Source organism: Eurytemora carolleeae, unplaced genomic scaffold (genome assembly GCF_000591075.1).
Source record: "Eurytemora carolleeae unplaced genomic scaffold, Eaff_2.0 scaffold1249, whole genome shotgun sequence".
NCBI classification, from domain to species: Eukaryota; Metazoa; Arthropoda; class Copepoda; order Calanoida; family Temoridae; genus Eurytemora; species Eurytemora carolleeae.
The window spans coordinates 1-102,314 of record NW_019397136.1 but is presented as its reverse complement, the minus strand read 5'-3'; the positions used below and the strand labels follow the sequence as shown (position 1 = coordinate 102,314).

Below are 102,314 nucleotides of genomic sequence, written 5' to 3'. Positions count from 1 at the left end.
ATAGAAAGGATAATCTGAATATAACCTGTGTTTTATGAATCTCTAGTCTAACGATAGAGAAGTCTACAGCAGTACCAAGAGATGGGAAGTGGTAAAGAGCTTGTATTGAGTTCATCCAGCTGAAATAATTTAGACAAATTTTACTTGGATCAAACTTGAAACATTTTTCAAAATTTTGGATTTTGGATATTATCATATTTTCCTTAAAAATTGCAAATACATATATCACTCAGATCTCTTCAGCTTGTAGCCTAACAAAAGATTTTAAAAAATCGAAAAATCGACATTCAAGGTTAAAATATTGCACTGGTTTGATAGTAAAGGCTCTTTAACTATTGTACTTGGAACCCGATTTAATAAATAGCGATAAGTAGAATTGAACCGTGTAGACAAAGTTGAACTACTTTTTTTTTTCTGAGATGGTTCAAACTGAATAGAAAAGGTTCAACCTTGTCTCATTTTTTTTTATTAAAACTGGTCACTTAAAAACATAAAAATATAAGAAAATATTTTGCAGGAACCTGAGCACCAGATCTCGTATTTTGATGTCTGGATTTGGAAATCCTGATACACTATAGAAGTAGCTGTAGGACTGGTAAGCTGCGGCATCAAGAAATAAAGCTGTTTCTATGTAAAGATGACCAGCTCTGAACTGTTCTGAACAGATAAAGTGTGAATTTAAGAGTGAAAAATATTCAGAAAATATTTACTTTTGTTTCTCCTCTGTTTTCCAGTTCTTTTGTTTTTAGTTTTGAAAGAGCCGACGGCAAGATCTTCCATTTCCGGTATTTTGTCCGCCATTTTGATTAAATGTGGGAGACCACGTGGTTCTCTTGTTAGTCCAGTCCTATTTTAAAAAGTTTTTAATATGAGTACTTTTTTAGAATAAGCAATAATACCTGTTTGTAGCGCTAAAAAGTTCCATCATTCTCTGAATAAAATAAAACAATTAGATCAAAGTTAAAATTTATTACATGAAAATTATTTAAAGACAATGGAATTCTGAAAAAAAGTTTTACTGAAAAGGAACTTTTGTCGAAATGTCAGGTGACCTTCTATTGAAAGAGATAGTTAAAAGACCTATTCACAACGATTCTCGTATATACGCAAAAGAGAGGAAAGTTTTGTCATTTTTCTATCTAAATAGGAGCAATTTATTCAATTTTCATCCCTTTCTCACTGCGCTGTTGTGAATCCTGCATGTAACCCTTTTAATTAAGGATGATTAGATTTTACGCCTTCAATGTTGAATTTATTTGTCTTGCCTTTGTCATAGGATATACTTCATATGTCTGGTTGTCAAATATTAGCCCACGAACTTCCTCTGCTCCACAAGAACTGGAAAATAAACATTTTGCGTGTTTTTTTCTCAAATTTTTCGTTTTTTTATATTTTTAAAATTTTAAATTTTCAAATTATGATGAATTTTCTTTTAAAAACAAACAATTGATTTCCTGAGTGCTGCTCCCATTCCAAGGAAGTGATCACATTCACTAAACACAAAATAAAATAAAACTTTTTACAAGATTTTAAGTTTGAATTTTTTTCTATGGATGATTGATAATAAATTTTACCTGAACTCCCAAGAGTCTGTATCATCTGCGTTGCTAAAAAATACAAAATACATATTCAAATTTTGTTAGTTGAACTATAAATATTTCTTCGGGTTTAGAATTTAATTGTACAGAATCCCAAAAAAATGTTGGTATGAAACCTTTTTCATTGAACCCCGCTAATCTTAAAACTTTTTAATTAATCAAATAGTAATGTTTTATTGGATTCCGCTAGGATTTCCATGGTTTACAAATCTTCCTTTGATAAGAATTATAGTTAAAGTATGTATTTTGATACAATCTTTATAATAAAGCTTTCCGCTTATATATGTATATACATATATGCGTCAGCTATAGCTGGCCAAACGGCTTACGAAATTGGCTGAAAAATCTAAATTATTAAATTTTAAAACTCAAAATGAATTTTTTCTAGTTATTTGATTATTAATGATAAGAAATAAATAATAATAATAATGATACACGTTGTACCTAAGTCTTTTAGCATTGTTAATTTGAATATCTTTAGTCCATGGGTCCATCAATCTAGAAATAGTTTTATCTACAGTGAGAACCAGAAAACTGTGGAAAGGAAGACGACTTTAAGGTTCAGTTTATGAATTAAAATAAACATAAAAGACATATGAAGTGTGTCGTGTACACAGACCAATTTCACTTTATACAAGGGCTCTATCATCTTCCCCCCCCCCCTTTTCTATCTATGAATGATAGCCTATAATAGATTCTATATACCTGACGTCCCGAAGATAGTTCGGAAAACACTAAAAAAGTTTGTGGCATGGAATCAAATTCTTTGATTATTTTGAGTGAAAATTATCACCAAAAAGGAGGAAAGGCAAGCTAAACCAGTATTTCCTTCAGTATTTTTAGTTTCTTTTACCTCTCTGTAAGTCATATTTCGGGCAAGAAGTTTATTGTTTCTTTTCATCTTGAGGTTGTATGTATTTCCAAACACAGAAACCTGAACAATGTTTTATATTGATATTTAGTATTATTATAATTATATCTTGTATATTAATTTTGCCCAAAATCTAACTTGAACCTTAAAAAAATTGATTTAAGAATTTTTTTAAACTCACACTATTTTATCTAACAGAATTCATAGTTTGAAACATCAAAGATCTACATCATTGGGTTGAAAAGATATGGAGATTTAAAAACATGAGTGTGTTGCAAGAACTCAGTTCCTTTAGGATAAAGTTTGCAGAGTTGTTACTTACTTTATGATAAAAATGCCCTAACAAAATAAAATCCACAAAGTTTTGAAAGAGTGTTTAAAACACTTTTGTTATTTGAGTTAAACTGAAGAATACCTTATATGCAGCATCAGGAGGATCTTCTCCACTTCGTTTAGATAATGCTGATTCTTTATGAAGAGTGTTGTACACCATACTTACCTAGATAAATATATTGAGAGAAATATGAAAAAAAATTTAAAAAAATAATTACAAACTTGTATTACGTGGAAACTGGTATTTTTCCAACCTCCAATATTTAAATATATTTTATAAATAAAAACTATATTTTAGATGAAAGAATTATCAAAGGCTGTATCTGAAAATTTAATTTTTATATTGTTGAAACGTCTTACATTAATTTACTATAATGAGCTTAACCGAAGAACAATATTTTTATATAAAATAAGCAATTTCAGGGTCGACGGCTGCGACCGTACAAAGCTCAACCTCTTAACTTCTCTTAACCTGGACCGGACAAATTTCGCTCGCTGACCTTGACCGGGACAAGTTATGCATACTGACCTGGAACGGGTCAAGCTTTTTCCACTGGCCTGGACCGGGCCCTGCTATGCATAGTGACCTGGACCGGGCCCAGCTATGCATAGTGACCTGGACCGGGCACAACTCTGCTCACTGCAATCTGGACCGGGCCCAGCTATCCATACTGACCTGGACCAGGCCAAGCTTTTTCCACTGACATGGACTGGGCCAAGCTATGCCCAACTGACCTGGACTGAACCGAGCTATGCCTACTGACATTGACCGGACCAAACTCTACCCACTGACATGGTCCAGGCCAAGCTTTTTCTGCTGACCTGGATTGGGCCAAGCTATGCCCACTGACATGGACTGAACCAAGCTCTGCCCACTGACCTAGACCGGGCCATGGCCAAGCTCTATCCACTGACATGGTCCAGGCAAAGCTCTGCCCACTGACCTGGACCGAGCCATGGCCAAGCTCTGCCCAATGACCTGGACCAGGCCGTTGGCAAGCTCTGCCCACTAACCTGGTATGACTCTGGTTTAACATGTTGATGATGAGAAACTCCAAAATAATGTTGAAGTTCATGTGGATTCATCAGCTTGTGAAAGTCTTCAAATTCCTTCAGAGATATTTTAGAATTGGAAATAATGATTCGTTTATATATATTTTTCAAATTATAACCAGTTTGAAATTATATATGCCATTAAGAGAATAAATTTCATTTAATAAAAAAATATTGTTACTTTTATTACTTTTATTGTTGTGTTTTTAAAATTGATTGTAATTATGGTATTGGGTTATAGTAATTTCGTGACGAAGGCAAACTTTTTTCAATTTGAGATCAAAATTATTAAAATAACATGGAATTAAAAATAAATAAAAGATTTAGAGTTTGTGTTAAGCAGAAAATGAAAATAATTTGACTCTTTTATTACATTGGAACCGAATTTTATGAATTGGAAAGAAGTCGCTAAACTTCCTACCACTGGTTAAAATCAGCTGAATCACCGATTCAAAGTTAAAGATTTATGAGGAATTGAATCAGAGCTTCTGTAGGTAGTTTACTCACCCTGGCATCGGAGAGGAGAACTTGAGCTAGAACTAATACAAGAAAAACCATCCTCGTGGATTTACTTCTCTAAAATAATTTTTTTTATTTTACAGATCTTTGTTTAATCATTTTCTTAAAAATCCCTCAGATCGTTTTCCGCCCAGCGAATAAAAAAAGGCTGATGGGCACGGACAACCTCACTCACTGCAAACTAGATCCATGTAAATCCCAGTCATAGAACAATATATAATGTGTGCATTAATATCATATTTTTTCAAATACACACGTCATATACTATATTAACTGCGGTGCACATAGGGGTAAGTGAGACATACAGGAAAAAATATGAAACATACAGAATCTACATCTCTTTTATCCCTCTTAGAAGCTCTAAAACACTTTCTTAATATAAAGATAAATTAAAAGAAAGATATAAAAAGTTTACATAATTATTTCTTTTTCTTATGTTTTAATTAATCCTTATTTTAGATCTATCCATACATATTAATTTTCTAACTAAGACATGCAGTTTGTTGTTTGAATAAGAGTTAACTATTAGAATATAAGGTTTATTGAATAAGTTATTGAAAAATGCAATTATTATTATTTTTTTATAAACTAGAAAAATTCCACCGCTTAAAAAGTAGTATAGAAATGTATTCTTATTGGATATAAAAGATGATTTGTTATTATTTAAAATATTTTACAGTTACACTATTTACACAATTTTACTTGTTATTTTTTAAAATATTCTATTGTTACACTATTTACACAATGTTACTTGTTATTTTTTAAATATTCTATTGTTACACTATTTACACAACTTTACTTGTTATTTTTTAAAATATTCTATTGTTACACTATTTACACAATTTTACTTGTTATTTTTTAAAATATTCTATTGTTACACTATTTACACAACTTTACTTGTTATTTTTTAAAATATTCTNCGGAAACATTCACTGACATCAAACGACCAAGGGTCAATCGACATAGGGTCAAGCGACCTAGGGTCAAACGACAAACGGTCAAAAACGCGACAAAGGGTAAAACAACAAAGGGTAAAAATGGAAAAAAATATTTTTTTTGTATTATTTCAGGGTTAGGTTAGGTTAAGACAATTTCTGGGCCGAGCACTGTTGCTAGGACAGGCTAGGGCGCCGAACGCTGCGACTATTAGTTCAAATTCAAATTCTTTAAATTCTGTCTCTGGAAACATAGAACTTACTGCAACGTCTGAGATGACATACTTTCAGTAATATACTGATCGATTATTCAAAATCCTTCGAAAATAGCGTTAATACTTTATATGCTTTAATATTTGGAAATTTTATAATTTTTGAGGCGCAGAGCTTTACAAATATTTTTATTTCTTCTCCTATTTATGAAACTGTTCCTCCGCTACTCCCAATCTTTTTCTCTCCTTCTCTTCTTCCCAACTTCTATTCTGTACTGTCTCCCCTCCTTCTCTTCATCCCAACTTCTATTCTGTACGGTCTCCCCTCCTTCTCTTCTAACTTCTATTCTGTACTGTCTTTCCTCCTTCTCTTCTTCCCAACTTCTATTCTGTACTGTCTCCCCTCCTTCTCTTCATCCCAACTTCTATTCTGTACGGTCTCCCCTCCTTCTCTTCTTCCCAACTTCTATTCTGTACGGTCTCCCCTCCTTCTCTTCATCCCAACTTCTATTCTGTACTGTCTTTCCTCCTTCTCTTCTTCCCCACCTTTTATCTGTACCTTCTCCTCCTCCTGCAACCTCTGTTCTATACCTTCTCCCCTCCTTCTGATCCTTCCAGTCCCAATTTCTGTGTTGCTCTTACTTATATGTATTTATCTTTTTCCTTCCTTCTATTTATCAAACCCTTATTTAGTACCTTTTCCCTCCATTTCTCACAATCTCTGTACTTCCTCCCATCTTCCATTTCTGAACCTCTTCTCTTCTTTCTCTTCCTCCCAACACCTATTTTTGTATCTTTCTTCCCTCCTTCTCTTTTTTCAAACTTTTATTTTTTCGAGTTTTCTCCTTTTTTATTTCTAACTTATGTAACTTTTAAACTTCTTCTCTACCTCCTAAACCCCAAATTTCTGAACCTCTTTTCCTCCTTCTATTCCTTCAAACCCTTAATTTCTAAACCTCTTCACCTCCGTCTATTCCTTCAAACCCTTAATTTCTGAACCTCTTCACCTCCGTCTATTCTGTCAAACTCCTAATTTCTGAACCTTCTCGCCTCCTTTCATTCCGTCAAACCCCTATTTTCTGCATCATTTCCACTCTTTATCTTTCTCCTATAACCCCTAATTTATGTCCCATCATCCTCTCCTTCTCTTTCATCTAATTCATATTTGGTGCTTTATGGTTTAAGTGCCTCTTTCGCATTATTTTTTTTTTAAATTATCATAGTTTATATCTACTACTTGAGACAATGTTTCTTTTAAATTATCATAGTTTATATCTACTCTTCGAGACAATGTTTCTTTTAAATTATCATAGTTTATAACTACTACTTGAGACGATGTTTCTTTTAAATTATCATAGTTTATATCTACTCTTCGAGACAATGTTTCTTTTAAATTATCATAGTTTATATCTACTACTTGAGACGATGTTTCTTTTAAATTATCATAGTTAATATCTACTCCTTGAGACAACGTTTCTTTTAAATTATCATAGTTTATAACTACTACTTGAGACAATGTTTCTTTTAAATTATCATAGTTTATAACTACTCCTTGAGACAATGTTTCTTTTAAATTATCATAGTTTATATCTACTCCTTGAGACAACGTTTCTTTTAAATTATCATAGTTAATATCTACTCCTTGAGACAACGTTTCTTTTAAATTATCATAGTTTATAACTACTCCTTGAGACAATGTTTCTTTTAAACTATCATAGTTTATATCTACTCCTTGAGACAATGTTTCTTTTAAATTATCATAGTTTAAATCTACTCTTCGAGACAATGTTTCTTTTAAATTATCATAGTTTATATCTACTCTTCGAGACAATGTTTCTTTTAAATTATCATAGTTTATATCTACTCTGCGAGACAATGTTTCTTTTAAATTATCATAGTTTATATCTACTCTTCGAGACAATGTTTCTTTTAAATTATCATAGTTTATATCTACTCTTCTGAGACAATGTTTCTTTTAAATTATCATAGTTTATAACTATTACTTGAGACGATGTTTCTTTTAAATCATCATAGTTAATATCTACTCCTCGAGACAACGTTTCTTTTAAAGCTCTGTCTACATATACTGAGTGTCCAAAAAAACATGCGAATTCGATATCGTCTTTGTTACGAATTAGCATTGTAATACGTAAGTTCAATAGCCATAACATTATTTTATGAAAAGGGTAAAAGACTATAAAGATGTGAAAACGGACATGTTTACTCTGTTTGTATACTACAATAATCTTGTTTTACTAAGTACAACCGTATACAGTCAAAACATAAACAAACAAAATGTGAACATAGCAGACGAAACTCTTACAGATTAAAGCTTTCTCAGCAGGTATCACTATACTAAATCAAAGAATTATTTAAAATGACGATATCGAATTCGTCACTGAATTCCCATGTTTATTAGGACACCCTGTATAACACATTTACCGCCAAACTCTTATTATTGATCTAAGTTATGAAGGATACCATTGTGATTCGGACGTATAATTGGTCAAGTAACATTTAACTTGGGTGATAGGGAACATAAAATTTATTTTGAGACTTTGAGTTCTCGTAATAATTTAATTTGATGCAGTCTAATAAATTTTCCCTAAATTAAATTTTGAAATGAAAAAAGTATAGATATCTTACCGTAAAACTAAATGCAACAGAGAAAAGCAAGGATAAAGTGATGAATTGCTTCATGATTGTATCAATCTGTAAATCCTGGGCATTTATATATCCTTGTTGTAGAACACAAGTGCAAGCATTCTAAAGTTATGTAAAAGGATTAAATAAACAAAATACCACTTTGGATGCGGTGGATTGACAGAATAAAAAACTGTGACAAGTGTTAGTTGTTTACTTAATACTTGTATATCAAAGTTTGAGCAACTACTTAATGTATGCAAACAAAAATTCATTTTTATTTTTAGTAATTTTCAAGGAATTTCAAGTTGAAAACTGAACAGTCAACCATGCTCTGAATAATTGTTCTTTGTTTCTTGGGGGGTGTGATTAACCTATGAGGGAGAGTCTTTTCCCACCTTACTATGCTTAGTTGACAGAGATTTTTTCATTTCTTCCTTGCAACCTTCTTGTTTATAGTGCCCCAATTACTCTCAATTATAGTCCGAACATTGAAAAACTTCATGGACATTGTAAGGTGTAAACCAAGTTTTAATTTAAACTATTACTGACAGCATTAGAGACTGCACAGCGCATGGCTGTTTACAAATTTGTCCTGCAAGCAAGCTGAGCCCTAAAGGACAAGAGCCCGTGATTTAAAAACTTCGGCTCAAGCCGTAATTCCTTAAACCGGACTTTAAGACCCAATCTTTGGCTTGTGTCACGTGATTGATAGCTGCAAGATCTTCGGCTCGACTTAAGGAGATGATTTACACAAGGTGCTTTAGGATACGGTAATTACTTTCCTTCTTGAAATTAAACATGGTCCTGGAAATAGTGGGCTATAGTATCCTCCTAGTAGGTGTTGAGTCAAATTACCTCCACCCTAAACTTGTATTCTGGTAACTATCAAAGCTATTCAGAGTTTTAGCAAATACTTTTAAATGGATTCTTGTCATTTTTAACTTTGCAAATGTGTTTTTGCATATTGGCCCCGATAATTTTTTTTTCTACATCTTAGAGACATTGTGATATTAATTTTATTATGATCGGGTAAAAATTAAGCCTATGAGAGAAAAATGTGTGAAGTGTTTGGTTTGTTGATAACAAGAATCTCAAATGTGTACGCTATAATGGTGTAATGCACAAGTTAGTTCCGGTGTCATGCCTGCAGCGAACTCTGGTTATGCTAAGCGGTAAAGCGCAAGTTTCTGGAAATGCAAACAAACAAGAATAATTTAATTTATTTGAGTTTACGGCCAATTTTCCGTAATTGATCCATAGTTTTGACGCATAACACCTTTGGGTCTTTCCTAGAAAACACTTTTTGAACCCTACAGGTTAACGTAAAAGTACAGGTATATAATAATTTATATATAGGCAAGGAATGACTGGCAATTTTGCAGAGAAACTTAGTTTTAAAGGAAACCGTAAGCCTGTCAGATATTTTTAAGAATGCTTGAAATATCTTATTAATTCGCTATCTATTTTGCAAGTTTATTTTTTTTGTGGGGGGTGAGTCAATAAATAAACATAGGCAAATTATATTTCAATCATGTTTTTTTCATTAAATGATTTGGCTTATACTATACAAATATAATTATTTAACGCTGTTAACTCTAGATTCAGTTTCCTTCCAGGAAGTTCAATTGCTTTTAAGATAATTTATTTATTTTATTTAGATAACATGATATATAAATATGCAATTTTTCTTGTGCTTTTCTCAGTGTTAAACAGTATTTCCACAGGTGAGTGTAGAAGACGACATTTTAAATAAACTGTACAATTACAGTTGGACCAATAACACTGTTGAATAGGACACAAAGGCAATGAATTATTTCATGTTGTTATACAACAAACAGTTTTACAAGAAACCATGAAGCTGAAAATCAACTTATTAAGTAAAATATGTCTGTGTACAGTGTACAGTCTGTGTTCTGTTTCATATCCATAGGATTACTTCAAATCATAACTGAAGTCTAACAGTCGTCTTTATATTCCAGAGTTATATAGGTCTCACTGTACATTAACATATTCAGTGGTCTCTGAGAGTAAATCTGGTGACGATGATACTGATACTGATGTTGAAGAAGATCCAATAGTTGATCAAGGTACACGTACAGGGTGTCCCAATACATGTGGAAATTGAGCGAGGAGTTCGAAATCGTCTTTGTTAAGAGTTAGCATTGTATTATACCTAATTACAAAGGTCAAAATAAAGTTATGTCTGCTAAAGTATATTTTTGTAAACGGTTGAAGATTGTTTTCTTATTCTGCGACGTTGAATGATATTATATAACATTTCTGCATGATTAACAGTCAAGAGAAACCACTGTTCTCTGTTTATATCCATAAATTTCGCATTTTACCAAGTACAGCTGAATGCAATCAAAACATAAACAAACAAATTATTATCTCTAGCAGACGAAATATTTACGGATTACAGCTTTCTTAGTAGTCATGACCATACTAAATCAAAAAATCATTTACAAAGACGATATCAAAGTAGTCACTGATTTTCCTTGTTTATTGGGACACCCTGTTTAATAATCAAAATATTCATAATAACAATCATATGAAACAAATTTAAACTTTCCTAAAACTAATTTTAGTCTTTCTTTTCTCGATTCTTATGTCTTACTATCGCCATTTTTTTTAAAAACTTTTTCTCCTTTTTTCATTGTTGGAGAGCCTTGCAACAAATCCATGAGAATTCAATCATTTATTTACCTCTATTAATAATGATTTTGTTGTTGCCGAAAAAATATTTATTTGTGAGAAAAAAATTGTTTTCTCATCCTGCCAAGTTTTCTGCCTCCGTTTAATCAGTTTATCTGCACAGGTTCTTCTGTTTTTTACAAAAAAAAAATAATTTTAGATTTAAATTTGGTTGACAGAACAAAACTTCCAATCCACTCCAGATCCATAGACTACAAGTAATAATAAATTCTTATTTTAAAAGTAACTCGATAAATGATGATATAGTTCTGATTTTAATTAGTCCAATAAACACGGAATACAGCAATTGTGCAGTTTATACACGTAAACCAGTTTTACTTTATTGTTGATTATCAAACTACCGATAAAGCTATTTTGTTTTGAAAAACATCAAATACACATAACATTGCCCGAATGTCGTCTTCCTGGACCACAGTTTTATGGTGTTCACTGTACAATAATTGTGTATAGAGTACAGCTAGCTCTATTTACAGGAATGGTTGTGAATTTATGCCTGAAGAAATTACTCTGTACGAATACGATGCAAAAACTGTAAAAGGAGAAGACGTAAAAGTTCTAATTCATGAAGCTAAACCACTTTGGAATACGGTAGGGACTATTGGGAATAAAGACTGAATGGTACTTGAAACTAGGAACCATAATTGACAAGGGACCATAAGGTACAAGGGACCATACGGGACAAGGGACCATAAGGTACAAGGAACCAGAAGGGACAAGGGACCCTAAGAAAATGGGAACACAAGGGACTATGGGCTATAGGATTTGGGGCTGACGACTATGCCTTTAGAGTATATATTGACTTTGGACTATAGACTAAGACAAGGAAAAGGGACTTTTTACTCTTGGAAAAAGGAACCCCCATTTCCCCCCGTTAAAAACAAATTAATGTGAATTGTGACTTTCGACTAACATCTGGAATAAAGAGAATTGGGGCTGAGACCGGGAAATAAAGATAAATCAAGCAGGGATAAATAAAACATTTTACAAGTTTGATTTCACCATATTTAATATCTATCAATACATTTGCTATATTTTAGATTTCAATGTACAAAATGGATTATAAATTTGACCCGTCAATAGAAGGTGAGCAATTACGTTTTTAAAAACCTTTTTGACTCAGTTTAGTTCCTCAATTTGGTCCTTTGGGTTTCTTTTTCTTCTTTTTAAATGTGATTCCACCCATATTTTGTATTTTTTCAATTTTTTTCAGGATCATATAGCGTTCAGGAATCCTGGAATTGTTTTGAATCTGATGCACCAGAACTAGTTGATCATGTCAGGAAAATCAGAATAAAATACTTTTAAATTATCACCCGATCTTAGTTTTTTCATCCCTTAAATAAAAGAAGAATACATAATGGTAAAAAGACGGGATAAAAAATCAGAAAAAAATCGTCTGGCTGCTATTTTGAAAATTCCCAATCAACCTTTGAAATTAGTTAGAAAAAACATTTTCTGATTTAATTGATGCAACAGGAGCATGCTCGTAAAACCTAATAGCGAAGAATATAACTTTACTTTTCCTATTGAAGACATTCAAGACCATATCAGGTATTTAATCAAAAATGTTACTCTCATACTCTTAGATAAAATTTTAAAGAATACAAAAAGTGTTTATGAAATTGTCACAGGAACGGAACACTCTCCCCCTACTCCTTTATTGTGTTTTTTTTGTGCTTAGTAATCTCTAGGGTGTTTAGTTTTCTTTAAATCTTTGATGCCATAGACCTTTGACGTTTTAAATTATAAATCAAAACGTTAAAGTTAAAAAATTAGAGTTGTATCACCATCAGGTTGCGAAGAACAGGGATTAGAAAATCAGTGTTAGAGTCAGCGACAAGTTTTAAAATCCTGTATAGCAAAACAAATATGTTTCCATTTTTGAGTTTTCTAGGCTGTTAGGCTCTGAGCATCTTATCTTTGTACAGTATAAAACAAAAACAAAACAAAAAGTTTGCGGATTTCATAATATTTTTTCGCACATTTTCAAAAATAACTTTTATACACAATTTTTAAAATTTTTTTCCTTCATAAAACTTCCCTAGGGTCAAGTAAGGTCCCACACAAAATTTGAGCCCGATCGGTTCAGCCGTTTTGACGTTTATTGAATACAAACAAACAGACAAGCTAAATTTATATATAGATGTGTAGAAAACGTCCTCGTTTTTATCCAAATCTTTTTATTTCCTCCGAAGAAAACTGTTGATCAATTAAGGAAACTGTAGATCCATTAAGTGTTTATAAAAATTGTTACAGAAACTGAACACTCTCCTCATAATATTTTTTTTTTTAAATCTACTTTTCTTTTCTAATCTCTTTAAATCTTTGATAAAGGAATTATGAAATCAGTGTAAGAAGAGACTAGTTTTTAAAGCAAATTTTTTTTTACATTTTTTGAGTTTATCTATTTCTAATCCAACTTTTTTTCTATTTCCTCTGAAATTCATAGTGGTGAGGTCGGCCAGCCTCTGGAGGTTGATCGTCTGGTTTTCGGAGAAGAACTTAAAAACGGATTTTTTATTGAGGCCGGAGCATCAAACTTTGAGGCTCATTCTGATACACTACACTTTGAGGTAATCCTGCAGTTTGTGTATTTCCCAATCGACTTTTTTCTTGACCGAATTCAGGCGCAATATGAAAGAATTTTTATTTTTCAAATTCTTATTCTATTTTATAATTCAAACAACTTTTGAATCATTAATGAAAAATTACTTCTGGAGTCAGTTTCAGACGTTTGATGTAAAGAAACAGATAAAAAAGATTGGAGGGTTAAAATAGAAAATTTCAAATGCCCCCCCCCCTCATAAAAGACTTGTATGCCCGATCCACAACGGTAAACTTTACACCTTTGTCTGAGGAACAACGAGGAAAATATCGTCGTTTTTTTGAATTCTTGTTCTGTTTCTGCTGTATAAATCCGCAACATCACTTTTATAGAGAACCAGCATCAATTCAAAGTTATTAATTTTCAGGGGAAACAAATCTTAAAAAGACTATTTTAACAAATGCTCAGATGAAAATATTAAAGGTACCACTGTGTATTACATGGGCACTGTAGAAATACTCGAAATTACATTTTAAGTCAGATCAAAAATTGACTAAATTATATCATTATATTTTTTATTACATTGATTTAAAGAACAGTAAATTGGCATTTTCTACAGATTTTACTCGAATGTTGTTTACTTCGCATATTTTATAAAGTTGCACTTCATTAAATTACATTTGCTATACTTACACTTGCTATTATTACACTTGCTAAAATTACATTTCCTATAAGGTTACATTTCCTATAATGTTACACTTCCTGCAACTGGAACTGTAATTACAGAAATCGTAATTATAGGAAGTGTAACTTTATAAGAAATGTAACCTTTTAGTACAGTCACTATATGAAATGTAATTAGCCTTTTTTACTCCTCCCTTTTCTGAAGGTAAACCATGGATGGACTGGTCTACTTGTTGAAGCACACCCCCTTCTTTATCAGGATGGACTTAGGAAACATAGAAAGGTAAAACTTTGCATTCAAATAAAAAATGTAAAAATATTTTGTCCCGGAAATGCATATTAATACCCGGATATTTCCTTTACATAATTCTAATTTTGATTTAGGATTATAGATAAAATCAAGATTATATCACATACTAGCAGGATTTAGGATAATAAATAAAATCAAGATTATATCACATACTAGCAGGATTTAGGATAATAAATAAAATCAAGATTATATCACATGCTAGCAGGATTTATGATTATAAATAAAATCAAGATTATATCACATAACTAGCAGGATTTAGGATTATAAATAAAATCAAGATTATATCACATACCAACATGATTTAGGATTATAAATACAATCAAGATTATATCACATGCTAGCAGAATTTAGGATTATAAATAAAATCAAGATTATATCACATTACTAGCAGGATTTAGGATTAAAAATAAAATCAAGATTATATCACATTACTAGCAGGATTTAGGATTATAAATAAAATCAAAATTATACCACATACTAGCAGGATTTAGGATTATGAATAAAATCAAGATTATATCACATTCTAACAGGATTTAAGATTATAAATAAAATCAAGATTATATCACATACTAGCAGGATTTAGGATTATAAATAAAATCAAGATTATATCCCATTAATAGCAGGATTTAGGATTATAAATAAAATCAAGATTATATCACATACTAGCAGGATTTAGGATTATAAATAAAATTAAGATTTTATCACATACTAGCAGGATTTAGGATTATAAATAAAATCAAGATTATATCCCATTAATAGCAGGATTTAGGATTATAAATAAAATCAAGATTTTATCACATACTAGTAGGATTTGTTTTCATGACTGTATGTAAAAAGTGCAAGATGTACTTTCTTAAAAATTTCTTTCTCAACTCTAAACAACTGCAAAGATCATATTTTTAGATCATAAAAAAGTCTCAATATCTCTGTGTGAAGTTAACTTAGTTACTTTATATCCGGCTAAACTGAACCAAGTTATTACTTCCCAGGCACACTCAATACAGACCTGTCTGGCGACCCAAACCAAACCTCATCTTGTAAACTTCGAACTAGATGTAAGAAACATTTTAAGATTAATAATAAAATTCTTTGTTATAATTTAACTGAGCTGAAAACTTTAGAATTGGCAATCCATAATCTCGATAGTTTCATCTAAATATTTACTGTAAAATCTTTTGAATTTCTTTTTAAACCTGCTGGATTCCGACCAATTTTTGTTTGCAAATATTCCGGCTTCGGATTGGTATTTCTGTTAATGAAAAAGACACTCTGACTGGTTAAATTTTAGACAATTTCAAATCAAAATAAAGATTATATCAATCTGCAGATTAACAAAAAGAGGAGATCAAGCATTGATCATGATATCCACATTTTTAAAGTTTTCAGCTCTAAAAAAATATATTCAGTCTAACCAAGGATAAAAATATATTCAGGCTATAACCAAGGATAAAAATATATTCAGGATATAACCAAGAATAAATACATATTCAGGCTATAACCAAGGATAAAAATATATTCAGGATATAACCAAGGATAAAAATAAATTCAGGCTCTAACCACGCAAAAAAATATACTTAGGCTATAACCATGCATAAAAATATATTTAGACTATAACCAAGGATAAAAATATATTCAGGCTATAACCAAGGATTAAAATATATTCAGGATATAACCAAGGATAAAAATATATTCAAGATATAACCAAGGATAAAATATATTCAGGCTATAACCAAGGATAAAAATATATTTAGGCTATAACCAAGGATAAAAATGGCGTCTCATCCTCTATGGGTGGAATTATTACTGATGAATTCTTTGACCCAAAAAGGTAAATTGTTCTTCAAAAATGGGAGTTTTAGCATAAAAAGATTAAGAAGTTGAAAAAAAAAATCTAAATCCGAACTCAGAGTCAAAAGTGTTTTGATTAATTTTTTGTATGTGTAAATATGAATCCAATTTCTGTCTAAAATGTTGCTGCTAACAATAAATAAAGCTTTTGTTCAAGTTATTGGTCAAATCAGGCAATTTAAACTGATACTCAATCTTGTGTGATCGAGGGATTTAAAATCAGAGTGTAAATTCGTTTAACATTTGATATATAAACATTTTTCTTGTAGATTGACAGATATATTTTAAACTTAAAAACATTGTTTTTATTAAACATATGACGGCCATTTTATTTTAGCTCAACTATAGTAAAAATGCAGTGCATGCCTTTGTACACAATACTATTGGCCCTGGGTAATCCGACAGTACACTATATCAGGTAGACAAGAAAATCTTAAAACCTTTAAAAACTTTTTAAATGATATAATATTTTATAATATTTTTAACCCTATCCCCGCTGGGGTACTTGAAAACCAGGATACGCTGGGGGGGGGTCAATTTGACCCCCCCCCTCTAATTCCCATGTTTTATGTCCAAATATGACAAATGATACATCATTAGAAAGCTCTTGTGCTCTACTTTTAGAATCTGCAAAAAAAATTGCAAATTTGCGAAAATTGAATTTTTTATCGCAAAATCCAGTTTTATAGTAAAAATGTTTGCAAAAAAAAATTTGTCCAAAAAATGACAAATTATACATTTTTTAAAAGCCCTTGACCATGCCATTTCAAATATGCAAAAAATTTTGCAAAATTTTAAATAACCTGATTTTTAATCAAGAAAAACTAAAAATGTGCAAATTTCCTTTGACAGGTTGTTTGCAAAAAATTTGCAATTTTTTTTTCGCAAAACTTGTGTAATCCGTTTCCTTATGTCATAGGCTTTCCAAAAAGCTAAATTTTATCAAAATCTGACAAGTGAAAGTGGGTCAAAACAAAGATTTAGTTTGCTACAGGCAAAAACAGTCATTCAGGCAGTGTGCCTGAGGACTCAGGCAGTTAGTATTAAAGCCCGGTTTTAGGCCTAAAGGGAGGGCTTTGGGTATGTAAGAAAATTCAGAAAATTTCAACAGCCTCAGACCAATACTTTTTGAGTTATGTAAAAAAAACTACAGGGGGGGGTCAAATTGACCCCCCCCCCCCAGCGGGAATAGGGTTAAATGAATACTGTTGTTAAATCTTATTCTTTTAAGAATTCTAGTTCAGAATACATAATTGTAAAACATTTAAATCTGTTATTTATGTAAAATAATTGTGCAATCTTTATTTTAAAACATAATTCATTAATAAATTTATATCTAGTTTGGATATCGAAGGGGCAGAATTCCCTGTTTTAAAAACAATCCCTTGGGATAAAGTTGATATCCAGGTTAGTTCTTAAACGTTACAAATATAAAGTTGATATCCAGGTTAGTTCTTAAACATTACAAATGTAAGGTTGATATCCAGGTTAGTAATCAAACATTAAATATAAGGTTGATATCCAGGTTAGTTCTAAAACATTATAGATATAAAGTTAATATCCAGGTTAGTAATCAAACAAAATAAATATAAAGTTGATATCCAGGTTAGTGTTCAAACATTATAGATATAAAATTGATATCCAGTTAAAGGTCTGAATAGAATTGTTCAATTATCGGCCAATTTGTTGCTGTTAATCGTTGTGCTCGAATATTTCATGCATAAATTATTGGTAAAAAGTGATTAATAATATTTTAATAGTTTTATACAAACAATTATTATTATTATTTTCCAGGCGTTGAGTATAGAAACACATATGGGAGGAATAGTTTTCCCGGGATCTAGACTAGATATCATTAGGTAAACATAAGAATTATTAATAATAATATTAATAATAATAATAATAATAATAATAATAATAATAATAATAATAATAATAATAGTAATAGTAATAATAATAAAATAATAATAATAATAATAATAATAATAATAATAATAGAAATAATACTGATAATACTTGTGTTAAGATACATGGAATCTGTAGGGTATCGACATATTGAGAACGGACATGTTGGGACGAATGAGAATCGTGAACGAATCGGAACTATTGATGATCTTTTTGTCAGAAAGAATATTCCGGTCAAATCTGGAAAAACAAAGACAAAAGAAGAACTTTGAAAATAAAGATGAAACAACGTAATAAACAATTTGCACAATGATGTTAAAATTTGTCACTTAATTATTTATGATCAAAATAATTCTTCCATTTTCCCCCTGTTGTGATGGTTAAATCATTTTCTTAATCAACTCGGTTGTAAAATCATTAAACTAACGAGCTTTTTGTAATACAGAGTTTGCTAAATGGAGACAAAATCATAAATAATGGATTGCATATGACTTCTTTGTTTGGTGAATTTTGGGCATCTTTTGCATTAAGCGCATTAAGTTTGGCGCGTTTTTACGCAATTCTGTTTGCGTAATTTGCGCAAAACCGGTGGTAAATTTTTACGATGATTGAAATATCAAAGGTTTATGCTCTCTATGCCACTGAGATATAGACAATTCTGAGTCGTCACATTTCAGGACAGCCTCGACGCAACACCTTGGTCGGTTTTACCTCGCCAACTCACCATATACTTTTTTGTAAGACTAGACATATACATTTAAAAAATGATACGCGTCTGTTTCTAGCCTTAGTTTCAAAGGAGCGGTTAGCATAATTGCAAACACAGTATAACGCAAAAGCGGAATAGCTCAATTTTAAGCGAAATGAAGTTTGCGAAGGATTGTGCAAAGTGCTTTTTTTTCGCGCAAAAATGTAGCACAACAAAAGCAAAAATTTGCGCTCTCTTTCGCAAAAATTGCGCAAAAGTTTTGCAAATGGAAACCCTAGCTGATATATTGAAAACTTTATTGAGTGAACTTTAGACACTAGATCAATGCAATAATATAACACCTTTACATTTTATGTAATTACACTTACTACAATTATACTTTCTATAATTAAATCTCATATTAGTTACATTTTTATATAATCACATTTCCGATCAGTTACATTTCCTATAAGGTTACTTTCTTAAAAAGTTACACTTCCTAATTACAAAATTGCTATAGACTTCCTATAATTACACTTAATATAATTACACTTCCTATATTTAAATCTTATATAAGTTACATTTTATATTATTACATTTCCTATCAGTTACATTTCCTAAAAGGTTACATTTTCTTTAAGTTACATTTCCTTTAAGGTTACTTCCTTAAAAAGTTACACTTTCTAATTACAAAATTTCTATAGATACACTTCCTAATTAATTACACTTACTTTAACTAACTTCCTATAATTAAATTTCATATGAGTAACATTTTCGGCCTTAAAATTGTCTTAACCTGTTCTATCCCAAAAAGGCGTGAGACAGCCCCCCCCCTCGAGAGTTTAGATGCTGCAGCTTGGACAATTGTAGACTTTAGAACACAGTTGGTGACTGAATTGGGCCAGGGAGGGGGACCATAAAAATGTCACGCTTTTTCTTGTCTGGGGTCTTTACTTAAGAAGTTAAGTTTACCACAATTTTTGCTACAAAATAATTTAACCCTGCTGCCTATTATGGTGGAGAGCTAGAGCCTAGAGGGGCTTGATCGCAGGAATTGCAGTTGGCGAGTTGGGCATAGCTGAACTTAAAGGAAGGCCGAAGGGGGGGGGAGGTTAATGAACAAGATACTCAAGGTTAAATCATATCTAATCTTTTTTCATTATGATCCAATCAAATTTAGTTTAGTAATTAATAAACATTTTCTAAAATCTACAGATCCTCTACCACCCCCGAATCAACCCCCCCCCCTCGGACCAGGGAAAATGTGAAGAGGAATTTTAAGAATTAATTTAAAGCATAATAAAATATTCTGAAGATTTTTTTCATTAAAATGTTCAATTTAAAAAGAGTTAATTTCTAGCCCTGTCAAGTAAAGTAAAATCTATTGCGCAATAACGTCGTTGTTCCAACGTAAAACAGTCATAGACTCAAGGAGTAGGAGATAGAAGGGAGATATAACTGAGGCGGCCCGCCCTATCATATGATTCAAATTATACATGCTTTGCAGAGGGTACTTCATTTGAATAAGGAATACTTGATGTACAATTACCACGTATACAATAACCTATTCTTATACAAATGTAGTACCCGTCTGCAAAGCATGGATACTCATATGGCAGGGTGGGCCGCGCAAGTTGTATCTCCGTTCTTTTTCACACTCCTTGAAAACAGTCCATCAGCTGATTTGTGTTCTGTTCCAATCACAGTCGGTACAGTACAGACAGAAATATGCTTGCAATCACACTCACCAGTGCTTCAGAGTAAGTCCTTACGGACTATGGACTAATAATTAAATGTATAAGATTGTAAGATAATCAGCTTATAACTATAATTTTCGTTGACCTGTGAGGTTAATTATGTGCGATAATCATATCTTGTTGATTTAAATAAATCAATCAAAAGTTAATGTTCTGGGCTCAAGAAGAGAAATAATCATAAAAGGTATAGAAATGTTAAATTTGCTATATTAGTTAATTGAAATAGTAATTTTATATTAGAGATAAATATAGACAACTTTTAGACATATTTTAATGATTTAAACACGTTAATTGAACGTACAGTGCAACTACTTACACTAAATATACAGATTCAAGGACTCATTTCTGCACTTAAAGATTTGGGTAATTTCCTAGTATACGATTTTTGGTGGGGCTAAATTTATTTTAGAAGGGTTGGGGGCGACAAAATGAAAGCGCTGTTTTAAGAGGTTGAAGTTGAAAAAAAAAACAGTTTAATTGTTGCAGATTTGGCTCTGTGTTCAATGTATACCAATTTTTTTTTATATCACATGGTTTGCTCCTGTGTGTTTAAAATGTTGTACTTTGAACAGATGTAAAATGATCTATATGAGGTATTTTAGTCAATTCGGAGAAAGAGTGTAATCGTAGCGCTAACAAATTTCTGTTTTTTAAGTTCCTTTGACTTATTTTCCTATTTTTTGGTATATCTTTTTTATGCGTTTCTCAGTATCTGGTTAGTCCCTGGCTCAATCATATTCACTATATGTCCCCTAATACAGTCTACAGCGATTTGTTGTACTTTATCCACTAGTCTTTTTGTCAACTAAAAACGTAGTCCTACTGTAATAAATGCCGTACTCTTAAAACTGCTTCTAGTACTGTATCAATCCAGGTGCAACTCGTCAGCTATCAATTTCAACAGGGACACAAGCTCATAAGCAATCAATGCCAAATCAATGAACACTATCTTATCAGCTATCAATGTCAACACCGACACAAGCTCAGCTATCAATGTCAAAAATGGACACAAGCTCAGATCGTATGTTTCAACAAGGACCTAATTACTCTATCGCCGTAATCAAAGAGGAGCCTATACCAACTAATTTCTAATTAGATATCTATGTTACAAGTTAACGTTAATCAACGTAATTACCTTGTGACTATCTTTCCTCTGGACCCTTAATCTTTATGGTCTTTCAGTAGTCCCTCTGCCCTTGTCTGCAAGAAAGGGGCCTACCCTTGTACTCCTCTTACAGCTTGCAAAAGTCCTAATTGCCGATATAAGCAGTGCTCAGGATCCATTTAATAATTTAATTTTGACTCGGATCAGGATCCTGGATCCGCACTGGAAAAAAATGGAACCGGATCCAGGTCATTTCTTTAAGATTTACTGAATTTTTTTAACAGAAAATAATTTTCAAGTTTTTTTTTCGCTTTTTTATCCTAAAACTTGATGAACCATTCAGAAATGAGGAAATTTTTATAATCTCTCTTTTTTTTAAAGTTAAGTTTTGGGTTTTATGAGTAAAAAAGTTTTTTGCAGTTTTTTGTTGATATTTTACCCCTTGGATACGGATTTGCGGATTTGGATCCAGGAAGGGAAAATCTTGCGAATCCAACGGATCCGGATCCTAAGCACTGGATATAAGCCTTAGTATTGCTTGATATTCTTCAATATTAATATTCAGTTTCTTAGGTCTGTAAGGGTTTTGCAAGCGGATAAATTAAGTATGACTGCCTTTCTTCAAATTGAAAAAACGTTGTAATTTTGGCATTCAGTTTTAAATAGATGCGGACAGTTTAGTCTCTTAAATTCTTTATAAGAAAGATTTTTTGGGATATTTTTGAAACTTTATTGATCCACTGTCTCTATTGACCCATCAGTTCAACTCATTCTTAAAATATTGATATTGTGCGTTTTAAACACGGTACAAAGTACATATAGCTAAGGACTGAAAGCATAATGTCAAGTGGCCCAAAGATGGCAAAGCCGATTTACAACTGTACCCAATTAAAACCTTTTTCTGATCAATAATGTGGAAGATATTATCGGTTTCCTATGTTTCAAAATGTTTAGCTCCGATAATTCGTAGAAATGTGCTAGTCAATTTTTGTAGAGAACTCGATGGAGGGTTATTTGAAATTACGCTTACGCCTTACACTCCCTTTAATGTCAGATTTGTCAGCCCTTTAATGTCAGGTTTGTCAGCCCTTTAATGTCAGGTTTGTCAGCCCTTTAATGGGCAGGTTTTTCAGCCCTTTTTTCAGGTTTGTCAGCCCTTTAACGTCAGGTTTGTCAGCCCTTTAATGTCAGGTTTGTCAGCCCTTTAATGTCAGGTTTGTCAGCCCTTTAATGGCAGGTTTTTCAGCCCTTTTTTCAGGTTTGTCAGCCCTTTAACGTCAGGTTTGTCAGCCCTTTAACGTCAGGTTTGTCAGCCCTTTAATGTCAGGTTTGTCAGTTCTTTAATGTCAGGTTTGTCAGCCCTTTAATGTCAGGTTTGTCAGCCGTTTAACGTCAGGTTTGTCAGCCCTTTCATGTCAGGCTTGTCAGCCCTTTAATGTCAGGTTTTTCAGCCCTTTAATGTCAGGTTTGTCAGTCCTTTAATGTAAGGTTTGTTTTTAACGTCAGGTTTGTCAGCCCTTTAATGTCAGGTATGTCAGCCCTCTAATGTCAGGTTTGTCAGCCCTTTAATGTAAGGTTTGTCAGCCCTTTAATGTCAGGTTTGTCAGCCCTTTAATGCCAGGTTTGTCAGGTCTTATATTTTAAATCTGTCACCAGGATAAAAAACCCTTATCAGATCCTTTCAACAGAACCAAGTATTATCCAGCTTGTTTACGTCACGAAGTTCAGATTATGACATGTTCTGGGTATTTTTTATGTACTTAAATATACATTTCGTTTTTACAATAAATGGCATTATTTACACGCAGATTGATAATTAAAATTAAGTAGAGTTCAGTTCTTTTACTATTTGTGCGTATTTTTGCGTAAAAATTGAAAAAGCTCGAATATTATACCGATTTCCTGATATATTTCAGAAGGATTGCATGCATGTCGTCATTGATCAGGGAGATTTCTTTTTAGCTTCTGAGTCCGAATTGTCCCAAATTTACCGGCGTATTTAAGACGTACTTTGCACGTCTCCGCACTCTAGTGTTTGGCCGCTAAGTAAAGGCTTCAGCACATAATCTAATTTTACTATGCTCTCCATTTGTTTTCGCCGAGAGGTGTCGTGTTTCACCGTACTGTCGTGTTTCACCGCACTTCGGACGTACACAGTCGGAGTTTGCAAATAGTACGGATGAAAGGGTTCCAGCTCTGTATCTTAATTTGTTCAAATTCTAAGCTGGGTGTGTGTAGGAATAATTTAAATCCGGATGATACAACTTTCTCACTATTTTTCTTGAAATATTGAATTTACCTAAAAAATATCTTGTTTCTTGATCGAACTTTTTCATAAACCAGACATTTTTTGTCACTTCAGGGTGAAACATAACTTGTCTAAATTTAAGAGAAAGCCCAATTTTTTTTTACATTTGGATCCGTATCTAGGGATTTGAAATATTGCAGATTTGGATCCTGAAGACTGCATTTTTTAATTGGACTTGAAGGGTTTCCAAGATACTGGAGAAATGTTAATGTGAATTTTTTTCCGAGAAATGCTTATTGCTTATTGAAATGGGTTTTGGAGAAGGGAATGACAAATTATAAACATAATTTCTATGTTTTTATTGTTTTTGCAATTGTCCTTTAACCCCTGTACTCTTTAGTGTACAGATAAGAGCACAGTACATTGATAATGCGTAGAATTTATTCAAGGTCAGAATTTGCATTGGTACGTGTGAGTGTGCTTGATTTGGGGAGTGGTCATTATATCAGGGGTGATTTAAAATCACTAAATTTTGTAATTTTAAAATACTTGATAAATGTGAACTTTGCTAATTTTTTATTCTTTTAATATATATTTTATTATTTGTCGATTCCAATCGATCAATATTGAAGGGGAAGGGTTCGGTAGTGGGCGGGGGGGGGGATCGTAATTTAAAATCTTGTTAGATACTCAGTTCACTTTGATACTGTTACTGTAAACAAACAATATTAATGGTGAGATAAGATTGTAATATATAGTTTATAACACAGATACTTAATGAAATATTCCTAGTTTATTTTGATTAATAATTTGGAATATTTTAACTAGCAATGCGCTACTGATTTATAGAGGATAGTTTTACAAAATTATGAAAAATGTCTTCTGATTCATAAGAAATATACACCTGAATAATCATTTCTGGTCTAGTCTGTTTTTTTCTACTTCTCTTTTAATTTTTTATTAATGCATTTTTCGATTGCCTTTGTTGGTATTTTGTTTTTGGTATTATGGATCCGGATTTAGGCACTGGTTATATTGATAAAAAGAAAATATAAATAAAAAGTAGTTTTTCCAGTTGCTTCCTTTTTTGATTTGAATACTAATCTCACTAAACCCTACATTTTTATTTCTTTTAACTATTTGGGTTTTACCTCGGCCTCGACTTCAAAATTAAAATTTAAGCTTTAATGTTAATCTACATAATAAAAAAATATTGATATAAATAAATATATATAACGGCTGGACCGAATGGGCTGAAACTTTTTTGAGGAAATCCATGGGTACCCCGGGGTAACATAGGCTTAACAAAAATTTGCAATTTTTTCTTTAAAGAATCAAATTTTATTTTTAAATTCTATTTAAAATTCCTCTGGCAATGCCGGGCACTTCAGCTAGTATATGATCATAAAACTAGCTACTTTAACAATTAATTTAATTCGTACGATCATGTCATGGGGATTTTCAGGATGTTTTTTTAAATGTTTGTTTTGTTCGTAATTTCACGCTGGAAGCCTAATGTAATGTGCCGGGGGGGGGGGGGGGGCAGTACTCGCCCCTCCGCCCCTCTTTAGACGCCTAGCTTACAGGATGTTAGGGGGTGGGGCGTTATCTGCAGCGAATAAACAGGAAATCGACCAGAAAGGTTTCTGGTTTCTTATGTTACAACACCTGCAGTTTGAAGTTAGACATTTATAAATACTAACTTAGGGACACAACTTTGACTTGAATTTTACTTATAAAACCAGAGTAAGATCATTCGATGGTTTTATCGAGTGCTTAATTACAATTTTACACAAATTGGTTTATGGGTTTATAAGTTATGATCGGACATCCAAACATGCAAACATAAAAACAGATTATACGTCCCAATTATGTTTTGTTAAAATTTTGAGTATATTGGTTGGTTCTGTTCATTAAGTATAATAAAATTGTGAACATTCAAACTTATCTATATATAAATTTGGCTTGTCTGTTTGTCTGTTTGTATCCAATAAACGTCAAAACGGCTGAACCGATCAGGCCCAAATTTTTTCTTGCACCTCGAGTTATCCCAGGGAAGGTTTATGAAAGATAAAAATTAAAAAATGTGTTTTAAAGGTTTTTAATCTTGTAAAAAAAATTAAATTCTAGAAAATCCGCGAATTTTTTTTTTTAAATCCGCGAATTTTTTTTTAAAATCCGCAAAATTTATTTCTTCTTTGTTTTTAAATGTAAAAAAGAACATGTTCACAATTTAAACAGAAGATGGGCGCGAAGCGCCCTAAAAGCCTAAAAAGAAGGGCGCGAAGTGCCTTGAATTTCTAGTATTATATAATTGTACACTGTATTGTACGCTATATTGTGGACGGAAAGTTGTCTGTGCCTAGAAATGCTAAGAATTCCTAAAATTTCTTCATTTTTTGTTATGCATTAAGTATATTTTTCTGTAATTTTGAAACCAAGCCAACTATAAAGACAAAGATGCAAAATATGGAACGAAAGGAAATTTACCAGAGAAAGGGCGGTATTTAAAAAGAGAAGAGAGGGGGTGGGGTCGAGCTCCATTTAATGGGGCTGGGGGGGGGGCGGTGGAGTCAGATGGTGTACGTTAGAAAAATCAATTATCCTCTTTTAATCCGCTATCTTTCTGTCTATCTATCCTTGTTTAGCCCGCACTTATACTTAGTGCTGACCCATCTGCCTTCAGGGAATATTATTAATATTAGTTCCTCTTCCTATTTACATTTTTAGCTATATATCAATCTACCTTCTAAAGAAAAGTTTAGCAAACGAAATTTGTGTAAAGCGGAAGGGAGTCCTTTTCTTGTATAATTGTGCCTTTCTTTTCTAACAATTCGCGGATTTTCCATTTGCATTAATATATTCTCAGAATGTATAAGAACAATGTTGAACGAACTTTTTTTTTTAATTTTGCTTTGCCATTAACCTTTCATGAGGTTTTTTGTTCAGTCGTAATGTTTTTTTGTACACAGACAGATATAAAAACAGTAACAGACAGACAAGGCTATAAATATATATGGACAGGAATATTTTCAGGTTGGAGTGATGAATGTTAGTTTTGCTGGTTGTGGGTTCCTTGGCCTATATCATGTCGGTGTTGCAAGCTGTTTCAAGACATACGCTCCTCAGCTATACCTATACAATGTAAGAAAGGGTATTTTTTTTTGACATATCATCCCCCCCCCCCCCTTCTTCAAAGTAAGTTGTTTGCTGATTCAGTAAATTAGGATTATATTTAATGTTTTTTACACAATTGGGGAAAGTACGTGTGTTTAATTGAACGTGGCAAAAAGGGAAAAAACATCTTGCCTGTTGATATCCCATTTTACAGCCCCCTACCCCCTCCCACACACAAATTTTCAAAATCATAATTCTGAAAAATATATGTGTTCCCTGAATCTAAGTAGGAAAAAATAAATAACTGAACAAATTTAGATTTATAATTTTGAGATTTTTTGATAGTTTTAAACTTATTATCGTATTTTAAAACACGTCGATAACGCATAATCAGCAAGTGTTTGAAGAAATATTAACAGTGTGTAAAATTTAGTTTTTTATTTTTGAAATTAGGTTTCTGGAGCATCGGCAGGGTCCATTGCAGCACTCGCTTTACTTGCAGATGTACCCCTCGGTAATATCATTTTTTTAATCGTTTTGGTTTCCAATGCAACATGTTTTTTAATAAATTTATCATCTATCAATCATCAATAATTTATTTTTCATTAAATTGTTTATTAAATCATTTATCATCCATTTCCAATCATTGCGGTATTATTGATTGATTTTTAAGAAATAAAGGATAGCTGAAGCTGTTTTTCTAGCTGAAGTATTCAGGTGAGATGACGAGTAATGTGCTCCGTGTTGCCAGTGAAGCCAGAGCTCGAACCCTCGGACCTTTCTCTCCCTCATTCAATATCAATCAGATTCTTTACGAAGGATTAAACAGGTAAATATTTCCACTTACGCCACAAATGAGGGAAGCCATAAACGATTCACTACTTAAACCTTAATTCTAATCAAAGATGTGAAGATTATATATCGTTTTTTCTATCTTAAATGTGTCATCTCTTTTGTATTCCTAGAGAGCGATTTTTGGTCCCCAAAACCCTTTCCCCCTCCCCACCTCCTATCAATTATGTACATTTTGTAAAATTGATCATGTGGCCGCAGCGCCGGCCCCTAGCTAGCCTGTCCTAGCCGCTGCGCTCGGCCCCCTAGCCTGTGCTAGCCGCAGCGCAGGCCCCCTAGCCGGAGCGCTCGGCTCAGAAATTTTCTTAAACTAACCTAACCCTCAATATTAAAAAGTTAAGTACAAAATTGATAAGAGGGGGGGGGAGGGGGTCCAAAAATCGTTCTCTAGGACGGACCCAACTCTTGACCATCTTCTTTCGTGCGTTTGTTTTTAAAAAAGCCGCAAGTTTTCAAATTAAAAAAAACTTAGATATTTCCGACACCTTTTTAAGTCAAAGGTTTTACTTTGCTCAGTTTATGACATAAAAGATCTGTTTACACTGCACAATTGCTGTTTTTATGCTCATTGGACTTGTTAAAGTTTAATTTGATTCTAAAAGGCGTTTTCCTATTTTAGAGTTTTTTTTTAGAAAAATAGTTCTTGTTTAAACAATTTATTTTGCAAAAAAATCATTTGTGTAATTCCACAGGCACACATTCATATTTTCCAATCCCTATATCTTAGCATATCATAATATTTCAAACTGAGGCTTACGTTAACATCAAACAATAATTTATAAAATTTTACGATTTAAGCCTCTAATTAACAAAATTTTAAATTAAGGATTTAAATTTAAAAAATGGGCGAAAAATTAATGCAAAACCTTTTTCAAAAAGATGAAATGTAAATGGGTTGGTTGGAACATGCATTACATGTGATCTTCAAATTCAACATTTAACTGAATTGTTTCAGTGACTGTATTTTGAATACGTTTTAAATCATCATTATCCTTACTGTTCTTAGTGAAATGTGGATCAAAGTCCAACTTATATCATGGTTGAAATGTTTAGTTTCGTAAGCGTTTGTGATTACAAAAATTCATGTATCTTAACTTAATTAGTTTAGGCTCAAGGGTCTAATTTTATCCTTTTTTTTCTACAAAGGTGTATTCTTTTAAAGGTTTTTAATTGAAAAAATTGTTATTTTTAATGTTGGAAAAATACTTGCTTTTTTAGATACTTTTTAATAAAAAAATCAGTGGTAGTTTTCCCTGAAAACAATTATAATGTCCCTTCCCCCCAATTTAGATGTTACGTAACCTGGGTATCATGATCATGAGCAAATAAATAATTATTTCATTAATATTTTTAGGATTCTTCCCGAGGATATTCATACTAAGGTTCAGGGTAGACTTCACATATCTTTAACAAAGGTAAATATATCTTTTGTACAACCGTGTATTAAAAACAGCAATTTTCAAAGCCTATTTTTGTGAAAATTGGACAACATGCCAATATTTTAAAGAAATTCATTAGTTTCAACAAACTAATTTTGTTCGAATTTTCTAGAAGTATTTCTCCTTTTGTAATCTTGATATAAATTTGGCTTGTCTGTTTGTTTGTATCCAATAAACGTAAAAACGGCTGAACCGATCGGGCCCAAATTTTTTGTGGGACATCACGTGACCACAGGGAAGGTTTATGAATGCTAAAAATAAAAAAGTGTGTTTTAAAGGTTTTTAATTTTGTAAAAAAAATTAAATTCTTGAAAATCCGCGATTTTTTTTTTTCAAAAATCCGCAAAAATTTTTTCTTCTTTGATATAAAATTTAAACAAAAAGAACATGTTCACAATTTAAATAGAAGATGGGCGCAAAGCGCCCTAAAAGTTTAGAAAGAAGGGCGCGAAGCGCCTTGAAATTCTAGTAATTATAAAAGTAGTACACAGTGCAGATACTGTTAAATAAATTTGATATTTTAATTTTTTAATTTTTTAGGTTTATGATGGTAGCAACATTCTAGTCAATCAATTTGCAAACAAGGAAGAAGTTATTCAGGTAATAAATTTAAAATATGATTCTCATATTTGTTATACATCATTTGGAAAAAGTCTACTTGTAATTAGCAATCCATGTGTAAAAGTATGATCTTATTGTTGTTGCAAATATTGCTTTTCAATGAAATGAGTAATTAAATAAATAAAAAAATTATCATATCATTGAAAAGTTTATGACACCATTTTTGAAAAAAGAGATTTTGAAGAAACCGGCCCAAGAGGCTGTTTCAACAGTGCCCTGTTATTATCGAATTTACCTATATTCTCTTTTTCATGGAAGTAAAAAATAAATGAGTTCTTAATCTTGAATATTTAAACAGTTATATAACCATACAGTTGACAAATACGAAGGATAGTTTTAAAACCGGGACATTATTCAATAAAAATGAACTTTGAACAATTTATATATTTACATTATAAAGTACACGCTTCCTAGTTCATACACTGTATCATAGATAAGATAATGCATTCTGTTTAGTTAGTTAAAACATTAATTATTCATAAATATATTTAATAACCGTCTATGCAATTAACTTAGCATGTTGATTTAAAAACTTTTGATATTTCGTATTGAGCATTATTGGATCGATTGTTTCGGCTACTATTTTTTAATTTGTATCTAATCTATTGTTTTCCCTAGTTTTACTTCTCTCTGTAGCTTTACTAACATTTCTTTTTTTTATATATTTTTCTCCTTGCTTGGCAGATCATTGATGTTTGTTTTTATCTGGAAAAACATTTCTTTTAAACATATTTCAGACATTTCTTCTTTTTACAAAATATGTCTGGTGATCATGAACCATAAACCAATTCAGAGTTCAACCATCAATAATAGAGCAATTAGATCAACTATCGTCACATTCAAAGATTACAAAATAGAAAGTAAAATTATTATTATTTCGTTCGACTAAATACTATGACTAATAATATAAATGTTAATCCTATAGGTTGTTCTGGCCAGTACATTTATTCCTCTGTTTTCTGGCTGGTTACCCCCTAGATACAGAGGGGTTAGGGTCATAGGTCAGTTTTTAAACTTTAACGATCTGTCGTAATTTTAACGTATTTTGATTTCCTTCCTTGTTTCTGTTGAATAAATTTGTACATCACACTTTAGGGAAACCACAAAAGAAAATAATAATTTTTTTCAGTTAGAGAACATTTTGCTAAACTGTTAAATCTGATTTTTTTTTCATCTTTTCTTTCTGTTATATATAATGTTTTTATTACTAATGGTAGATGGAGGATATAGTGATAATCTTCCAATTCTGAACGGTCAGACCATCACAGTTTCTCCTTTCTCGGGGAACTCAGACATCTGTCCTCTTGATGATACTGCTTGGAAGGTTTTCCAGGTAGAGGACCCTTTATTCTGTAAAAAAATATTTTTTAATGAAGAATAAACTTGCTTTTGTTTTCTTTTTTGAGCAAAGTTTAAGGGTTCTTGAAAGCGTCAGGTTTTACGTATATAGAATTATTTATTATATATATACATATGTAAATATATTAATATATATAATTATATTTTTTATTTTAACATATATGCAAATTAGTGTAAATTTAAGTTTTCTTTTTTTTATGCAATTGAATTTTTGAATTTGAACTTTGTAGAGACCCTTCATATTTTTTTCGAAAATGATATATTTGCTTAAATTGATTTTTGTTTCCTCCTAAATGGCGATGATTAATTGATTGATTTCTTGTGAAAATATTGATATTTGTGAAGGTGAGCGTAGCGAATACTTCCATTGTGGTATCCAAGGAGAATCTGTATAGACTAGGCAATGTTCTACTCCCACCTGACCCAGAAGTACTTGCCAGGTACTACTTTGATTTTATTGCTTTTTAGAGCAAAGTAGAACAAGAAAATGGCAGTAATTTGTCGCCACTCGTTTCTCAGACTAAGGCTCAAAAGCTACTGTTGTAAATTCACTTGAATAATCTGAATTTGTTTGGAAATTAATTTAATATTTTTATCCGTTTAATCAATCGTTTTTTTATTTTGTTCAGGGTTTGCAAGCAGGGGTTTGAAGATGCTCTCAGGTTCATTGCTATTTATATTTAAATTATCTGATTCTTGAGAATAAAGTTAAAATCCGAGGGAGGCCGGGAGGATTTAGAAAATCTAATAATGATAAAGTTATTTTTAAATTTACTTTTTTATCGTAACTATTTTTTATTTTTTTAACAACTTGCTAACTTATTTAATGATTGACATTCTTTGTATTTGAATAAAATTCAATGCGTTGTGGTTAAGGTTTCTCCAGAAAAGATGTTTAATATCATGTACGAGATGTCTTACGGTCAACTCCAACTATAAAATAGGTAAAACGTTTCACTCATACTATTCGTTATGACTGATTATAGATTTCTTAAGGAGATATAAATCAAGATCAAAATAAATTGTAGAGGATAATGCATGTAATCTTGATAATTTAAGGATAGTAAATGTATTCTTGATATTGCAGAGAATGATGAATGTATTCTTGATATTGTAGAGGATAATGAATGTATTCTTCATATTGCAGAGGATAATGAATGTATTCTTGATATTGCAAAGATAATGAATGCATTCTTGATATTGTAGAGGATGATGAATGTATTCTTGATATTGTAGAGGATGATGAATGTATTCTTGAAATTACAGAAGATAATGAATGTATTCTTGATATTGCAGAGGATGATGAATGTATTCTTGATATTGTAGTGGATAATGAATGTATTCTTGATATTGTAGAGGATGATGAATGTATTCTTGATATAACAGAAGATAATGAATGTATTCTTGATATTGCAGAGGATGATGAGGAAGAACTGGATAAGGAAATGGGAACCTGCAAGAATCATGATCCTAACTGTTTAGATTGTAAACTCCAGGTATAGATTTCTGAGATGTTAACTCCAGGTATAAATTGAGTGTCAAGGTGTCCTCTCAATGTTTAAACTTTAATTAAGACAAAAAACCATCTTGATTTGATTCGATTCCTGCCCTTAAGATGGTACATATCATACTTGTTTACTTTTCTATTGAATTAAATTTTTGAAACATACAAAATACTCTGAGATGGATGCGAAGTCCTATGTTGATACAATACGATACAAATTCAGATTAAATTGTAGAAGAGATTTTTGCAAATATCTTCCTTCATATGTCCTAAACCCGAAATATTTCAATCTTTTAAATAAATAAATATTTGTTTTTTTCTCAACCAGAGAGAAGTAGCGAAGGATAGTTCAGTTCCTGAACATGTTTGGTCTGTGTTTGAGAACGCGATTACAGAAGCAGAAGCAGGCTTCACTGGTTGGATCAGGTCAGCACAATCATTTTTTTAAAAGTAAGATTCGAAATAATTTACATTTGTTCGCTTTTGTTCCCTAAACGTTTTTTGGAAACAAATTAATATGTTTTAATTTGAACAGCAAGCTTTAATAGAATTTATGGCCTGAAATACAATTTTGTTCGAGAATATAGCGTCATTTAAAAAAAAACCTTTTTATAAGTACGTTTTCTTGACTATGTTGTTTTATTAGGATGATTCCTGCATCTAAGATAATACGCTGGTTGACCCTACCAGCTGCTCTACCCTTACATTATACTGGCAGGATAGTCAACAGGTTGACCAGCCTTCTACCCAGGTAAACTAGGATTATACTGGCAGGATGATTTATAGGTTGACCAGCCTTCTACCTAGGTAAACTGGGATTATACTGGCAGTCTTGAAAAACTGCCTCCTGTCTTCAGCATCATAATTGTGCATGAGCTTTTACACTTGAATTATGTCATATCTTATCCTTCTTTCTTCCACTGATTGTAGATTTAGCTCCTTTAACTTATCCTCATACTCCTTCCTTTGGAGACCTGAAATCATTGTTACAGCTTTCATTTGTACTTTTTCCAGAACTAATTTGTTCCCCTCTTGCCAGGGACACCAGACAGGTACAGAAAACTCTAGGTGTGGACGTACAATCTGTTTATATAGATTCAAAAACACACTTTTATCTCTGAAGTGAAATGCTCTTGAGACTTGACTAAGGACAAATTTAGCTTTCACAGCTGCTGCTGCACATTGAAGCCAGGTTTGGGTTGTTTGCTAGCGTTATACCTACATCTGTTTCCTCTTCGACTGATGATACTATATATAATCCATTGAATCCTGCATGTACTTTAGGCTGGCACATGACCTGAAACTGTACGGTGCTGCGGAGAATCTGATTGAACAGTTCTGTACATACATGACGAGCAGTGGGTACATTTACAAACCCCCACACCATCATGCCAGGTAGAACAGTTGATACATTTATTTTATAGTTTAACATACAGCAATTTTTTTTTTGCTATCTTTCTTTTGGTCGAAGGAGTGCTGTTTTTTTGACATATTATAAATTTATTCATATATAAAATAAAAGTGTAATATTGTATGGCTGATTTAATTTTGAAGAAGAAGCGCATAATAGTTAATTTACTGAATAATGCTTTAAAGAATACATTAATTGATTTATTGAATAATGTTTTGATTTGTGTACTAAATAATAATAGTAATTGATGTACAAAATCACGCAAAGATTGATTGATAAAGTATTTAATGCACATTGTATTGATATTTGCATTATAAGTGCAATGCATTGATTAAGCCTTTGATGCATTGATTGATTATAAATCTTGAATTTACTTATTTAAGGTTTACCTGTGAGTTTAATATAACCCAGTATGGAGATGAAGATGAAGTGGATTTAGCGACAGAAAAAGAAATATGCAGGAAAGAATCAATCAAGGTTTGTTTAATGTTCACATAACTTTCGTAATACATCTAGATATATGTCCGAATCAATCAATTAAATTTCGTCAAGATCCGAGAACTTTTGTCAGAGGGTGTTTGTGGAATGAAAAAAGGCACCTCGCAACTACACCAAATCAGTTTTTAAAGGATCCGGGCGAAACTTTCATCGGATATCTAATTTTTTAATCATATACATATTTGGTTTGGTAAATAGTTAACTCCATAAAACTATGGAATACGATAGGAAAACAGACTACTGTTACATACAAGTTATGATTTTAAATAGTCTTAGGAACATAAAACACAGCTATACACTGAATTATTTAATAATTAAAAAAAAACGATTCTGAAAACGTATCCACCCCAAAAGTAGGAGTTTTTAACGTCGAATTTCCGCTCAAACTTTGGATTTATAGATCTTTAAAAAGTTTTATATATATCAAATGAATCCTAAAGAAGCTTTCCACAACACTGTATACTCAGTTTAACTACCTTACATAGCCGGTCTGTCCCTTTAATTTTGAGAATTCTTTCGGTAGACACAGGATTAGTGTCAAAATATTATTTTAAGAAAGAGGTAAAAATCTTTTCGTTCGTTTTAGGAGATGCTGAGCTTAGAATTGACTGCAGAACTAGAATACATTGATCTTCCACATAGTCAGGTAGATAATAGACATTGATCTTCCACATAATCAGGTAGATAATAGACATTGATCTTCCACATAGTCAGGTAGATAATAGACATTGATCTTCCACATAGTCAGGTTGATAATGGACATTGATCTTCCACATAGTCTAGTAGATAATAGACATTGATCTTCCACATAGTCTAGTAGATAATAGACATTGATCTTCCACATAGTCAGGTAGATAATAGACATTGATCTTCCACATAGTCAGGTAGATAATAGACATTGATCTTCCACATAGTCAGGTAGATAATAGACATTGATCTTCCACATAGTCTAGTAGATAATAGACATTGATCTTCCACATAGTCAGGTAGATAATAGACATTGATCTTCCACATAGTCAGGTAGAAAAATGACATTGATCTTCCAAATAGTCAGGTAGATAATAGACATTGATCTTCCACATAGTCAGGTAGAAAAATGACATTGATCTTCCAAATAGTCAGGTAGATAATAGACATTGATTTTCCGCATAATTAGGTAGAAAAATGACATTAACTTAAAGCATCATATTTAGAAATTTAATTTGAAACAGTTAAACCTTCCTAATATTTTCAATTAACTATTGTTTTAATCTTTCCATATTTTTCTATTCACCAAATTCAACATGAATACTATTGTTCAGGAGGAAGCCCTGAGATTTCAGAATGAGAATTTCAATGCTGCAATCAACTCCACCTCCACAGCACATTCAAGGTACATCCCGTCTAAACCAAATACACATGGGAATTTAGTGTTTATAAAAAGATAGGACACAATTTTCAATATCTTGGGCATTTTTGAAGGCACAAAACAGGCAGACCATTTTTTGAAAATCCCAGAGCAACCAAGGGAAACGTCATGGGATTTATGAATAAATTGTCTCGTGGATCGAAGACTTTAAACATGCTTCACTTCATTTAATTTATTGGGACATACTGAAGAGTGTAGACTGTAGATGAATCAATTATTAACATTTTCTATAAATACCGATACATCAATATTTACATTTACAATACTTTGATTACTGATAAATCAATAATTGCAAGTTTTCTCTGAATACTGAGAAATCAATAATTACAATTGATCTATGAATTCTGATTAATCAAAAATCACAAGGTTTCTATGAATACTGATGAATCAATACTTACGAGCTTTCCATTAATGCTCAAAAATCAATATTTACAATTTCTACATAAATAATAATAATAAATCAATATTTACAATTTCTACATAAATAATAATAATAAATCAATGGTTACAGTTGATCTATGAATAGTAATACTGATAAATCAAAAATAACAAGTTTTCCATGAAAATATTTCGATTTAATATTATACTGGTATTAATTTTCCATTGTACAATTCTATCCCAAAAAAATGATAAAACTAAGAAACGGATTTTGTTTAAGTAAGGGAAGGGGGGAAGAATTGTAGATCTAGAGGTTGATTTTAGATAATATTTAATATTGAACCTGTATCTAGATGTGTATCCCGGGTAACATCTCGTGGACCCTCTAGAGTACCCAGCCGGTCTGTCTCCAGAGCTGTCTCTAGGATGGGTAGCAGGAGTAGCAGTATATCAAACCTAACAGATCTAGGTACAATCAACTCAGCATTTATTAAAGGGACTGTAAACGTTATTTCAAGTGATCAGTGATTCGAAGAGTCCGATTTCCTATTCATAACGGAACCCTTTAAACCTTTAAACCTAAATCTTAGAAATAGCCAATAGCTGAATTCTATTATGTATTAACACGACGGGTCGTATTTTTCTTTATCTCTGCTGTATACATCCGCAAGTCACTTTTATGTGAGAAAACTACAATTCAAAATCATCAATTATTTATATAGTAAAACAAAAATATCTTATTCATTTTTATTCCAGCGAAAATTTTAAAGGTACCATTGAGAATTTGGCATGCCAACTTTAAGATGTTAGGCTATGTTAACTTTAGATTGTTGCAAACAATTTTCTGTAGAAAGGACGCTTTTATCATATTTTCTATTTTATTTCTTTTATTTACTTTATTAACGTTCTGTATTGTAGATGAGAATTTTCTCCTTTTTTCTCTTTTTTATTTACTTTATTAACGTTTTGTATTGTAGATGAGGATTTCCTTTTTTTTTCTCTTTTTTATTTACTTATTAACGTTCTGTATTGTAGATGAGGATTTTCTTCTTTTTTCTCTTTTTTATTTACTTAATTAACGTTTTGTATTGTAGATGATGATTCTCCTGCCCTGGAACATATTCGTTATGTAAAACAATATCAGAATGCAGTCATGGCTTTCTATTATACAGATGCAGATAACCAGGTTCAACATACATTATACCCTAACAAGTATTTTTACTTTATTATGTCCGTCGTAATAAAAAATTATAATTTGTAAAGATTTTATAAATACTTATTCGTTTCTTTGACAACTAAAATACATTATTCCAGTCTTAACTTTGTATATTTATTTTTGTTCGGAGTGTGATTTTATACTTTAAATGGACTAATTATTTCTGTTGAAGTTTTTCGTCCACAACAGATTCATAACTTTTTTGTAAAAAATTCTGTATACAAATTTAGATTCGATGGTTACAAAACTTGTTTAGTATGTTTGTATTTATTTAGGTTAAAGTGACAGAAATCTTCGATGTGACGAGTTCAGATCCAAACCTATTATCAGACACTCCCCCACTTCATAGTGAGGTACGTAGTTGCATTTTATTGTTTTCCAGGCAACCCAGAGTCGGAATTTCAAGAAAGCAGGCGCGTAGTGGAGGTTTAGCCTAGGGGTGTGCACTTTTGACGAAATTTTATTTTGTGCACCTCCCTAAAAAACCGGCATTAAAAAAAATAAAGTCTAAAATCTATATTAATCGACCTGAAGGCTGACTATTAGTCATCTGACCATAATTACCAATCATTTTAAATGAAACCCCGCGAAAAAAATATTGTAAATAAGATTAAGGTACAAGAAAGAATTTGAGAAATAATCATAAAATGGACAAATTGTGACATTTTCGATTGATAAGAAAAGTAAAAAATCTGAATATATATTTAAGTTTACTGTTTAATAAATTAGAGCCTGCCTCTGGCTCTAAGGGATAGGGGGTGCATGTCTAGGGGGGCACAGGGGTACCGCCCCCCCCCACTACGCGCCTGCAAGAAAGTATCGTTTGTGGTCAGTATTTTTGTGCAGATTTACTAGAAATAGAAATTGAAAAAAATACAAAACTAACCATATCAAATGATATTTCTCACCATTTTCACTCATTTCCGATACTGGGTTTATAGCCAATCTTTGGCTCAGGGATATCCTAGTTTTTGAATTAAGTCACATTTCTGGTATGGGGAGTGGGGGGGGGGGCGCAAGGGCGTACACAGAAATAAATCTAGAGGGGGCAAAATTTGAACTGAAAATTCAATACATTTGGCTTCAAGTATTTCAGGCATAATTTTTTAATGGGTTAGGTATATATTTTACGAAATTGCCTGTTATTTAAAATTTGTATCCATTCTTTTACATTGTAATTTTTCCTTTTTTAAAGGTACACATATAGTCCAATCACCTTTCAAGTTCTATTGCATCTCTCCTTCAAACAAAACTCCTTGAACTTAAAAGGAAAAATTAGGTTACAGCACTGCAAACTATATGTTCTTCACTCCTCAGTTTAAGATTTGAAAAGTAAATAGCTCTGAGTTCTAGGGGAAGGGGAGGCCACGCCCCTCCTTGACACGTCTAGGGGGAGGCACAGCCCCCCTGTATACGCCCTTTGGGGTGGGGGGGGGGGGCGGTTAAAAAGTGCTCGACAAAACAGTTTTAAATTCAATTTTTCAATCAAAAGCTTAGATTAAAAATTATTTCCTATATTTGAATAAATAGGCAACCTTTTGTTTGTTTTAACCTCTATCCTGCTTTTGTCCTATTTGTACCGGGATCCTTTTGATATGTTAGCGTCCTCTAGGCAAACATATTAACATGTTAACCTTCTTTTGGTGAGCTTATTAATATGCTAACGTCCTCTAGAAAACCTATTGATATGCTAACCTGTTATATACGTGCTAACGTCCTCTTGGTGAAACTATTGATATGTTAACGTCCTCTAGGTGAGTTTATATGTTAACGTCCTCCAGATGAGTTCATATAATAACGTCCTCTTGGTTAGTTTATACGTTAACGTCCTCTAGATGAGTTTATATGTTAACGTCCTCTAGGTGAGTTTATATGTTAACGTCCTCCAGATGAGTTCATATGTTAACGTCCTCTTGGTTAGTTTTTATGTTAACGTCCTCTAGATGAGTTTATATGTTAACGTCCTCTAGATGAGTTTATATGTTAACGTCCTCTAGGTGAGTTCTGCCCTGTCCTCCCTGCAGAGGTCAAGGCATGAGTCTGGTAGGTCTAGACACTCCTCTGGAACATCGAGGCAGGATTCTATCAAATCTGTCAAATCTAACAGGTAAAATATATATCATTTTTTTTTGGCTAAAATGTAGGAAAACAATTCTTCATAATTATGTAACAATATAACATATACTCGGTCTTAATGGGGGAATGATTCCTTAAGATTTATTAGTCTTTTTTTCTACAAGCAACGTATATTTAACAGGGGTAGAGTTCCCTTAAGATTTATAATTATTTTACTACAGTTAAGGAATAAGTGATTTACGATATAAGTACATTGTACATTATGTACAAGAAATTTGCATATGCCCCAAATAGTGATAGGGAGGGAGGGGGGCTTCGCGTTTGGATATCTTTCCTTTTGAAGCTTTTTGACCATAATTATTCAGGAGTGTTATAACTACTCCCCTGATAGGATCTACTCCTCTCAAACAACCAGCTTTTAGAGGTGTTGTATAAACAATACTTCAAATATATTACATTTACACAGCCTACCCGATCTTGTTTTTATCCGATTTTAAAGTTACTTAAAAAAATTTATTATAAACATGATTTTTCTTATTGAAAATCTGGCTCAAAATTAGTCAGTTGGGGAAAAACTACGGCCAAGGTATTTGATACTTTGAACCCGTCTTCGGGGGGGGGGGGGGGCGATAACATTTAAAAAAATTTTACTCGAATCACAGATCATGTAGTATACAGTCAGCTGCATGAAGCTGTATATTTCGAGTTAATCAATCAATCGAGGTTTAGGATTTGGGGTTTTTGTACATTTCCACAGTGTATCTAGTGGTTTTGGGGATGGATCGTGTCTAGAACTTGAAAAAGTAATTATGGAAATACAAATAGTTTTGTTGTTTAAGCCCAGTGTGCTATTTTACATAAACTTTGCATCACGTATAAACCTGTCAGACGAGCGGACGCGACAATCCTGCACCTATATATTTTGTTGTAGTTGGAGATGATCTGGATTATAATGATTATTCAACCTCGTCAAGTTTAGAAAGTTCATTCTCTGACCCGGAAGCAGACTGGAAACCGGAAACTAGGTCAATCATAAATTAGTTCATCAAGAAAGATGCATTTATAAAAAGGTCTTATCTTGAAACTTGAAAGGTCTCTAAGCTATACTTATCACTTGAAATCAAAAGTTACATTAAGATAATTTGATAAAACTGTACATTTTTGTTCATCTTTAGTTTTTCTTAGTTTAAGGATTAAAATTGAAAGTGTTGTAAATTATTAAACTTTATTTAAACAATTGAGTTGTTCACATAAGAAATAATAGCTATTGATCGTTATTTTGTATTTATGTATATTGTAATATTGTATACTGTAATTTATATTGTATTTGTTTATGTATGGATGATACTTGATTAAATTGTATTTTTATATTGAATAATCAAATGTAGCCAAATTATCATGTTGATGTTATTAAGGATGTTTGTTTACCTTTTATCAGGGGTTCTCTAAAAAATTGTGACTTTCATATTTCTACTGCTTGAAAAAAATATTAGAATTATGAGAAATAAACAGTTTCAAACATATAGATGCAAAAATGTCCTCCACATTATTGATCAAATAAAGAACTTGGGAACCGTTGTCGTCGAGGGAGGGAACCCCGGACGCCAGGAGCCTCCGCTAATCAGACACGCAGAAATGAGTATGCGCAATTCTTCAAAATGTGCTTGTCTAATACAGGAGGTTTTTTAACTTGTGTTTTATGTTTAAAGGGAGTGTTCGCGAAAAATGAAAAGGCTTTATGCGAAAAATAATCGCTTTTGATTGCTACTAATCTTACTTCTATCTGTTGCGTCTATAAGGAGCAAATTGTTAAAACCGATTTATTCCGAAGAACGTAACGTCAATACAGATGCAAAAAGTTGCAACTTATAACTCGGATCGTAAAAAAATCAGTTTAATTCCAAACAAATCATTCAGTTTTTCCAACCGATAATCATCGTTAATTTTTCGACGCATTTGTATTTAGTTGATTTTCATAATATTTTCTATTTTTTAGGATCTGATATTTACTTTTATTCCTGTTTCGAGGATTTATGATAATGAAGACGACATTTTCATATTTTCCAGGAATGTTCGAAAATCCAGCGTCAGAGAAATATCTTTACATAAAACGAAATTAAAAATATAAAATATCAACTATATACAAATGTGGCGAAAGATAATCGATGACTATATCTGAATAATTTGTTGGAAATTAAATTGATTTGTTTCCGGTCTAAGTCGTATGTTGCAATTTTCTCTATTTGTATGGACGCTAAGTTATTCGGTATGAGACGTCTTCAACAATTTTCTCCTTATAGACGCAACAGATAGAAGTAAGATTAGTAGCGATCAAAAGCGCTTTTTATCGCATTAAGCCTATACCCCCTTTCATTTTTCGCGAACACTCCCTTTAAGTGAAAGATTTTTTACAGTTTTTTGACATAGCGAATGGCATGAGAGGTTTCTTAAAGACGAAAGGTATTTATCAATAATCATAAGTGGTAGTGCAATCTGCTTCCTTTTGTTTTAAGCTTTACAAAGAGCTAAAAAAAGTCGAAATCCAGCGACCGGAAGTAGGAATAAGATTTAGGACTCGGGTCACATGCCCCACTTATGTGATAGGCATGTGTTAGATAGAAAAGTCCGAAAATTTTAACAGCGCTTTAGACCAATAATCCGAAAACCCTGAGGCAGAATAGGGTTAAGTTTTCAGCTCTGACAATTCTTGATTTATGTAGAAGTCCACTAATGAAGGGTACAGTTGTGAATCGAGTAAACTACTTGAAATCTCGTCTGCAGTCCCTATAAACCATTTTCATTAATTCAAGTGAAGAATAATAATCTGCAAGTATGTTAAAATTAATCAATTATCCGTTTTTTCTTCTGTGGAATCTGACCGAATGTGATAATTAAGGTCGTCGTCCTTCGGCTCCATTCCAACGTTCGCTGTAGCTGAATAATGGTAAAAAAGCATCGAGCTGTAGATTACTGTAACTAACGTTGCATGAAGTTAAGAAATTGCTCTATTGTTTTCAAATTTATCCTAAAATGTGTTCTAACTAGCTGAAAAGGCGACCTACGAATACGTTGTTAAATGTCGTCTTTGAAAAAATTCGCGAACATATTTGTTTCATTTAATTACAGGGGCTGATGCAGGGGGGCAGGACCTTCGCACCCCCTGACAGATTCAGGGGGGGGGGAGATTTAAGAATAACTCCTCAATATCACTTATAAGGGAAAGAAAACCTATTGCAAGAATTGCAAAACAGGAAAAATATCCATCTTTAAAATAATTTTTTTGTTCCTAAATCTTAATTGTTTTGTGTTCCCAAAATGAATCTAGCACCCGCCTCGCTTAAATCCTTTCTCCGCCCCATGTCGTTTACATTAACTGACTGCATACGATTTGTAAGTCTTTCGTATTTAATTGGGACTTCCTGTAGCATACATTAATGCTTTCCATGAACCCAACGCCAAAGTTCTGTCGGTCATATGTAAACCTCATTGAGCTTAATGTAACGTCGACTTTCATTTAAGTTAATTCATTTTATCGTTTTCTAACACCCCCCCCCCACCCCTCCCTTAACTAATTTTTGTTATGTTTACCCACACAGTGTCCAACTAAAAATGACAATTGATAGACGACTAACAGATTTAAACCTTTTTGGTATTGTTTAATTAAATGAAATCTCCGAAACTTCTCGGTCTTCAAAGCTTAGGTTATATTAACGGCACACGAAAGGCTGGCTACTTTATCATACAGAGGTAGGCGATTCTACAAAAAGAATGAAGACGACGTTTGATTTCAATTTTTATTTATATCAGTCTGGTAAAAAGAAGGGACACTGCACGTGCACATAAACGTCACGATCAAAGCTATAAATTGAAAAAAGGTTCTCTTTAATTCGAAAATTCAAAACTGAATTTAAAAAGTTGTCTTCATTTTAAAGTGTATAATGTACATTTTACAATGTACATTCTACACTGCACAAATAAGTACAAATAATCTTACTGAAAACAGTTTATACCGCTGTGAATCGGACATAGAACAGTGGGATCACTTGAAATTCTTTTTTAAGGTTGCAACAATTAACAACACTTGACGTAGAAAAGGAAAATAATAAAGGTCAGGTAACATTTATTTTGATCGTAGCAACAACAATAGAGTATTAGAGATTCTACAAGAAAATTGAGTCACCATTTCCAAAATGTTGGCACAACTTTATATAAAACATGGATGAATACTAATTGGTAACACATATAACATATGCTTGTACCTAGGGTGAACCACACAGAATGAGACTGTAAAGACGACCTAAAACTATTTGAATTCGACGTTATCAAGGTAAAAATAAGTATTCTGCGTTTAATAAAGTCGTTCTAAAGGGAATCGTAAATATAAGGAAACTGTCAGTACAATCGTCTCTGAAGACTCATTCTTTGTTGGAAACCCTGTATGTATAAGAGGGGGCTACACAATTACTGTGGAATGGTAACCATAAGAATCATGCTAATGGCAAACATTACAAAGATTGAAATGTATAAATTACGAATAGTTATCACAGCTGAATATTCATATTTTAAAATTTTCTATTACACAAGATAAAACTGTGAACAGATGCCTTAAATGTCCAAAGTCCTGCTCTGTTCTGCAGTTTAAATATATCACAATTAAATTAGATCTTTAACTATCTATATTTTCACTTATTAGCCGAGGTTGTGAGAAATTCAACGTAAAAATGGGTTTTAACTTTGTATTTTTTGTACTTAAATTCTTAGTTCATTCTCTGCTGCCTCTGCATAATCAGAATGCAAAGACGACTGATATCTCGGCTGCTGAACTGTCCGAGTAACACCCCGTACCGGACCGGTCATGGGTCCTAGTGGAGATATACTCGGTGACCGGGTAGCTAAGGGTGAGAGGGCGGGCAAGAAATTTGGAGAAAGGGCGGAGCCAAGCAGCATCTCCTGGGAGACAGGTGAGCGGGGATGTGTTGAGACTGAATGGGCGTGTCTAGGTGGGAGGGAGGTTAGGAGAGGAGGTACATGGATACCTACAGATTGAGATCCTTCATCTTTCAAACTAGAAATCTCCTAAAATAATATAAAATATGAAAACACTTCAAAATTAAATTCTTACACTATGATTAGTAAGACGACATTTAATAATTGTACCTGGAAAACGTGTTGTAAAGGTTGGTACTGTGGTCCCCAATCTAGGAGATAATCCCAGTTATAGCTTCCTGCAACCTCCTCTTCACTGTGCACCATACTAAATGAATATATTATTGAAATATAACATTAACATAAATATCCATCTTTTATAATTTTAAACTAGAGATTTCAAAATTAAAAACAAAGTACATGACGGTACAACAGAGAAACCGGAATGTTCGACAAAAACTTTAAAAACATTTTCTAATCTGTCTTACAACATGATGGAGACCTTTTATATTTCATTATTAGGCTTTATTGTCTTACAACATAATGGAGACCTTTTATATTTCATTATTAGGCTTTATTGTCTTACGATGGAGACCTTTTATATTTCATTATTAGGCTTTATTGTCTTACAACATGATGGAGACCTTTAATATTTCATTATTAGGCTTTATTGTCTTACAACATGATGGAGACCTTTTATATTTTATTATTAGGCTTTATGATCCAACAGAAATTATATATAGTTTGAAATATTAAAGGTCTATGAGTATGACATCAGGTTGCAAAGATATTGGAGTTAGAAAAGAAGAATTTTTCTTTCTAATTTAAAATCCTAAGTGTTGTTGTTTCTAAAAAAGAAATCACTGAAAACATCTTGTGATTCTTAAATATATTTGGCTTTTCTGCCTTTTGTGTATCATTCATGAGAGCATGTAAACAATAACAATTCAAAGATCTTAAAATAATTCTATATTTTATATCCTAGTATCAACATTATTATGGCAGGGGTCTGTTTCCTAGTTGAAACAGTGCGTGTGCCAAACTGCAAATAGCACATTAAACGTACCAACAAAATTGAGCGCCCATAAAGATTTTACGCACATATTATACATTTTTATTTATCGAATTGAATCAAATTGTTGGATTAAAGGTTAAGGACTGAATAATTTAAACTTCCTAGTCTATATGTTACTTAAATCATTCAATAAAAAGGATTAAAAAGGTTTATATAAAAATTAAGGAAACTGTCCACTTTTATAAGTAACCTTTCCTTCTTTAAAATTGTTGCCCATTTTTAATTCACGGTTTTCACTTTCGTTAACAAACTGAAAATTAACAGTTCTCTCTGTTCCTTAACGGAATTTAATGTTAATTAAAAACGCATTCGTTCGCTAAATTTTTCTCAGTCCTACATTTATTCATAACTATATAACTTTATAAGCTGAAGGGCCCGGCGTTGCCCGTGTAAAAAAATTTTAAAAAATTTTGAGGGAAAAAAGTGAACAAAAAATTTCGAATTTTTTAGCCTTTAACACGGCCACCCATGAGTCTCCACAAAAAATTCAGCCCAATCGGTCCAGTCTGGCCGACTATACACAAAATATAATATATGAAAGTCTTGTTTTATTATATAGATATAGAGACATAATATACTAGAATCTTGAATCCATCTATATATAAATTTGCCTTGTCTGTCTGTTTGTCTGTTTGTTTGTTTGTATCCAATAAACGTCAAAACGGCTGAACCGATCGGGCCCAAATTTTTTGTGGGACATCACGTGACCACAGGGAAGGTTTATGAATGATCAAAATTTCAAATATTTGTCTCCATCAAAATTCGATCTTCATTAAATTTTTGAAAATTTTGAAAATCCACGAAATTTTTTGTGAAAATCCGCGAATTATTTTTGTTTTGTTTTACGATGTACACAAAGAGCACATGTTCACAATTAATTTAGAAGATGGGCGCGAAGCGCCCTCTAAGGCTAGTAATTCTATATTTAAGTAACCAAAATTCCTTGGATCTCACGTAATCCAATCCAAAATTTCATTAATCTGCCCCCCCTCTTTTCTGCCTCAAGCTACACATTCCTAATTACTAAGTGACCCCCTCCCTCCCCTTAAACTGCATCCTGTATTCTGCCTGAATAAACCCTATTGAACGCATTGATATCTATAACTATTGACCCCTCCCCCCCCCCTTATTATTATATACTAATAAATGGTATGGATTAAGGGAAGAGAGGAGACTTGAATGTGTATTTAGAGTTTGTATAAATGGAAGGATAAGAAATGGAAGTATAGGAGAACAGGAAATTTTGAAAGAATTGAAGAGGAGAGATATTTTAATTTTTGAAGCAGCGGAGACTGAAAATGTTGAGAAGATGGTGGTTTATTTGGGGAAGAAAGTAGTTGAAGCGGGTTGGTGGAGATTGAAGAGAGGAAAGGTTTTGCGAAGGATTGGAGAAGATAGGAGGATTATAACAGTCAGGAGATGAAAAAGAAATGTACGAGTTTATGAAGAATATGGTCAATTGAAGAAGGATGAGTAGGGTTGAAGGTTGAGGAAAGGTATTGAAGGATGTGCAGAATTTTAGGTAGAAGAGAGGCTATTGGAGAAGGATGGGAAGAAGTTTAGGTCGAAGGAAGGGTAAAGAGAAAGATGTTAAGGAGAAGAAGTAGGGGTTGGAAAATGATGGGAAGGATGTTAAGTATGATAGGTATCGGAGAAGAATGGGAAGATTTTATAATGGGGGAGGAATGGATTCAAATAAAAAATAGATCTGAAAAGATTGGATAAAGAGGAGTGTTTAAGGGGATTTAGTAATAATGGTTGACATTACTCGGTAATAAGGGTAATAAGGGTTGACATTACTTAGTAATTAGGGTTGACATTACTTAGTAATAATGGTTGACATTACTTAGTAATACGAATTGACACCTTGAGATAATAAGTCTTTAAAATCTATTTTAAACGAAGTTAAACAAGAAAACGGATTTGAAGTTGGATGTTTAATGGATCTCGCTGTTTTCAAATCAAACCTCTGAGCAGGTTAGGTGAGGATGACAAGGAGGCTGATTTGTTTAATCTCCAGGTATGAAGAAAAGCAGAGTCAGGTATTTACTGCTGATTGAGATATTTTCATTTTAGTGTTTAATCCTTTTCCGAGACAGGATGTTCTTTATGTTTAACTAGATAATGTGCTTCTTATAAACACCCACCTGAAGTCCTGGATACAGGGTGACCAATATATAAACCTACCTAGATTTAGACCCTGTCATGGATACAGGGTGACCAGTATATAAACCTACCTAGATATAGACCCTGTCATGGATACAGGGTGACCTGTTCTCGCATAAACTGAATTATTTCCTGACACCATACTGTTCTTTTCAGACAGGGCATCAGTATCCTAGATAGATAGAATATAGATAAATAGATGTATGACATTCTTGGAGGGAAAAAACTAGCAAATTAACTAATCCATATGCTTGGATTTTGTCTAAATATATCCAACCTGTAATCTGTTATAAAGATCTTGATGTCCCTCTAGGGTTTGGTATGAGGAGGTATGGGAGAGATGAGGGGGTCTTGTATCTATACCAAGCCTAGCCAGATACTCCTATATACACAGTATACAGTCAATATAATTAATTATCATAATTGTACATTGAGTCCCGTAATCACCAACTAAAATGGGTATAACAGGAGGGGGGAATCTTAGTTTAAATTCCAAATTTTCATAATTTTGATTTCTCTTTTGATTAATTATATTGTGTATTGAATGCTAATTAATGCCTGCCTACCTTGCCATTTTGTACACTGATATCACTCATGCTATCCTCAGCAATACAAGTATCATTCAGAGTTGGTAGTCCTGCTCCGTTGATCATTTGAATCTCATGATCCACCTCCTCTTCTCCATCTTCTGCTGACCCCCGTCCACTACTCGCTGAGCGATGGCTCTGCTCGGATAGTTCTGACTGAGTTAACCGGCCCGGCCGGGTCTGACCAGATTTTCCATGTGAGTGCCCATACTGGGATACAATATCACTGTACTGCGGGGGGTACTGGGACATCGGTACTGTACTGTCCATAGTACTCGTGTCGTTTATCGAGTTTGTGTATGGAAGTCCAGCTGGACTGCTCGGATCTATTAAACGCTTCTGAATAAATTTATTGACTGAGAAGCGTTTAAAGAAGAATATCCCAGCTCCGACAATGACAAGGATAAATACGAAGGCGATGATTAATCCTTGTCCCCATGTTGCAATACCGCTTTCTGTGGAGGGAAGTGGGGCGGGAGGGAGGATGTCGATCTTTACTTGGAAAATTACAAGGGTTGAGGTTTTTAAACTGTCTTCTCTTCCTGTGCTCGCATATACCAGATAGTTCACATCTTGGAACTGTCTGTTTGATCCCAAATCGGAAGAAACCAACCCCATATCTAGGTTCCTAGAAACCAGGATTTCTCCGGTATCTGCATTAACTTTGAAGTATCCATCATTACTTGCGAGGCTGTACACAACTCTACCACTAGCTCCGGCATCCTGATCAACAGCTTTAACCCGTCCCAGGATATGTTCTGCAGGGTATAATCTATCTATGGTAAACTGGTAGGATGGAGATTCAAACGCTGGATAGTATTCATCCACGCTCTCAATCTTGATTATGACATCTGCAGAAGCTTTAGCTCCTGCACTATCTGTGACCATGAGGTTGAAATTAAATTCCTGTTCGGTCTCATAATCAAACACGCGCTTGGAAAGGACACGACCATTTGTTTCTCCGATCGTGAATTCATCACTATTGATAGAGTAGTGTAGAGAATCTGAGATATCAAGGTCCTGTGCCTGAGCTACAAATACTAAACTGCCTGGGGAGGAATTCTCTTTGATTGAGTGAATCTGCTTGTTTACTGGGAAGAACGGAGAATTGTCATTTTCATCCAGGACTTTAACAACCACTGTAACGATGTCAAAACGGTTAGCAATGGTACCAAGAAGTATCAACTTGTACTCCTTCTGGGTTTCATAGTTCAAAGATTTCTTGAGCAATAATGAACCCGCCTTTACAGATGATAGTTCAAAAGTATCGTTTATGTTCCCGGAGGCTATTCTAAGATGATAGTTTAGCTGGGGCCCGGGTACACCAAATATCTCCTTCCCTGTTCCTGTGTTTTCAGACAGGTTTACGTCATAATATTTCCTTTCAAACAAATCCGCCGAGTCGGCGAGATCTCCTAAATTGAGGATTATGCTTGCGCTCGTCTCATCCCCTATTCTATTGTCTCGTCTTAATGTTGCGTCCAAGGTTTTAGGAATTAGTTTCGGGTCATCGATCCTTTTCTTTAGTATCAGGGTCCCAGTAGAACTGTCCAACTCTACATAGGGATTATTACTACCAGGAGCTAAGGAGTAGAATAGATTGCCTCCGGAGAATGGAACCTCCAGATTTGCAAGTTTACTGCCAATTTTTGCACTAGGGTCTATAATTACCGCAAATTCCTGCTGATGGAATTGCGGACTGGTCTCTGAATGTTGAAGGTTTAGTAGACGGACGGATACAAAGGACTGTTGAGGAGGGGAACCTAGATCTTCAGCGGATACAACAAGATGTATCTCCGTACCTTGCTCTATATCTGATGTGTTATTTACATATATTGTTCCATTTTCATCGATATATCCAATATCTGATCCAATCAGTTTATATTTCACTTCTCCGTTCCGTCCTGAATCTTTATCCTCTGCTCGAACAGAAACCATAGGAGCAGGGAGGGTCATGTTAGAGGAGAATACTCCAGTATAAACCTGTTTCTCAAATACAGGAGCAGAATCATTCTCATCCTCAATAAGTATTTCAACGCTGGTCTGAACAGTGTGAGCTCCGTCGGAAGCAGCAATCTCAACAATAAACCTGTCCGTAGCTTCACGATCAACCTTCTTGGCCAGGCTGATTACTCCGCTAAATTTATCAATACTGAAGAATTCCGAGGTCTGAACTGATGATTCCGACGGATTGATGGATGAGCCTGGAGATGGGTTGACAAATGAGTATGTAAGGTGTGGATGACTATCTATATCGTTAGCTTGTATAGTCCCTATCCTGGTCCCAGCAACCGTTCCTAGAATACATTCATCATTAATACACTCGGCAAAACATTGATAGATTAATTGATTCAAGAGAAATAGACAGATAGACAGACAGACAGTCGATAATAGACAGACATACAGACACCCATATGCACAGTGCACAGCATATAGTCTAGAAATAATAAAAGAATAGTAAAACTTTAAATTTTCAGAATTTGCATGATTTTGCAATAATGACCCACGAAGAGAGAAGAAATGGACTAAAATGGATAATATTTGGAAATGGATTGTTTGAGTAAAGAATGGATGAATATTTTGAAAAGGGTCAGGATGAATAGATAAACACTGTTTGAGTAAAGAATGGATGAATATTTTGAAAAGGATCAGGATGAATAAATAAACATTGTTTGAGTAAAGAATGGATGAATATTATGAAAAGTATCTTCAGGATGAATAGATAAACACTGTTTGAGTAAAGAATGGATGAATATTTTGAAAAGGATCAGGATGAATAAATAAACATTGTTTGAGTAAAGAATGGATGAATATTATGAAAAGTATCTGGATGAATAGATAAACACTGTTTGAGTAAAGAATGGATGAATATTATGAAAAGGATCAGGATGAATAGATACACATTGTTTGAGTAAAGAATGGATGAATATTATGAAAAGTATCAGGATGAATAGATAAACATTGTTTGAGTAAAGAATGGATGAATATTTTGAAAAGGATCAGGATGAATAGATAAACACTGTTTAAGTAAAGAATGGATGAATATTATTTAAAATGAATAGGATGAATAGATAAACATTGCTTGAGTAAAGAATGGATTAATTGTGAAAAATAAGAAATAATTTTTTTTTGCATTCCGCTGTATTTAAAAAAAAAAAGATTTGAAAGATGAGATAAAAATGAATTTTTAAATACTTCAAGATAGGAATACAGAAACCAAGATAGATAGATAGTTGGTTAGTTATATAGATAGATAGATAGATAGATAAATAGATAGATAGATATACAGAGAGATAGATAGATAGATAGATAGATAGATAGATAGATAGATAGATAGATAGATAGATAAACATATAGATAGATAGATAGATAGATAGATAGATAGATAGATAGATAAACATATAGATAGATAGATATACAGATAGATAGATAGATATGGATGTAGTGTAGAGTGTAGAGTGGTTTCACGAATAGAATGTGTAGAATGCAGCTAAAGTGAAGAGAGAGTCAAACATTTTATGCTTTTATAGAACATCAACTACCAACAGATAAACAGTATAGATAAACAGATAAACAGATAGATTGATAAATAAACAGATAAACAGATAGATTGATAGATACACAGATAAACAGATAGATTGATAAATAAACAGAGAAAAATATAGATTGATAGATAAATAGATAGAGAAACAGATAAACAGTACAGATAAACAGATAAACAGATAGATTGATAAATAAACAGATAAACAGATAGATCGATAGATAAATAGATAAATTAATAGACAGATTAACAAAAAGAAAAGATCAAAATAAAAGAAAAGAAAAGCAAGATAAACCCTAAGTAATAGAAAAATACAAGATGATTTGAATTTGTCAATAGAATTTTTGAAGAAAACTGTGTTAATATAATAAATTACAGAGTTTTAATCAATAAGATTATATTGTTGTACGTACTGTTTATTACTACTCTGTCAATAAGATTATATTGTTGTACGTACTGTTTATTACTACCCTGTCAATAAGATTATATTGTTGTACGTACTGTTTATTACTACCCTGTCAATAAGATTATATTGTTTTACGTACTGTTTATTACTACTCTGTCAATAAGATTATATTGTTGTACGTACTGTTTATTACTACCCTGTCAATAAGATTATACTGTTGTACGTACTGTTTATTACTACCCTGTCAATAAGATTATATTGTTGTACGTACTGTTTATTACTACCTGGTCAATTGCACAATTTTCTAATCAACTCAAAAGTGCTATATTTTCTGTTCTCTTATTGTTCTGTATTGTGTAAATCTACTGTATTTTAATTTAAATGTACTTTATTGTTCTGTATTGTACTGGATATGTACTTTATCGTTCTGTATTGTACTGTAAGTGTACTTTATTTTTCTGTATTGTACTGTAAATGTTCTTTATTGTACCAGAATTGTATGTAAAATAGAAACAGAACAGTATGAAAATATCTGGGTGGTTTGAAGATAGTTCATCAACTATACTTGTTTTAATGAAAAAAGAGTGTAGAAAATATTGAACATATTTAATTTTTTAATCCCTTTGCATCTTGATGACATAAACCTTTCAAACCAAAAATTCTGTTATATCAAAAAGCCAAATTTGGAGTATCAAAGGTTTAGAAAGGTGGCACAGATACCAGGATTAGAAAATTAGAGTTTCAAGCAAAGCAAATAATAACTTCCATTGTCAGTATTTATCTCTTGCTTTAATTAAGAAAAAACTGTTTGTTTATTTCTTTCTGATTAACAGTCGTCTTAAAATCCAATTCCGTTCTTTTATAGCAATTAAACATACGAGAAAAAACATTAAGCTATTGGTGGTCTATTTTTTGAGAGTTTAAAAAGGATAGTTAAAAAGGAAGTCTAATTTTCAAATCTCAATATCTTTGCAACCGTAGATCTTAGATATTTCAAATTAGCAATTATGTTTGATTAAATAATCTAAGTTTAAAATATCAAATGTTCACACCAGTGCAGGTTGAGAAGAGATTAGAACATTTCAGTCTGTTGCAAAACTCAATTCCTGGAGATTTTATAGATTTAGATATTACAACTATATACCATGGATTAATTAAGCTGTGGATCTACATTTTCTACCCTTTCTCCTTTTATTTCCTAGATTTATTTGTACTCCATCTATAGTTATTAAGTAGACATTAAGGTTGCTAGATCTAAATTATCGATTGCTCAAGGTATGGATAACATAAGCAATATTAGTAACCTAATTGTAATCGGAGATTTATAGATAAATCCAACCCGTCCAATATACACTTTAGTCCAGGTCTAATTATATATATTAAACTTCAATATTACAGTTTCCACGCTAAACTAGAAGTCCTGATTATAAGTCCAGCGAGTCTTATGTTTATAACCCATTTTCCCCAATGTAATGTAGTTTTTTGTTTTGTTTTTCTTTTTGCACTTATTTGTCGGGTTATATATTTTAAATTTATGTAAAAATTATGAAAATTAGTTTGATATATACAGGATGCACTTCGTTATATATTTACGTGGTTCAGTCCTAACCATCAAGATATAAGATTTAGAGGGTGGCTACGGTCTTGTATTTACGTTATTCAGTTATAACCATCAAGATACAAGATTTAGAGGGTGGCTACGATCTTGTATTTACGTGGTTCAGTTATAACCATCAAGATATAAGATTTAGAGGGTGGCTACGGTCTTGTATTTACGTGGTTCAGTCCTACCATCAATAAATAAGATTTAGAGGGTGGCTACGGTCTTGCATTTACGTGGTTCAGTCCTACCATCAATAAATAAGATTTAGAGGGTGGCTATACGGTCTTGTATTTACTTGGTTCAGTCCTAACCATCAAGATATAAGATTTAGAGGGTGGCTACGGTCTTGTATTTACGTGGTTCAGTTATAACCATCAAGATATAAGATTTAGAGGGTGGCTACGGTCTAGTATTTACGTGGTTCAGTCCTACCATCAATAAATAAGATTTAGAGGGTGGCTACGGTCTTGTATTTACGTGGTTCAGTTATAACCATCAAGATATAAGATTTAGAGGGTGGCTACGGTCTTGTATTTACGTGGTTCAGTCCTAACCATCAAGATATAAGATTTAGAGAGTGGCTATACGGTCTTGTATTTACGTGGTTCAGTCCTAACCATCAAGATATAAGAATTAGAGGGTGGCTACGGTCTTGTATTTAAGTATTTGCAATCCTGTGTATCCTTACATAAGGTTGTCCTGTGTCCATTTAACAAAATATGTCCAGAAATTGTCAATTTAAGTCAAATGAAGAATAGTTGGTAGATGTTGGATATCTCGTTAAAGCATATTTGTGTATTTTATCTAGGTCAACAAAACAAGTTTCACCCCATGGTCACCCCTCATTTCCGTTATGATTACTTTTTAAATTAATATTAGTTTTTCGACGTGTTTTTTTTCAAATATTTTTCATTTTTATCAAGATTTCTTTTATCTAAATAATAAAACAAGACATTCATTATATATGTTGCCTATAGCCGGCCCAACGGCTGGACTGCCATGGGTTTTAGGCTAAAAAATTGAAAAGTTCTAAAAAAATTTTGATTTTTTTTTCTAAATTTATTTTTTCAACCTTTTCTTCAAATATTTTTTTTCCACGGGCAACGCCGGGCCTTTCAGCTAGTAATTAATAAAGGAACTGAACGCTCGCAACAAACTATAATTTTCTAACCCCTATTTATAGCAATCTAATTGCAATCTGATTGTGAAAACAAATTTGATATATCAAGATATTTGTTCTAGCAAAATTTATAGTTTGAAATGTCAAAGGTCATGCAACGACATCAGGTTGCAAAGATAAATGACTGAGAAAATTAGACACATTCAGTAGCTAACATTTAAACGTTATAATATATCAAATTTATCAAATTTATCAAAAAAGGAATTGACTCTTTGCCACAAACTCTGATTTTCTAATCCCAATATCTTTGGAACCCAATGTCGTAAACCTTTGATATTTCAAACTTATATTTTTTGATCTAACAAAAGTCATAGTTTGAAATTTCAAAGGTTTACGACGTTGGAATCCAAAGATATAGTGATTAGAAAATCAGAGTTTGTTGCAAAGAGCCAATTCCTTTAATCCCTTAAAAATTTACTTCTTGATCCGTAGACCGTCTTAGTCAAGAAATGGTTAGTGTTATCAAAACTAGTTTTGTTTAACTTTTTTCTTCCATTTTTTTACCCCTCCCCAGCTCCTCCCCCTATTTCTGGCTGCATTGTTTTGATTGTTGAATCTAGGTCTTATTATTAGAACAAGTTGGTTTAACCATGAACTGTCAGGGGGTCGGAGTATACTCAGTGTGCAATACACAGAGTATATAATATTACAGAGTTAGAAAGGAAATTCATTACATAGTTCAATGCTTAAGGATTCACAGTCAACTGTTGTTATTAGAAAAAGTTTTAAATTCTTACGGCTCACGGAGCATCAGATTTCTGAGAGGTTTTTACTGAGAACTCTGTTATTTTGTTTCTCTGTGTTAAAGTAGAACTATATAGATTGGGTGGGGTGCAGATATGTTCTAACTTCGATAAATAACTTGCACACAATTCCTCACCACCTTCGTTTCAGAATACAAAAGATATCATGTGTGCTCAAAAAGATATTTGATTCATTAATATTTATATACAAATATGTTAAAAGTTTGTTTTTAGGAAGACGCTGGGGAACATGGACATACACATTAAAAGCTTCATGATACAAGAAGCTGCATAAACTTTATGATACTAGAAGCTGCATAAACTTCATGATACAAGAAGCTGCATAAACTTTATGATACAAGAAGTTGCACAAACTTCATGATAAAAGAAGCTGCATAAACTACATGATACAAGAAGCTGCACAAACTTCATGATAAAAGAAGCTGCATAAACTTCATGATACAAGAAGCTGCACAAACTTCATGATACGAGAAGCTGCACAAACTTCATGATCCAAGAAGCTGCATAAACTTCATGATACAAGAAGCTGCATAAACTTCATGATACAAGAAGCTGAACAAACTTCATGATACAAGAAACTGCACAAACTTCATGATACTAGAAGCTGCATAAACTTCATGATACAAGAAGCTTCACAAACTTCATGATAGAAGAATTTGCATAAATTTCATGATACAAGAAGCTGCATAAACTTCATTATACAAAAAGCTGCACAAACTTCATGATACAAGAAGCTGCATAAACTTCATGATACAAGAAGCTCAACAAACTTCATGATACAAGAAGCTGCATAAACTTCATGATACTAGAAGCTGCATAAAATTCATGATACAAGAAGCTTCACAAATTTCATGATACTAGAAGCTGCATAAACTTAAAGATACAAGAAGCTACATAAACTTAATGATACAAGAATCTGCATAAACTTCATGAAACAAGAAGCTGCACAAACTTCATGATACAAGAAGCTTCACAAACTTCATGATACAAGAAGCTTCACAAACTTCAGGATACAAGAAACTGCACAAACTTCATGATACTAGAAGCTGCATAAAACTTCATGATACAAGAAGCTAAAAATCTGTTTTTATGGTTGAGAAGAGATGAATGCAATAAAGAATGTAAAACAAGCATTTCCTTTGACAGTTAATAAATGGACGACGGATAAAAAGAGACGGATTGAAGGACTTAAGAGTTAGGACCAGTAGAACGCACAGATATAAATAAGTGTGAAGAGATATTAGCGAAGATATTTTAGCCCTGAGAATCCAATATAAAGATCTTACCTTCAGATATCGTAATGGGTGTGCTTGGAGGGAACTGCGGCTGGTTATCGTTGATGTCAATTATTTTCACGATAACCTTGGTATATCCTGTCTTGGGCGGAGAACCCTCGTCCGTTGCAGTCACTTTTAACTCGTAGGAATCTCTAATCTCTCGATCCAGAACAATATTGGTTTTAATGATTCCAGAGTATTGTTGATCAATTGTGAACGCCCCATCATGATTTCCATCAATAATCTGATAATATAGACGTTCATTCTCAATACTGTCTCCATCCACGGCCATTACTTGGGTAACAAAGGTTCCCTTGTTATTTCCTTCCCAGGCACGAGCAAAGTAGACATTTTGTGTAAACCTTGGTTCATTGTCATTCACATCCTTTACTCGTATTTTGCACTCGGCGTAGGCGTACAGCTGCTCTTGTCCTGCAGCATGTCCCAGTACTGTCACTTTGTACTCCTGTTTTCTCTCATAGTCAATGAACTGAGGATTTTTGAGCCGGATCAACCCATTGTTTGAATTGATTTCAAATATTCCGTCCTGGTTCCCCTGGCCGAAAGTGTAGATAACCCTCTGAATTCGTCCATCTGAACGAACTGCCTGCACTTGCAAAATATCTTCGCCGATTTTAGATTCTTCCGAGATTTGGGATTCGTAAAGTTTCTGCTGGAAGTTGAGTTGTACGCTAGGTTGCTGTCCAATCTTTATCTCCACCAGCCCTGTAGAACTGAGACTAGGAGTACCACCATCCGTTACCAGGATCTCGATATGAAACATCCCTCCATCATCTGTTACAAGATTTTGCTGGGAGGAAATTATCCCAGTCACTGCGTCAATTGAAAACTTTTCCGCATCCTCCTGGTTTAAAAATGAGTATTTAAGATTGGCATTCTGTCCCTTGTCCTTGTCCTTAGCAGTTACTTTAGTTATTTGCGAACCCACAGGATGCTCCGGGAGTATCTGGGCCATGAAGGGATATTCGTCAAACTCAGGTTCATTGTCATTCTCATCCTGCAGAGTTATACTGACAGTAGTAGATGCCATCCTTGTATCCTCAATACCTTCATCCACCGCCATAATCAGCAGATTATACTCCTCATTTTTCTCCCTGTCCAACCTGGCCGTGGTGTAGATCTCTCCGGTGTCCTTGTCGATACCAAAGATCCACTCCGTACCATTCTGTATAGAATAAGAGATCTTAGCATTCTGTCCTGAGTCTGCATCTGTAGCAGTTACACTCATAACTGGAGTTCCAACATCTACATTTTCACTGATTCTTGCCTTGTATTTAGTTTCAAGAAACACAGGATCATTGTCATTCCTGTCAATAACTCTGATGGTTGTTTCACATGTGCTGGATCTTCTTGGGTTTCCTTGATCTTCCGCCTTGATGGTGAGAGAATATGATGAATGCTCCTCATGGTCGAGTGGAGCTGCAGACAGTTGTCCAGTGTGTGCATCCAGAGAGAATTTATTTCCCTCGTCCCCGCCCACGATGCTGTAGGTTATTTCTCCATTTGGCCCTTCATCCTCATCTACCGCTATGAAATAATGTAATGCTGACAGATCTGTGTTCTCAGGAACAAAAAGCGGATTGCAGGAATCCACAAATCTTGGGGTTTTATCATTCTCATCTGAGATCTTGATGAGAACTGTGGCAGTGTCGAAATTAGGTTGGGTGTTGGAATCATGTACGTATACGGTAACTATATATTCATTCCTTTCCTCCCTATCAAGATCTCCCATAGTGACTATATCTCCAGATCTTTCATCAATCCTAAACAATCCCCTGGACACGCTGGTATCCATGGAGTAGATAATGTCTGATCCTGAACCCTGTTTTTCCGCCTGTACAGCAATAACCAGGGTCCCGGGCTCGGAATGCTCCATTACCTCTGCTCTGTAAACAGTTTGTGTGAATTTAGGCGGACCATTACTCTGCTCTACTACACCTATCTGGAGAATCTGACTGCTATACTTTCTCGGTACACCGCTATCCTCAGCTTTAATAGTTAACTGGTAGCTAGACCGGGTAGGACGTTCTTTGATGGATAGTAGTCCAGTGGATGCATCAAGATGAAAGACGTTATCACTGTTCCCTCCTTCAATCAGATAACTCACGTCTCCGGCATCCTTGGAGTCACCATCTACAGCTAGAACGCGATGGAACGGAACTCCAATTTCAATTCCTTCTTGAATCTCCTTCCGTTTTGTTGAAACAAACGTGGGTACATGATCATTAGTATCCTCAACATGAACAATAACTGATACATCAGACGTTTTTCTCCCCTCCACGGCAAATGAACTGTCGGTGGCACGCAAGGTCATAAACACTTTCTCAGTAGATTCAAAATCTAGTTCATGAATCAGATACAGTTCTCCAGACAGCGAATCAATCCGGAAAAAATTCTGCGGGAATTGTTCCAACAGTGAGTAGCGAATAGTCCCATTACCAGCACTGTCCATACCCTTGGCTTTAATTGTCTGTATGGGAGTGCCAATAGCCGTGTTTTCAGGCACATTAAGCTCCAGGGGGCTAGTTGAGAATATAGGGCTGATACCGTTGACATCAGTGATGATAATCTTAACCTTGATGATTTCACGGGACATTCCGTACACCTCGTCGTTTAAAGACACTCTTAGGTTAAACTCCTTCCTGGAGCTGAACCTTAGGGGTTTAAGAACAACTAGGATACCGTTGTAATTATCAATATCAAACATTCCGTCCTCGTTTCCTCCTGATATAGAAAACCATGCTGTGCTTAGATCCAGGTTGGTTGGATTAGGTTTCACACTTCCCACCCTGCTCCCAGGCGTAGCAGTCTCTGACACCTAAAAACGGAAATTGTGTCACCTCATGCCACCTCATGTCAATCACATATCCTGGGGGGAAGCATTATTAAAATAAATACAAGCCAGTCAAAACATACAAACTGCCCTCCCATACCCTCCAGCAAACTCATAAAACCGGTAGTAAATAGACTCAACTGAAAATGATAAGCAATTTCTTTTACATCTTCCCTTAACCCCCTCCTTCAATTCTCTATAGAAATAATCTTATTATGTACACTTTCTCTCCACAAACTAGTCCCATGGCGTCAGTTAAACATTAAAATTAACTCTTGGTAAAATATTTCAATGATAATGGGGATGGGGGGGGGGGGGGGGGAGTCAATACATGAGGGTCCAACTCCGAGCTCTTTTGTTGAACTGAAAGGAGAAATTGATATTGCATTATCCATGGTTTAAATTGGTCCTGCATTGAGGCACTAGGGGACCATCACAGGACTTTAATTAATCTTAATATCATTGATTCATATTTATCGACATTGACAAGTTCAAAACTAATTTCACCAAAATATTCTGAATATTTCAATTGTTTTTTTTTACCTGTAGAATAAGGTTTGTTTGAGCAAAGGGTAGACTTGTATCTCTTTCTCTTAAGATATTGACAGTATACCAAACCTTAGAACTCAAACTAGGAGAACCTAATTAAGAAACATAATAATTTAGATGAACAAAATGAATACAAATTCTTGAAACTTAAAATAAGATAAAAACTGATTATGTGCGAAAATAATTTGTTACTTTACAATAATTACAATAATAACAATAATAATAATAATTACAATAATTTAGTTACTTTTACAAGAGTAGGACATATGTGTACGTTAACAATACCTTTTGATATCAAACAAACTAACAAATTATAGCAAATATACATAATTTAATGAGAAAAAAGGTGTGTTTAAAAAGTATTTTTAAATAATGAAAGGCTAAATATTGAAAGCGAAGGAATATGAAAACATATTAACGATAAATTAAGAAACGTAAAGAAATAAATATATGTATACCTTGATCCTGAACTCTGACTGTAACTGTTATATTATGAGGATTATACTCTAGAAGGGAAGATGTAGATAGAAGACCAGTGGTTGGATGTATACTCAGAACATCATGACCAGCTCCACCATCTGGATACACAAGGAATAAAGATACTCAGAGATATCATAAACGGGTATATTTAATTACTGGTTGGATTGATTTATAGGGTTTATATCTATCCCACACTGATAGATTATATAGATATAGTTTAGCTATCCTAGATGGACAAATCAGCTAGATAGAGTTTAACAATAAATGGATAAGATATTTTTCCTAATTGGATAGATATCCAAGAGGTATAGTTGATATAGATATCCTATATGGTGATAGATATCCTAAATGGAGAGACAGGATATAGATCCTAGATGTATACATATGTATACTTTAAATTGATGAATCCTAGATTAATCCTAGATGGAAAGATAAATAAAAGAATATATATCCTAGAAATGATCAGATAAGATAGATGCATCCTATATAGATAGGAAAGATAATCTCGATAAAAATATGATAAATATCCTAGATGGACGATAGGCTTGATATTCGTGATGAATAGATAAATAAGATGATATCCTCGAAAGAAAAAATATATGATAGATATCCTAGATGTATAGATATATTAGATACCCAAGATCAACAGATAGGATATATATCCTAGATTCCTAGATATGATATATATCCTAGATGAAAAGATACGAATAGATATCCAAGATTGATAGATATGATATATCCTAGACTGCTAGATAGGATATATATCCTAGGTGAAAAGATAGGATATATATCCTAAATGAAAAGATAGGATATATATCCTAGATGGATAGATATGATATATATATATCTTAGGTGAAAAGATATGAATAGATATCCAAGATTGATAGATAGGATAAATATCCTAGATGAAAAGATATGATAGATATATAGGATAATCGGTCTCATATCTCACTATACTCATGGATACTGAACCATGGGTGTAGAACGGGGATTAGGATTAAAACTGGACATTTGCCTTCGCAGCCAACACCCAGCTTATTAATAACTATACAGATAATAAATATAAATATATTTTATATACAAAATCTTATTGATCAAAAATGTTTTAAAAACTAGGAAATATGTTTAAAAAACCAACCGAGTTTTTGCATTTTCATATTTCATAGTTTGAAATATGAAAGGTCAACGACTTTGGATTGCAAAGATAAATTTATTAAAAAAATAGAGTTTGTGGCAAAAACTCAATTCCGTTATTTCGAGTCACAAACTTTAATTTTTCAATCCAAACTTTGCGCCATATTTCTAAACCTATTAAAATATAAATTCTGACAAATAAAACGTCCATATCAAAGGTTTACATAGTCAGGTTGGAAAGAGATAGGTGGTGTTTGAGGCGAGTTATCAATTTTCATTTTAGAAAGAAGTAGAAAGATGAAATTATTTTGAGAAAGAACGATATATTGATATGTAGGAATGTACGTGGAAAGATGATAGAAATATAGATTATGTGGGAAGAAGAATAAAACTTTATAAGATAAATAGATAGATAAATAGATAGATAAATAGATAGATAAATAGATAGAAAGAGAGATAGATAGATAGCGTGAAATCATGGCTAATAGTTCTGGAGGTCTTCCAAGCTTCTTATACCAGGATTTCTCACGCAAAACTAAACCTTGTAAACTGATTTTAGTTCAGCGTTCAGAACTTCCAGTTCAAACATTAACCAACAAACAAATTCACTATTATATATATATACTACTGAGGATCGTCATGATAAACGTGAAACATTATGTTTAGTATAATTCTTTTTTTAATAAGAATGTGAAGTTAAAAACTGAAATATATATATATATAGGCAACCAAACCAGCCAACTAACCAACCAAGCATCAAACTATCCAACTTCATACTTAACCAACGAGAAACCAATCAACTAAAAGCAACTGACCAACTACTGCCACAAATTACTAACTCAGAAACCAACCAAAACCATATTCAATGTGACCAAATCTTTACATATATCCTTTAATGAGACAATCCCGAAAAGTACTCACGAAGCGAAAGCATGTTTAGGGCGATAACCAAACGTTTCAATCTATATACATACTTGGCTTTTCTGTAACCTATCAACGTGGCTGGTCAACATTTGTTTTTTAAAATCCACGAAAAAAATTATGAATCCGAGAATTTTGTTGTTTTTGTTGGATAATTTAAGAAGAGAAAATTATGCAGATAGAGCAACAATTAAAAGTTAAAATTGAAGATGGGAGCCTAACATTCAAAATAATATCATATATATATATATATAATATTGGGCAGGGCAGATGTTGTATAATGTATATTAACATTATTGAGAATTGAAAGGACCTGAACAACAAGAGAGTTTCATTTTAAAATATATATTTTCTAAAAACTATATTGAAAGGAAAATATGAAAAGTGACAGGAAGGTTCAAGTATATATATAAATATAGGGCTGTCAAATAGTTGAGTAGCTAGATATAAATGAAAGATAAATAGATACATTGACAGAAAGATATATAGATGGTGGGATAGAAAAAGATGATAAAGGACATCAACCCGGGAAATCTATGTCAAATCAGAAGTGAAATTAAAAGTTCCACAGATTGATACACAGAAGGAAAGATAGATAGAAAGGTAGATAGATTGATAAATGATGAAATATATAGATTCAAGAAATCAAAATAGATTAAATATATAGACAAATTAATAGATAAATAAATAAATAGACAGAAAGATATATAGTTAGATAGATTTTTATATATTATACAATTTGAACAAATAGCTAGATAGATAGAAGAATATAAGCATAGATCTTTATATATATATGGATAGTTAGAAAATAGTTAGATACATCTATAATAAGATGAATATAGAAAAAGATGAATATAGAAATAGATAAATAGAAAAAAAGGTGTTTAGATGGATATTTAGAAATATGGTTAGGGAGATATATTTGTATAAACATGTATCCTACCGTTGTCTATGGTATAAACTAGGTTCCCTCCGTCTCCTAGATCTGGATCTGTAGCTAGTATCCGAGCTATAGGAGTATCAGGAGGAGCTCTACCTTGCACGGATAGAACAGTCACTACTGGATCAACTATCACGGGAGCATTGTCATTCAGATCCTCAACCTACATAATTAAATATGTAGATAGATAGATAAATAGATAGATAGATAGCTTGATATATAGAAAAATAGATAAATAGATAATTAAATAAATAGGTAATTAAATATATAGATTTCCTCCCTCTCCTTTTAAAAGATCATACTCCAATATGATAAATTACTGATATTTTCATTTTCGTACGTTTTGACTGGCATCGTATATTTTTAGTAAACAAAACATTTTTGAAGTTAATATTTCATATTTAGATAAATTAAACTCCTCGTCAACTGAACCTGTATATGAAGAGTAGCTGAGCTGGTTAATCTAGGTATTCCTGAATCTACAGCTTCAACCTCAAGAATATATTCATCTTCCACTTCTCGGTCCAGGTTCACAACAGTTCGGATCTCACCTAAGAAAACATAAATCTTGATTTTAAATATAATTATAAATTGCGCTTGGTTAATTACAATTTCCATGGCAAAGCTTCACATTAACATGTATTTTAGATTTAAGGCTTATATCAAGATTAAAAACCAACCTCTCAAACTAACCAAGCGCACCATTACTTCGTGGAGTAGTGCTTTTCATGATATGATTATTATTCTTAATTATTTTTAAACATGGATGGTCAAAACATCGGACAAGCTTAGCCAAAGATAAAGGAAAAGGATAGAAGGAACTGTAGATATAAATATAAGTGACCCTCCATTTAAAGAGTGCCATAGTGACCTCCATTTACAGAGTGCCATAGTGACCTCCTGAAGAAACGAAAGAGGAAATTGTGAGAATTAAACATTTTTCAAGTTCGAAAGATTGCGATATATTCCACATATTGTTAATCAGATAATGGTTTAAAGGGTATCTTTGGAATTTAACCATGTAGCTTTAGAATGAGATATCCTTAATCCCGATCGGTTAATAAATCTGAAGATTAATAACAAGAGGAGAACCAGCATTACTCGAGCTGAAGAAAAAGAGTGGATCAAGCATTAATCCCGAAATCCACCATTCAAAAGTTCTCAGCTCAGGTTTTTTTAAATTGGGGATCACTTGAATTTGAACGACATTATCCCTTTAAAAGAACCGGAAACAAGAAACTGAATAAAAGTCGGATCTTCATGTGTTCATGGGTTATCCGACTATCACGATGTCACTCATACCAACATATCTTAGTTTAGGTAGGATTAGGAGGGATTTCTTTAACACAGGAAGATATAAAGGAGGAGAAGAAGAAGAAGATGAAGGAACAGAAGAAGGTATGAAGGCACGAACAATTATGGATGAACAGTGAAGAGAATTGAAAATTGGGGAAAATAAGGAAAACCAGGAAAGTTCTAAATGAAGAAACAATATTGTAATTATAGATTAATGTGAATATCATCGAAAAATCTTAGTCAAATATTGACTGATTACTCTTCTCATACCCTAACGTACTACTCCTTATCACTTTTTCGCCTGTCGCCGTGAACCTTTACCATTAACAAGAAACATTAATTCTATTTTCATGACATATCATTGAGAATTACTTTGAAATTAAAAGCTAGAGGGAATAATTATATAAAAACAGAATACAAAGATGGAAAAACGGAGAAAAAGAGGACTCAGAAAGAGAATGAAAGAATGTATGGCATGAAGAATGGATAGATGGAAGGACTGATAAGCTGATGAATGAATGAATGAATGAGGATTAAACTGTTGTCTGGATAAAGGATGGAGAGGATGAGACTAGTCATCCAAGAATTATAAATAATCCTATTCAGAGATTACAGTTGGTTGCTCAGTTAGTTAGTGAAACAAGAATACAAATATATAAAATTATTTTTTAAATTGTGACAGAAAAATGTTAAACATTTTAACTTATAAACATTTTTTTCGGAATTTGCAATTAAAAAATCTGTTTATATTTGTAAAGACCTCAACCCCAGAATTGGAGGATTTTTGACGCGTTGTAAAAGGGCATAAAAACAAAAACTTTGACGGGGAAAAAATATATTTTTTAGTTCAGAATTATATATACATATATACATATCTAGATATGTAGATAGATAGATAGATAGGAAGCTCAAAACTCAGAGCTGTGCTATATAATAGATATAATACTAGTATACGCCTGACAGCGCTTAAAGATTTGTTTCTGATTCTTTAGCTGAGCATAATTGAATATTCTACTTATATGCACACTACACAGGGTCTCAACTACACTAGCACGTACACAGAAACAGCTTCCAATAAGCAATAAGTATATATATGCATAATAGGTTATATATAATATGTTTATATTTACAACATCTAACTACAGTATTAATTGGAAAAACTGAAGTTCTGAGACCAGGTTTAATGAAGAGGGAAAGTAGTTGAACTACTTAAACAAAAATAGACCACTGAAATTACTCTTAAGCTAAACCCAGCGCACAAGAGAATCTGTTGAACCGGCATTAGGTGGTTCAACTACTTCTCATTAAATCTGGTCTCTGATCTGTTCTATTTTAAAGAATATGTCTAGATACATCTAATTTGAAGGGATAACTTACCATTCTTTTCGTCAATTTGAAATACATCTGTGCTTCTCTTAAACTTATAAGAAATATCTCCTGAAAAAGAAGATTAATAAATAATCAAAATAAAAACAATAATAATTATAATAATGACAATAATCTATATATAAATTTGGCTTGTCTGGTGTTTGTCTGTCTGTCTGTTTGTTTGTATCCAATAAACGTCAGAACGGCTGAACCAAATTTTTTGTGGGACATCACGTGACCACAGGGAAGGTTTACGAATGATAAAAATTTTAAAAAATGTGTTTTAAAAGTTTTTAAATTTTTGTAAAAAATTTAAATTCTTGAAAATCTGGGAATTTTTTTTAAAAATCCGCGAAATTTTTTTCTTCTTTGTTTTAAAATGTAAACAAAAAGAACATGTTCACAATAGAAGATGGGCGCGAAGTGCCCTAAAAGCCTAGTACTATAAAAAATGACATAAATAAATATATAATAATATATATAATGAATATATCAAAAAAAATAGTAATACTGATGAAAATGGTGCTTATGCTAATCATTAATAAAAAAAAATATAATAATAACTGACCGTTTTGTCCACTATCTGCATCTGTTGCCTGAATAACTCCTATTTTATATCCAACTCCTGTATTCTCCTCAACTATATAGGAGTACTCCTCCTTAGAGAATATAGGAGCATTATCATTGGAGTCCACCACCCTGATGTCTACACTGCAAACATCAGATAGAGGGGGGGTACCTTCATCTTCAACCTAGATAGATAGATAGATAGATAGATAGATAGATAGATAGATAGATAGATAGATAGATAGATAGATAGATACATACATAGATAGATAGATAGAAAAAAAATTATGGAACTAGTTCATTAAAAAAAGACCCGCTACCTAGAAGCATTAATTGATGGATAGATAATACAGATGGATGGATAGATGAATAGATATAGATAGATAAATTTGCATATCATCCCTAATCTATTATATATTGTAAGTGTGTGTAATATGTAATGATAAACCCGTCATTAAACTCAGTAGCTTCAATCTGATGACTCTCCGATAGTAAATTTAAAAATATCATCATTGCGCTGCAGCTAGCTTCAAAATAAACGTTATCTTTATACTATTTTCTCTGCATCTGCGTACGTTTATGGCAATATTGTTAAGGACCAGTTTATCTAACTGCATGAGAGGCTGTGTACATGAAAATATTATTAAGGATCAGTTTATCTAATTGCATGAGAGACTGTGTGCATGAAAATATTATTAAGGATCAGTTTATCTAATAGTTAGTAGAAAGCAGTTGAGGTGTCAACACCTCCTCTCTCTGAGAGAAAGCATGCAACAGGCTTGCAAATATATTCAGGACTAGGGCCGCAGCCCTTTTTACTGTCAACAAGAATGGGTTCACACCCTTTGCTAATAGTAGATGTCAAAGTCTACTACAGACAACGAGTATGGGTTCACACCCTTTGCTAATGGTAGATGTCAAAGTCTACTACAGTCAACGAGTATGGGTTCACACCCTTTGCTAATGGTAGATGTCAAAGTCTACTACAGTCAACGCGTATGGGTTCACACCCTTTGCTAATGGTAGATGTCAAAGTCTACTACAGTCAACATGAATGGGCTCACACCCTCTGCTAATGGTGGATGTCAAAGTCTACTACAGTCAACGAGAATACATTGCTTTTGTTGAATCAATATGTATTCATAAGTTCAATTAATGCATTCCTGAAAATGTTTTGATTATTTGAGTGCTGACTAATTATCTACTTGTAAATGCACAATGAATGTATTCTTAGTTGAGTTTTCAATATTTATACTTTGTTTCAACAAATACGATCAAAACAAAATTATCAAACAATATATTTTTAATCTAATTTAATTTTTAATAATAAATTTTCTTTTGTGTTACATTTTAAGCTGAACCATCATGCAATATTATTTTGTATTTTGTGTTTGAAAATAAATACCATAACTACCATAATTGCATGAGAGACTGTGTGCATGAAAATATTATTAAGGATCAGTTTATCTAATTGCATGAGAGGCTGTGTACATGAAAACAAGCCATAAGACAATTTCTGAAATTTTTCTAATCCAAATTTTTCCTTTTTTTTTAAAGCCAGAAATGTCTTGTTTTTCATCCCTATAACCCGGCCCTGTTTGTTTTCAAGAAACGAGGTATTTATTAAGAGTTCTATATTCTCATATAACTAAAAAGTTAAAGCGTGCTTGTATGGAGGCTACTGTTGTATCTCATTATATTGCGCATTCTTGTATATCTTTTCTTTCCTTGAATTAGACAATAATGAACCCATCTCGATTCTGGGCAATTTTTTTCTTTTCCTGTTATTCATGTTTACATAACTTAAACCTTATTTGTGATGTAAACAAAGCGCTCATATTTATATCCATTTCTTCTACAAAACTATTTGTGCTAGTGCTTTTTTATTCAAAGGTTGATNTGTGAGATCTAGAATCCATATGAAATTCTGATCAGATTTGATCTTTTTTAATCAGTTTCCATGAGATATATATTTACCTTTACAGTGAAGGAGATAGAGTTGATGGTTTCATAATCCAGTTCTTTACTCAGGTATAGAATACCACTGGTTGGTAGGATAGAGATATACTCAGACTCATCTAGAATATACAACATTAAAGCTACAGCTAGAATGCAATATTGGAGCTACAAGTAGAATACAACATTGGAGCAACAGCTAGAATACAATATTAGAGCAACAAGAAGAATACAACATTGGAGCAACAGCTAGAATACAACATTGGAGCAACAGCTAGAATACAACATTGGAGCAACAGCTAGAATACAACATTAGAGCAACAAGAAAAATACAACATTGGAGCAACTAGTAGAATACAACATTGGAGCTACAAGTAGAATACAACATTGGAGCAACTAGTAGAATACAACATTTGAGCTACAAGAAGAATACAACATTAGAGCAACTAGTAGGAATACAACATTGGAGCAACTAGTAGAATACAACATTAGAGCAACTAGTAGAATACAACATTAGAGCAACAAGTAGGAATACAACATTGGAGCAACTAGTAGAATACAACATTGGAGCAACTAGTAGAATACAACATTGGAGCTACAAGTAGAATACAACAATGGAGCAACAAGTAGGAATACAACATTGGAGCAACAAGTAGAATACAACATTGGAGCAACAAGAAGGAATACAACATTTGAGCTACAAGTAGAATACAACATTGGAGCAACTAGTAGAATACAACATTGGAGCTACAAGTAGAATACAACATTGGAGCAACTAGTAGAATACAACATTGGAGCTACAAGAAGAATGCAACACTGGAGCAACACTGGAGCAACAAGTAGAATACAACATTAGAGCTACTAGTAGAATACAACATTGGAGCAACTAGTAGAATACAACATTGGAGCAACTAGTAGAATACAACTTTGGAGCAACAAGTAGAACACAACATTGGAGCTACAAGAAGAATGCAACATTGGAGCAACAAGTAGGAATACAACATTGGAGCAGCAAGAAGAATACAACATTGGAGCAACAAGTAGAATACAACATTGGAGCAACAAGTAGAATACAACATTGGAGCAACTAGTAGAATACAACATTGGAGCTACAGCTAGAATACAACATTGGAGCTACAAGTAGAATACAATATTGGAGCAACTAGTAGAATACAACATTGGAGCAACAAGCAGAATACAACATTGGAGCAACTAGTAGAATACAACATTGGAGCAACTAGTAGAATACAATATTGGAGCAACAAGTAAATTACAACTTACATTGTAGTAACAAGCTTAATGAAACTTGCTAGGAACAAGTTAATTGTAACATTGTAGTAACAAAATTAGAATTTTTACTTCTAGCTGAACGATTATAATTTATGCACCTAAGATTCCTCAAAAAATGAAACATCAAGTATATTTAGTAAATGTATGGTACATCTAGGGATAGATCGTTTACACTTTAATGCAAACGATCGTTTCGTTTTAAAAACGACGAAGAAAAAAGGAAAAACAAAACGATAATTTTTTAAAATTTCGTTTTCGTTTTTCCTTTTTTAAGTTTTAAAAAATCCATCGTCTTTGAAAACAACTGATCGTTTGGTCGGAAAATCCGAGGTCAGAAAACATTCAGGTTTTCTCGATAAAAATCCTACGTTTTTCAGTCAGAACTTGATAGTTTAGCGTGATGTATATATTCATGTTTACTTAGTCATTGAGATAAAATAGATTTAAAGTATTTTTGCAAGATTTAACAATACTATTAAACATTGCATTTAGTCCCATAATTGGCTTAATAAAACATCAATTTGCATTGTGCATCTCTTATGAATATGTTGAACTATAAACATGCACAATTGAAAACTGCACATCTAAGAAATAGTTGTTTCCTTACACTATGTTGACGTACAAAGGGTGAAACAAAAAGAATGAATTGAGAAAATATCTAAATTTTATGTTGTTTACGAATCAAACTCAACGCCTATTTCGTTACTTTTCTGAATTCAATTAGGGAAATGTTTGTAAAACTGTTTACAATTGAATTAATTAAATTTTACCAATTATAGAAAATCGTAGTCGACCATTTTTTCCTCCATCCAGGTCTTCAGCGTCAAGGGGAAGGAGCTGAGAATCCTTTGGCAGGGTTTCCTCGACTGTCAGCTGGTAGGAGGGCTTAGAGAACACAGGGGCGTGGTCGTTTTCATCCTGGAGTCATTCTTAGTTTAGCTATGAGATATTTTACATGGGGGGCTTATGCGATATACATAGGGCCCTGACAATGTACAGTAATTTGTTGGATGGGAGGCGATGGGGGGGGGGGCGCTTCAACCCTGATTTCACTTTACCGGGTTTAGTGACCAAGCACCCCTGTATACGCCCATGGACCACCATAATTGGCTCAATATCGTGGTATTTTATTCTAAGCTTGAGGGATGCTAATGAATCTTAATCTATTCATGATTCACCATTTGCCAATTAAATGATGCATTGCATTTGCACGTTAACTGGTCAAAACTAATTCATATTTTCTCTAAGATTGGCAATTAATCATTGATCATGCTCTTGTAGAGCAATATACCAATCGGCAAACACTATATCTTGCTCTATAATTTGCAAATCAGCATGAATTTTGACTGGTGACCGAATTACTCATTAATTTGCCATTGGCCGTCTCCTGCTGTATATATCTGTAGCTTTTTAATAAGTGAATAGATAATTATGTTTTTTTGCGGCAAACTAAAATTTATTTTGCTGTGTTATGGAATTACTCTAATTTTTCCTTGTTTTTCAGTTTCTGTTTGATAGGGTACTTTTCATTAAAAAGTAACATCTAATTAAACTTGTATAGGTATTATAAGGTTTCATAATATAATATACAACCTTGTTTAAGATAGTGCTAGAAAAACGAAATGTTTAGAAAGAAACAATTTTGAAATTGTAAAACTTCCAGATTTTTCTGGAACCTTTTATAATCTCATTGTACAGTACTAAGAGTACTTGTTTTAAGGGGTTATTTAAGAAATTATTCTTTGCCAAATTATTATTGGATAAACTAAGTTTACCTGAACGAGAATATTGATAGAAAAGCTGGAGGAGAGGGAGGGGGAACCATTGTCGTAGGCCACCAGCTGAACCTCATGCTGTTCCATCTAGATAGATGGATAGGTAGATAAATAGATAGCTACATAGATAGATAGTAAAGTAAAAAGATAGGTAAATAAATAGTTAGATTTTTTTATAGTTTATAAATTAGATAATTAGTCACTGTAAACTCAGGTTTACTTGAGAACCGGACCAAGCTAAAGTTAGCTAAATGTAAAGTTGGTAAGATCGTTTGTTATTTAACTATGTTTAATAGTTATGTTGGTTGGAAGATTGTGTAGTGAGATAATTATATTATTTTGATAGTTAACTCAGTTTCAACTGTCCACACAATCAGATCTCAACACCAATAAGATAGCCACTGTCTCAGTTTTTAACAAATTAAAGACCAAAAAACTCGTCATAAACACAAACTTTCTAATCCTTATATCGTTATACAATATGATGGCTTAAACCTATGATATTTCAAACTAGATCAAATAGTCAAAGTTTGAAATATAAACGGTTTTCATCATAAGATTGCCAAGGTATAGGCATAGGGATTAGGAAATTAAATTTTTGGTAAGTAATCAGTTCCATTAAACTTTACTGTTCACTACTTTGTATAGTATACACCACTTCTATTCATAGTTTTGGAATAGTATAGTTAAAATAATATGCGATAGCAACACTGAAGCAATAGTAAAAATACTTTGTATAGTATACACCACTTCTATTCATAGTTTTGGAATAGTATAGTTAAAATTATATGAGATAGCAACATTGAAGCAATACAAAAATACTTTGTATAGTATACACCACTTCAATTCAAAGTTTTGGAATAGTATAGTTAAAATTATATGCGATAGCAACGAAGCAATACAAAAATACTTTGTATAGTATACACCACTTCAATTCAAAGTTTTGTAATAGTATAGTTAAAATTATATGCGATAGCAACATTGAAGCAATACAAATTACTTTGTATAGTATACACCACTTCAATTCAAAGTTTTGGAATAGTATAGTTAAAATTATATGAGATAGCAACATCGAAGCAATAGTAAAAATACTTTGTGTAGTATACACCACTTCTATTAATAGTTTTGGAATAGTATAGTTAAAATTATATGAGATAGCAACACTGAAGCAATACAAAAATACTTTGTATAGTATACACCACTACAATTCAAAGTTTTGGAATAGTATAGTTAGAATTATATAAGATAGCAACATTGAAGCAATACAAAAATACTTTGTATAGTATACACCACTACAATTCAAAGTTTTGGAATAGTATAGTTAGAATTATATAAGATAGCAACATTGAAGCAATACAAAAATACTTTGTATAGTATACACCACTTCTATTCATAGTTTTGGAATAGTATAGTTAAAATTATATAAGATAGCAACATTGAAGCAATACAAAAATACTTTGTACAGTATACACCACTTCAATTCAAAGTTTTGGAATAGTATAGTTAAAATTATATAAGATAGCAACACTGAAGCAATACAAGAATAGTGGATAGAATACCATATTTAGCTAATGCAAAGGATTAAGAGCATGACGACATAACAACAACTACAAATTTGCAAATACAAGATTAATTTTTGAATCCTAACTTGTCAGTGTTTGTCACACCCTAATTAGCCTAATTGATTGATTGATTTATGCCTTAATATTAGGGCTAATTAATCCAGATTTGGACCTGACTGTTGAGAACTAGATGGGAGGGAGTGAACAAGAAACCCCGCCCACCAAAACTATCTGGATTATCAACAAAAATATCAGAAGCCTCCAAATATAGGGATAATTAATGTTAACGTATCTTTAAAAAGATTCAGAATTGTCAACAGAACATATATTTGGTTAAAAGGGAGTGTGCACGTTACTTCGTTTACAGCTTTCAAAACCTTTGACTTATTAAAAATGAATGAGATATCCATGACTTATCTTTGAAAAATTGTATGATTTTCAAGCAAGAAAACCGACGATCTCTTCCACATGTCTGATCAGACAAGAGTAAAAGTAACCGTTTCGAACCGAGTATTACAAATTACAACGACAGAGTTTTAATATTGGGTTAATATTGTAATGACAGTCTAGGGTTAATATTGTAATGACAGTCTAGGGTTAATATTGTAATGACAGTCTAGGGTTAAGACTGTTGATGAATTATATTCCGACTAGAAACCTTGACTAAGGTGCACGACTGAATTCAAGTATAAACACAAATACAAATAAACATGAACCAAAATATGCAGATAACCAGACAGTTACGCATTAACATGCATAAATTTAAACCAAGATCGAACATGTGAACAAACAAACAAACATACACATCAAACAAATAACACACCAATTGTTTTTTGGACAACATATGCAGACAATATGTTCATAAGAAGTAAGACATTATTCCAACTCTTAAAAAAGCTGTTGTTAAATAATAGCTTTTTACGTTTGTTTAAATTAAAAATGAAGTTTTTTTGACAGTTCTTGGATTCTTTATATTTGGTTAAGGGAAGTCAGATTACAGTTACGAGTATATTGAACAATTTAAAATCTGACTTGCATTTTTTCAACAGAAAGTCACGTGAATTGTGCATATAGTTTATCATCTAACCTGTTCATAATCTAGCTCCTGTAGGGTTGTAACCACCCCTGTATTCTCATCCACAGTGAATACCCCTGTATCCTTGATTATCCTATAGTTAACTCTTCCGTTCTCACCGGAGTCTCTGTCCCGAGCCTGCTTAGCGAACACCAGAGTGTGGGCAGGAGAATTTTCAGGAATGGTGATCAAGCCCAGGGTGGGACCAAAGCTGGGAGCGTTGTCGTTAATGTCGATTATGTTAACAAGGACCTGGCAGTATCCGGTCATACCGGAGACATCATCTTCGACTCCGATATTTAGAAGAAATCTTGGATTTGTCTCGTGATCAAGCTCCATCTTAGTTGAGATCAGGCCAGACTGAGAATCTATGTCAAAATAACTTTGCGCGTTTTCTGAATAGAAAAATATTCGCGGATTTTTTACGTTTGTGCGAACTTTACCGACATCCGAGCGAATTATTGCGTCCTCCTCAATAGAAAACTGGTGCAATTTTTCGATACATAAGGGTGGAGTTGAGGGTGTGTCTTGAGGCGCTATGTTGATTGATAAAAGAGCTGGTTGTGGGGCTGATGTCCCGCCCCCGTCTACAGCTGACACTTCAAGTTTAAATGTTCCTAAAATAATGTTAGGTTAGGGTGGGGTCTGTGTAGCGTGAATAGGCTAAATGAAGAATATAAACGACAGGTAAAAGGAAACAAACTCACACAAAAATTTGAAAGTTTGGAAATGAATGTTAGCAAATGTATGGATGGATGGATGGTTGTTTATAGATCTTATTACCTTGAGCATCCTTAAGAGAACGTGCTAGAGATAGAACACCTCCCTTTTCATCCAGCAGGAATAGGCCTTCTTGGTTACCCTTGCTGATAGAGTAGGTCACCTGATAATAACAATCATAATGATACTATTTAATTTTAGTACAAGAAGAAAAAACATTATTATCAATACAGAAGACATAAAAATAAGAATAAAAATTATAATAATTCATTGAACAATGTTGTACACTTGGTACATGTACTTGTAATTAATAAATACCGTACAATACAATTTTGAAACGGGTGCATTGAACAATGTTGTACACTTGGTACATGTAATTAATAAAAACCGTACAATACAATTTGTACTTAAAGTTACGATAACTTTAAAAAATATGCAGCTGTTAGGGTTAGGTTAGGTTAGACCTTGATAGTGCTGCGGCTAGGACAGGCTAGATGACAATAATAATTATGTAATTATAAAAATACCTGTCCCCAGTCTCCTGAATCTCTATCTACAGCTGATACTCTGAGAATATGATCACCAGCCTGGCCTTCTCCTTCAACACTCCCGCTATATTCCTGTTAAATATATTCATTCATTTTTAATTATCCTTTTATTCACTTATCCTCTCATTTATTTTTCATCATTTAATAAATTCATTTATTCATTCTTCACTTTGTTATGTATACAAACTTTATCTAATCAAGATTTATTAATTTTCACATTTCTTCAACGTTATATCCACAGACTAACCAGACTGCGCATATGCTCTACCTGGATAGGCTAAGCAGGCCTAAAGTGTCCCGGCATGCCATGCTACAGTTTCATGAAAGGTTATTTGACTGCCATCTAATGGCCTCTTGTTGCATATGATACCAATTTAGGGGATAAGTAGCATAGAAATACTCCAATTTTTAACATGAAACAAAACATTTCGTATCCAAAGGATCTTTAAATATCCATGCCTGCTGATTGGTTGTGTACAATATTTGTACACAATAGAACCTGCTGTGGAAAATATCCCATATCAATGGTTTCAATTGATCTCTGCTACGCTCGTATCTCTGATTTATCCGTAGGTTGATCGTATTTTATTTTATTTTTTATTTTCTTATACTTATTGTTTCAGTCACTAGTTACCTTTTCTTATTTGTTCTGATATTTATTCTTGATTAATGGGACTGTCAACGAGATTTCAAGTGACCGTCCACTCGATATTTTCGATTCACTACGATACCATTTAATCCTTTGTCTGATCAATGATAAACTAAAGATCTTTTTATTGATGAAAATTAATTATTTTGAATTGTGGTTTCTCTGTAAAAGTAAGTTGCAGATTTATGCTTCACAGACAATGAAGAAAAGGGTGAAAAATGAACACGATTCAATACAAAAAATGACAATTTTTTTCTCATTGCCCCTGAGGTTTATAGGGTACCTTTCAGCATCGGAAATACGTCTTATTAAAATGGTGGCCACCTATACTACCGTCTATAGTCCCCTTTACACTCCTATCTTGGTCTTATGTTGATGTAAAGTGAAACTACTACTGCTAACTAAAGAGATGATAAACTTGTATTTCTTACCCTAGGGTTGAACTGAGGACTATTATCATTATCATCCTCAACTGTTATTCCAACCATTGACGTAGAGGACAATCCACCCTAAATATATATATATTTAATAGATAGATGAATAATATTAGATATAGATAGATAGATAGATAGATAGATAGATAGATAGATAGATAGATAGATAGATAGATAGATAGATAGATAGATAGATATATATAGATAAAATAGATAGATAAAAAGTCATGTATCTTTATCTTGATAAAACATGTTTTTTTACAATTTTTTTATTTTTTTTTGCTGACATAACATTTATTGTTCTAAATTATAACAAGCTTGATAGTAATTGCATGTATAGTATCGGAGATAGATGAATAAGATCTAACTATAAGAATTATATAGATGTTTAAATATGTAGTAGTTAAATTTTCAGACCATATTTAGACAATCAACATATACTATGTTCTAAATTTTCACTTGGTTCATTAGTGAATAAGAATAATGTATAGCTGAGATTTGTGTAATGACTATTAGACAGATAGATAGACAGACAGACAGACGGACAGCTAGATAGTTTTAAGGATATAAAGATATATTTCTCCAGTATATTTATGAGCTCGGAACACTGTCTAGATTAGGATCTGGTTTCAATACCAATAAACTGTGCTAGTTTGTAGCCTTGAATCCTTGTATACGGAGCAAGGTCGGATTCTATTTTAATTACGAGTATACAAATAACTATTAAAGCACTAACAGGAGGGATAAAAACTGAAACGGGTACATTGAGCAATGTTGTACACTTGGTACATGTAATTGATAAATACCGTACAATACAATTTTGAAACGGGTACATTGAACAATGTTGTACACTTGGTACATGTACTTGTAATTAATAAATACCGTACAATACAATTTTGAAACGGGTGCATTGAACAATGTTGTACACTTGGTACATGTAATTAATAAAAACCGTACAATACAATTTGTACTTAAAGTTACGATAACTTTAAAAAATATGCAGCTGTTAGGGTTAGGTTAGGTTAGACCTTGAGAGTGCTGCGGCTAGGACAGGCTAGATGACGGAACTTGGACATCTTTTTACAGAAATAAAAAACGTATAGATTTAGCTTTATTTAATGACATATAACATAAAAAGGCCGATTTCAGGTATACTCCGGTATTTCAATATTTTAAGATGATTTCAACAATGTTTGTCTAGAATAAAAAGTGTTGTGTGCTAACTAATAATTAATTTTCATTCTTATCTTCTTTCAATGGAACAATCTTAACTATTTAAAGTTTAAATGCATAAACAGGTCCTGGGACACTCAGCGCTTAATCAACCTGTTTCAGGACTAATCCGCTTTTTTACCAGAATACACTTGGCGCGTTCTAAAATTGGTATCGTGTTTTTAAAATTTCCATGCCCCCCCTCCCCTCCCTTCCAATCTAAAATTCCAGTCTGAATTGCATTGGTTGTTTTTAGGCTGAGTTTGAAATAGATTTGGAAATAAATGAGGAACAATAAAGTTTTATCTGAGATAAAACCTGTGGATAAAACCCTTGCTTTTTTACTTTATCAGCCTTTTATGCGCTATCAGTTGATTCATGAATTCGATGACATAACATTTAGCCAGAGACACAAAATTTGTAAACATTTATTGAAACGTATAAGAACAGTACCGGCACATTATCGGAACAGATGATAGAAATATATTTGTATATGAACAGATGATAGATATATAGAAATATATTTGTATCGGAACAGATGATAGATAGAAATATGATAGAAATATGTTTGAATAGGAACAGATAATAGATAGATAGAAATATATTTGTATCGGAACAGATGATAGATGGATAGAAATATATTTGTATCGGAACAGATAATAGATAGATAGAAATATATTTGTATCGGAACAGATGATAGATAGATAGAAATATATTTTTATCGGAACAGATAATAGATAGATAGAAATATATGTGTATCGGAACAGATAATAGATATATAGAAATATATTTGTATCGGAACAGATGATAGATATATAGAAATATATTTGTATAGGAACAGATGATAGATATATAGAAATATATTTGTATCGAAACAGATGACAGACAGATATAAATATATTTGTATCGGAACAGATGATATATTGAAATATATTTGTATCGGAACAGATGATAGACAGGAATAAATTTGTATTGGAACAAATGATAGATAGATATAAATACCTTTGTTTTAGAACAAATGATGGACAGGAATATATTTGTATCGGAACAGATGATAGATAGAAATATATTTGTATCTGAACAGATGATAGATAGAAATATATTTGTATCGGAACAGATGATAGATAGATAGATATCAATATATTTGTTTCAGAACAGATGATAGACTGGAATATATTTGTATCGGAACAGATGAAAGATAGATAGAAATGTATTTGTATCGGAACAAATGATAGATAGATAGAAACACATTTGTTTCAGAACAAATGATAGACAGGAATATATTTGTATCGGAACAGATAATAGATAGAAATATATTTGTATCGGAACAAATGATAAATAGGAATATATTTGTATCGATCGAAACAGAAGATAGATAGATAGCAATATATTTGTATCGGAACAGATGATAGATAGATAGAAATATATTTGTATCGGAACAGATGATAGATATATAGAAATATATTTGTATAGGAACAGATGATAGATATATAGAAATATATTTGTATCGGAACAGATGATAGATATATAGAAATATATTTGTACCGGAACAGATGATAGATATATAGAAATATATTTGTACCGGAACAGATAATAGATAGATAGAAATATATTTGTATCGGAACAAATGATAGATAGATAGAAACACATTTGTTTCAGAACAATTGATAGACAGGAGGAATATATTTGTATCGGAACAGATGACAAATAGATATCAATATATTTGTATCGGAAAAGATGATAGATATCAATATATTTGTATCGGAACAGATGATAGATATCAATATATTTGTATCGGAGCAGGTAATGAAAAGATAGAAATATATTTGTATCGGAACAAATGATAGTTAGGAATATATTTGTATCGAAACAGATGATAGACAGATAGCAATATATTTGTATCGGAGCAGATGATAGATAGATAGAAATATATTTGTATCGGAACAGGTATATTATGAACCTGTTGAGTTACTATCAGTGGGGGACCAGACACCCTATGCATAAACCTGCCATGGGGGGGGGGGATTCTGAAGATTTAGAAAATTATTTATTATTGTTAGTCCTCTAATTTTAATCTTTAAGAAAATAATAAAATTAAGTTAAAAATTTATTTTTAATATTTACAAAACAAGATCACCCCCCCCCCCCATTAGTTTGTCCCCCTTTAACAGTGGCACCTTCACATACATATGTAGATTGTTTTCAGGTCAACCCAATTGATAAGCGCCGCAGGGGGGGAGGGGAGAGGTAACTATTATTAGAATTACAATTTTTGCTGAAGTTTCGCTGCTTTTTAGAGATTCGAGAAAAGAGGGAATGCGTTTTTAGAACAGTAAAGCCTTCAAAATGGCCATACGCAAAATGGAATTTTGAATGCGTGGAAAATTAAGTTTGGGTTGCAGGTTGAACTTTTGAAATCCAAGATTTAAAATTCTGAATTTTTTCCGGGAAATTGAGAGAGGGAACTTTTCTGGCCGGAGATTTGAACTTACGAGAGAGAGAGAGTCGGCGCGCTTGCCGCTAAAAATTCATATTTTGCACACCAAATATTTGAACGGAGAGATAATGATAATATTTGGATTGCTGCTAGAGGGGAGATAGACAGATACTAGAGATAGATATGCAGATAATGCAATCCATGGTTGGGGGAATATAAAGGAAACAGTAAATGAAGAGTATGAAATAAATAAATAAAATAATAATACTTCTTAAAAAAAAAGAAGAAAAGAGTAAATAAATGTGTACTTTAAGGAACTGTGGACGTTATTTCAAGTGACTCTCTATTTACAGGGTGGCATGTATGATTCACAATTACCCTTTTTACGCAAAAAAAGGTTGAAATGGTACTTCTCTGAATCGGACATGACTCTTTTTTAAGCGTCGTTAAGGCACTTGAAAATACGTCTACAATCCCTTTCAGAACATGAAATTCGAGATTGGAAAAAGATGAGAAAATTCACAAATCTAGAAACATCAACGATACATGAACAGACAGCGTAACAATGCCGCGTCAATTCAACTGGATAAAATAGCTTGGGCATTAATCCTTGAAAGAAAGAGGTGGTTATGCCCAAAACCCAAGCTAAAGATTAAGTTTTAAAGCTTGGTAAACCCTGAATTTGGGGTTGTGTGTCCTAATTTCAAGTCAGACCACATTTCCTTGATCCGAGTCCAGATAGATTACACTTGGAACCTAACAATTCAGGGAGGGATGGGGGGGGGAAGTATATAGGAAAATATAATCAGTACAACATATCGACAAATTAAGTTTTAGAGTTTTATTTAGCAAATTAAGGTCCGCCAAATAAACATTAAAATATAATTTTTTTGCTGAATTAAAATGAAATTATAACCCAAAATCTGGTTAAATGAATGCTCAAATTTATTTTTAAGAATTGTATACTTATTTAGATAGATAGATATAGATAGTTACAGGTAGTATAAGGACAAAAAGTAGGGACATGTTTAAGAAACACTAGATGGATGGATGGATTCGTGAAACCGCAGTCTAGGTCTAATTCAACCAAAATGTATCCTTAACCTCATATGTTTTTGGTATACACAGTACACTCCAAATAGATTAGAAAATACAATAGATTGCACTGAAGAACACGTTTATATACCTTATTACCAACTACTATACTTGATAATCCAGACCAGATCATCAGACTAGACCGGGACCAGACCAGACCAGATATTAGTGTAATTAAATAAAGTAGTACTTTCTATTCATAAAGAATGGGATTAGCAAATATAAATATATATATATATATGTATATATACAGACATAATGCATTTGGTTCTAAAGGCTAAAAGTGATCCCACACTTAAAACTAAATGATCGTATTACAGCCTCTTCTTTAAGGGGCAAATATAAAAAGAAAATTACACAATAAAAAAATAAGGATAAAAGGTGAATATGTTGGAAGAAAGGGGGAATTTTTAAAGATAAGAATGAAGCCGTATGTGTGTATATGCGGATGGGGCTGGATGATGATTGATTGATAAAAGTTAAGAAAATAATTATGCCTAAAACCATATAATAATGGGGGAATTATTCATACTAGGTCCTTGAATAAAATATAGATGTTTCGCTGAGTATACAGTATACATGTAGTCATATTGATAGATAATTATTTATCGGCATTCAAAGGGGATACAGACATGAGGAAATGCAGGGGGGATACAGGCATGGGGAATACAGGGGGATACAGACAAGGGGAAATACAGGGGGATACAGGCAGAGGGAAATACAGGGGGGATACAGACATGGTGAAATACAGGGGGATACAGGCATGGGGAAATGCAGAGAGGGGATACAGGCATGGGGAAATGCAAAGGGGGATACAGGCATGGGGAAATACAGGGGGATACAGGCATCGGAAAATACAGGGGAATACAGGAATGGGGAAATGCAGGGGGGATACAGACATGGGGAAATACAGGGGGATACAAGCATAGGGAAATACAGGGGGATACTGGGGGGATACAGGCATTGGAAAATACAGGGGGGATAGGAAGGAAGCTATACAGGATACAGACATCGGAAAATACAGAGAAATAGTTAGAGTATTGACTTGATATAGGCATGTGGAATAAAGGGTATATCAAGGCGTTTATAGATTTGGAGAAAAATACAAGAAAACTGAATCCATTCATTTTATAAATTTAGACTAAAATTATATCCGTCCGACCTTGAGTCTAGGACCACCGCAAACAAATCCCGTAAAATAAATTCGAGCTTTTCATCGAGTTAGTAATATAATAAACAGAAAACTGTTATTTCCAGCTTTTAAAATAATATTATTCAAAAAAAAATAAAAAAAACGATAAATCGGTAGAAATCGTAACAGGAGAAATATAGATAAGAAAAGAATGATGAAAGATAAAACAGTGATAATCAGAAAACAATGGAATAAGAAGATGCCATTACAGCAATACTAAAGTGTATTTGATACTTTTACAAAGTTTTACTAGACAATTATAAAATCAATAATTTAGCAAAATGGGTCTGTTTACACTGCTCAATTGCTGTGGCTCATGCATATTGGACATTTTAAAGCATTAACTTGATTCTAAAAGTTGTCTTTCTATTCCAGAGTAGAAAGACGAAGTTAGAAAGATAGAGATGAGAGTAGAAAGAGAAAGATAGAAAGATAGAGATGAGAGTAGAAAGGCAAAGATAGAAAGATAGAATTGAGAGTAGAAAGATATAGTTGAGAGTAGAAAGACGAAGATAGAAAAATAGAATTGAGAGTATAAAGACGAAGATAGAAAGATAGAGATGAGAGTAGAAAGACGAAGATAGAAAGATAGAGATGAAGATAGAAAGATAGAGATGAAAGTAGAAAGACGAAGATAGAAAGATAGAGATGAGAGTAGAAAGACGAAGATAGAAAGATAGAGATGAGAGTAGAAAGACGAAGATAGAGAGATAGATTATGATAGAAAGATAGACGAGGTTAGAAGGTGAAGATAAATTAGATAGATGAGGATAGAAAGATAGATGAGGATAGAAAGATAGATTAGAATAGAAAGATAGGTTAGATTAGAAAGATAGATTAGAATAGAAAGATGGGTTTGAATAGAAAGATGAGAATAGAAAGATAGATGAGGATAGAAAGATGGATTAGAATAGAAAGAGAGATTAGAATAGAAAGATGGATTAGAATAGAGAGATAGGCTAGAATAGAAAGATATATAAGAACAGAAAGATAGATGAGAATAGAAAGATCAATTAGAATAGAAAGATTGATTAGAATAGTGGTATGGAGGAAGGAAGGAGAGAAAACCGAATATTGTGAGAAAGGTTGAAAAGATCAGATCAATAAAAGAGGTGAAAATAAAACGCAAAGTAGAAAGTTTTAAAAAGAAAACAATAAAATGAGACAATGGGCCAATTGTTTATATTGATGGATTGGAGGGAAGGTAAAACTTATGCATAGACACATTCATACAGACACTTTGAAAAGTTGATAAATAAATAAATTATCTAACAGATAAATAGAAAGAATTATGTCAGACAAAAAAAAATGACATAATCGAAAATTAGAATAAACTAAAGGTGAACTATACAAGCTTGGTACAAAAAGTGAACAGACGTTTTTACTCTAATTGTGCAGATAACAATTAAACATCTTTGTATGTGAACACCCAAACAGAAAAGTAATTTTGAAAGATATGAAATAAGTTGAATTAACAGATGAGATGAATATATACTATAAACAACACAAGACGTCGTTTATACATATGACAGATGAAAAGTTAAGTTTTTCACACATACAGATAACAGATGCATACAGATAACAGATGCATATCAGGTAAAAACTCTGAGCTTGATGAAATATGAATATATCTAGGCTAGTATAGAAGTACTCACCCTGTCTACAGCGACAATGGTTAGATGATGGAATGTATCCGTCTCAAAATCCAGGTTTGTCTGGAGACAAATCTCTCCAGTATCCTGGTCTACCCGGAACCTTGGCTCAACCTCACCCAGCCGATAGGACACCTGCAGTAGAAAACAAATATCAATTAAGGGCAAAACTGGGTTTAACAATTTTATTTAATTAAAATCTTCATTTGTAAAAAAGTATTCGCTAAAAAGGATTCTTAAATGATTAAAACTGGAAATAGAACTAAAATAAAAATTGACAGTTAATAAATTGAGTTTCTGTACCTTTGATGTTACTCCACAGTCTGAATCTTCAGCATTTACCCTAAATAGATGTTTCATTAAAATCTAGAAGCAAAAAATAAAGATAATGTTTATTATTATCTTTGTTGTCTTTTCCCTCAGAAACGATTAGTGTTATTCAAGAACACTGAGTTGTTCCAATACAGCCCGAAACCCTCTAAAATATCTAAGGAACCTAACTTTCCTAAGCTAGGAACAGGGATTTATACCTAGGAACCCTGATTTTGACAACAAATCGTATTGATATAAGGAAACTTTTAAACCTAACTACACCATCTTATTTGTTCTCTCTTAAAGGAATTGAGTCTTTGTAACAAATTCTGATTTTCTAATACCTATATTTTTTCCACCTGATGGTGCAAAACTTGATATTTTAAACTTAGATTCTTTTATCCAACAGAATTCAAAGTTTGAAATATCTAAGGTCTACGGCATTGGGTTGCAAAGATATTGAGATTAGAAAATCATTGTTTGTGACAAAGACTCAATTCCTTTAACTCTTTTATAAACAACTTTTACCTGATAAAACAGGTGCCCGACTCCACAGACTCCTTCAGGGATACGTTGTAGAACACACTGTCGAACCTTGGCTCGTTGTCGTTCACATCCTCTACGCCGATTCTCACGGTCGCGCTAGAACTGCGACGAGGGTTTCCGTTGTCTGTAGCGACAACGACAAGAATAGGTTCAGGGTCTATCTCACAGTCGATCTTAAACACAAAAAATAAACAAATTAAAAAAAAAAACTTTTATAAGTGATAATGTACATTTCCAATTCAAAGAGTGATGGCACAATATGATTCCACTTTCATCTTTAAATGACGTTTTTTGGAAAGAAAAATAAATGCCCGTCTTTTTTCATAAAAAAATCCTTTAAACCAAAAGTTTTAAATGATTGGTTCTACAAAGAATATGGGTGCAGCTAAGGTCGAACTCCGTGAACAGAAAACACCAAAAATAAAATGAAAACGAGTGAAGAGTTGAAAGAAAAATTGTTGAACGGTGCATAAAGGCACAATGGTTACTGTTTGAATACACAACTCGTATCATGTCTACTACTTCAGCCAACTGCAACTGTAGAAATGCAACTCAGTCCGCCAAAAGAATGTTTGATAATAAAAAAACTACATCTTGAAAAATGACTATAAGATATTTTTCGAATGAATATACCTTAGTTCTAGTGGATATTAGGCCAGTCTCAGAATCTATAGTAAACCAGTCAGAGTGGGTCAATGCACTATTCTCTAGTCGGTAGTTTATCCTAGAATACAGGAGTAGGTTATCCTAGAATACAGGAGTAGGTTATCCTATAATACAGGAGTAGGTTATCCTAGAATACAGGAGTAGGTTATGCTAGAATACAGGAGTAGTTTATCCTAGAATACAGGAGTAGGTTATCCTAGAATACAGTAGTAGGTTATCCTAGAATACAGGAGTAGGTTATCCTATAATACAGGAGTAGGTTATCCTATAATACAGGAGTAGGTTATCTTAGAATACAGGAGTAGGTTATCCTAGATTCTAGAATACAGGAGTAGGTTATCCTAGAATACAGGAGTAGGTTATCCTAAAATACAGAAGTAGGTTATCCTAAAATACAGGAGTAGGTTATCCTAGAATAAAGGAGTAGGTTATCCTAGAATACAGGAGTAGGTTATCCTAGAATACAGGAGTAGGTTATCCTAGAATACAGGAGTAGGTTATCCTCAAATACAGGAGTAGGTTATCTTAGAATACAGGAGTAGGTTAATCTAGAATACAGGAGTAGGTAATCCTAGAATACAGGAGTAGGTTATCCTAGAATACAAGAGTAGGTTATCCTAGAATACAGGAGTAGGTTATCCTAGAATACAGGAGTAGTTTATTATAGAAGACATTAGTAGACTGGCTTGAAATGAAGAAATAGAGAAGAATTTCAGTATTACTAAAACCCAAATTGTATGTATGACGTATCTGAATTAAAATGAAAATAAGCTCTGTATTTTCTCCTGAAAATAAGTCCTGCATTTTTCTTCTAAAAAATGTAAAAGATGGGTTTAACATTTTGCCTCCTTCATACATTCTACTTTATATTTGACCTTACAATTAACTTTCAATTTGATTTCTAATCCTTTCCACCTTTTACTCTCTTTTGTCACTTTACTGTCTATTTATTTAAACTTGTATAGGACCAATGGACGTGCATTTTAGTGACTCTTAAAAAGTATCATATCTGATTATTTTCTATTTCTGAAAATTGTCTTCATTCCAAAAAAATTCTGATTAATAAAGAATCTCATTTTTCCTTCCTAAATCAGAGAAAGGTTTAAAGGAAGCCGTTGTAAATGGGAAAGACCACTCTTTAATTTGGGGGGTAAATTAAACCCTTTAGACCACTCTTTATTTTAGGGGGTAAATTAAACCCTTTGGACCACTCTTTATTTTAGGGGGTAAATTAAACCCTTTGGACCACTCTTTATTTTAGGGGGTAAATTAAACCCTTTGGACCACTCTTTATTTTGGGGGGTAAATTAAACCCTTTGGACCACTCTTTATTTTGGGGGATAAATTAAACCCTTTGGACCACTCTTTATTTTGGGGGGTAATTTAAACCCTGTAGACCACTATTTATCTTAGGGGGTAAATTAAACCCTTTGGGCCATTCTTAATTTTGGGAAGTAAATTAAACCCTTTGGACCACTCTTTATTTTGGGGGTTAAATTAAACCCTGTAGACCACTCTTTATTTTGGGGGGTAAATTAAACCCTTTGGACCACTCTTTAATTTGGGGGGTAAATTAAACCCTTTAGACCACTCTTTATTTTGGGGGGTAAATTAAACCCTTTGGACCACTCTTTATTTTGTGGGGTAAATTAAACCCTGTAGACCACTCTTTATCTTGTGGGGTAAATTAAACCCTGTAGACCACTCTTTATTTTGGGGGATAAATTAAACCCTTTGGACCACTCTTTATTTTAGGGGATAAATTAAACCCTTTAGACCACTCTTTATTTTAGGGGATAAATTAAACCCTTTAGACCACTCTTTATTTTGGGGGATAAATTAAACCCTTTAGACCACTCTTTATTTTAGGGGGTAAATTAAACCCTGTAGACCACTCTTTATTTTGGGGGGTAAATTAAACCCTGTAGACCACTCTTTATCTTGTGGGGTAAATTAAACCCTGTAGACCACTCTTTATTTTACGGGGTAAATTAAACCCTGTAGACCAGTTTGAACCCATTGAAAAACTTTTGTAATTAAGAAACAAAGTTTTCTTTCAGACTAGTCATAACTAGTCTATAACTAGTCTATAACTAGTCTAGCCCTAGTCTATAACTAGTCTATAACTAGTCATAACTAGTCTATAACTAGTCTATAACTAGTCTAGCCCTAGTCATAACTAGTCTAGCCCTACTTACAATTTAACTAAAGTTTTAAAAACAGTTTAGATTTCAACAATAATGAGGCAGGTGTATCTCACGGATAAAACTGATCAGATTTACATCCTATGACTCCAATTAAGAACTTCCTGTCCCCAAATAACCCCCCCCCTTACCCAACACCCCCTCCCTTTGCAGTACTTTAAAGTTAGTATTTGAAATGTTTAAACTTAGGAATAAAACAATTGTAAAAATGTTAAAAATGCAGTTTAACATTTTTCCAGTTTTGCAGTTTACATTCTTCCCGAGAAAACGATTTATTACGATTCTTTACTTTTACAACTTTACTCTTTACGCCCTAGAAATTATTTCTCTTTAATATTTACAGAATATCTATTCTACTGCAACATGCACCCAACACTCATTCCTCTGCCTTTAAATTGTCCCCTTTTTCTTCGTTGTTCCCTTGTAATGTATGTTATTCATTAGTCAAAGAAAAATGTAGACAAATTATGCCTTTTTTAGCTTCATTTTCTTTGCGTTCCTTTTAGTTAAACCCATTACAGCAATCATTTTCTGTTTTTTTGTTAAGCCTTTTTTTAGATTTTTAGAGATGTAAATAGAAATAGATCAAACCCCAATTTTATGTAAATTGTTAGGTACGAAGTTGTGCGTCTGTACTTAACTGAGCGTGGTTTACCTGCTATTCTCCCCTGTATCCTGGTCTTCTGCTAGAACCCGGAGAATACTAGTCCCAGGCGTAGCAGTCTCTTGGATACTACCTTCATACTCAACAGAGTCAAACACAGGACTGTTATCATTCACATCCAGAATTCTAGACAAGAAATATTCGAAATTCTAATTTTTTCGGAATAAACTTCGTTCTTATTTGAAAGTTTTAAAGTCGAAGTTTTAACCAAGACCTTTACCGTTTAATTAATGAAGCAGGATTCGGACAATTTCAACCTTTTATTACCATTTTGTATTTAAAACAGGCACAGAATATTCAACCATTTCCTCAACATTAGAAGTTCAAAGTACTTCTCATCTCTGTCTTACCTGAGTGTTAGCTCCAGGTTTGCTCTGAGAGGGGGGAATCCGTCGTCCAAAGCTTCAAGGGTTAAAGATATCTTATCTGTTTCCTCCCTGTCTATCCGTCTAAAATTTAAAATTGTTTATTTTATTAAATCGAGAGAAAGAAAGTTCAACGAAAAAAAAGGGAAGTATCGTATCATGCTAACAATCTAATTCGTAAAATATTAATTTTCTAACCTTGCAAGAACTAGGCTGTATCCGGATCGTTGTCGTTCTAGGCTGAAATATCCCATATCCGAGCCGCTTAAAGTAACGTCAAAATCCGCAATCTGTGTTGGTTCGTCAGGATCGGTTACCGTAATATCGGCGATTTTCTGACCAATCAGCGCGTCCTCCCGGAGCTCGGGCCTGCCTGTCGGCGTCCTGTAAACAGCGTTTATCTTCGGTTGATTGTCGTTAATATCTGTTATCTTAACGGTGATAAAAGCTGTCGTTTCTTGAGGTACGTCACCGTTATCCTTCGCAACAACAACAAGTTCATGTTGATCTTTCGACTCAAAGTCGAGCCGCTTGTTCACGGTCAGGAGTCCACTTAGTGTGTCAATAGCAAAGAGCTCTTGATTGTCAGATTGTCGACGGTTGATGGAATAGGTTACGTCGCCATTGGGCCCTAAAACGAAACTTAAATTAGTAAAAGCAGGATAATCAACAAACGTTGCAAATTGTAGATCTAAAGAAGATGAATATTTTTATAGGTACAGGATCACCAAATAAATATGATTTTCTAAAGCTTAGTTTTTGCACTGGAACTGATTACTTGCATAAAACTCTAATCTTTTAATCCTTGTATCTTTGCTAATTATTGTCATAGCCTTTCGATATTTTAAAATCTGAATTCTGTTCAAATTGAAATTTCACAGTTTTAAATTATTAGGATGTACAGATAACGGAATTAGAACATAAGAATATGTGGCAAGCAATCAGTTTCTTTGTGTAGAGAAACTGTTTGTTCAATATAATATGAGAGAAAAGTCCGAGAGTAGAGATCGAGAAATATATCGGTTGAAATTTAATAATGAAAGCGTGGGTAGACAGATAGTTAGATTAGAAGAAGCCTGGATAGATAGATATAGATGAAGATACGTGAACAGACGTTGAAAGTATGAATATGGAGACAGGGAGCTATTATCTCTCTAGTTGAGACCACTTCATGGAAATTGAAAGAATATATTTTTATTATTATTACAGAAACAGTTTGGAGTATAATTAAACTACAGTTAAAGAATAAATGTCATGCAATGTGAAACCTCTAGACTTGTATATATATATATATTTATAAATACCCACTACATATGCAACAAATTACAGGTTTACAACACATACCCACAAACATTCGAACATGTTTCAATTTTGTGAACTGATCCTTTAAACAAATTTTAGATTAAATACCTTCGTCTGGGTCTAGGGCGGATACAGTGATGATTTCAGATCCTACAGTGGAATTCTCAGGAATAGACGCGTAGTACCGTTGCTCCTGGGGTAAGAAAAAGAATTAAGACTACGACTAAGACTACGACTACGACTAAGACTAAGACTAATACTAAGACTAAGACTAAGTCTAAGACTAAGACTAAGACTAAGACTAAGACTAAGACTAAGACTAAGACTAAGACTAAGACTAAGACTAAGACTAAGACTAAGACTAAGAATAAGACTAAGAATAAGACTAAGAATAAGAATAAGAATATGAATAAAAATAAGAATAAGAATAAGAAAAAGAAAAAGATTAAGATTATGATTAAGAATAAGATTAAGATTAAGATTATGATTAAGAATAAGATTAAGATAAACGATTGAAAAAAAAAAATTAATTTTTTTATCTTTACAATATTTAAGAGTTATTCAAGGAAATGTAGAGGTAAAGAAGAAACTGAGCGGCAGTAACTGTTAAAAGTAAATAGTTCAATTTCTTTTTACTGCCGCCAATCTTCATTTTAACAATAGTCAACTTTCTAAGTAATTGCATGCACTGTAGAAGAGTATTTGCATATTATAAAAGTTAGATATTAAATGAATTATCTGAAGAATTATATTCTACCTTGAATACTGGAGCATTGTCGTTTAAATCCAGAATATTTATTTCTACAGTCAACAGTCCTAAATATTTTCATTTATGCACTTTATTAGTTTCTTCAAACAATACTTTACAAGTATAATATTTTCAATTTATTTACAATCCATTTAGTTCCGTAAAGGTACCCTTTCTGCTCATGATTTTTCTGATTCAACAAAAAAAATTTAAATTAAAAAAAATAAATTCGGAAAAATGTTTCTAAAAGTTTTCTTAACACGGACACCAAATCAGTTTTAGCTCCTTGAGATACTAACTTGTTTTAGTCACCAAAGATAACGCCCTTAATTTCTTAACGTTTTTTGCATTTATAGCTTAGGAAGAGATTTGGTAATAAATTTCCGAAAAAAATTGATCCGAACAATTTTCGAAACCTTTCTATTAAATGTTTTCTTAATCTTTCTTTCCTATTTAAATAAAATACTCAAAACTAATAAAATTGCCGGATTCTGTTAAAAAATGATCTAAAATTAACCTTTTCTAGTTGGATTCCCTCCATCCTGGGCCTCAATACTCAGAGTATAGGAGCTGATCACCTCCCTGTCCAGGAACCCGTTCACGATCAGGTCCAGCATCAACCTACCGTCCTTGTCCCGCTGGGTCGACAACCGGAACGAGTTTTGACGGTTCCCGGAGATGATTTCATAACGCTGGGTGTTGAAAATACCAAGATCGGCGTCGACGGCCGGTGGTAATCGTCTTTTTGAGTCCTTAGGAGAATTTTCTGGAAGACCTATCGTAATCTTGGATTGAGAGAAGGTAGGACTGTTGTCATTCTGATCTTCTACTTCAATATTAACCTAGAAATGAATATTTATTATACAGGTTGTCCCGTAATATTAACCTAGAAATGAAAATTTATTATACAGGTTGTCCCGTGATGTTTGAAAAGTTTGGGATTACGCTTTTTAACCAAAGTACGAAGACGTTGTTTAAAAAGTGCTTTTAGAAATAATAAAAAAATTCAAATATAAAAAAGCAAAATCTTCTCTGTTTAATTTACTCTTGCAGAGAACAGTTTGATTTTTGTATTCTAAAGTTTTGAACCTCAATAGATTAATTTGCTAAATATCTAGAATATAACCTTTATCCAGTGTAAAATCAGATTTTGGGTTCACTAATTAATAGTAGAAAGGTCGTTAAGGCTTTGATATAAGAAAGCCTTAAATTTCGGCCTTTTTTACTTGAATTGATTTCAGAATTAATTAACTGCCATGGGTATTACAAAAACGTTATAAAAGATCCGACAATAAAGAAAAATGTTGTAAGGTTGCCGTCCACCAACCAGGTGCAATATATACCAGTAGAGTTTTCCTACCAAAAATTCCAAAGTCATAAACCTTCAAAAGTCTGAATTTTATCAGCTGGATATAAAAATTCTGAAATATTATTGACAATTAACTGGAAGCAACCACTGAAAATGATTTTATTTAAAGTGTTGCCCTTCAAAATTTACAAATTTATAAACAAAAAAATAATTTTTACATTATATTTAAACTAATATTGAAACTTGTTTCATGTCTAGACATAAAAATTTTCCCCTTTGTATCATTTAAATAAAATTAGAAAATGATCTAATTAGCGACATCTCCTCATTAACACAGTTTGTGTATAATGTAGATCTAATGATCTGTAACTTGAAGTTCTCCGAAAAACTAGAATAAAATGAGTTGGAAAAATCAAATTCGGACGGTTTCAGTAAATCAACTAATTCCGTTGTTATTTCTTAACGTTCCTCTATTTTACAAATCTTAAAACAAACTTAATAAAATCATAACTCTTATATGAGGGCATATGAGGTGCAAAAACGACAGCTGTAAAAGCATAAAAATATCGGATTTATTTCGTATTTCGTATTTAATTCTAAAAGATAAAATTGTTCAAATTAATAAGAATACCTTGATATTTTCTCCTTCTCCACTAAGTGGGATTGCACTAAATCTATACCGAGCACGTTTCTCTCGATCTAACTCAACATTCGTCCGAACCTCTCCGGTGTTCTGGTCGATGTCAAGATCCTCGTCGATCGGCGAATCGGCCGACGGGACAACTAGATAGGGTGGTGATGGTGGTTTCGGTCGACCGGGCTCGGTTTCGCCGATAAAGCCTATTCTACTGCCGATTTGAACTCCCTCCGTAATTTTAAAGTTCTTCACATATTCAGCAGTTGAAAAAGTAAGGCTAGAGAATAGTAGGAGAAGGATAAACATTCTCCAAGTAGATCCTAGGCTTAGGGGTAATAATGTTCTCAGCCCATCTAGGGGCCTTAGGGTCAGTCTTTTCTTACTCCTATAGTATCCAACACGACTGTGATGGCTATTGCTGAGTTTGGAATTATTATGTCTGTTACAGCTGTCGTGGCTGTTACAGCTCGAAGAACTGCTATAGCAGCTCGGTAGACTGCCTGCTAATACTATTATATTGTTTTATAACACCAATTCACGACCTGGAGAGAACTAGATAGATAGATAGATAGATAGACGACAAGATAGAAGTATTTGATAGATAGATAAATAGAAAGGTATATTCAGTAATAAAATCTACTAGAAAGGAAGAGCTATAATCTACCAGCTACCTGTATAATTTTCATTTAAAAATGAACTTTCAACTCCATGAAAACAAATCTAGGTAGATGGACGGGTTGGTTCAAGTGGATAAAATCCTCGAAAAACTGTGTAAGATGCACACGAAGCTAATGCACTAACTGAACCTTAGCTCAATACTAATAGTGATAAATAATAGGGGTTGAAAGCGAGATAGATAAATGGATAGAAAGATGGACGTTTGGATAAGAACGAACCTCAATTAACATTCTTTCATGGTAGGTAGGTTTAAAAATAATAATTGAAAAGATGTCAATATGCATGTATAGATAATAATCTGATTATTATTATAATTATCTACAATTATTCCATGTTCTGTCCGAGAATTTTGACCGCTTTGTATTTGGTTAGCAAGCCCTGAAGGCTGTTAGAGCTAGTACAGAGTAGACACGAAACTTTTTATTTCTCCGAACCAATTATTCTTCTCAGATTTTATTCAAAATATTTAATTCTAATTCAGAGAAAGGGGTTGAGCCTCTAATATTTGGGTTTGAAGCGGAATTTCCTCTGATTACAACTAGTTCAATAAAAACTGGGACAAAGAACATGCATAGAAGCTGAATTCATAATAACAATCAGTTCTTTAATCAGTTCAGTCTAATTTACATATTATTGAGAGAGGGAGAAAAAGCTCTGTTCTAGTCCCAATGCATTTATTAATATTATTTGGAAAACCTACATTTTTTTGATCTTAGGTTTGGTTGTCAAATAGCAGAGCTCAAACTCTGTATCTTTTCAACCTTATGCTTATACTTCAATATGCCAAAGGAATTGAGTCTCAGCCACAAACTCAAATTTTGTCATCCCTATATCTTTGAAACCTGATGGTGGAAACCTTTGAAATTTCAAACTTAGAATATTTGATAATATTAAATATCAAAGGTCTACAACATGGGGTTTCAAAGATATAGGGATTAGAGAATCAGAGTTTGTTGCACAGACTCAATTCCTTTAGGCTATTTTATCCAACAGAATTCATAATTCAAATATTTCAAAGGTTACTTTCTTAGGTTGGAAAAATATAGGATGAGAAAACAGTACCTTTCCAGGGCCCACTTTATTTTTCCCAATTTGCAACCTTATCCTAACATATCCTAGAATTATGAATTTAATTTTCAATACGCGTCAAGTATTCTTTCTGAAGTTTAAGATACTTTGCTGAAGTAAACTTGTTATTCTTTTATCAGAATAAATAGAAATTTTTAATTATCCTTCCTTCTCCTTTTCAACTATATTCGATTTTCTATCTATATCGGTCACATATCTGATAATCTATTTAGATAGATTATCTACCTATCCATGTAGGTTACATATCTGTCTATCTGATATTATGTCAATCATATACATATCTATTTTCTATTTGTATATTTGGATAGATTAACTACCTATCCATGTAGGTTACATATCTGTCTATCTGATATTATGTCAATCATATACATATCTATCCTCTATTTGTATATTTGGATAGATTAACTATCTATCTATACAGTTAATCTATTTATCTTATGTTTTATCCAAGCTGCAATTCCTAACGTAAATTTCGTTTGTCATTCTCTTTTATGTCGCATTGGGTAGCAAACGGGAATGAGTTTTATATATATACTTAAACTAAATGTAATGTAAACTAATGGTAAACTTAAAAATAAAGATGACATTCAACATTTTTTATGAGTATTCAATTTGAATTTATGTTTACTGCTTACATTCCATATTAACAAGGTTTATGTAGATAAACCCTTTCTTTAAAGATGTGTATAAATGCAAATAATTTATGTTTTATAACAGAGATAAGTTAGATAAAATAATAGTTATTCCTTGATTTAACATTTTTCAGGTATTTTGTGTTCTTCTTTTCCCCATAACTCCAGTCTCTGTTTTACCATTGGGTAAACTTCTCGGGCACGCAATCTTTCTTAGTTCTTCACCAGTAAAAAGCCACCAGTGTTTCACTAAATCTCAAAAAATCTCTTTTTTTCGAAACCATGGTTTGACGAAATATTTCTCCAGTCTGTTTCTATAGAATGGGGAAATAGGTAAGGGATGAGTATGCTCCCCTGTATATTGACCTGTGTACCGGTCCTAGCTCCCCCCTAATTACTATTTGGCCGGGGATCCTGTGTATTGTTTCTCAGCTGGAGATTTCAACTTCTGGAGACTTCAACTCTACATAGAACAACAGCTGAACATCTTCAGCTTTATTTTATCATTTATTCACTTTACGCTACCACACTTCTATTATTACAATGATAACAGTCACTTATAAGTTATTCAAAAAAGCGCAACAAGTTAAAAGTTTGAATTCTGGGCGTAACGTTCACGCTCTCTCACCCTTGCGCGCCGAACAGCGACTGAATTGTGGGTCCAGGTAGATTTCTGGGCAGTACACGGGTTTATCTATCTATCAACATAATCTATCTACTCACCTATCTATATATGTCTACCCATCTATCTATCTATCTAGGAATGGACCAACACAACCTGCTCAATTTCAAGTCTGGGCACAGAAACTACCCAGTCCCCGCCTAATGAGGCAAATTTCGCCTGGAATTTCTCAAATAGAAGGGGAAAGGTGTGTGTGAAGTTGATGGGGGTGCATGGGGGTGTGTAAAGGCGTGTGTGTGTGTGTGTGAAGGGGTGCTAGGACTAAGTGTTAGATCAAAGAATAATTGTCCTATATCAAGCTGAATGCATGACTTCAAGATTACGACTTTAGAAACTCCAAGAACTTACTTCGTGTGTGACAAACTTGGAAATTATTAGGAAATCTATCAATCTATCAATCTATCAATCTATCAATATATCAATATATCCATGTATATTGTATTCATGCATTGTACATTGTAAAATGTATGCACTATGTATCTATAAGTATTTAAAGTAGTAATCTCTGTTTGTTTGTTTGTATGTACGTCTAATCATAACTCATGAACTCTTTACCCCTTTTGCACCAGTTTTTGATTGGGGAATGTTCTTGGTTTAAAAGTTCTAAGTAGAGTAGGTTGACTTTAATTAAGAAAGTTTAGTTTCCAGACACAGCTAGGTTTCCAAGCTAGTGTTTAAATAAAACTTTACAATATATATATTATTAGTTTTATTTTAGTATAAGGCTTAAACTGTGCCAGAAGCTGAAAATCAAGGATTTTATTTTTATGTGATTTTCTTGATAAACCTTGCAATAGTTTGCTATCAAGGGGCCTGGGTAGATTAATGTTTATTTTTACAAACTATTTTAATTCTATACCTTAGTCAACGTCTAGATAAGCTAATGTATGTCAATGCAGATAATCACGTTAAATTTCATCCCCCTTTATAGACAATGCTTAGACTTCTTATTTATAATATATTAAAGGGATAATATACGTATTTTCTTTATTTTCAAAATGTTCAAATTAATAGGGACTTGCAAGGCAATTTTAAACGACCTTTAATTAAGAAATTTTATTTAATATTTTGGACGGGATTTTTCATAAGGCATCAGATACATTTCGGCAATTTCCTCACTCTTCTTTGATGAAAAAATCACGAAGAAGCTTTTATAAGCGAGCAGTTGTGCATATGTTGTAAGCTGTTTAAAGAGCATCCTTTTAAATATATCAAAAGCTAACAATCTTTAATAATATCCAAACTATTGAGATCAGAGGAAACTCACGTACATTCACAAATAGAAATTATCATTCATAGGTTTTGAGCTAAGCAATATTTAGTGTCAGGAAAGTACAACAAAGAGTTAGAAATATGCTTTCAGTCGTTGATCTATCTATCTTTCTATCTATCTGACTCCTGTTGATCTATCTGTCTCCACCCCTTTACAGCTCCAGGGTAGTTCTGCTTGGGTTTAATATCACGGAATCTATCTATCTATTTAACCATCTATCTATGTTTCTATCTATAATTTATCTATCTTTCTATCTATCTATATGTTAACCTGTCTATCTATCTTTCTATCTATCTATCTATCTATCTATCTATCTATCTATCTATCTATCTATCTATCTATCTATCTATCTATCTATCTATCTATCTATCTATCTATCTATGTATTAATCGATTGACCCATCTTCTTTCTTTCTTTCTTTCTTTCTTTCTTTCTTTCTTTCTTTCTTTCTTTCTTTCTTTCTTTCTTTCTTATAATTATTGAATTATCACAAATTTCTGTCTGATTGGATCAAATATTTACATATTTTGTTTCATAAATGCCACACTTAAAAAAGTTCCAAAGCAAGAATATTTTAATATTTCAGTTAAAAGTTAGGGAGCTTACACAGTATCTATCTCTCTATCTATCTCTCACCTACCCAATTTAAATCTCATTTGGGTGAAATCACAGCAAATAAAAGCCTGGAAAACAATCTCTGCCATGGTTAACCTCCTCCCTCCCCCCACCTCCTCACCACCTTACCTCCATATCCCCTCCCCATTTAAACTTTACAACCCACCCCTTCTCATCTTTTATCTTCCCCTTCTCAACCCCCCATGCATATGCTTTTTAGGTACTAACATGTTCTTCTTCTTGTTTCATTTAGATAACTAATTAATCATTATAAAATACATTATTGCATTATTATCTTCTTTTTTCTAGTGAAGTGGGTTTTCTTAGCTCAAGGAGTTGGTCTTTGTGTCAGCATATTTCAAATATGCTCTCAACACTCAAGGGTTTGGTCTTTGTTTGAGCATATTTCAAATATGCTCTCAACACTCAAGGGTTTGGTCTTTGTTTGAGCATATTTCAAATATGCTTTAAACTCTTAAGGGACTGTAAGCGTCATTTTAAGAGACCTTTAGTTTAAAAACGTCACTTGTCCGATTCACAATAGTATCCTTTTAAACGATAATTTTCAACAACATGTATCTTTATGAAATTAATGTGATCTACTAGCGGTTTTATTTAGCAGAGACAATGAACGAAATTGACAGAGTTTATCTAATGTCCAGATGATCCAAACGACGCAGTCTTCCTGTTACTCAGGGTAACATTGCGAACCAGGCAAATAATATGAAATAGGGGGGCTAAATGAAATTTCGTCGACTACTCATGTTGACACAAATCATGCACGGAGGTTGAAAATATAAGTTTGTAGAAACTTCTCTTAACCACAAACACAAGTTGCAAATATGTATATATTTCAAACCTACAAAATACAGTTTTAGTAATAACTAGCTGAAGGGCCCGGCGTTGCCCATAAAAGAAATGTAAAAAATTTTTTTGAAAACAAATTTGGTTTTTTATAGCATATAACACTCCACGGGCACCCATGAGTGTCCACAAAAAAAATCAGCCCAATCGGTCCAGCCATTTAGCCGGCCATACACAACATATATATATATATACGAATGTCTTGTTTTATTTTATGATGGTAAAATTGTTTAATGTTGTTAATAGGATTGAGTAACTTACTGTTGGAGTGTGTCTGAGGTGATCAAGGAGTAATTTGTTCTCAGAGGGAGTTGATTGGTTCAGTTTTAAAACATTTTGTTATTACTTCTAAATTAAAAACCACGGTTGTTTAAGTAGAATTTCTACGGATTGCAGAAATATTCACGGATCGTATGATTTAAGTGTTCACTAGTTAACCCGTTTTTCTATTTAACATGTTTTCTCTGTCAGGGACGGAGCTATGCCGGAGTGCATTCTCGGGTTTTTAAACCGATCTGATCAAAGATGGAGGATAGAAAGACGACATTACGCTTGAATAGTGGGAGTCAGATTTATGTTGCAACTACTCTCCATTTTCTTCAAAAAATTCGATATTTCGCCTTTCGGAAAATTCACATAAAAATACGCGTTAAAAAAATCTTCAAATTCTATTATATATGGTGAGTAAAAAAGGGTGAATCTTGCATATATTAAATCATTCTTTTGGTATTCTCATTTTTGACAAATTAGAATTAAACGTAAAACGAAAAAAAATTTTTGTACTTTCTGAAAAAGTGGTTTCGAGAGTCCTGTCACGTCTCAAAAAATGATAAACCCTTTTTCAAAACTCTCCTTTGTTTTAAAAAACGTCCTTCTACTAACAAATACATCTCATAAGATATGGTGCATATCTGTGCAAAAATGTCTTATTTCAAAAGATAGAAATATATCTAGAGGTGTGCTGAGAACAGGCCAATGATTTATTCTAATTACGCCGTTGGTTCCTGTTCTGTCGTGAATAAGCAAAAATAAAAGGATATTTCAACCAATAAATTAGAGTTTAATTCTACATACAGACACAATACATACATTTAGATAAAGAGAGAGTTGCAAGAATTAAATACTCACCTAAATATAATCTCAATTCTCAATCCAAACAGCTTTGTAAAAAAAAATATATTTTTATTTTGTATTTGTCTTTTAGTTTTTCCTTTTGTTAAAGCAATGATTAAACAAACTCTAATTTAATTTTTTTACTTGCGTTTAAATATTATAATATTTGAGCATTGGTATTATATAGAGCTACTTTAATTGATCTTATTTTATCCCCTTTTCATCCTTCTAAATACACCCTCTGCCAAATCCTCTAACCCCTTAAACAAATTCCTTTCCAAGACTTCAACTCTACATAGAACAACAGCTGAACATCTTCAGCTTTATTTTATCATTTATTCACTTTACGCTACCACACTTCTATTATTACAATGATAACAGTCACTTATAAGTTATTCAAAAAAGCGCAACAAGTTAAAAGTTTGAATTCTGGGCGTAACGTTCACGCTCTCTCACCCTTGCGCGCCGAACAGCGACTGAATTGTGGGTCCAGGTAGATTTCTGGGCAGTACACGGGTTTATCTATCTATCAACATAATNCATACAGTCCCTTTATTCTAGATAAATGACTGGTAGAAGTGAGAGTTGAGTGGGTAGGTTAGCGTACAGTCCCTTTATTCTAGATAAATGACTGGTAGAAGTGAGAGTTGAGTGGGTAAATGTTGTATTAAGACTTGAAGCTCTGATAAAAATCTTCAGATCCCTGTGTCTCCTTTCCTTTCCTATCTATCTACTCTTTAACAGAAATAGTTTCAAATCAATATTTGAAAATTATAAACTAATACGTCACAAAATTTTAAAACCATACAAAAAAGATTAAATAATATAATGTACTAAGAGTGGAAGGTATTGGGGGGTTTTCTGTAACGAGGTTTCGTGATTGATAATCTTTGTGTTGACAAAAGTGTCAAATCACATCAACTCATTTCAAGGGTTTCAGTGAAAATAGAGCAAAACACTTTCATCATGTGGGCTAGTTCTTCTGGGTAAAATTTTATCACATATAGATAATATTGGTCTCATTTTCTAATCCCTGTATCTGTGCAACCCGATGAAGTTTAAAGACAAGTTGAACTAACTAGGAGTCTTGAAAATTCAAAAAACTTGTTTCTTACTGAATTTGTTGTTTACTTGGCCTGCTGCATCATTGGTACAGCATGTCCATCTTATTTTTGAAATTTTATTCTATAAATCCTTTTAAAAACATTTTTTCGAGGTTCTTTTGAAATTTTGAATTTCAAAATTTCATAAACTAGGCTTTTAGGGCGCTTTGCACCCGTATTTTATTTAAATTGTGAGCATATTCTCTTTGTATACATTGTGAAACAAAAACAAACAAAAATTTATAAAAAAAAAATTTCATGAATTTTCAAAATTTTCATAAATCGAATTTTGTTAGAGGCAAATTTTTGAAATCATACATTAACCTTCCCTGGGGTTACGCGAGGTCTCACAAAAAATATGGGCCCTGTCGTATAGACAGGGCCCAGTTTAAAGAGGATTATCTTCTCTATACGTAAAAACCTCTATATT

General features: G+C 32.9%; 4 protein-coding genes across 5 annotated transcripts; 2 read left to right on the top strand and 2 right to left on the bottom strand.

Moving 5' to 3' along the window:
* Positions 1–25: 25 nt before the first annotated feature.
* On the bottom strand, positions 26–2,529 carry LOC111712250 (uncharacterized; the record flags this gene model as incomplete). Its single annotated transcript, XM_023486819.1, has 9 exons — positions 2,452–2,529; positions 2,043–2,096; positions 1,575–1,607; positions 1,455–1,493; positions 1,266–1,338; positions 900–931; positions 711–847; positions 522–657; positions 26–119 (listed from the first exon to the last, which is right to left on the bottom strand). Coding segments are annotated over exons 2-9 (594 nt in total), but the record flags the coding sequence as incomplete, so codon positions are not given.
* A 7,300-nt stretch (positions 2,530–9,829) lies between these two features.
* LOC111712248 (uncharacterized) lies at positions 9,830–19,250 on the top strand. The gene is made up of 15 exons (XM_023486817.1): positions 9,830–9,891; positions 10,183–10,254; positions 11,022–11,079; positions 11,356–11,470; positions 11,920–11,965; positions 12,093–12,162; positions 12,359–12,433; positions 13,332–13,455; positions 14,317–14,394; positions 15,411–15,476; positions 16,173–16,249; positions 16,607–16,687; positions 17,610–17,676; positions 18,064–18,128; positions 18,296–19,250. Exons 1-15 carry the CDS (start codon positions 9,831–9,833, stop codon positions 18,444–18,446), a joined length of 1,206 nt encoding a protein of 401 aa, XP_023342585.1. The 5' UTR covers position 9,830; the 3' UTR covers positions 18,447–19,250.
* Positions 19,251–20,474: 1,224 nt separating this feature from the next.
* LOC111712249 (patatin-like phospholipase domain-containing protein 2) lies at positions 20,475–41,253 on the top strand. The gene is made up of 25 exons (XM_023486818.1): positions 20,475–20,622; positions 27,009–27,116; positions 27,543–27,603; positions 27,807–27,918; positions 29,296–29,356; positions 29,921–29,980; positions 30,927–31,002; positions 31,219–31,334; positions 31,706–31,800; positions 31,990–32,022; positions 32,237–32,304; positions 32,777–32,856; positions 33,193–33,290; positions 33,511–33,615; positions 34,149–34,259; positions 34,659–34,752; positions 35,360–35,419; positions 35,832–35,861; positions 36,075–36,145; positions 36,913–37,028; positions 37,654–37,745; positions 38,051–38,128; positions 39,773–39,882; positions 40,217–40,275; positions 40,783–41,253. The coding sequence occupies exons 2-25, from the start codon at positions 27,018–27,020 to the stop codon at positions 40,890–40,892; spliced, it is 1,995 nt and encodes a 664-aa protein (XP_023342586.1). The 5' UTR covers positions 20,475–20,622; positions 27,009–27,017; the 3' UTR covers positions 40,893–41,253.
* Positions 41,254–43,954: 2,701 nt separating this feature from the next.
* Positions 43,955–96,868, bottom strand: LOC111712247 (protein dachsous). Of its 2 annotated transcripts, XR_002767413.1 has the most exons (32): positions 96,349–96,868; positions 93,830–94,335; positions 92,407–92,731; positions 91,899–91,957; positions 91,250–91,334; positions 90,038–90,470; positions 89,825–89,923; positions 89,466–89,600; positions 86,574–86,664; positions 85,923–86,113; positions 85,386–85,425; positions 85,086–85,217; positions 77,492–77,569; positions 76,391–76,483; positions 75,927–76,026; positions 75,156–75,760; positions 72,507–72,593; positions 71,502–71,649; positions 69,463–69,563; positions 67,487–67,670; positions 66,928–66,987; positions 64,687–64,805; positions 64,258–64,417; positions 61,238–61,357; positions 60,774–60,871; positions 57,386–60,215; positions 48,585–50,902; positions 48,296–48,400; positions 48,090–48,190; positions 45,009–45,105; positions 44,285–44,927; positions 43,955–44,110 (listed from the first exon to the last, which is right to left on the bottom strand). XR_002767413.1 is itself a non-coding variant. In XM_023486815.1 (31 exons), the coding sequence occupies exons 1-31, from the start codon at positions 96,359–96,361 to the stop codon at positions 44,601–44,603; spliced, it is 9,840 nt and encodes a 3,279-aa protein (XP_023342583.1). In that variant the 5' UTR covers positions 96,362–96,868; the 3' UTR covers positions 43,955–44,600. The 2 variants fall into 2 exon arrangements, 1 of the variants encoding a protein (XP_023342583.1); XM_023486815.1 differs by having other exon boundaries at positions 43,955–44,927.
* Between the last annotated feature and the right edge of the window lie 5,446 nt (positions 96,869–102,314).

Bases quoted from the DNA above. Each gene is read 5' to 3' on its own strand.
- LOC111712248 (XM_023486817.1), top strand. From the start codon at position 9,831: ATGATATATAAATATGCAATTTTTCTTGTGCTTTTCTCAGTGTTAAAC. The intron at 14,395-15,410 runs GTAAAACTTTGC...ATTACTTCCCAG, and splicing joins GACTTAGGAAACATAGAAAG to GCACACTCAATACAGACCTG. The intron at 18,129-18,295 runs GTAAACATAAGA...ACTTGTGTTAAG, and splicing joins TCTAGACTAGATATCATTAG to ATACATGGAATCTGTAGGGT.
- LOC111712249 (XM_023486818.1), top strand. From the start codon at position 27,018: ATGAATGTTAGTTTTGCTGGTTGTGGGTTCCTTGGCCTATATCATGTC. The intron at 34,753-35,359 runs GTTTGTTTAATG...CGTTCGTTTTAG, and splicing joins GCAGGAAAGAATCAATCAAG to GAGATGCTGAGCTTAGAATT. The intron at 35,862-36,074 runs GTAGAAAAATGA...ACTATTGTTCAG, and splicing joins TTGATCTTCCACATAGTCAG to GAGGAAGCCCTGAGATTTCA.
- LOC111712247 (XM_023486815.1), bottom strand. The intron at 86,665-89,465 runs GTAAACCACGCT...CCTGTATTCTAG, and splicing joins GATACAGGGGAGAATAGCAG to GATAAACTACCGACTAGAGA. The intron at 64,806-66,927 runs GTAAGTTATCCC...ATGTTTTCTTAG, and splicing joins TCAAATTGACGAAAAGAATG to GTGAGATCCGAACTGTTGTG.